At 39.3% G+C, this 144,179-nt stretch overlaps 1 protein-coding gene across 1 annotated transcript; it reads left to right on the top strand.

Annotated features, from left to right (window-relative positions):
• The first annotated feature begins 36,388 nt into the window (after positions 1-36,388).
• Positions 36,389-114,710, top strand: LOC137287567 (ribosomal protein S6 kinase alpha-1-like). Its single transcript, XM_067819931.1, has 21 exons — positions 36,389-36,580; positions 36,782-36,817; positions 61,406-61,519; positions 79,740-79,821; positions 80,550-80,630; positions 81,714-81,793; positions 83,001-83,107; positions 84,017-84,197; positions 85,135-85,205; positions 85,689-85,777; positions 86,445-86,612; positions 87,957-88,087; positions 88,448-88,498; positions 89,604-89,678; positions 90,480-90,569; positions 91,056-91,214; positions 92,686-92,847; positions 93,220-93,296; positions 101,379-101,496; positions 102,201-102,335; positions 104,243-114,710. The coding sequence occupies exons 1-21, from the start codon at positions 36,521-36,523 to the stop codon at positions 104,366-104,368; spliced, it is 2,193 nt and encodes a 730-aa protein (XP_067676032.1). The 5' UTR covers positions 36,389-36,520; the 3' UTR covers positions 104,369-114,710.
• The last annotated feature ends 29,469 nt before the right edge of the window (positions 114,711-144,179 follow it).

The following is a 144,179-nucleotide window of genomic DNA, read 5'->3' as shown; positions in this document are numbered from 1 at the left end:
GGTGCTATAGCAAAATTATCACTAATTAAACTTATAGATAAACAACTGGTTAAGGCCACGGGTCTTTAATTGGATCATTCACTTGTGCTTCCTTTCTTGTGGAGAGAAATTACATTCGTTTCCTTCCACAACGACGGAAATATCATTTGCTGTAGGTAAATATTGAAGAACCTTGTATGGGTGTTATAGTATAAGGCGTTATTTTCAGAATTTTGTTACCGATTTCATCTGGACCAGTAGCTTTAGAAATATCAACCGATTTGAGGATGTTCTCGACTTCCCCTTGGTTAAAGAATTTATCTGAAAGTCAGTCCCTTTGGACGTGTAGCTCAGTATTGGGTGGACTAATATTAGCATTTGACACGTTTGATTGTTCGGTGAAATGTTTGTTAAAAGCCCCACTTATTTCTGTCGTATCATCAATAAATAGGTTTCTGTATGACACTGATGGGAAGATAGAGATGCTAGATGTTTTAGTCTTCATGTAGGTTTTGACAAGGCTCCACCATCTCTTGGTGCCGCGAGAGCTACACCACGTGATTTCGCATCGAAGTTTTCTTCATTTGCACGTGTTTGTATTTGCCTCAAGAACTGGAAAGAAACACTTTTAAACCACAGTTCTAACGGTACTTTAAATGCCACGATTGTCAAATGTGACAAGCGGGAAGATCAGTTATTGACGTCGCAAGAGCAATGGGATCCAGCCGTCGTAGTATGTATGACTTGCGAGATCGTCTACAACACACTGGTACCTCTTCTGATCGCCCAAGGTCGGGTCGTCCACGTGTGACGTGACGAGCAGAAGACTATCAAATTGACCTACGTCACCTACGTGACGTCATGGACTGGCCATCGAGGTCCCCTGACCTTAATCCAACAGAGCACGTTTTGGATGCACTTGGGAACTTGGCGCTGCCTTGCAAGATCAATGGAGTAGAATCCCCAACCACGTGTTCACAAGCATCAGGCAGTCGATGAGGAGACGGTGTTTGGCAGTGGTGAATGCATGGGGCGGACATACACAATACTGAACTGAGAAATTTCGAATTTTTATTCTTGTGACTTGACATTCTGTATACCCATGTTTTGGAACGGAGGTGTAACCTAATGGAACTGATTGTGGCACTGTCAGTGTATCGAGTACATCACACAGATATCAGCAATGAAATAACAACAATTTAGCCATCTTAAAGAATGTGAAGTTTCTTTTTTGACTCAGTATATTTATTCTTTCCTCTGTGTTAAGGTCATTCTTGTTCTTTGCAGATCTAACAGTTGCGGTTACTTGATATCTAATTGATCTGAACTTCTCATAATCACTCGCTAAGTTTTTGCTAGTTAATGTTGTCGATTGCGCTTCCTTATTAATGATCTTATATTATTCAACCACAGACTCGAGGGACGAATTGACAATTTCGCTGGAAATAAATGTATCACATGCGTCTGTGATTAATTTTGTCAGTAATTCTGCAATAGTATTAACATTTGTACTTGAAAATAAAACATCGGTATTAATTCCATTGATGGCTTGGATGGCTTCGCATTGTTAATATCGCCTTTGTCAACTCGGGTGTAATCATAAATCTTTCTTTTATAACAATTTAGTTTATGTATCAACTCTTTTAACACGACATATATTGGACAATGATCGCTACATATTTGATCTAAGACGCCAAAAACATGGATTATATTTTCGTAGTTTGTAAATATCAGATCAATCAATGTGGGAGAATGTTGGGTAATTCTGGTAGGTTCATTAGTACTCTGAGTAAGTCCATATGCGTTTTGAAAGTATTTTGAAAGTATTTTGCCTGTACCCATTTAGCCAAATAGTCTTATAATGTCTGTATGTTGTACTATTATATTTTCCTTCTCGTATATTGCTACTCCACCTCCTCGCGTTGATCTTACGTTGATCTAACAACCCCGGAATATGGAGCATTTTATTATCTATATCAGCCATGATTCCGTTATACATATTGAGTGGTATGACCCGAATTCCGTTTCCAATATATCGATTTTGTCTCATAGACTTCGGATATTTAAGTGGACTATTTTTAGATGTAGATTAACTTGTTCAGGGTTAGGATCAACATCACCACAGCAAAGCAATATAACTGTTGTTAGTATGCTTACTGTTGGATTGTATAAGCAGTGGGGTTTGGTTAAGCGTATGAACATTTTCAGATTAATTACAGATTTCACATGTATTTTGACCGCACAATGGCCCACTGCCCGTCTGTATTGGTCTATACTAACTGTCATCAGTAGAGAATATATTGATAGCTATGCAGGCTGGGAACTAGAGCTGATGAATGAGTGCAACCAAAGAACATACGCCTGTTAAGTAACTTGTGAGTATATGTCATAGCAGGAATATCATCAAATGTGAAAATGCATGAAAAGAACAATTGTATAGGAAGTCCATTATAAGTCCATTATAAGTAGGGGTCACATATCCAGAGAGGCCACATATCCAGAGCGGCCACAGACCCATAGGGGCCACAGATCCAGAGTGGCCACATATCCAGAGAGGCCACATATCCAGAGTGGTCACATATCCAGAGAGGCCACACATCCAGAGCGGCCACAGACCCATAGGGGCCACAGATCCAGAGTGGCCACATATCCAGAGAGGCCACACATCCAGAGTGGTCACATATCCAGAGAGGCCACATATCCAGAGCGGCCACAGACCCATAGGGGCCACAGATCCAGAGTGGCCACATATCCAGAGAGGCCACATATCCAGAGAGGCCACATATCCAGGGTGACCACATATCCAGAGAGGCCACAGATCCAGAGTGGCCACACATCCAGGGTGACCACATATCCAGAGAGGCCACATATCCAGAGCGGCCACAGACCCATAGGGGCCACAGATCCAGAGTGGCCACATATCCAGAGAGGCCACAGATCCAGAGTGGCCACACATCCAGGGTGACCACATATCCAGAGTGGCCACATATCCAGAGTGGCCACAGACCCATAGGGGCCACAGATCCAGAGTGGCCACATATCCAGAGAGGCCACAGATCCAGAGTGGCCACACATCCAGGGTGACCACATATCCAGAGTGGCCACATATCCAGAGTGGCCACACATCCAGAGGGGCCACACATCCAGAGCGGCCACACATCCAGAGTGGCCACAGATCCAGAGTGGCCACACATCCAGAGCGGCCACACATCCAGAGAGGCCACACATCCAGAGAGGCCACACATCCAGAGAGGCCACACATCCAGAGTGGCCACATATCCAGAGTGGCCACATATCCAGAGTGGCCACATATCCAGAGTGGCCACACATCCAGAGTGGCCACATATCCAGAGTGGCCACACATCCAGAGTGGCCACATATCCAGAGTGGCCACACATCCAGAGTGGCCACACATCCAGAGAGGCCACACATCCAGAGAGGCCACATATCCAGAGGGGCCACACATCCAGAGCGGCCACACATCCAGAGTGGCCACAGATCCAGAGTGGCCACACATCCAGAGCGGCCACACATCCAGAGAGGCCACACATCCAGAGAGGCCACACATCCAGAGAGGCCACACATCCAGAGTGGCCACATATCCAGAGTGGCCACATATCCAGAGTGGCCACATATCCAGAGTGGCCACACATCCAGAGTGGCCACATATCCAGAGTGGCCACACATCCAGAGTGGCCACATATCCAGAGTGGCCACACATCCAGAGTGGCCACACATCCAGAGAGGCCACACATCCAGAGAGGCCACATATCCAGAGTGGCCACATATCCAGAGTGGCCACATATCCAGAGTGGCCACACATCCAGAGTGGCCACATATCCAGAGTGGCCACACATCCAGAGTGGCCACACATCCAGAGTGGCCACGCATCCAGAGTGGCCACACATCCAGAGAGGCCACACATCCAGAGAGGCCACATATCCAGAGTGGCCACATATCCAGAGTGGCCACATGTCCAGAGTGGCCACACATCCAGAGTGGCCACACATCCAGAGCGGCCACATATCCAGAGTGGCCACACATCCAGAGTGGCCACACATCCAGAGGGGCCACATATCCAGAGTGGCCACACATCCAGAGGGGCCACACATCCAGAGCGGCCACACATCCAGAGTGGCCACAGATCCAGAGTGGCCACACATCCAGAGCGGCCACACATCCAGAGAGGCCACACATCCAGAGAGGCCACACATCCAGAGAGGCCACACATCCAGAGTGGCCACATATCCAGAGTGGCCACATATCCAGAGTGGCCACATATCCAGAGTGGCCACACATCCAGAGTGGCCACATATCCAGAGTGGCCACACATCCAGAGCAGCCACATATCCAGAGTGGCCACACATCCAGAGTGGCCACACATCCAGAGAGGCCACACATCCAGAGAGGCCACATATCCAGAGTGGCCACATATCCAGAGTGGCCACATATCCAGAGTGGCCACACATCCAGAGTGGCCACATATCCAGAGTGGCCACACATCCAGAGTGGCCACACATCCAGAGTGGCCACGCATCCAGAGTGGCCACGCATCCAGAGAGGCCACACATCCAGAGAGGCCACATATCCAGAGTGGCCACATATCCAGAGTGGCCACATATCCAGAGCGGCCACACATCCAGAGTGGCCACACATCCAGAGCGGCCACATATCCAGAGTGGCCACACATCCAGAGTGGCCACACATCCAGAGGGGCCACATATCCAGAGTGGCCACATATCCAGAGTGGCCACACATCCAGAGTGGCCACATATCCAGAGTGGCCACATATCCAGAGTGGCCACATATCCAAAGTGGCCACACATCCAGAGTGGCCACAGATCCAAAGTGGCCACACATCCAGAGTGGCCACATATCCAGAGGGGCCACATATCCAGAGTGGCCACACATCCAGAGTGGCCACATATCCAGAGTGGCCACACATCCAGAGTGGCCACATATCCAGAGTGGCCACATATCCAGAGGGGCCACATATCCAGAGGGGCCACACATCCAGAGCGGCCACACATCCAGAGTGGCCACACATCCAGAGTGGCCACACATCCAGAGTGGCCACACATCCAGAGTGGCCACATATCCAGAGGGGCCACACATCCAGAGAGGCCACACATCCAGAGAGGCCACACAACCAGAGTGGCCACATATCCAGAGTGGTCACATATCCAGAGTGGCCACATATCCAGAGTGGCCACACATCCAGAGGGGCTACATATCCAGAGTGGCCACACATCCAGGGTGACCACATATCCAGAGTGGCCACATATCCAGAGAGGCCACATATCCAGAGTGGCCACATATCCAGAGTGGCCACATATCCAGAGTGGCCACACATCCAGAGGGGCCACATATCCAGGGTGACCACATATCCAGAGGGGCCACACATCCAGAGGGGCCACACATCCAGAGGGGCCACACATCCAGAGTGGCCACATATCCAGAGAGGCCACACATCCAGAGTGGCCACATATCCAGAGTGGCCACATATCCAGAGTGGCCACACATCCAGGGTGACCACATATCCAGAGTGGCCACATATCCAGAACGGCCACACATCCAGAGCGGCCACACATCCAGAGTGGCCACACATCCAGAGTGGCCACACATCCAGAGTGGCCACATATCCAGAGTGGCCACACATCCAGAGAGGCCACATATCCAGAGTGGCCACATATCCAGAGCGGCCACACATCCACAGTGGCCACACATCCAGAGTGGCTTGTCCGTGAATAAAGTTCAGCAACTGCGCATCTGGAGAGGATTGTCAGACATAAACATACTGACGTTACTGGATACCAACACTCTCATATGTTATAATACAATAAAAATTTAGAAGCAATTTTAAAGTAGATTTTAAAACGCAATATGAACGCAGTATGTCAACACTACTACTTGGTTTGTTGTGTATCGAGTTCTGCATCTGATTCCGTTACGTTCACAAGGTCAGATTCTAAACGTAGTGTTACAAAAACTTCCTCAAGCCAATTGACTGGTAGACTGGTAGGAGGCCACATATCCAGAGCGGCCACAGATCCAGAGGGGCCACAGATCCAGAGTGGCCACAGTTTCCACCTCCCTGTGGAGTATATCTGCTGACCTCAACACCCTTCGTAGCAAATTTCGAATAAGTACAAACTTTACAATTTGTCACCTATGATTAAGCGTCAAGGTTGAAGAACGCAGTCACCCATCCATCTGTACTCCGCCCTCTATTCGTCATCATTTTATTTTGTAAACAGTGCGCGAGGCACTTGATCACATGCATTGTGTGTTATGAACAGTAGAGAAAGGGAAACTGACTCCCATATTTTCTCAAATATTTTGATTGTGGACCAGGAGCTTAATGGAGGCCCGGCACTTTTGCGCTTGCTAAGCGCCATTGTCATTATCATAATTGTTAGTGAACTGCTTTACCCCCGGCGCTTATAAGAGGCCTAGCGATTAGCAGAGAAAGTACGGTATTTGAATTCGACATATGTAAACTTTCGTTCTGAAATATACCAAAAAAGTATTACCAAATTTGAAATAGAATCGCGTGTCTTGTTCCCAAGAATTCAACAACGATCAGTCGTGCTGATGCAAGGCTTTTCCATTACATGCAGCTGCGTCCAGAATGAAATGATAGTTCGAATTTAGAAAATCAACAAAAGCAGTGTCCTCCGTGTCATGTACTCGTCATCCAAAGATCGATTAATAGTTAGAATGTCCTTTTAATTCTAAACTGTTTTATGAAGGTATTTCTATAGGTCTCGGGTGTAAATTTACTTTTTGCCGGGGGTAAAATACATCTGAAGAAAATGAATCTTTCGTTCAACATTTACCGGTGTAGAGCTCATATCAAAAGAACAATCAGACAAAATGTCGCCCACTTGTCTGCTGTTATTAAAGTATTTTTAATATAGTAATGAAAATAAAATGTCACATATACATACATACTTATACTTAAAAGTCCATACAGTATTAGGTTATTTGTAATAGAATAACGTGCTGTTTTGGGATTTTTTTGGTTTTGTTTTGTTTTGGTTTGGTTTTTGTTTTGATTTGTCGTGCTCTTAAGTACGCATATGCGTGTGTTTGTGAGCGTATGTTTGTATATGTGTGTGCGCGCGTCTGGGGTTGCATTTGAAGGTTATCAGTGTTAATACTTTTCTTCTTAGACCATACTACGTTTCAGGGACATACAATTTCATTTCAAATATCAAAAGTCATCAGAGTCGTTTAGCCATGCCCGAGAAAGCTTTGCCGAGTTGACAGAGGAAGGCATGGCGCTTGTCCTCCTTCGCCCAATTAGCAGAAAGGAATGGTACTGTCAGGTTTTGAATCTCTCCAGACCATGTCTATCAAATCAGTGCACGGCATTTCGTGCCGGACATTTGTAAACTCATTTCAACCTTCAAAAAACACCCACCCATGTCTCTCTGCTACCATCCACATATTTCTTCTGTCATATGTAAAAACACAGACTTTCGAACTAGTAGATGAATTGCGAAACGGGAACTGTCATAGCATGTTTAATACATGAAATCTGTTTCAGCGAAACCCCAGGCACAGCAAGCCCGCGCGCTAATGCTCTTCGTTTGTGACTTGGTAGAAGCTGACAACCCCTTGATTTGAGTGAATTCGGGGGAAACAAATCATTCCACCATGAATTTGGTAATAAATGACACACGAATGGTCAATCCGAGGAACTAAACGTCACATAAAGCTGCTCTGAATTACACATCTGAATTCGAGTTAATGTGTATTGTGTATACAGTTTGTGTCAGTATCGTTTCTAAGTTCAAGTTATGTTAAGAATAGAAATATACACACTGTTTTGTCTGTGTGCAATCTCACTGTCCTAAGTTCAAAACTAACCTAATTTGATGCGTTCGAATATACATTCAAGTTTGATTTAGTTTTAAAACTGCAGGTAGGATTATCTAGTTATGTACTGAAAACGTAGTATGAATATTTTCGATTTGATTAGCAGGATAATATTTCATAGGTCGTATGGTTCTGATAATTTCCAGGGTTCAAATCTCATTCAGCCATGTCAATTTCAACAGAGGCGGATGGCCGAGTGGTTAAGACGAGTTGGGGTGAACCTGAGTCATGTGGTTTGAATCTAAAAGCATCAATGAATTGTGTTTTACGTCGCATCGGGATTATTTCAGCTATGTAGGGTCATCAAAGGGATAACATTTCCAAACTGCATCCTCACACATTACACTCTCACAGAGGACCTACTTGCATTTCAAAAACAGTAATTCATAATGCTTATAAGCATTTTCCGAACCATTGTTAACAACTTCATAAGTGTCATAAATATACAATATTCCGTGTGAGATTCCATCATCACGAGAAAAGTCTCCTTGGCATCATGTTTGATGTAGTTTCAGTTCGACATATGCTTGTAACACTATAGAAATAATCAGAATATTAATAACAAATCGGAACTAATAAGAATCACAGGAATGCATAACACTTTTTATGGATAACAACATTTATTTTGTACACAATGTTTCAAAGCTAAAACGTGTTCCCTAACCTTTCACCTGTTGAAGGAGCAAGAATATTATGCCAGGTGTAAACAAGAGGAGGAAAATATGGCTTCCTGTTTGATGAATGCATTAGAGAATAAAGTGTATCACGTCATCGCTGGAGAACAACCTTTCTCTACCATTGACATCAAGAGACAAAATAGCGGAAGAGAGCATATGACTGAGTTACTAAGAACCGGTGATCAGCAAAAAATCACTTCCCGCCCTCTCGGTACTGGCCGCCACTCAAGCAATGCGTGAGATACTGACGCAGAGGCACATCCCCCACACATCACATTCATACATGCTCAGTCACAGGGAATCAGATCACCACGGTACCACACCGTGTGCTGTCTGTCTTGCACACACAGAGAAATATAGGGAAAAAAAGATTCATTCGATTTATCAACATGACGAATTCTCCAGTCCATGAACCTAAAGACAGTTGAAAGACAACCTTTCTTTAGATACAAACTGTTCAGTTACACTGAAATACCAAAGTATTTAGACATGCCATTAGAAAACGACCAATAAGGTCCACTCTTGAATGTCATAAAGTAAGAAATATCTACCTATTTTGGTTAACCGTCTTATGCCGAGTATTGCTGGGTCTTAGCTAAGACCCAAACTTTAGGTGACTCATAGTTAAGCGACCTTTACCTAAGTGGCCATTCTATGGTACAAAAACCTATTATTCTTTACCTAAGCCATAGGCGACTCATAGTTAACCGTTATTTACTACGTTATTCTTTACCTAGGTTATAACCGACCATAGTCAACCGATCTTTACCTATTGTATTTCTTACCTAGGTTATAAGTGGCCATAGTTAACCGATCTTTCCTATTGTATTCTTTACCTAGGTTATAAGTGGCCATAGCTAACCGATCCTTACTATTGTATTCTTTACCTAGGTTATAAGTGGCCATAGCTAACCGATCTTTACCCATTGTATTCCTTACCTAGGTTATAAGTGCCCATAGTTAACCGATCTTTACTATTGTATTCTTTACCTAGGTTATAAGTGGCCATAGCTAACCGATCCTTACTATTGTATTCCTTACCTAGGTTATAAGTGCCCATAGTTAACCGATCTTTACCTATTGTATTCTTTACCTAGGTTATAAGTGGCCGTTGTTAACCGATCTTTACCTATTGTATTCTTTACCTAGGTTATAAGTGGCCATAGTTAACTGATCTTTACCTATTGTATTCTTTACCTAGGTTATAAGTGGCCATGGTTAACTGATCTTTACCCATTGTATTCCTTACCTAGGTTATGAGTGGCCATGGTTAACCGATCTTTACCCATTGTATTCCTTACCTAGGTTATAAGTGGCCATAGTTAACCGATCTTTACCCATTGTATTCTTTACCTAGGTTATAAGTGCCCATAGCTAACCGATCCTTACTATTGTATTCTTTACCTAGGTTATAAGTGACCATAGTTAACCGATCTTTACCCATTGTATTCTTTACCTAGGTTATAAGTGCCCATAGTTAACCGATCTTTCCTATTGTATTCTTTACCTAGGTTATAAGTGGCCATAGCTAACCGATCCTTACTATTGTATTCTTTACCTAGGTTATAAGTGCCCATAGTTAACCGATCTTTACCTATTGTATTCTTTACCTAGGTTATAAGTGGCCGTTGTTAACCGATCTTTACCTATTGTATTCTTTACCTAGGTTATAAGTGGCCATAGTTAACCGATCTTTACTATTGTATTCTTTACCTAGGTTATAAGTGGCCATAGCTAACCGATCCTTACTATTGTATTCTTTACCTAGGTTATAAGTGACCATAGTTAACAGATCTTTGCCTATTGTATTCTTTACCTAGGTTATAAGTGACCATAGTTAACAGATCTTTGCCTACAGTGTTATTTACCCAAGGTATAAGTGACCATAGTTAACAGATCTTACAGATGTACAAAAGGCCTCCGACCCATATACAAAAGAGTATGTATATAACATAAACTTACACACAGGGAGTAACACGTTCTTTAAGCAATTCATTCCTTTTAACTAATGCATGTTTAATGTACATGTATAGTGAAAGGTTTAATACTTGAGATTCGTTCTTAGCAGCTAAAACAAGTCATATACGAATGCTTGCGATGACGGCATCTTTATCAAATGGTCTTTAATATATTTCGAAGGTCACTATAAAATGGACAGACAAACACAAAGTGAATTTCATTCTCTATTTCTATATTACTACTATTTACTATAGTACTGACTAATTCGGTTCGATTTTGCAATGGACACAATTCTTATTTTCGACAAGGTCTAATAATCCTAGTAGATATTTAATAAAATGGTTCCTTAAAGTTTCCGTCGTGAGTATTGATCAATAAATTTCTGGTTGGAGTAACGTCAAGTTCTGTAAGAAGCATAACGTGAGCTATCGCCTAAAGTTGAATGCCATTCCTGATAAAACATTTTTGCAGACAGCGTTCTAAATTCCTTAAGAAACACGTCTACACTTTCAACTGACTGACATAACCATATGAAACAATAACCGTGTGGAAATAGAAGATTCCTTATATACGTTACCCATTTTTCCCATGTTATCTAAATGTAAAAGCATATTGTATACTATTTTAGGAAGTCGCTGTTAGTGCATATGAAGATGTTTGAACCAGTATTTTAATCATCTAATTTGGGAATTAATATATAAGGGGTATATCTACCACATTCACCATATACCATACCCAACTTAAGACCAAACTTAGAGAAATTTGTTACATACTAATAAATGGACCTTCTCCAGACATTCATACCGCTGGAATCCCCATACCACTGGGTCATATAATAAAATTGGTTGTATCCGGGTATCAAAGAGTTTAAAGAATATTTAAGGTGGCAGGGGTCCAACTTTATGAACAACTGAGATTACACTCAATTGGGCTTTCTTTGCACGCAACGATAAATCCTTAGTACACTTGTTCAAGTTCATAGTATGTGAAAACCATATTCCTAAATATGAATAATGATCCACTACACTGACCAACTGACCATTGAATACCCGTCTTTCTTTAAACACTATTGGATCACCGTTCCTGAATATCACAATTTTAGTACATCTAGATTCACAGATAATTTCCATTCATTTGTGTATGCATTTAGAATATTTAGTTGCCTTTGGAGACCAGCCAGAGTATCTGACACTAAAATGACATCGTCTGCAAACAGTAACATCAAAACTTCTATTAGATCTGAAAACATTTGGATGCCATGTTTACCATTTGAAGCTATTTCAAGATATAATTCATTAATGAAAATTGAAAATAAGATAGGACTCAGAATACAGCCTTGTCTTAAACCCAAAGGGCAATCAAAGAGATCTGTCACACCTTTCCTGCAACGAACACATGATCTCACGTTACAGTATACTGCTTTTATAATAGCAAATATTTCCCCCCGTAGTCCAGCTTTCCGAAGACATTTCCATAACTTGGGGTGGTCAACTGAATCAGAAGCTTTTTTGAAGTCTACAAGTGCGACAAACAATTTATGTTTGGATAAGTGCATAAAGAGTAAATATATGATCTGATGTAGAATAATTCTTCCTAAAGCCAGCTTGAAATTCAGAAATTTTATCACGCATGTTTACCCATTTGGAAATTCTATTATTTAGTATTGATGTAAACGCTTTTCCTAGTATGCTCATCAGTGAAATTATTATGGAACATGACCAATAGTTGGGGAAACACCCTTTTCAAAAACCTTCTTAAAATGACTAAGCCACTGTGTTTTGGATATGTAGTCTTTAGCATGGGCTCCATATTTCAGGGATGCTGACGCGTTGCTCATAGAATTTGCGTTTGTCTTGTTTACGCCTATGCATATCGACTTTGAATTTCCGACAAGAATTCTTATATTTTGTTTTTACTTGCACAAAATGTCTTCCGGTCATTTTGGATATGTAGTCTTTAGCATGGGCTCCATATTTCAGGGATGCTGACGCGTTGCTCATAGAATTTACGTTTGTCTTGTTTACGCCTATGCATATCGACTTTGAATTTCCGACAAGAATTACCCTAGACTAATACGAGTTACCCTACATCTTCGCGTTTCGTCTTGCAGTCCGACATTCAGCATGAAGCGGGGAGATTTTATCAATGTTACATTTTAGTTCTTTTCTCATACCAGATGATGAATCCAGCATTATTTGAACAAAATCATCGATTGCCTCTTCAATGTTATTACAGAAGTTTACAGAAGAGTAGTTGTGTAGTAGACGTGATTCCTTCTTGCAGCTTACTCAAATAAATGTCAGATAATTTGTCATTCCATGTCAATTTCTCCATAGTGACGCCCTTAGGTGTTAACTTGCTATTTCTTCGATACATATTTGTCTACAGTCAATTCTAGACGTAAGTGATCAGATTCCAGACGATCGCCAATATTCAACATGTTAATATAATCGAAGAAGTCAGGAGAACATATGAAGTAATCAGTAACGGTAGCACCTTGATTACCACAATAGGTAAATTCTCCCAGCGTATCTCCATACACTCTCCCGTTGACAATAAACAGTGGGAATGTATACAACATATCTGACAACAGTTGTCCAAAATTGTTTATAATTGTATGATCAGATTTCTGTTATGCTTTCATCATCAGGAAATACACAGCTACTATAAGTGTCATCGGTTTGTTAATCGGCTAAAGGATTATTCAATTCACCTGTACAAGCATTCCAATCTCCATATATCACAGCCATAGAATCTCTAAATTAGAATCTTAGAATTATCTAACAAAAACTCTTCTATCTGTACAATACTACAGTCTGGTTATAGTACGGCGAGCCACCTTGTGGTATGTACGTACATATCAAGCTGACACTTTTATCGATTCTAAGTAACACTTTTGATATGTTCAAGCACAGGAGGTTGTGAAGCTCTGATTCAATCATCGAACAGAATTTATGTACTGAATGATGAACACACACACCACCGGGTACCCTGCCGTAGTCAGATATCCTTAATGCGGGGCTATAATACGTGTCATAATCACCTAACCAGTCTTTGATAAAACCGCTGTCGACAAAAGTTTCCACAATACATATTATTTGGAATTGCTTTAAGTACGAAATAACATCACTGTCAAGATTTTTGTTTCGTAATCCGTTAATGTTCCAACAAAGGAAAGCAAATGTTTCGTCGGGGCAGTCAACATTTCATGTAGCACAGGTGTCAGCCTTGTTCGGTCCTTGTGTGGAAAGATCCAGGCTTCGGCCAGTTCCCTAGCTTACCGACACATTTGCGCTTGATTTTCCAAGCGGACGTTTTGATAATCATCGCCGGTCTCCTGACGTTTTAGTTCCAGACATCGACGTAGTTGGTGTTGTTTCGAGTGTGCAAGACTTGGTCATCAACCGTCCATCCTTGAAGTACCCAAACTGGATGGTTCCCTTAAGCGCCTGCAACTGTTGACGTTGACGTGACGTAAGATCCCTCGAAATTCCTAGACCTCCTTCCTTGAATATGTGTCTCGCTTTCAAGGCGGGAACTTTGTCGTCAGATATATGTAACATAACAATCATTGGGCGTGGTCGTTTCGCATTTTCACGTTTAACGCCAAGTCTATGACCACGTATGACATCCACAGACTGCCACGTTTTAAATTTAGCATGTGTAAAACGCCCTGAAATACACACACACACACACACACATCCACACACACACAACACACATCCGCACACACACATCCACACACCTCCTCACACACACACCTCCACACACACACACAACACACACATCACACATCCGCACACACATCCACACACACATCCATATCCACACACATACACTCACAGACATACACACACACATCCACATATACACATCCACATCCAAATCCACATCCACATCCACATCCACACACACACACACACACATCCACATCCACATCCACATCCACATCCACACACACACACATCCACATCCACATCCACATCCACATCCACACACACACACACACATCCACATCCACATCCACATCCACATCCACATCCACACACACACACAACACACATCCACATCCACATCCACATCCACATCCACATCCACATCCACACACAACACACACGCACACACACACACACATCCACATCCACATCCACACACACACACACACATCCACATCCACACACACACACACATCCAAATCCACATCCACATCCACATCCACACACACACACACACACACACACATCCACATCCACATCCACACACACACACACACATCCACATCCACATCCACATCCACATCCACATCCACATCCACATCCACATCCACATCCACATCCACATCCACACACACACACACACACACATTCACATCCACATCCACATCCACATCCACACACACATCCACATCCACATCCACATCCACATCCACACACACACACACACACACATCCACATCCACATCCACACACACACACACACACACACACACACACATCCACATCCACATCCACATCCACATCCACATCCACATCCACATCCACATCCACACCCACACACACACACACACATCCACATCCACATCCACATCCACACACACACACACACACACACATCCACATCCACATCCACACACACACACATCCACATCCACATCCACATCCACATCCACATCCACACACACACACACACACCACCCATCCCTGTCATTATAACTTCTTTCAGCAGAACGTCAGATAGGTTTTACGAGCGCTTCAGTGTTAGTGAAGGAACAGGAAAATGTATGAGAGGAGAGAAGAGATAGAGTTGTTATACATGACCTTTGTGATTGGCACCTTTCTTTACGAGTAAAGTGGGAAAAGTATCGTGTCCTAGTGTTGACTGTAAGTACAGATACGGATGAAAGCAAGGAAACCTTTTTTTATACTGCTTCAATTTTGGTATGACTAACAACAGTGAATGGTGATTATATTGGAACTCCTCATACAAGATGGACCTTAAAGCAGTGCTCCATCCCATACAGCTTTCTGAACGTCCGTCTGGAACATTATACACTTTGAATAATGCCATCTGTCTGGGCCCTTATGTACACCTACACCCTTCATTGTCAGATTGTTTAACTAGTACCTGGTAATCATGACAACATGAACTGATAGTATCTGTGAACAGCAAGTTCATTGCTAACCGATGTTTCGTTCAGCGCTGTCCAAGGCAGACCAGGACTCTATATGTAAAAAATACAATTTTGTGAAGTAGAAAAAGGTGATTACCGTAGAACATAGAATAGTTTTAGGCAAGTGCTTATCCCATTTATTTAATACTGTGAAATACATCTGCCTTATCGTTATATTATCGTGTGTGACAGTCAAATAAAATTCGATTTTTGTATTCTTACTATTTATGTCATCAGGCACGATAACATCGATCTAATGGGAAACGTATCAGTGGAAGAATATCGTGGCTCATACCTGGGTACTTACGTGTTTATGGGGCTGTTTTAGAATGTGCATCAATTTAACACGTTCTAGTGTAGTGGAAGAATACCATGGTTCATACCTGGGTACTTACGTGTTTATGGGGCTGTTTTAGAATGTGCATCAATTTAACACGTTCTAGTGTAGTGGAAGAATACCATGGTTCATACCTGGGTACTTACGTGTTTATGGGGCTGTTTTAGAATGTGCATCAATTTAACACGTTCTAGTGTAGTGGAAGAATACCATGGTTCATACCTGGGTACTTACGTGTTTATGGGGCTGTTTTAGAATGTGCATCAATTTAACACGTTCTAGTGTAGTGGAAGAATACCATGGTTCATACCTGGGTACTTACGTGTTTATGGGGCTGTTTTAGAATGTGCATCAATTTAACACGTTCTAGTGTAGTGGAAGAATATCATGGTTCATACCTGGGTACTTATGTGTTTATGGGGCTGTTTTAGAATGTGCATCAATTTAACACGTTCTAGTGTAGTGCTTCGATTACGCGATATTTAACCAGACAAATGTTTGGATTGATGCTTGTTTAGTCTATCTGCCTTACTGCCCTCATGTAACTTTACATAGTCTCACTTTACTGGGTATCTACACTCCAGATTCACCCTGCTGATATGTTTTGTCACCTGCAGCAATATGCCATACTTACAGCTATATTTCTTCACACTTGTAGTGAGCGTTCCTTCTCACGTGGGTGCTTAAAAGTAAGGCAGCAAGGGTTCGTGACACACGTGACTAATCACTGGCTTGGTTGTACGTGATTCCGGCAGATGTTATATTGTCAATAACTTGGTGTGACATAGGCAATAATGTCACTTACAAGGGCAATTCAATATTTTAACACGAATAAAATTTGACATGACCTGAAAGCATATCGTTTCTTCTTTTGTATTTGGATCCAAAGCTCCCCAATTATCTTCTAGTTGTGTTTTTCACGGGAGATATGTGAAACTAATACCGTGTGGATTCTTAAGAACTCAAAGGATAAGGTCAACGAAACACTGTCCCTAGGAAAGGTGATTTGACAGATCCTAAACACTTCCACCCTTACGCGTGTTTGATTGCACAAATAGAATGTGTAGCGCCAGGTTTATAGATGTGTCGTCATACTGGCGTCGCTTCTGATGATACTGTGTGGTACATAGACGAGTTTGACAATTTGAGGGGAATATCCAATTTATATGCATAACGAAACGTACCTGTCGCACGGAAGGAAACACGAATGGCGTCCCTTGGAGGAAGCCTACTCCTTGCCTAAATTGTGAGTGATCCCCAAACCTTAATGACGGATAATTAGATGTGGTACTATACATATTGTGGTACTGTACATATTGTGGTACCGTACATATTGTGGTACTATACATATTGTTGTACTGTACATATCGTGGCACTATACATATTGTGGTACTGTACATATTGTGGTACTATACATATTGTGGTACTGTACATATTGTGGTACTATACATATTGTCCCCAAATGTCCAATGAGTAAGTTAAAGGAGTATTGCTTCAGTTTTTGATGTGTGGTGTGTAAAAAGTTGAAAATGTATCGAATTTAATTGAACACAACCTGTCTCTTTTCCGAGATAGCAACAATTCCGGCCAATCATTTGTATATTTGAAAGTCCGTATGGAATTATTCCTCTTCTTTGATTATTTTGCTTAAATTAATTTATCTGTCGAACCGACAGTGTATGCTCTAGACAAACTTTCCCTACAGGCCATCGCACATGCCTTTCGTGTGGCACTGTGTGATGTGTCACGTGTTACTCGGTGTTAAGTCGTGTCCACTGATGTATGGATTAAATCAGTAGCTAATAATGAACACAGAATACTCGTGAACGCCCATCTCTCTGCTTTATTCAAGAACATGGACGGACCTGTTTGAAGGTAATCGGCAATCGATGAGGTCGTGAGTGCACCCACATTAACAGCAAAGCGTGTTACGTATATCACCCACTGCAATGCCTATTTTTGTAAACATGGAACTGAATGTCTCAATAAATGTTATTGATTATTCATTGATCTTCATTATTCGTAGATATTCATTTTCAGTTCAGGTCAGATTAGTCTATCGTTCCTATTCAAGAAAGACAACTGACAGTTGTTTGCCCTTCATTTTTTTGTAAAGTAGCAATACATTTCAAAGGATTAATGTAAATCCGGAATGGTGCAAAGTGCATTAATACGCAGTGCTCAAAGAACTCTTTATTTCCTATATTTCCATTATTTCCTAAGCTTCGTGTTCGTGTTAGTTTCCGGAACGTTTCTGTTGAATGGAAACGTTCTCTGGTTCCTTTGAATGTTTGGCAGTTGTTTCCTCGGTTTACTTTAAATTCTTTAGTAGATTTTGAAAATCAATGCAGCTGGGTCAGAGACGGGTGTGTTTGTCCCTCCTCCCTGTTCCTACCCACTCCTTTTGTACTTGATTCAGCACGTAAATATGTTACTGAGCCTATGATAAATCCTAATCCATGTTCATTTAGACGTAATATAGCACGTCAGTGCAAAGGCATACCCAGTCTAAACACTCTCAGAACCAAATTGCGTTTGGTGTAAGGAATCACAGTAATTAGCCATGACTTCAGATAAAAGTTAATATGGCCTGCCGTACCGGTAGCATCCGACATTAAAAGAATCAGCCAAACAACGAAAGTATTTCTGGGCTCCTCGATTGTTCTAAAAGAAAGTGAAATGGTGTCAGTTTGTTTCAAAGATGTGTTTTGACGTATGTTTATGACTGGTGCCACCGGTGGGACAGGATACGCTCACCTTTTCGAGAAACACCTGGTATCATACTTATTTCATAGTCCTTCATACGCACATACTCTGTCATCGTATCATATGGTGACAGTCATTAGATTGTCTGGTCCATTCTCCATTTATTTACACAATGCATGATCAAATACCATGATTAATGACCTCACGTCAGATAATGACGAACTACAGTGCTTATTGCAATGTACTCATATGCTACAGTCGAATTCACCAACATCTGTGTCAAAACTTTTATGTTAGAGAGTCAATACATTTTCCATGGTTCGAGTGTGGTTTGTATTATCAATATTCTTCATAATCTGCACTCTTTGGAAGTTAAATGGCATTTCCCTTTGCATGATGTGTAGTATCCGACAGTATCTGTAGTAATCTGTGTTGACGTGACAGTAATGCCATACACAAGGAAACAAATCTGCTGAAACCATGGGTCACTACTGTTGACTCATCTCTAAATTTAAGGATAAGTCCCCTCTTTTGTATAGGATTTCAAAGCTCTATATCCGGCCCGTTGGAGGTCTGTGGCTCGGCTAAGCACATGTAATACATCATTTCCGTAAAATAATCCGTCAAACAATAAAATAGACTTCTGTTTTTGGAATTTGGATGTTTTTTTCCAAAACCTCAAGGATTGAGCTTGAGAGTTCATAGTCTCAAACCATCACATCAATCAATTACAGTCATTTCTAAACTATTTCATATAATGTATAATTTCTTGATGCAGGGGGCCATCATCCCTGAACATTGGTGACCGTACTTAAACCGTCACCTTAAGAGAATATGGTCGATTAATTCAAAACGAAAGCAAATGTCATTTGCGGTTTAATTGGAAAACAATATATCATATGAAAGAAACCTCACTGGTCAACGTGAACTTTGTGTAAACTATCAGGGTGATATAACTATCTTCATGAAAATATGAAAAGAATGATGACTACCTTATAACTTTCAGTCGAGTACATTCCAGCAGTCCCATCCTTTGTTGTACTCATCTCACTGTTGTGGTGCATCCGAATATCCTCTCTCAAAGAATTAAAAATCGCAGTGAAGCTCTTGCTGGAAAGTAGTTTGGCCGAGGTTAAGACATTTAAGACAAAAACAAAACGTATGGTTTGACTAATTCCAAACGTTGCCGTTTTTTAAATTTTCTTTGCCGGGTGCCACTTGTGGGTCCAGAATGGGAAACCTTTTCACACCTGGTGTCAACGGGACTCTTGTTATTTATTTTTAAATGGAAGTATACGCATATGTTTTTGTCGCCATTATTCAGCCGGTAAGTAACTGTTTTATGTCCTTACACTACACAATGAGTTTGTGCAGTTATGCATACAAGGCACTTCATTGTAGCAGGAATGCGTCAGCTACACTCTGAGAAGAGAAATGTACTGTGCTCGTTAATGGCCGTTAGTATATTTACAGATGGTTGGTGTGCATGATCAGCCACACACAGCACGAAGACAACACATGTCATATAAATGACTTATCAGGTTTATTCCAGAGCAGTATCATAACACAAATTACAGGGGCTGATTCCTCTCCAAATCTGCTTGCTCTGGTTCTATATGTCTTCAGGTTCTGTTTCTGTGCAAACTACATTAACATTCTTTCCCGACAGAGTGAGTTCAGCGTTAAACACCAAAGCAAGACACCCCCTCCCCCAAGAAATATTAGTGATGAAAGTGCCCTCATCAGGAACTACTGGAATAATCAACAGAGACCGAGTGTTGTCTGATTCTAACGTGTTTGATGTTCAGCGACTGGTTTGACATACTGGATGTCTTCCCGCCGGCGTTGACTTTAGTGTTGCTGATCTATCAGAAGTGGGTGTATGTATAAACGTACCTTTAAGTGGTTGTGTCTTGTTGGTTCCCTCTCTTGACAGAATACATTGTGAAACGCCATACATTATGGTGTAAATATAACAGCATCGAGACTGTTATGTGTAGTGCGGAGCATCAGAGACAAGCAACAGGTCTACTTCAACCTCCATGTACCCAGAATAAGGAAGATGTTGGCTGTCTTCTCACTCTGTCTTCACATCTAGGGCCTGTATGGTAGTACCTGATATGGACTGAACGTAAAAACTACGGGAAACTTTTGACACTGCTCACCTTATATCTAATAAACATTTACGTCTATACGATTACCCAAAACTGTTCCTTCAGCAGGTCTAAATATCAGCTTGGATACCTGCTAACTACATTTTGGTAGGACTACGGACTACGCATATGCGTCTTCCTGCTTAAAGAGAACTTAAAATGGTTCAAGGTCACTCTACATCCATGATGTACAGGAATCCAAACTACTTCCCAGTTCTGGTCCCCCTGTGTTGCAGGCTGGTTCAGTAGGTACTTTAAAATAGCCTACAATAACATATAGCAGCATCGTGTAACCCTCCCTGACTTACACCACAGAACCAATGACTGATTTCTGTTAACACTGCCGAAGTTTGTAAATGCTAGCTGAGGTGTTTGAAATCAGCTTTGGGCCTCGACAAATAGCAATAGCGGCTGCCTTTCCACGTAAAGACTGCTGTACAGTATTGGCAACAGCTTGTAGAGACAACGATTTGTTATGTATTAAGCCTTCAACATCCAAACTTCGAAAAATGCCTGGGAATGACTGTAACCAGCGGAGCCGTGCGACGGTAAATGGACCGGAAAACCCAGGAGACTGGTTCTGAAACTGCAGTGATCTTAATGAATCTTGATTCTCATCTCCAGCCTCTAGCTTGGTCTCAGTGGAGCTCTTCATCGAATACACTGAACCCTCTCAGCAACTGGATTTAGACTATGTCATGTGTGCTTTGTAAGCTTTATTAATATTCTTTACCTTCGCTGGTGTTGGTTCACTTATACCATACGAAACGAGAGTCACAAATACATGCAAATAAAGTGAGGTAGATGTAGTAACTGCAGAAATAAATGTGATAACGACTGCATGAGGACACATTATGATGAGTCTTCTCACTTACTCACTCACACAATCACAAATGCAATGCTGCTGTGTATGAGCGCTCATTCCAGGTCAAAGAGTTTAGGTCACATGCAACGCAAAACAAAACTTTGCAGATTCTAACACCTTTCGGTATGGACTTACAGAAACAAATTATCAAACATGCAAATTCAGCTTATAAAGTTGAAGAATAATGCAATGAGAAAAAGCCCGCGAAATCGCACTTCAAACGATTCACTAATTCTCCTCTAGGGCAGGGGGAAAAGTGGTTTCAACAGCTCTGGTGCGCTGCGCCCACTGCGCATGCGCAGTGATTATGATGAACCGGGTAGGCGACTCTTTCCAACACAGCAAGTAATGCCTGCAAGGATTGCCGCTATGGTCGAAGTTGGAGATCAGAGATGTTTCTTTTGATTACAAGCATCTTGAGTCTGCAGTAATAAATATACACTGGCCCCATACATGTAGATTTGCAAACCAATTTTCCAAGGAAGTGTGGCATTAGATATTACTAACTTCTTTGTTACAAGTACTCAGCTTGAAAACTGAAATGTGTTAATGTTTATGGAAACCTAGAAAGATATGTTGATTGTGATAAGCTGTCTCTGTTACTGACAAAACTTAATGTCTGCTATATTGACACCTATGTGCCTGCCTCATTGTAGCAGTGATATTTTCATGCTTTTCATAAATCAGTTTGGTTTGTTTGCTGTGAACTATTTTATAACTACCTTATATAAATTGGTGTTACAGTGTTTTATTCTTTACAAGGAAAATGGGAATAAAAATATTATATAAGTCATAAAAAGGTCACTAAAAATATTGAAGGTTGGTGGTAGTGTTCTAAAGTTTGTGGTTTTATGCATATGTCAATCATATTGACATTTAGTACGGTATGGAAAGTATTCCAGATGCATTTTATTCATCTGAAAAGTTGCTATTGCATTTGTGGTTCAGAAAAGTGCTGGATCAAGAGTATTGTCTCACTTGGAATATTATGTATCACATGACCCTAATTTATAGCTCCCAATTGGCTAATTTTAAAAATTCCCATAATTCCTATGCACCAATCTGGGTACTCATCTAAGAATACTTCAATATAGCACAGTACAGCAACAAGGAACAACGTCCCCCAGGCATACAGCTGTAGTTTTCATCAGACAGGTCAGTTTGATACTTTAACATGATGCTAAGTTCAAGTGCATTGGATTTTTTAAATAACTTCATTAACTTAATTGTATTATAAATGTTATTTGGTAATTGGTTACATATGGTAATGTTGTAAACTAGACAAAGGTGATAACTTATGTTTAAGCCCAAAGTTCATGTCGTATTGTATTATAGCTCAGGTGTAAAATCAAACAGTATTGCAAGTATTGTTTCATTTCTCTCTACAACCATGGTTCACGGTTGTTTAGATGTACATATGTGCAATAGGTTTATTGTTTGTTTTGTGAGTGGAGAGCAGAGATATAGATGAAAGCGTTTTTCATATTTCTGAATGATTGGTATCTGCTTCCATTGTCCTCAGCTTTCCCTGTGTTTATGCATGCAATGGATCTCTTTGCTTTGTGTAAATGGAGATCATCATATGTGATGGTGAATGTGTTGTCACAAAGACAAATGATGTTTGCACTTGGCTGGTCACATGTATCAAAATCACATACTAGGCTCTATTCCACAAATGGGTAAGATGTATTCTCATTTGTCCACATATGTCTATTTGTTATGTACAGCTTTCCAGTATCTACGAAGGGTTATCAAATATTTATCTGACTGTATGTTTTTATAGTTGTGAACTGTATTGCCTATCAATATATGTGTACATATTGCTAAGTTTAACAGTTTCTTGGGCAAACTAGGTTATTGGACCATGAATTATTTCCCTTGGTGGCACAACCAATGTATCATGGAATTATTTCACTTGCTCAGTTATGTTGAATAACTTCATTGCTGGATTACAGAATTTATTGTGGTAAACTGCTTGGGCTGCCTATGCCAAACATCATGTATTGTACAAATTTTAATAAGAATGTTATGTCATTCCAGGGCTTACGATTACCAATATGAACTGAATAAACCACCCCTCACTCCCCTACAGCGAGTCATGTGATTCTTGGCGCCTTACCCCAGCTGTAACATTTGGAGCCCCCAGTGAGGAAAGTGAATCCATAATGGCAAGATTCTATAGTGCTAAACAGATGGCAGAAGAGGATGTCTCGTCTTGGGTTGCAGGCTTGAAGACCTATATGCTAAGGCTATACAGAGTAGCAAGTCATCACCTAGCAAAACTAATCAAGCTCTTAGAAGTGTTTTCTGGCAGAGTCTAAAACCAAGTTTGAAGGATGTGTCTGGTCACAAGTATGATACTATTGAGGACTTTGATGAGTTGCGTGTAACAATTAGGAGGATTGAATTTGAGTTGAATCAGAGGAAACCCCAAGAATGTCCTAAGAAGCCAATCCCCTCTAAAATGGCTGCTAATTCTTCTGACAAAGATTACCAGGAGCTGAAAGGCATGGTTCAACAATTAACATCAGAGTTTGGTGCCATTAAAAAGCAACTAGCTAGCATTCCCTCAGTAGCTCAGAATCCATCTCCTTCCAGAGATAGAGGAACAGGCATATCTAATCAAGGCTCATTCCCTAGTCCAGGCAGATCTAATTTCTCGTCCTCTTGGAACCATGCAGAACGTGGTCACGTTAGGTCTAGGGGTCGATTCAGATACAGTCCTGAATACTTACCCTATCAGGGAGCTGTTCCTCGTGATGGCAGCCAGGGTATTATTTGCTGGAAATGTGGACAAATTGGGCATCTGTGGCGTGGATGTAGGGTTATTATGGACCATAACTGGACTTTAAACGCAGGCAGGCCCATGGAAACTGGCAACACATGGGCCAATCCACAAGCATGCCAGGAACGACATCCAGCTCACCTCCAGAAGGATTGATTGGAAAAGCAAATGAAGCCAGTATCACAGTATGTGGTAAAGTATGTACAGCTTTACTTGATACGGGGTCCACAGTATCTACTGTAAATGAATCCTTCTACAGGAATCACCTTTCTCATCTTCCATTACATCAACTGGAACGTATTTTAGAGATTGAGTGTGCGGATGGGGGAACATTGCCATACTTAGGATATGTTGAGAGTGAGCTGGTAGTCCCAGGACTTGATTCAAAGGACACTTTGCCTTGCTTACTACTAGTTGTAGCAGACAGTCGATATAACTTGTCAGTGCCGATATTGTTGGGTACCAATGTCTTGTCAACCTTGATGGAAAGATGCAAGTCAACACTGGGTCCTAGGTTTCTTCAAAAAGCATCAGTTCATACTCCATGGTATTTGTCATTTAGGAATATGGCCATTTGTGAGAAGGAACTAGCAAAGAATGATTGGAGATTAGGTCTTGTCAAGAGTGCTGAAGACAGGAACATAGTTATTCCAGCAAACTCACAAGTTATTGTCCAAGGTTATGCTGATAAGGAAATCAATTATCGTCAAACTCTTGCCAAACTACAGCAAAGTCATAGTGCAACTATTCCATCAGACATAGATATTTCCCCAACACTCATGTTGTACAAATATAAGAAACAGGATCCTATCCAGGTACACTTGTCAAATGTTACCACTCGTACTATCGTGGTTCAGCCCAGGTCCATTCTTTGTGAACTTCAACCCGTATCCATAGAAGAGACAGAGCTTAATCAGTCGTCCAATACTGAGTCTATTTTGAACCTCATTGAAATCAATGATAAAGGACTTACTCCAGAGGAGTTGGATAAAGGTGTGAAGCTCATTTCAAAGTACATTGATGTCTTTTCAAGTGGAGAATTAGATCTTGGTCATTCAACTGCAGTTCAGCATCGTATTGAGCTAATGGATGAAACTCCTTTCAAACAAAGGCATCACCGCATTCCCCCTTCAATGTTTCAGGAGGTGAAAGATCATCTTAAACAGTTGCTAGCCTGTGGAGTTATACATAGATCTCATAGCCCTTGGGCTTCCAATATCGTTCTTTGTAGAAAGAAAAATGGGAAACTTAGAATGTGTGTGGACTTTAGACAGTTAAACAATTCCACTATCAAAGACAGTTTTGATCTACCAAGGATAGAGGAAACTTTAGATTGTGTCGCAGGCGGTAAGGTTTTCACAAAGTTGGATTTAAAATCAGGATATTACCAAGCTGAACTTGCAGAGGAACATAAGGAGCGTACTGCTTTTACAGTTGGCCCCCTGGGTTTCTTTGAGTATAATCGTCTCCCATTTGGTCTATGCAACAGTCATGCAACATTTCAACGTCTCATGCAAGATTGTCTTGGAGATCTGCATTTGTCAATTTGTGTGATATATATTGATGATCTAATCATATTTGCTGATAGCTATGAGGAACACTTGACACGCATTGCCAAAGTTTTGGAACGCTTATGGCAATGCAATTTAAAATTGTCACCTGACAAGTGTGAATTCTTCAAAGAGAAGGTTGCCTATGATGGACATGTCATTTCCAAGGATGGAGTTGAACCAGATCCATCAAAAGTGGAAGCCATTAGAAACTGGCCACGACCTACAAACCCTTTTGATGTAAGGAAGTTTTTAGGTTTTGCAGGATACTACAGACGTTTTGTACAGAATTTCTCCAAGATATCCAAGCCTCTGTCACAATTAATGCCCAGTCCAAAAGACAAGAAAGGGAAATCTTCAGTGGAATGGAGCTGGGGTGATTCTCAGGAAGCAGCCTTTCAGGAGCTGAAAGAGAGACTTTCATCACCGCCAGTATTAGGATACTGTGATTACTCTGTCCCGTTTGAGCTCCATACTGATGCCAGTCGACAAGGTCTAGGTGCTGTCCTATATCAGTGTCAAGGTGGCAAACAGAGAGTCATTACCTATGCCAGCCGAGGTCTGTCAAGGTCAGAGCAAAATTATTCCGCCCATAAACTGGAATTTCTTGCACTGAAATGGTCAATTACTGAGAAGTTCCATGATTACCTTTTTGGGAACCAGTTCACTGTATACACAGATAACAATACATTGACCTACATTCTGACCACTGCCAAGCTAGGTGCAACTGGTCATAGATGGCTTGCTGCCTTGTCAGCTTACAATTTTGATGTGAAGTATAGACCTGGAACATCTAACATAGATGCGGATGTGCTGTCACGGATTCCAGATCATGCAAGCAAACTTGAAGTTAGTAAGATTTCTTCAGAATGTGTTAAGGCTATCTGTCACTCTGCTTCTGCATCCAATTATGTTGAGTGTTTAAACATGTCCCCAGAGTTAGCTGACATTGATGACACAAGTCAGAATCTGAAGAACATGTCACCAAGGGATTAGAGACGTGAACAGTCCCATGATCCAACCCTGGCAGATGTCATCAAGTGGATCGGAACAGGACGAAAGTCAAGGCATGAATATATGCAATCCAGTGAATTTACAGCCCTATCTCGCAGTTTTGACAATCTGAAACTCAAGCAAGGTGTGTTGTACAGAGTAACTACTACAAATGATGAGCTTACAGAACAGTTGGTAATACCTTATCATCTCCGTCCACACGTTCTCAGAAGTCTTCATGATAACATGGGTCATTTAGGACGTGATATAACGATGGCTTTGGTGAGAGAGAAATTCTTTTGGCCTGGAATGGCCAGACAAGTTGAAAAGTGGGTCAAGGATTGTCAGAGATGTTTACGTTGAAAGTCAGCAACTAATACAAGAGCTCCTTTAGTTAACATTGAAACCACCTATACACTGGAACTAGTTGCTATGGATTTTCTCACGTTGGAACCTTCAAAGGGAAACTATCAGCACATCCTTGTGATCACTGATCACTTCACTAAATATTCCCAAGCCATTCCCACTAGAAATATGACTGCTCATACAACAGCGGAAGCATTTCTGAACCATTTTGTGGTACACTATGGTCTACCAGCAAGAATCCATTCGGATCAAGGTGCCAACTTTGAAAGTCGTTTGATAGAAGAACTTTGTGCTATTACCGGAATGAAGAAGTCAAGAACAACGCCATATCATCCCATGGGCAATGGTCAAACTGAGTGTTTCAACAGAACACTTTTGAACATGCTGGGTACTCTTAAACCTGAACAAAAGAAGGATTGCACGTGTCTCCTCTAGTTCATGCATACAATTGTACCAAACATGAAACTACTGGGTATTCTGCATTCTATTTGATGTTCGGACGTCAACCCCGATTGCCAATAGACCTTGCATTTGGGATTGACAGGGGGCACACGAACCAGTCACTACAATCCTATACAAAGTCTCTTCGTGACAGACTGAAGAAGTCCTATGAATTAGCTCGTAATACCACTCAAACGTCTAAAGGAAAACAGAAACAGCACTATGATCAAAGAGCAAGGGGAGCAGCTGTACATATTGGTGAAAGAGTGCTAGTGAGAGCTCTTGCATTTGACGGTAAGCATAAGCTAGCGGACCGATGGGAAGAGGATGCTTATATTGTCAGAGACCACCCCAACCCTACTATACCTGTATTTGTTGTGGAACCTGAGGGTGGAAAGGGTCGGATAAGAACTTTGCATCGTAATCACCTTCTTCCCATTGGCAGTGTGGACGCAGAACCAGGCAGACCACAACCAAAACCGCGGAAAAGAAGCCGGCTTCAAACTGTTCCGACCAGCCTGACTAATCTGCAGCAACAGGATGATGAAGATGAAGTCATTTTGTCTGTTTCATGCACTGATACTCTCACAGGTAACATGAATGGTTTTGAAGTTGAACAGATGACAACAAAGAAACAGGATGAAGGTAGTTTATTCCATGTTGATGACGTTGTGCTCGATGTAACGCAAGAAGAAACTGGAATAGTGGAAGATGACAGTGCTGATTCTCCCCCAGAATCAGAGCCCACGCTGTTAATTGAAGATCAGAATGCCACCGATCTTGCTGACGTCACTCCTGTTACAGATACTGCTGACAGAACTGTCGACAATGGTTCTAATGGCACAGAGGTTCCTGCTGTCCCTGATGAAGGCCAGGTCACTGATGTTGTAACTGGTATTGAAAATGATGTGGAAAATACTGAAACAGACCATGATGATGACGCACCTGATGACGATGTTCCACGTGCTCAGATCAGATGGTCGGAGAGAGCAAGGCGGAAACCTGCATGGCAAACTGGTGGCGAGTTTATAATGTCACAAGCAGGTCGACCACCAGATTGGTTGGAGAAAGCAAGGTTTTTGGAACATCTTGCAACCAGTGGAACATACTACACATTACCCTCAAAAGTATCAGATGTTCTTTTGTCGGTTGTCAAGGATAATTGAGTGATGACGAGGACGTCATTACTTGATATGGGGGTAGTGTGTAGCAGTGATATTTTCATGCTTTTCATAAATCAGTTTGGTTTGTTTGCTGTGAACTATTTTATAACTATCTTGAGTCTGCAGTAATAAATATACACTGGCCCCATACATGTAGATTTGCAAACCAATTTTCCAAGGAAGTGTAGCATTAGATATTACTAACTTCTTTGTTACAAGTACTCAGCTTGAAAACTGAAATGTGTTAATGTTTATGGAAACCTAGAAAGATATGTTGATTGTGATAAGCTGTCTCTGTTACTGACAAAACTTAATGTCTGCTATATTGACACCTATGTGCCTGCCTCATTGTAGCAGTGATATTTTCATGCTTTTCATAAATCAGTTTGGTTTGTTTGCTGTGAACGATTTTATAACTACCTTATATAAATTGGTGTTACAGTGTTTTATTCTTTACAAGGAAAATAGGAATAAAAATATTATATAAGTCATAAAAAGGTCACTAAAAATATTGAAGGTTGGTGGTAGTGTTCTAAAGTTTGTGGTTTTATGCATATGTCAATCATATTGACATTTAGTACGGTATGGAAAGTATTCCAGATGCATTTTATTCATCTGAAAAGTTGCTATTGCATTTGTGGTTCAGAAAAGTGCAGGATCAAGAGTATTGTCTCACTTTGGAATATTGTGTATCACATGACCCTAATTTATAGCTCCCAATTGGCTAATTTTAAAAAATCCCATAATTCCTATGCACCAATCTGGGTACTCATCTAAGAATACTTCAATATAGCACAGTACAGCAACAAGGAACAAGGTCCCCCAGGCATACTGCTGTAGTTTTCATCAGACAGGTCAGTTTGATACTTTAACATGATGCTAAGTTCAAGTGCATTGGATTTTTTTAAATAACTTCATTAACTTAATTATATTATAAATGTTATTTGGTAATTGGTTACATATGGTAATGTTGTAAACTAGACAAAGGTGATAACTTATGTTTAAGCCCAAAGTTCATGTCGTATTGTATTATAGCTCAGGTGTAAAATCAAACAGTATTGCAAGTATTGTTTCATTTTTCTACAACCATGGTTCACGGTTGTTTAGATGTATACATGTGCAATAGGTTTATTGTTTGTTTTGTGAATGGAGAGCAGAGATAAAGATGAAAGCGTTTTTCTGAATGATTGGTATCTGCTTCCATTGTCCTCAGCTTTTCCTGTGTTTATGCATCTCTTTGCTTTGTGTGAACGGAGATCATCAAATGTGATGGTGAAAGTATTGTCACAAAGTCAAATGATGTTTGCACTTGGCTGGTCACATGTATCAAAATCACATACTAGGCTCTATTCCACAAATGGGTAAGATGTATTCTCATTTGTCCACATATGTCTATTTGTTATGTACAGCTTTCCAGTATCTACGAAGGGTTATCAAATATTTATCTGACTGTATGTTTTTATAGTTGTGAACTGTATTGCCTATCAGTATATGTGTACATATTGCTAAGTTTAACAGTTTCTTGGGCAAACTAGGTTACTGGACCATGAATTATTTCCCTTGGTGGCACAACCAATGTATCATGGAATTATTTCACTTGCTCAGTTATGTTGAATAACTTCAATGTTGGATTACAGAATTTATTGTGGTAAACTGCTTGGGCTGCCTATGCCAAACATCATGTATTGTACAAATTTTAATAAGAATGTTATGTCATTCCAGGGCTTACGATTACCAATATGAACTGAATAAACCACCCCTCACTCCCCTACAGCGAGTCATGTGATTCTTGGCGCCTTACTCCAGCTGTAACATCATGTCAATATGCAATACACAACTTCAATCATTGAAAACATGCATTTTGAACTTAACACCCATCAGGCTATATACCATAAACAGAATACATTGATTTATGGCTCGTGCACTTGTGATCTGTCTCTGTCACGCTATGTAATTACACAGGCAGGCAGGTGTGATACTTGTACACATGACTTGTTATTATGTCTGTGGGTTGCAAACAAACTGCATCTATTTTTTCCGGATGGCTGGGTCGAACGGAAACCGGTACAAACTCAGATTGTCAGTTTCAAGTTTCAGTTTCGAACGAGAGTTCCCAGCCACGCAGTAGTTCCCCATCTCAATATCTGTTGATAGGATCGAACGTCAAATTCAGAGAGCATGCATTTACAAAACCCAACATCTCTACGTACATTAATTTTATGGATAACACCTTCTTCTATTGTATATGATTGTATATGATGTTTCGGTATGGGTTCTTATACCGTTATCACTCTTGCTTGACAATGGTATATGAATACATACGTTGCATCTTGTACAATAAAAGAAGTTGTTATCCATAAAAATCTTACTTTATGGTTACTCTCCATATACTTCTGAAATACCAATCAAACAGGGTATCGGCAAATGAACCAACCAATGAAAGACGTCATTACACGTCAGTGCACACCCACCCGCTTTGACTGGCTTCGTTCTCCCGGGTGCTTCGTTTTGAGGGAAGTAAACCCAAGTACAAAATATTGCACTTTTGATTCGCAATTGTACACTTATCATTTTGTTTATGTATATTATATGTCATGAATAAGAGATAGCTGTGTTTTAATTATGTTTGATTTTTTGCTTGCATGTGACCTTTACAAAACATAATCAAACCGGCTACGAAACACTGACACTACCAGGATACGTGTGTTCCGTGCGTGTTCAAGGACAGTTCAGAACATGGTCAAACATTGGTTTATAATTACCAACCATGCAATCCGTGTCTCAACAATAGTTCCAAAACCTGCATGCTGCTATACGTGAGCACACATATACACTACAAAGACAGCCAGATAAACGATGTACTAAAATACCGGGGTGTGGGCCTCAGTTTATTCCATACATCTCGTTTGCAGATAATAACATACACAACCTCAGGCTGACCTTAGCATTAATATCGTTACCCTTCATATAATATAGATATTAGTATACCTGAAGCTGAACAAGGCAAAACAACGGATTGTACGGCCGCTTCATTCACCCATTCATTCATACTTATTTTGGTCCACTCATTTATGTTAAATATCATTCACTTAATACACACTTATGAGTATTCATTGATTTAAATATATTTTATTCACAAATGTGTAAGAGATTGGGGACAAGTTATCCAACTTAAAATACCCGCTCCGCAATATTTACATGCATCCAGTTTCAACTGTATACATTTTAGAAAAAGATATGGAAAAGATAGGAAAGTTAAAGAGAGGAAGGGACACAACCTATGTGATCACACACAAAAGTCTTGACTGATGAATGAACTTTTGCACATATTCATTCTAAACAATGTAGAGGTATGAGCCTACAAGATTTCCAGTAGAGGTTTTTGCAATCGACAAGTGTCTCTGTCAGAAATGTAACAGTGAGGATGAATCCACTGTGCATGTTTATTTTGAATGTCCACTCGTTGGCCGTTTCTGGTACGAACTTGAACGATTTTTGAAACATTTCTTGTGTTGTGAGGTCCAACTAAATGAATTTTTGTCTTTCAGTTCCTTTATTACAACCTTGAAAGATATTTTCAAGTTGAAAGTTATGTTGACAGAATGAACAACCAGTCAAATGAATGTATGACTAAATGGCTACATTACGTCCAGCTTTAATGTGTAAAAAGTAGTTTCAGGGTAGTAAGTCATAACTGTACCTACTCGTGGCGAAATCCTATTTGGGGGTAAAAAGTTTAAAAGTTGAAATTTTCAGAGAATAATAATTAAAATCTTATGTCAACACACAAATGTCCTCTGCATGTATATTTTAGCAAAGGACACAAACAACTCGTAATACATATTTGGGAAAAGTCAAAAAACATTTTGTTTAGTCCTATTTGGTGTTAAACGGTGAAAAGTTGAATTTTTCGGAGAAAATATTTTAAAAATTATATTGAGACACATGTATTTTTTTATGGATAATTTCAAAGAGAACACGGGGTACTACTAATCCATGGGTGAGAAAAGTCAAATAAATTTATGCTAAATCCTATTTTGGGGTACAAAATAGAAAAATTGAAATTTTCTGAGAATAATTTTTAAAATATAATACTGAGACTCAAATGAACTTGTATATGTTTGTACATGTGTCAGTCCAGGACAGTCAAATATCAGTGATAATGTGATTGGATAGTCGCCTTTTACAATGGTTTTATTTTCTGAGTATAATTTCTAAAATATGACATTGAGACTCAGATGTAATTTCATATGCTTCCATGTGTATATTGTCAAAGAGGACAGAAGAAACTACCTATATATGCAGTAGAAAAGTCATATAATTTGAACAAAACCATAGATAAAACACTTTTCTGAGCACATGTTTTCTGTTTTCAAGGGGAAATAGACACAACTTCATGAATATGCAATTTAGTTTCGTGTAGACAAAGTTATAACTTATCTGAAAGAGAACTGCCCACTGTCAACATGGAGAAGTTGTCAATGTTGTTCTTTTGAGTGTGCGCGTGAGCATGTGTGCGTGTGTGTAGTGTGCATACAGCTTATATGTATCCGAGGGTAAGTCTCTAATAATTAAAATCACAATCCATATCTCTAAAACTAAAACTAACACATATTCCTTCTGAATTTTGAAAACAGAGCGATCAAGTTATGAACAAGGGCCCTGTGCTATTTTCAGATTTTAAAATGTCTGTTTAGTGCTTCCTTGGTAATAACTTTGACTTTATCCATGGTCGTATACTTGCTAGGACTATCTCCAAAGCCAATGGGAGTTTATTTAAGAGACTTTGACTTTGCCCATGGTAGTATACTTGCAAGGACTATCTCCAAAGCCAATGGGAGTTTATTTAAGAAACTAAGTGGTGTCTTTGCTCTACAGGAATCCGTCCATGACACCAGATATAGGTTTATCAAAAGCAAGAGTGTATTGCTGAAGGCTGAAATCCACATCAGTGTTTGATACTGCTGTACACAGGACCAGATCGTGCATGACGGAACTTCCATTTCAACATGTGAGTGACAATTCTCACAGTAATTCCATTTCCAGTGTCCTTTGTGAGATATTACACTTCAAATACAACCAGCTCACTTACACATGACTATGACTATAGATCACTTGACTTCTTTGTATGGTCGCTCACACACGTTGAGCAAATACAGTTTTGAGTATGGGATTCAGGTTGAGCACATGAATGTGACACAACTCAATTCTGAGAATCATACAGTCTAGTGATTAATTACATATACTACACGAATTGTGCAAGACATCAAGATTCAGCAAGGTTTAGAGGACATATGAACCCAACCCTTTCAGCACATGAACACCTCGGCAGCCTTGGAAAACAGTCACCCGATTGTCCGAAACATCATGGTTATGACTTAACCCATGTTCTCAGATTCATCTAAGTTATCCGTTACAAATTGAATTAACTGACTCTGTGTACCCAAGAAGATAAAACCTATTTTTCCATTCTGCTACACCAATCTAGTGAATTGTATATGCTAACAGACAGCTTTTGTAAAACCAGATATGTTACTCTCTCGGGTTGAAAACACCAAGTTTTGATGAAAGACGACATCCATCAACTCGCTTGTTCTCGAAGAAGGGTAACAATTAAGCACCTGCAAAACACACTCTACCATTAAGAACCATCCGGAAAGGAGCTGATGATGTAGAAATGACAAAGTCTGAGGTGTATTTGGTAACTACAACTTATCCCACACAAGTACTCTCACAACAGCACTCTTTGGACACTTGAGCCAATGTTATATGGCGGTAACATGTTCTAAAACGTTACAGATGAAATAGGTTCTTTTTAAAGATACTTTTTGACATCATGTTTAACTTACTGACACGAATACTGTACTGATATATATAAGCAGTGCTGTTTGTTATCTTTCTCTCTCTCTCTCTCTCTGTGTGTGTGTGTGTGTGTGTGTGATGACTTCTGTTGCTGTTACCTGAATTTTACCATGTTTTCTGGTCATTATGTTATGTAGTACTAATGTAATTACTTGGCACTAAGTTGTATTGATTATATACTTAGTATTTCTGACTCCATTTACTGTTTTAGTTCAGAAGTTGATATGCAGCAATAACTTGTATTCCGCCGTCGGAAATGTGGCAATTAGAAAGAGTTACTTGTAGTAATGGTTTGAAATTCTTTTCTAACGCATCGTGGTTGATATTTGTAAGTCTAATCCAATAGAATAAATAAAGGTAGGTTAGATTTTGATCGTGAGAGTGTGTTCGCGAGATTACACGTCCTGAGAAAGAAGTGAAAACAGCACCACTCCTACCACCGTCACAACTGTTTCCTGATGTGGATAACCTATTTTTGACAAGATTGAGAAACAGTTGTAAATGTCTTCAGAAATTGTATCCGCTATATATATGACTGAGATGTTGCTGAATGTGGTGTTCAACAAACAGCAAATCCAGTTGCATCAGCGTCCTGTTTGACAACAGTTTGAGGATATATATGGACACGTCATTGTATAAAAAAAGAAGTTGTCATCCATCTTTTATCTTACCTTTATTGCTACGTCCAACAACATTAATCGCATCCCTAACCGCCATTTTCTAACATCACGTCAAAACGCCGTGATATAGATCTAATTCTACCAATGGGCGTTCGAACGCTAGTGGACATGACGTCACAAAAGTTGTTTTTTTATGACGCCAGTCCAACAGAAGGCAAAGAGGGGTAATTTATTCATTTGAAATCAGAAACACGTACATACTTTTCCATACTTTCTTAAAACAAAGTTGATAACGAATATCAACTACACATCATCTGTGGATTCGCTGCGTTATGTGAATTTAAGCTTATCTGCTCACACACTGCAGCTCACCTCACGCCATTTCTTGTAGTGAGTCGGTTTTTGTCTGAATGATCAATGCGCAGTTACACGTACGTAATTCACTCACTCGCTCATTCACCTGGGCTTATTGACATCAGTTCCAAAAGTTGATCTAATGAGTAGAACGCTGACAAAAAACAGTTGGCTGCCTCTGACGACATCTGTTACGGTAACGACATTAACACTGCAGGAATATTTTGATTATAAAAAATGACACGGGCTTTGGTCCAAACGCGTATTTATAAACACTGCTAGAAGCGGCTGTGACATGTACATTAAATTGCCTTTTCAACAAAACAAAATAAGGTGCCGGTAGGTGTTCGTTGCAACATGCTATAAATATACCCTGGAAAGAGTGATAGAACTCGGCAGTGCAAGTTTTAATTATCACAACCACGTCAGCAATTCCTTATCTTGCCGCAAAACTCGGATTTCACGTTGGGTTAGCAGCATAGCATTCATTCGCGCGTGTGGAATGTTGTGTTCTACGTCATAGGAAGTGGGTTCTCACTGCCTCTTCCTGATGTAGCCGCCATATTGGTCGGCTTGAGGGTCAGAAAATTGCAAACTCTTGTGTAGTTTGGAAGTTCTTTTAAAAACTTGTCAAAATTCCGCTCTTTAGCCCCAAAATGCCGTTGGCTCCGTTAGCGGATCCCTGGAAGCGTATGGAAGTGGCCCAGGACAATGAGGTAACACGATCTCACGTGGATTTCACTAGTACACAAACTGTTGAATCCGATGCAGTCCGTGTATTACTTGAGAATTCGGCGTCTCAGTGTCCGGTATTTTGTCGGCGTATTCTTTTGACGGAATAAGGACGACGACATGCTTTACCAGTAGGGGTGCTTGTTAATTCTACATTTCTAATTTTTTTGTTTGTTCGTTCACAGGCAGGAAGTACAGAAGATATGCTTGTGGATGATCAGGTAAGTTGTCTGACGAGAGTTGTCTCGCTCCAGTTAACGCTTGGATTTCATCTTAAACCACTGCTGTCAGTTTTATTGAATGTTTGTTTTAGAATGTTTGCGAGTCAAATACACTAAAAATTGCCAGACATGGGTGATACAATGCTTTTGGCATCAACAAATGACAATTACATTGGTAGCATTGATCACTAAGGAATTTATGGGGCACAAGTGTGGGCGTGGAATGTAGAACATGTTTGCCTTGAAAGAGTAAACATTGAACATAGACAAGCCACAGTCGTGTGCACAATATAAGTACGTAGGTTTCAAACTGTTAACCCTTGGAATTCACGGAATCGTATCTCAGCTATGATATTGTTCATGTTGTTGGTGATTTGTTGTCACCAACAAGTAGGAATCATCATTTTTTTACAACATTAAAAAGTTGTAAGAATTAGAAGATAACAACCTTATGCTTGGTCATGATGATAAGTAAATGTGATATTGACTTGTCAATAATTTTAAGTAATATAGTTTCATAATTTTGGACTGATTTCAGTCTGTTTGTCATTTTCAACTGTTATGTTGAACATTTTTGAGATGTTGAATTATTTTGACACTTTTTCAGAATAAGAAGGAGTGACAACAATTTTATTTAGAAGAATCATGTTTGTGTATCTTTGTACCATGTACACTGCACCCATTGTAGCTACACAAGCTTATACAGGGAGCATAGTTGATTATTTATGCACATGTTAACTCAGCTCAGCTTTTGCCATTGACATGTCAGCATTTTGTTCAGAGTGTGGCAGATTAGTAGTAAATAATTGTTACTATTTATAATCATCATGCTAAATTTTGTCTAGTAATTTTGATTGATTGTTGGTTATTAAACGGTTAGCACAGCAGTGTCAAATTGTCCAAACTGATATTTAACAATCCCAAGTCAGGTTATGGTGATTATGTTTGGTGACGTATACTGTTATGTTTTGCCGTGGTGATTGCATTCCACAAACAGGACAGATATTGAAAAAAGCCTTTTAATGGTTTTGCTATGTGTCACTGCAATGAATACAGTCATAGTAACAGGTTATAGTGATTGTGCATGTTGCACAGTATTTTTCTATTGCATTTATTTAATTTATCATTGAATTAGCTATCATCATCTCAGAAAGCCTTTTAACTTGTCATGTTAGTTGTAAGGAGTGCTCAATGACATACTTGTAGTTTATCAGTTTGATGGATTGTCTACAGGACCATCCTAGTCACTTTACGATAATATTCTTGACCTTTTTAACTAGCTGTATTGATACATTGAAAAGTTATTATTCTATTCAAATGAGATAAAAATATTTACAGTGGGAGATTCATGTGTTAGTGGTAATATGGATGAGGTGAATAGTTTGAATTGGCAGATCCAGAGGGGGGGTCAGGGAATTTGAACCCCGCTTTTTGAAATTAATGAAAATGACTTATGATGACTTATGATGACTTTTTTTTTTTTTTTTTTTGTTGCTTTGGCAGAGCGGATAGGTGGGTTCAGGGGGTTTGAACCCCCATTACCTGCCCCTTTCAAAATTTCTGGATTCTCCCATGGTTTGATGACAGCCAGACCTTGTTTTCCTCTGGCCTTAATCATTAAAGACAACTGACTGTTCACCAGGTGACACCAGTGCTTGGGAACTCTAGCTACTTCAGCATGTTTTAGTAACATAACTAAATTACTTGGATTGACTAGGATTTTTGTAGACATGGCCAGAGACTGATATTCAGCCTAACGTCTGCAGCAGAAACAGTGAAAGTTTCAAAATTAAAATGCTAAAAAAATCATTTCATATTCAGGCACCCCTAAGTATTTGAAGGAATCACAGCAAATTTGAAGGAATTGCATCTCAAATGTAAACAAAAGCAGACCACTCGCAAAACAATTGCAGCGATATCGGTAGTTTAGCGGTAACAACATAAACACAACGTTGCTATCGGAAGCAATGTCAGTAATAGTTGAAACACGCTCTGCCATCTTCGGAGATTCTCAGCTCCGTTCCGTGATTTGTCGGTCACATCCTGAAACTCACACATCAAAACATGGTGTCATTAGGAAGAGCACCTGTCTGGGTGAGTTTTGTTTTTAGTTTCTACTGTTTTCATTTTTATAATTATCCATCTTTGACCACTGGTGTTGAAGGTGTTTAGGTATGAGGAGTTGTCAGAGACATTTATTTTTTTGTAGGGAATGATCACACCTAAACAGTGGTCAAAGAACGATAATTATGAAAATGAAAACAGTAGAAACTAAAAACTAAAAAAATGTAGGCTGTGTTCGTTTACATTTGAGATGCAATTCCTTCAAATTTGCCGCAATTCCTTCAGTTACTTAAGTGGGCCTGATATTAATTTGCTTATGTCATAGCTTTGTGAGGGAAACCTGTGTATCTCAAATGACATTGACCTTGAGGGAGTTGAGGTAGCCTGGTTGTCAGTGCGTTCTCCTATCACACCGTACCGCTTAGCATGGGTACAATTGGTGAAACCCATTTCTGGTAAATCCCCCATCATGATATTGCTGGTAAAACCAAAGTCACTCACACTCTAATGACAGTGAAAAACAAAATATGAAATGTATGGCCCTATTTCGTCTATTGATACAAAAGGTTTTTATACCAAAGAACAGTAACCCATGTGTGACATTTAATCCAAACAAAGATAAGACGTTACCTCATGTTGTCATTGTAATTATGACAAAAATTTAATTCAGTAATACCTTACCTTCCTGAACTTAATTGGTTCAGTGTTATGCATGTTACCTGAAACACAAGCTTGTTTTGTTTGGCCCCCTTATTGTAGAATTTCTTAGCATGTTACAGTAACCTGCTTCATCTCTGTTTAGTGATTTAAACATTATGGCTGTATCAGATGGCACCAGGAAACATAGCTTGTTTTGTGTGTTTGGTCACTGTTTTCGTATTTTCAATTCAGCAGAAATCCATTGAACATGCTGTGGGGTAGGTCATCAATGAACGTGAAAAGCCAACCTGGTTTACAGAAAGGGAGATAGACATGCAGCTGTTGGGACCCTTAATGTACACTGTTTACTTTCCTAATGCAGGTTCAAGTGTGAGCAAATCGATAACCATCACAATACAGTCATTTGTCTTGTTGATTGAAATTTGCTGTTGTGAACTTATGAGGTGAGAAAATACTGGTTTGTAAAACTTCTTGGGTGCCTTGTACAGTACAATGTGTAATCCCCCTTTCTGTATATAGACTAAGGCTGCAATGAATACACTATGTGAGGGATATAATATATATCATGAATATTGGGTAATGAATACAAATAATTATTCATGATTATAATATTGTAGTATTGAGGGACAATATGGAACCCCCATGTTGACTGTGAATTTGTCATAGTAATGACTAGTGATCTGACATGACACTCAAATTTGGTATTTAGTAGTAATAGTACACTGATAGTTGTAACTTGTAGTCCACAGTATCATGTGCCATCATTGCGAATTAACATGACTTGTACTACTAAAATGCTAGTACATACTCTGGTCTCTCTCTTGCATATCTAACTTTTATGATTTAATATTAAGGCACAAGTAGAACGTGACCAGATAGAAATTTTTAAATATTTATTCATAATCGCGTCTGGTGACCACGAAATATAAATTATATTCATGAAGGGACATGGTTCTGTTCACCGAATATGTGAGTGCATCGTAACAGCTGTAATATAGACCGATTCTTTTGCTGTTGCTCACTGGTTTATCTGGTCCAGACTCAGTTGTTTAGAAATCACCACCATGTATCGCTTGAATATTGTTTACTGTGGCATAAAACTAAACTTTCTTTAATGCAAGACATTTCATTGCAGATTTGTGTCCCTTGGTTATACTAGAAATATATGACAGAAAGTCTGTGTCCCATTTCCCTTGATTTTGTTTTTCAAGGTTTGACACAGACAGCACCATAAATCAGTTTTGCAGATCATTGCTTACTATGTCGAGGGCTCGTTTCCTTGGTCCAGACTTCTTGATTATTTACATACTGCCGTCCTATAGCAGGAAAGTTACGTGAGCGCCATGTTACACCAAACGAAAAGTCATTGACATTGTGATTTGATCAGAGGTACGTCTGTATGTCCTTTGGAAGTCATTTCTACATATGATGGTGATCTGTGGCTGATGGATTGAAAAGTTAGCACAAGGCCACTGTTTCTACAGGTACTCACTACTGCTTATTTGTTTATTGTTCAAGATTGTTCCAGAAAACAAATCAGAAAAGGAATTTGGCAGTAAGACTAAATGAATATGATTTTATAATGTATGACATTTTTGTCATTTTTCATTGTATACTGCACAAAAGATGACAGGGATTCGGAATATTTTGGGTATAATTATCTGTAGTGTAGACTGAGCTCTCAATTTCTGGAATATGTTCCCTGAAATAATTATGATCTTTGGTGTGTTTTGTTCACCAAGAGCATGGTTTCTTTACAAGAGTACAGTTTCCCCAATGACCATAAGCACATTCCCATTTTATAAAGCAAGTGTCATTGCTGTGTCGTTGTATCTTGTAAATCCTTTTCCCAGCTGGAGCTAATTGTATTAGTATTGATTTTATGTCTGCAAATACCCTTAACTGTCCATTAGAACAAGGCTCAGCATTTTACCAAGTGCAAAGGATCATATAGACGCATCTGTACTAGCCATTGACTGGCAGTTTGAAAAATTCCCTCCAACTATCATGGATAGTGTTGTAAAAAGTAGTCACAAGGCGACTATAGGTCAACATGGGCAGGGTGGCAGTATGTGTCTGTGGTTGTGTAACTGGGAAGGAATGTGGTTTTCAAAGATTTTGAATATGCTTTGCTGCTGTATGAATTGTATCGGTTTGCAGAAGGACATGCTCATTGGGAAGAAGCAAGGCCATACAGCTTTAAATATGCAGATATTTGATGGCTAGGGGATTCATTTTGTTAATACCACTGGGGAAATACTTCCGTAGAATACAATTGCTGAATTTATTGACAGCCCCACTTGTGATAAGGATGATATTCAAAACTGATTCTCATTATGCCAGGTAGCATATTGAATAGAATGACATGTTTTTTTGTCCTCATCAAAGGTTCACATTTTGACTATTTGAAGTCTGTGAAAAGCCTGGGTACCCAGCTTTATAATCTGCTGTGAAAGTTTACAGAAACAAGTGATGGTGGGTTTGATTCCCAGATTTGTCCTAAACGCTCTCATTGTTTTTGTCAGTATCATCAATATGCCTGTGGGTTTTGCAGAAATGGTCAGCTTGTAAGATCTGCATCACTGGTTATACATACAGATTATAGAGATTGAGAATCATGCTCTCAATATCTGTCAATATAAGTCAGAGAGATTACCCGTAACTTCATATGAGTCCATTATTGACAGATATTGGAGGCGTACGTGAGCAAAAATACCAATTCTACCATGATTTCAGTAAATACTGGATTGTGATTGCTTAATCAAAGTCATTTAGAGGTATATAATAATGTTATATACCTCTGATTTCCAACACAGTATGTATATTTTGAAAAATCTGAATAATGTGGTTACGGTAGAATGGAGATAATTGTGCTGTGTTGGAGAATCACAGCAAAGTTGTAATAGCTCTAAATATTATATTTAAAACCTCAGGCTATATGTTCAGTTCTAAATCAGATTTAGAACTATTTTAATTTTGTTCTATGCCTCTGATTTTCCAACACAGTTTGGGACCTGTGAAGGTTTGGGGTAGAATAGGTCTTCAGCAACCCATACTTACCATAAAAGATTACTATCCTTGTCGTAAGAGGCGACTAATGAGATCGGGTGGTCAGGTTCGCTGACTTGGTTGACACATGTCATCGGTTCCCAATTGGGCAGATCGATGCTCATGCTGTTGATCACTGGGTTGCCTGGTCAAGACTCAGTTATTTACGCACCATATAGCTAGAATATTGCTGAGTTTGGCGTAAAACTAAACTCACTCACTCATTCCCCCAACACAGTATATTTATTTCCTAAATAGAAATCAATATTTGTCACATCATTGAGTGGTGATAAATTTACACATGGAATGCAAACAAGAACATTACTCTGAAGATAATTTAGAAGCATCCGATAAGCAAAAGACATAGCTGTGTGTATTTAGTTACGACTTTGTCATCACAATAGTTTATGTACAATAATATCAATGATGCTATTTTTAAAGAGGCAGTACATAATGCTCATTCCATTATCTGATGATATTTCCCTTGCTGATTACGTGTGATGTGACTGATGTGATGTTCAGCACTACTCATTCACTGATTACTGAAAGTAGTTACTAAGACATGGGAGAAACAACCTTTCGGTATTTCTTGGACATACGTGTCCATTAATAACATTAGCTCTTCTTTTAAGAAATAGTATTTTCCTAATTATCAATATATTGGGGTCAAAATAGCTCATCCTTGCCTCCCTGTGAACATTCCAGATCAGATAAGGACCCCTGTACTTTATGCTTTTCTGTGTTTGTATGGATTCCAAATCAAACTAGGACCCCTGTACCTTATTCTTGTCTCCCTGTAGGGAATTGGGATCAGATTAGGACCCCTGTACCTAATGCTTGTCTGCTTGTATGGATTTCAGATCAGACTAGGACCCCAGTACATCATGCTTATTATCCCCATGCAACACGTTTTGCAGGGGTATTAAAATGCACCCCATCTGCCTATCGGGGCGTGCATCCGTCCGTGCACATTTCTGTTTTCCTGAGCAGAACTTTAAAACCATTCAATATTTCTTCACCAAACTTGGCACATAGATTGATCTGATGGTGTATTAGTGCCTTTTGGTAATTTGGGTATTCTTAATAAAATATTTTTTTGCATTGCCATAGCAACAAGTTTGACTTAGACTGAAATTGGAGGTAATGTAGGTGATATTGATGACTGTGTCTTTTTGTCTTATTTCTATAGATTCCAAATCTGACTATGACCCTGGTATGGTTTCCAGATCAGGATAGGACTTTTGTACATTATGATTGTAACCCTGTAAGAGTGGCAGGTCAGGATAGGATGCTGTACACTATGTATGTGGCCATTCCATAGTCTTCCTGTGGGACTTCAGGTGAGGATTGGGCCCCTGTATGCAATGATTGTGTACCAGTGGGGATTCTGTTTGAAATTAAGCCAACTGTTATGGATCATTGGACAGATTGTTAGGCTGAGGCATGGATCATTAATCATAGTCATTCAGGTCATCTGGCTACTGATGTAGCTTTAATACTGCTGACTGTGCTGTAATGTCTTCACTCAGCCACTAATTGTGTCCTGAGAGAACAGCCTGTTGGTGATTTCAAGACCCTTTGAGACACTGGATCTGTAAGGTCACTGACCACTGATGACAGGCTGCAACTGATCACACTCACCTGACAATTCTACTCCTAGAACTACTGTGTCTAGACATTGTAAATTAAAGACCAGTCTTGCTCAGCAGGTATTGAGAATATGAACAGTGTGCCTATTATAACGTGGAGCTTGTGGACTGAATACCCACATAGGATTTTATGCCAAATGACCACTGCCTGGACACAGTGATCCTTTGAATGGTACACGAATGTTTAATTAGTTTATGGCTCTATGAAAATCTGAGGTTTCCATTTGCGACAACAGCGATGTATGGAATCCTTGGTTTTGAACAGTTCCTAGATACTTAAGCTTGTCATGTATAACAACCATTATGTGGATTTTGTATTCAGGTTTCAGGCCCCCCTAAGTAATTGAAGGAATTACAGCAAATTTGAAGGAATTGCATCTCAAATGGATACAAACGCAGCCCACTCGCGAAACAATTGCAGCGATATCGGTAGTTTAGCGGTAATAATGGAAACACATCGGCCCTATCGGAAGCAATGTCGGTAATACTGGAAACACGCGCGGCCATCTTCGGAGATTTTTCGGTCGCGAGCGGAAACTCACGCAGCAAAACATGGCGTCGTTGGAAGAAACACCCGTCTCGGTGAGTTGTGTTTTTCGTTCCTACTATTACGTTTTTATACCTATCCATCTTTGACAACCCGTGTTGAATGCGTTTAGGTATGAGGTGTTATCTGGGCAATAGCTTATGTTTTTAGGAAACGATTGTCACTGCAGAACAGTGTCACAAGTCATGCCCCTGGAGATTGTTTACACCTGAACATCGAAGTCGTGCCGATGATTACAAACATCATGAACGTGCGCCATGAAGAAGTTTATGAGCCATAATTTTTCTTTCTATGAAGTGCAATTGACAAATTTGAACACATTTTACAAAAAAATGATGTTATATCTAGCGCACGTTCGTAATCATCAGCACGACTTCGATGTTCAGATGTAAACAACCTCCAGGAGCATGACTTGTGACACTCTTCTAGAGTGACTATCTTTTCCTAAAAACATAAGCTATTGCCCCGACAACACCTCATACCTAAACGCATTCAACACGGGTTGTCAAAGATGGATAGGTATAAAAATGTAATAGTGGGAACAAAAAACACAACTCACCGAGACAGGTGTTTCTTCCAATGACGCCATGTTTTGCTGCGTGAGTTTCCGCTCGCGACCGAAAAATCTCCGAAGATGGCCGCGCGTGTTTCCAGTATTACCGACATTGCTTCCGATAGGGCCGATGTGTTTCCATTATTACCGCTAAATTACCGATATCGCTGCAATTGTTTCGCGAGTGGGCTGCGTTTGTTTCCATTTGAGATGCAATTCCTTCAAATTTGCTGTAATTCCTTCAATTACTTAGGGGGGCCTGGGTTTGGTGTCCTTTACCTTCATTTCAAGGTCACAAGTGAACTTAAACCTTTTACCCATGTCAGCGATATATCTGAAGAAATAATCTCTGGATTTTCCTTCACCTTCGTCATCAAGCTTCGTCTAGGGAAGGTGCATGGCCCAGTAGGTTTTGGTGATCTTCACTTAGTGTTCATAGTCACAGACAGACACACTGATTTCTGCATGTTTGCCTGCATGTTAAGCTTGTCAACACGATATCTCAAGAACTGGTCACTAGATTTTCTTATTCATTACTAAGCTTCATCTTGGAAAGGTGCTTTTAACTTTATCGTGAACTACTACCTTCATTTTCATTAGTGTTTTAAGTTTAATGTGATAATTAGCAGCGGGGGATTATGCCACCTTAGTGACAATGCTTGTTTTGTGATTTAGATTTTATGCTGGTCACATGCTGATCACATAGCTAAGATATTGCTGAGTGTGCTGTTGAACAATTGGCTTCTCAGCATTTATGTGTTAAGTGTCATAACTGTTACAGTGCTGGAAGACTGCTTTAACCATTGTACATCATGCTGCCCACCCTGCCTCACACTCATCTATCACCAAACCGTTCTTACCCTCTGTCACACAGCCACTCTAAATCACTTGCTCGGGATTTGTCTAGATCTGCTCAGAAACTGATATTTAGCAAAATGCCTGCATCAAAAACATTTTAATTTCTCATTGGAATTGATGATTTTCCGTTTTCTGAAATTTTATGAAAATAAAAGCATTAAAACATCCAATGTTTAATAATATGATGATTTTTTCCTATTTGCCTGTTGGAGGCACTTAGTTAATGATCCTAGATAAGCCCCTGCATGCCTGACTTTGACATTGGATGATTCTGCCTTGTAGCATTGGTCTGTTTAATCACACACCCTATAAACCATTGTGATGTGTCTGAAATAAAGCTGATTCTGGCATTGGACAGCAGTTGCTCAATCAAGGACACTAGACCAAATATAATATGCCCCAGGCTACAATCCAATATGGATACAGTATTATTGTGTTCGTGAATAAGAGACCATGAAATATAGAATGCTTGTCTTTTGATGAAGAGGCTAGCTGCTGGGCATGTCATTGAACAGTAACATCCTGTAATGATCTGTAAATAACATATCACACAGTTTACCCACCACACTTTCATTTACGAACCACAGTTTCAGAACTGGAACGGAATTGCATGGTAGTGTATATTTTGGGAGTGACAGTGATTTGCTACACTGTCACCCTCAACTCAAACATACACTGATCTGCAGGCAGCTGTGAGTTAATATTTAACACCAAAGAGAAAGCAGGCAGGCATATGTGAATGTGTCCAAAGCGATTGATTTATAAACATGATGCCATCATGTATTATCACAAACCCGTAGTCTTGGTGGAATCAAGAAGTGTATTTCAGTAGTGATTTCCTTTGTGTATGTATGCATCAGATCAGGCTTGTGAGGTTCATTTATGAAAGGGAAGTACTTTCAATGGAGGCTATAAATAGTTTATCATCAACATGTTGATGAGCTGCAATATTGGCAGTATGCACAATTCTTAAGCCACTCTAGGGTTTTTATGGGCAGACTGCCTTCATCTCCCTATGCTTGTGTGAAGGCAGCTAATTATGGTTGTGAGAGCCCTTGTTTTATGCTTCATCATTAACAAAGCTATTTGTGGCCAGCTGTGCTGTTGATGTGCAAGCTGGGTCTATACTCAAAATTACAAAGCCGTAGACCTGTAAACCTGCTGAAAATAATGATTAAGTCATGCTCAAGGTAGTTCACTTTAAACTTTTTGGCACAAAATGTATATTAGAATCAGTTCGCTAGAATGTGTACAGGGATTGATGTAACTCAACTGCAGCATGACATGTTTAAACATTTTCTGATGTGCACACTGCTCCCATAAGTCAATGAGAAGTCAGGGAGTTTGGGCTTTTCTGTGAAAGTCAGGGAAAAGTCTGGGAATATGGGGTTTAATTTGGGGAAATTTAGGGTTATTGTCAGGGAAAAAATTGACGCAGAATATCGCAAATAGATGTAATAGTCAAAGTCAAAAATGCTTATTGTATATGAAGGTCACATACAACGCAACACACAACTTTGCAGATTTTGATTCATTTAGGTATGGACTTAAAGTTACAAATCATCAAAAATTCATATTCATCTTGCAAAGTTAAAAAATAACTAGATTAACGACCACCACCACTACCCCACCTTCTGTGAGATTGGAGTTCAAATGATTCACCAAGTTTCACCCAGTTCTAGGAGAAAAAGAGGCTTCAATAGCTGTGCTGCTCTGCACCCTTAGCACATGCGCAATGATTAGGTTTGCACGGCTTGAACCAGGGAAGGCGACTCGTAAAAAATGCCTGCAAGGATTATCATTGCAGTCAAAGCTGGAGACAGAAGAGATGTTTCTTGTGCTTACAAGCATCTTGGGACTGCAGTAATTAAAATACACTGGTCACATACCTGTTGAAACCAAATGTTCTAGAAAGTGTAGCTTGAGAAATTCTAATTTCTTTGTTAAAAATTGCACAGCTTGAAAACATGTTGATTGTTATAAGCATCACAAACTCCATCTTTTTTATTGACACCTATGTGTCTGCCTGTCTGCAGATGACAGTATGCAACACACAAGTTCAATCATTGACCATATGCAATTTGAACTTAACACATATCAGACTATACACCATAAACAAAATATATTCATTTATGGGGTGTACACCTGGGTTCTGTCTGTCACATTATGTAATTACAGAGACAGGAAGGTGTGATACTTGTACACATGACATGTTGTTTTGTCTGTTGGTTGCAAACAAACTGGATCCATTTTTCTTTGATGACTGGATAAGAAGGAAACCGGTGCAAACTCAGATTGTCAGTTTCAAGATGTGTTTTGTACTTGGACGAATGACAGTTTCCAGCCATGCAGTAGTTCACCATGTCAGGATTTGTTGATTGGATCGAACGCAAATGCAGAGAGCATGCATTTACAAAACCCAACATCTCTATATACATTATTTATGGATAACAACTTATACTGTACATGATGCGACGTTTCGGTATGGATTCTTATACTGTTATCACTCTTGCTTGACAGCGGTTTATGAATCCATACCTAAACGTTGCATCTTATACAATGAAAGATTTGTTGTCCATAAAATATCTTACTTTATTGCTACTCACCATATACTGAAATTACAGTTCAGATAACAATTGCCTCTAAGGATAATACAATGTTTTACATAAAGCACTATATTACATATTACATTTTCAATTTTGGAGGATAGTGTGTGTGAGTTTAGTCTTACACTACACTCAGCAATATTCCAGCCATCTTTTTACGGCGGCGGTCTGTAGAATAATCAAGTCTGGACCGGACAATCCAGTGACCAAGAACATGAGCATCGATCTCCTCAATTTGGAAGCGATGACATATATCAAAGGATGTGTAGCATATTTATTTAGGATCTATTGTTTTCTTAAATCAGCATAATGTGGGCAAGCAAAAGCAAAATGAATTTCATCATCTACAGCTGGGTTACATAATGGACATATTCTTCCATGAAGTGAACTGTTGGATTTGGGAATGAAACAGTTTGAAATATGTTTTTGGGGTCAAAATTCCAAAATTCTGGAAACTGACATAAATTTAATAAAAGCCCTCGCAGCAAATGATTTCAAATTTATAACTCTCTTTTTTAAGCTCATGGGAAAACACTATTGCGAGTAGGCATAGTGATTAACAATAAATACCTGTAATTGTTTACCATTCAAAAGAACACTTTGTCTTTAGAGGTAACAGATCCTCCTCTGATAAAGGTATCTGTTTGTTTGTCCAAAATTAACAGATAATTTTCCATTCATTTGTATTCCATTCCAAAATATTATAAACAGTATCATGGCTATAGTGCTTTTCTTTCAAATTGTGAATGCTCATTTTGGTGAAACTTGCCCATCTTAGTTTCAGTGTTAAAGTACAGCATTGGTTGATATGACATGACCTATGTTATGACATATAATGTTTATTCATTCACAAGATTGAATGGGGTTCATTCTAATTGTCATAGTTATACTGATGGTAAAGTTGTATTTGCATGTTTATTCTTAGCAAATATGCCTTTGATACTGACAACATATGTGATAATGAAGAAATGTGTTCCTGACTTAAAGTGAAATAATTTAGTCACATCATTACTTTTACATTTATGCTCTTTGTCAAAAGCCTTTAATATAAAATACGAAGTTTTCAGATAGTATGTTGTTGACATTACTTTGGAATATATACAGTATGGTTCAAAATTATTGAGAATAGCTAAAGCATTTCATATTATTAAACGGGAACAAATCAGATAAAATTGAATGTATTGTGAAAGTGAACTGACCTTTTCATGTTGTGTAGGTAACAATTTAATATTTCACAAGTCTCCTTGAGCTTCACGGCACAGTCTAAGACGGGTAGGCATACTTCCTATCAGAGAGGTTAGCGTCTCGTGAGTTATGCTGTCCCAGTATCGGACCACTTCTCTCTTCATGTCTTCAATTTTTGTCAACCCCTTTTGATTCACACATTCCTTCATCATCCCCCAAATGTTCTCAATGGGATTTAAGTCAGGACTATATGCAGGAAATGGTAATGCAGTCACATTTTTCTCCTGAAACCACTGCTTGGCATGTTTTGCGGTGTGTTTAGGATCATTATCTTGCTGCAAAATCCAGTCATTTCCATAAAACACATGTGCACCTGGAAGGAGAAAATTATCTAATATGTTAGTGTAGCGTTGACTTGTCAGATTTCCTTCAAACACACACAGCGGGGTCGTTCCTAATAAGGATATCCCTCCCCATACATGAAACTTTGGGCTGTATTTAGGTCGTCGATACAACGGTGCTGACGCAGACTTTGTCCATATTTTCACATTATTGGGATATACCCATATTGAGCTTTCATCAGTAAAAATCACATTTTCCCAGTCAAAGTTTTCATGTGCCAAACACCACTCAACACGCCTGTCTTTATGTTCTTGTTTCATGAGAGGAGAAGGAATTCCAGTCTTTTTCTCCCATCCAAGATCAATCAAATTTCTTCTAACTGTAGATTTTGATACAACTGTTGATCCCCTTTCTATCATTTCATACCTGATGTTGGAGATGCTTGCCATTTGCTTTTTAGACGCTAAAATTCCCAGCCGGACGCGATCTGGGAAGTCCAATTTTCTGGGTCTCCCTGCTCCTTTCTGGTGCCCCAAATCCTTTCCCTCTTTACAATTCTTCCTAATCCTATACACAGTAGAAAGAGGAGTTCCTGTTCTCTCTGCCAATGTATTTACATCATCAATTCCTTGATTACACAACTCAAAAATCAACCTTCTTTTATCTTCAGCAGACATTGTTGACAGTGCTGAGGAAAATGACGTCTGCGACAAATTCAGGGGAGGTAACTCTAATTGTACTATACCCAGTAGGCCAAGATGAGTTACCTCCCTTATACCATTACTTAGTTTTAAGTATCAGTGAATCAGTTGAGGTGTTAGGATAGCTCAAAGTAAGAAGAAAAATTCTCAATAATTATGAACCAGACTGTATGTGATGGTTACACTGTATCTCCTAGTGTTATATGACTTTGTGGCTACGGAGTTGAGGAACATCACAAATCTTCATCACAAATCTTCATCACAAATATCAGTGGTTTGGTTAATGTAATTAATTAACAAAAAATGTATGTATGATTGGACTCTCTGAAGGGGAGGAAGGAGGCCAGTTTTTGCACATAAATGGTCAGGGGAAAAGTCACTAAAAGTTGGTCTGCCATGCCTGTGGGAACCCTGGTCAAGAACTGTCTATCATTGTCTGTACTGACTTCTTTTCTGTAGCTTCATTTCTAGAGCAGCATTCAAAGTCAGTGCAATGTTTTCCTTTGAGTTATTAAAGGGTTTGATGAAAGCATTTTGAACCTGCACAGAAATTGCAGAATGAAACCTGATATACCCACTTGCACCTAGTTCGTTCAGAACACAATGATGTTAGAAGGAAAAGGAACTGGCTTGAAGCTGTAGCTCTGGCTTGTTTGACAGTGTCTCAATAACTTTTGTGGTTCTCATCATAAAACGTTAAAGAGTAATTATGTTAAAAATCATCTCTACCAGAACTCTAGTATTTTATATACAATTTTTTTATTCTATAGGTGCAACATGCTTTTGTCAGGTGCATCAAGTTATTACTTAATGTTGCATTGGTTGCAAGGAAATCTGTTTTGTTTCTAATGGTCGTTTCTAAAGAAATATCAGATTCATGATAAGGACTGTGTTAGGTTTAAAAAACATGAATTTAGTTTGCTTATGTATTATGACTAGTCTCTTATGATTAAGTATATTATAATGCTGTCTTATCTCAGGGTAACAATTGTATTGAGTGTGGAACATACACCATCATGTACATGGGCTAAAAATGACAACTTATACACACAACTAATTACTAAATAATTTCTGCATGTATATCAACATAATGGTACTTTCTGAAGAAAGTATGTCCTTTCCCTTTTGTAGTTTCAGTTGTTGTTTCTGTGCTCCTGAAAAATCAATATGTGTCCTTGGTGAGATATGCATGCGCAATCTTTCATTTGTTGATAAGTAGGGCGATGGGGGTAGCCCAACAATTGAATCATTTGCTTGAAGACCAGAGTTAGATTCCCCATGTGAATTCAGTGTATGTCACTGTATGAAACCTACTCTTGTACCCCCTGCCATAATGTTGCTTGAATATTCAGACATGTCATTGTTGAAATATAGAGGTTTACTACATTGTTATAATTCTTCTGCACAGCTTTATATTGATTATATAGATGAATTCTTATTACTGCTCATGTTATTCTCATAGATTAAAACATATTGACAAGTTATTGCTGATAAAAGAAATGTATCCCATATGCAAATTGAGTGTTTAGACACATGAGTAGTTGTTTAGATCAAAACAAAAGTTGATGGCATGTTGTTTATGTAACTAACATGTCGTTCCTGGCGAGAAATACACAAGGTCAAGGAGTCAGGTTTCAGAGCAATTGGAAGACCATAACAAAAGTAAATCGGGGTAAACATCTGTAGCATGCCCCCTGTCAAATATTTTTATTTTTAGATCCCAAAATGTATCAACAAGTGTTCCCCTGCAATATTCGTGAATGTTAAATTATTCCTTTGTAAGACAATTAATTTATGCTGCTAGGGTTTATGCATGATGTCACATCATTTGGCAGTGGAAGTTTCACAGAGAAAGATTCTAATTTAGCTGTCTAGTTCTTGATGGTTCCTCATGTTGAAACACCATCAATGCAAGCAAATGTAAAAGGCACCCACCCACCTCCAACCCTTAATTTCAGACAATGAATGCTATGATAGTTATGTGTGTCCATGACCAATATTTGTAAATACAGACACAACCTAACCACACAACATGTATATTTAACATTGTTACTTATGTAAATATTATGTTCATGTTGTTGTGGTGTGGCATTTAGTCAGTGACTGATCACATAAATAGCTTTGTTGTACATGCTCTTTGTAGGAAATGGAGTTGTTTTAATTACCTCACTGTGGAAATGTCATCACGAAGCTGATGGAAGTAATTAATGGTAATTACCTTGATAGAGATTTCAGAATGGTACTGCTGCTGTGTCTAGATGTGATGAAACTGGTAATGAACCTGGGATGTGGAAAACACACTGACTTGTACATTGTTTTTGATTGTTGTTCTGAGTTATGGACCTATTATCCAAACAAATTGGCCTCTTTTCTCAATTTTGATAAAACGTGTAGCAAGTGTTGAATCACCCTTTGAAACAGTGAGCACAAGAGTATGACAAAGCAACTGACAGTAATGTCATTTGTTAGCATTTCAAATGTAAGAATTCTGACTGGAGATGGTTCTTACCCTCAGTTGAACCAAGGCCCATGTACTTACTCTTGGTTGTAACTGGTACCTATTACTATTGAGACTTTCCTTTTGCTGTCCACTTTGGCAAAATGATCATTACCCCGGTGTCCTCCTATTACAGAGACAGGCAGTTTGCAGACACCTTAGAAAAAGCAACATTTACGGTTCAATGAACAGATATGCTATTACCTGTTACCTACACTTTATAATGGAATTGTCCAAAGAATAACACAAGAAAACAATTAAAGCTTTATTTTTACTTTTAAAGATGGCCAAAACAACATTAATTTTAATTTTGATTGCTGCAATATATAAACAGTTGATTTTCACAAACATTCCAGTTTAACCTTCACCTCAAAAAGATATCTAAAATGATTGGAGCACTTAAAAAACAATACCAGTTTTTCTTCAGGATTTCCCCCCACCTGTATTAGGCTACCGGACAAGCTATGAGTTAAGAAACTCCAATAATTTTAACCAGTCATGTTCAGAATTTAACATCATCATTTATTCCATCAGCAGTTCAACTGCGAAATAATATTCCCTTAGCTGTTAAAACTTACACTGTTGTAATAGTGAAGCTTAACATTATTTATATGCAATAAAGAAGATAAATGTTTTCCACATAAGATTATGATATATGTGGAGTACATTTGATTATGTTTTTTTAAAAATAAATATAAAAAAATGCTGCATCATGTCAGTGTGGTTATTGGATGTCGGATTTTTTTATTACTTCCTTGAGTGGGGAAGGGCTTTTGTAGGTTAAAATTGTGTGCCCAATCCTTTTCTTGAGTGAATAAAATATGTTTCAATAAGAAAAAAATCAAACTTTTGAGTGACAAACCTGTTTTTATATTCGATAGTAATTGGTATTAAAACCAATTTTGAGAAGAGAAGTTACTTCTTAGTATGACCTTGTACTTCTTAGTAATTGAAATGTGAAAATATGAAAGAAGCAGAACAACTGAAAATGGAAGCAGCAGGACAGATTGACCATGTGCATTTTCATTCATAACCCTGCCTCAATGAAAATACCAAATATGTATAACAATGTTGACATACATATGACATCACTGTCAAGAAGGGACTTTCTCAAAATGGTGTGTTCACTGACTTGAGTGGCCAGATTTTTCGAGAGAAACTTTTGTTGTATCAAATAACATAGATCCATAAATGTGGCATATAAGTAACAACAATCTGATCAGACCGATAGATTCTTTCATGACTAACAGACCTCAGTATGTTACTGGTAATGAAATCAGTTCCTCCGTGGACCAACCTGTCCACTGGGGCTCCACAAGTATGTGTACCCATATTGTTCATCATTATTTACACAGTTGTGTCTGTAAAGCAGTTAACTGTTTCATTATCAGATTTGCTGATTATGCAGCAATTATCGCACTTCTAAAATCTGTTGACTTTAGTTACAAAAATGTTTTCGTTTGTAAATTTTACTAATTGGTGTTATGATAACTTTCTGGTTTTAAATAATAAGACAACGAAAGAAATGATTATAGACTTCAGGAAATCATATAATGCCTTTCTTAATATAGTAATCAACAAGGAAATTGAAATAGTGAGTAAGTCTGACTTTTTACCACTGCTTTTTTATCTCATTTCAGTTCATTAGACCCTACTCCTCACCTCATCTGCACTTGGTAACATAAGACGTGTCAACCAAGTCAGCGAGCCTGAACCCCCATTTGACATTTGAATTATGACATATTAAACTATAAATGACACAAAACGCAATAAATAATAATTTAGTAATGTGTCAAATTTGGCAGGATTTACAATGCATGTAATTCCAGTAGATACGCCAAACAAGGAGCGGATGATATAGATGAAAGAATTTTAACAGAATTTAAAGAATGTGTTTTTGTGATGCATTTGGATATGATTTCGATGTCTAAGTGAGGGTTGAAGAGGAGGGACATATGCTGTACGATTTATGTAGGAATTAAGTACCACATGTAGATGCCGTCACATTCACCCATAGATGAAGTGCTTGCTTACTTGCTTGCTTGCTTGCTTGCTTGCTTGCTTGCTTGCTTACTTACTTACTTACTTACTTACTTACTTACTTACTTACTTACTTACTTACAGTTAATGTAGAAAATTTGAATCGTTATAGCACAAAAAATAAACTAGTTACGTCTCTACTGTTTTGCATTAAAACTACTTGACAAACAATTTTTATGATGAAAAGGTGCAAGACACAAAGATTAATGTTCGTGTAAACTTGCCCTTTAAGTTTTGACCACAAAATGGGGGTCTGAAACACTTCAATAATATCATTGATACTGTGATGTAATATTGTCGCAATTCAGTTACTGCCATAGTATGGTGTATCATTATCATCATATTGTCATAGCAGTTATTTGCAAATAATGCCGTAACCTGGCTAGAAGCAGACTCAGTGATAACTTACTTTTACTTGATCAAAATTTTTACTATAAGTATTTTGATTATTTTTTGCATCCCTGTGGACGAGCTTATAGGTTTTGTTGCATCTATTGTCAATTTTTGAGAGTATGTTACACAGGAATTTGTGTTCTGTAAATCCCTGTACTGTGATGTAGATGCAATAATGATGAGTGTAAGATCACTCACTAAGCGGTTTTTGCTTTACTATGTAATTGAGGTTGCTCTAAGTTCCAATCATGATTAATGGATGATAATGGGGAACTCCTGTGTGCTTCATTAAAGATCTTTACAATGAGAACTATCCAGCACTCAGGTTATAGTGAGGGTATATTGGCATGGTGATATTATTTCCACTAATAGCAGCAAAGGTCACTGGACACAGTGACAAATGTTCTTCCCAGTGGCAGTTCCTAGTAGAATCAGTCCCGTGTGCACTTTGCACATCATGACTGGATACTCAAAGTGGGAAGTTCTTAGCCAGAATGATTAAGGACAGACTATTGCGGATGCTGTGGGTTTTGAAAATTATTATCGGTTTGTACCAGGAAGGAAATTGTAATGAGAGTCTTTCCTTACAGCTTTTTGATAAAATTGAGTATACTCATTAGATTGTTTCATTTAGAAAGGTATTGATATCATATTTCTTACCTCACTGTCATTTGTCAAATGGGACAGGTATCATGGTGCCAGTCACATGAAATTGATAGCAGCATGTTTCTTACAATGGCAGGGATAGCAGTATGCTTGTCACATGTACAGTCATGGATAGCACTGTGCTTGTTATGATGGCAGGGATATCAACGTGCCTGCCACATGGGATGGATAGCAGTATGCTTGTCCCAATAGGATTCAGCGTTCGATCTTTACGCTTACCCGCACGCCCATGGTGAATAAATGTTTTGTCGGGCGAAAGGAAATATAACTGCACTAGTCCGGCGGACTGCTTGGGTTTTAACAGTGGTTACTATTATTCATAAAGTACTGGAATTGAGATCATGCATTTTCTACTCAAATCACCAGACTAATGAATCTCTAACGTTGCAAAACTCAAAAGTTAGCGTATACATCGTGTCACTTCTTTCAAATCATGTTATCGCTCCCTTACTTTACCACGGTATAGGTTGGGAAGAGTTACACAGCTTACAATTTTAGTTATCCCTTTCCATTTCTTCAGTTCTTTACAGCTGGCCCTGATAGAGGATAACTATCTGACAAATCACAACCTTGCACACGCCTCTCATAACATCTGGCAAATTCAGTTATACATTTCCACATGGTCAGTTCTTTACTACTGGCCCAGATGGAGTAAAAATAATTGGATCACTATTGGTTTCTAATGAAACATTTCCGCCTGTCTGCTATAAAGATCGTGATTGGTCCAAATCATGCACATGACCTAAAGCTGTAAAGCTTGTAGATTTAGACACAAGTTTCAGGTAAACACATGCCAATTAGAACGTTTTACTCAAAACCTTGCCACCTATACGTAAATTATGGAACATAGAGGACACATCGTGCATAAGTTACCTGCAATAAAAATGCTTCGTGCACATATTTTAGCATTGGACATCGTCGTTTGAGCGTGAAGTTCGAGATGTCACATGAATTTCACTAAATATTTATGCAATTGCATAAAAAGTATTAAACAACAACTTGATATACCATGGTGTAACGTGTTTTCGGGGTAGTAGCACAAAAGATGATCATGAATATTATTCCGTATCGGTAGATTATCAAAACTGTATTATAACTGTAAATAAATATCACCTTGCCTTTTATAAATTATTTCATGTCTTGTTCGCAAGCACGAGCGCTCGAAGTGACATACCATGTTTTCGGGTTACTCGTTGAGCAGGGTATCACCCTTGAATGGAAGCGCATGTGATGCATTCTTCTCCACGGAAATCAACAAATACAACGTATCATTTTAATTAAAAGCCAAGCAAACTGGTAATTTTGTATTTGATTATTGTTTTGTTTTTTTTTTTGTAAAATTTGTTAAAAATAAACATATTTACAGGTAAGTTATTCAATCATTTGCACATTCATTCTTCTTGTCTGCATGGCCCGCCATGGCAGGGACAATAAAACGTGTCATGTCTGTGCAGTATACTATCATCGCAGTAGCATTTTAAATGAACCCAGAGGTCACATGCCTGGTGTGAATTCTGCTGCACGAAAAAAATACATGTAGGAGATGACCAATTCAGTGTTCAATGTTTTTTTTGTTTTTATTACGTCGGCAACATTCCATTCGAGTCACGTGATCTATATGTTTGGCTTTTCACTTGAGCAGACGATGGTCCGCTTGACAAGTTGCGAGCGTTATTTCAAAAGTTATGATCTCATTTACGAAGGTTTTCAAAGTGTATTATGTTCTATGGTAGACTTTTAGTACTTTGACAGAAGACAACAACCTCCCTGAAATCTGAACATTTCAAACATTTTGTGTTCTGATTGCAACGGAAGCTTCTACACACGAGACGATGTTTACAGGTGGCACTGTCATTTCACTGTACCCAAGAAATCATGGGGAAAAGAAATATCCCGAAAACGTGGTACGGCATGGTACGTTTGACAACTTTCATGAGTACTGCTGTTTATTTCATTCATTTGTTTATTTAGTTTGCTTATTTATTTCCGCCAAACACTGTTTCTTCAGGTTTTTTTTTTTGTTTTCTTTTGTTTGTTTTTTTGTTTTTTTTTCACAACTTTGATGTTGACATGTTGCCGATCCAGGAGTTCGATAATCGTGTCTTTCAAATTAAAATAACACTGCAAATGCAATTTTATAATTCGAATTCTGTCAGTAATGTATGACCATCTGAAATGCCATAAGTGTTTTCAGACATTGTAACATTCAGGTTGGTTCCTAAAAATATTCCTATCATTTTGATGTGCATACAGCCTCCGTTGTCTGGGGACCTGCTATTTTTGGTAGATTAACAAATAAAAAAACGGCTTCAGGCGCTCCTGATGTTGATGAACCCAGAATGATTGAAGCAAGAGCCCATGACCTTCTTTCAGCAGCCCTTTCACTAGTGAAGCAATCTTCTGTGTCAGATGAATTGTAGACAGTGCCACGATATTAACAATTCAGTGAATAACTTTCATCCTCTGGACTACTTGTTTTGTGTCTGGGCTAGTGACAGTTGAAGGTTACTAGCCCGGAGGTCTAATGGCCATTTTATGTTTAGTTCTAACCCTGGGATTGATATCGGGGTGCCAGTCACATGAACAGTAGTGTTTGTCACAGTTGGGGTGGGATTCAGGGTGCCTGTCACATGTAATGGACAGCAGTATGTTTGTTCAAATGGGAGTGAGATCAGGGTGTCTTCCACATATAATGTACATCAGGGTTAGCATTTGATGTATAATGGTGGTTTCGAACATGGGATAACTGTGGTTTGGAAGGTTGCTTAATACTAGAAACACCCTGGACTCAGTTTGCTATAGAGCAGTACATAAATTGATGCAAGATGTCTCTTGCAATGATGAAGCTGCACTTTTACTAGACTTGATGGTACAGAGTACGGTAATGATTATACACATGTTCAGGGCAGCCATGGTGGTGTTTTTCTGTTAGCCTTATATATAAACAATTAATCATCAAATTGTCCTGTCTACCAGCCTCGCAAGGTTTTTTCTGGTCATGACCAGGTGTCAGTAATGTCCAACGTCATTTACTTGCATGAAGACCTGTATTATTATTGCATGGGTTTTCAAGGAAAATGATGGAAGTTGAAAATTTAAACAAACATGAAAGAGAAATCATGTATTTTTTGTTGCAACTTTATTCAATTCTTCTTGACATGCTTTTGATGAGGCTGACACCACACTCCAGCTATAATAGATTGGCCCAGATCAGACTATCTAGTGATCAGTACTATGAGTATGACTGATGAGCCACATATTGTGTGCAATGACATGGAATCAACCTTGTCATTTAGCCTGACCAAGTAGCCCATTTAGTTGCCTTTTTTAGCCTGCATAGTTTGTTGGAGACAATTTCAAATGGGAATCTCAAGAAAGGTCTGTTCACGTGCAATAATTCTTCCACAAGACATCAAACTTGGCCAATTAGCATCAAACTTGGCCAATTAGCCTACTTTTTACAGAAAGAGGGCAAACATCTTACCTTGCCCGTTCACACATTTGATTTCATTTGTATCCAATATTCTCTTATTATCACTGCATCTCTAATAGCCGTGCCATTTTAAACTTAACTGTTTGACTGGAAATCATGAAACTTGCAACATTGAGAGTGAAAAACTGAAAAACAGTGTTTTTTGGTGTAGATCTCTTGACAGTGTTGATGTACCTATTGCTGTTCATGTCCATCGAGTTCACACTGACTGACCATGTTTAGCATGACCATGCTCAGTTGAGTTTGAGGTGGCATTGTCATCGGCATGACCTTGTGCTGGGACTGTTTGTTGTTTGAACCTGTACAGAGAACCACGGTGGCCCTGTTGGGTATATGGGTAACCTAGAGATTTAAGTGTTAAGCAGGGAAGTGTCTCACATAGATTTAGTATGTTTTAAGCGTTATCAGTGTGTCCCTGCTGTCATATTGATGGAAAATTGCTTGACATGACACATGCGTATAAAGACAACAACCAGACATCACCATTTGCACAGAGTTTTGAATTTATTTACTGTGCTCGATTGTAATTTGGTTGAATTGAGTTTTAAGATCAAATGAAACCATTTTCGAGATGCATCTAGGTTGGAAGATTGTCGGATATATACAGTTATCCCTTCTGGATATAAGTAGTTATCACTACATTATGTCAATGCAACAAATTTCATGCAAATGAATTTGTGCTGGTGGACTTAGATGACCAAGTGCAAGATATAATTTGAACTAAAATAACAATATAAACAACACCGTTAGTAATTACTTTGTCATTCAGATACTGTTACTTGTATCTGGAACAAAAAAATCTGTGGTAGTCATCTAAATAGCCAGAGGCATCAGTGGTCAAAGTCAAAGAATTAATTGGAATTCTTGAAGGTGTACCTGTGGTGAAAGTCAAACAATCCATTGGAATTCTTGAAGGGGTGTCTGTGGTCACGTCAAAGAATCCATTGGAATTCTTAAGCATCAAGAGATTACCTTTCCTTGGAGTGCTTAATTAGGTCGTAAACTTATTAAAAATCATAAAACATGTTGGCCCATATTCAGAGAGCTGTTGACCCACTCTATAATGACGGGGCTAGCTGGCCCATTTTACTGAAAAGCTGGATGCATCCAAACCTTCTTGGATGAGCTTATTTTAAGGTCAAATGAAATCTTTCAGTCCTTGCTTCAGTTAGTGGTCAAACTGGGCAATACATGATTTATGGTGAAGTTACACTTGGTGGTAGTGAGAAATACTTAATTAGTTGATTAGATTGAGATGTTGCATTGAATATCCATGTTTGTTTCAGAATGACAACTGTGAGATTGAATTAGAGTTGACTACAGTGAAAAAAGAAGGTGTGAGAGCTGAACCTGGTGACTTCGAGTTATTGAAGGTTCTTGGACAGGGTTCCTTTGGAAAGGTGAGTTCTGCAGTATTGTGAGATCCAACTGAACCAAGGCTTCAGAGTTAACATAATACAATGCAGAGACAAAATGGAACATACAACTTGATGGATGACATTGTCATTTAATGATAGTAATGTGTCTGTGTAGTGCCAAAGTCCTCACAAGGTATATTCACAGTGTTATCAGTGAATAACACATCACATTATTTCCCCAGAAAACACAGGCTACATGTTAGGCATGGGAATGTTATAGTCACATGACTTAGCGAACCAGGTACCCATTTTTTGCTGTGTGAAAACTGAACAGAAGCAATTTTGAACAAACTCGCTTGCCCAAGGTGAGTTTGATATTATAGTATTGACTGTCAGTTCACCTTATGCGAAAAGACCCTGTAACGTGTGTAAAAGATTAAAGAAGATTTTGGTCATCTATAACATCTTCTAAATGCTGCTAAAAACATCAAGGAAGCAGGTTACATACTACTCATTATGTGCACACAAACGTCAACAAAATGTATTATTCTTTGACTCTTTCATTAAAGTTGGCAATATTAATTTATCATTAGAGTAATCTGTAGCAACATTATCTGCCAGATTAAACTTAGATATTGCCTATTATCCAGCCTGGCTTGTATATAATTCCATTTTGTATATATTGCTTTTGAAAAAATAACACTCCTTGTTGAAAACATCCATGAATTTTAGATTGCTCTGATTGTGAATAACAAATTGAATGCAGTGTCCATTCTCCGGTAATTACTGGGGTTTTTTTTTTTACCCGCTAAAAATTGGCATGATCCGGTATTTTCAACTGCTGTCGGTAGATGCTGACGGGAAATTTTTCATTGCACTGAGTTGCCTTTTATCAGTAAATGTAATATACTTTCAATTAAAAACCGCGTCTTTGCACATCACACTGCCACGCCCTGTTATCTATTTATAGCCATAGCACATGGTAATCATTGTGTGCGTAGTGAAAAAATGGCTTCCCGTAGTAAAAAGGAACAGCGTACACTGACAGGGTTCTTTTCAGGAACAAATAAGATGCAAAATAAAAGTCAAACATCTAATCCAGTGGAAAAATATGGTGATGTTTTTTCAAATTGTGGCATGTCATAACAGCCCCGTGCCTTTTCTTTTATTTTGTCATATTTACGTAATGAGAAAATTATCATAAAAAATATCTTTTCTGTTGTCAGAAGCTTTCCACTCGTTAACATGGCACAATAGTGGAAATACCTCCGTTTTATAAGCTTCGCATGAATAACATGCGAGTCGATTCACTTGATGGCGGGAATCTTTTGAAAGCTGTGATTATGAACTTTGACTGTAGCCTTGCTGAGAGTATTTTCACAATTATAAGAAGCGATTTTATTTGATAAAAATTGGTTTCTAATGACGCGTTTTTGACACTCTGCTATAGGGATTGTGATTGGCCAAAATCAGGCATGTGACCCAAGGCAGCCAATTATATTACAGTAATGGTGTCCTTGTAAACGAAAACTTATAGATTTAGACGAATGTTTTGGGTAAAATAATGGTACTCATTGAACTCATTAAGCAAGAAATCGCTATCAATATGTATATTATGGAACCGACTGGATGTATCGTGCTGTGTTATACTTCTGTGACGAATATACTTCTTGCACGTTTTCTTCATTAAACTGAGCGTAAGACTGAGGTGGCAAAAGCCAAGATGTCATTTGTCAGTGACTAGACTTACATGACACAATCGCACAAAAGATGGACAAACTTTTACAAATGCTGATGTTATTTTTATTCATCAGTTTATTCAATTTATTTGATGACTTTCTAAACACATTTATTGAATGTAGTTGGAAAGCTTGAAATCATTTTCTGATTGCCTCAGCATGACATTGAATCGATAATTGTATTTAATGTAGGTCTAACATATTCTCCAACAACAAGCAACACACAGTACACCTGCAGCACTTTCATTGACAGTATTTTGTTATAAATACTGATTATTTTCTCTCTGAATAAAAACTGGTTCAGCCAGAATTTTCAGACCCTGTCGGTATAAGCCAACGGCAATTTTCAAAACCACTGGGAACGCTGTGAATGTATGAAGTGATACTGTTTGATTCACTTAACAAGTAAATCAGTCCTATGCAGTACAAAGAAGCAAATGTCGAGGGACCTCTTGGTTCTGCTTAATTGTCCTCACTGACAACCCTTGGAACACCAGTTGCAATGGAGCAGCCACATACTCCCTTACCTCTACATCACTTGCCTATATCTCTTGGATTTTGTCTTCAGAACCCATGTTAATCATTTGAAGTGACTTTGGGAACTGGGGGTCAGGCTTGCTGACTTGTTTGATGTATACCATCATATTCCATCATTGAGCAGTGTTCCTTAGGTTTTTCAATGGATTGCCTGATTCCGACTCAGTCATTTACAACATTGTTTTCACATTGCAATAAGAAGCAAGCAAACTACAAACAATTACTACTTTATCCCAGTAAAACATTCCTTTACTTTTGAGACATTGCATTGTTTTTCAATGAAACACCATTCGAAAGCTGTACTTGTATGATTTTCATTCAGTACTGGAATCTTTTGGTGTAATTGTGGGTTCCAGGTTTGGTAAGACAAAGATGCTTTCACTACACGCAGAAATGGATGAATATATGAACTTTTAACCATTTGTTTTGTTTTTTTATTTATTCATTGACTCTTTTTAGAAAAAATGATTTTACCAAGTTTACATGGGAGTTGAAAAGTTTGCAATTTTGGAAATGTTAATAAGTAGAATGTTTATAACAGTGGTATACGTGTTTGCCGAAGAATCATTGTTGCCACTGAATATGTCACACACAGTCATATGAGTAGATTTCTAAGTCACCTATCATTTACATCACTGTCTTTGTTTGTATTGCAATACCTACCAATCTTGTGAAACAGTCATATCTATATGTGACAATCATTTAGTCTTTATGACTTTAACTACATTCATAAAAGAACCTTTGACTTATCAATTCAGGTAAAATATTAAGAGAAATACAGGGTTTTGGTGCTCAGTGTCAGACCAGATTGTTGGATAAATAAATACTGATTATTTTCTCTTCGGATAAAAACTGGTTCAGCCGGAAACTAGTACAAGTAATTTCCGATCTAGGAAGCATCTTTTTGTCTGAGACAAAAGACTAATTGTTAACAAGGCCCAGGATAATGGCAGCTGAACCATTGATTCATGCAGCATGTTATGATATTGATCCATTTCTGTTTGGGACGTGAGATATACAATCTTGTGGATTCTATCCCCGTGGTTTGAGATGATAGTTACATGTTAAGTGTGGCAGAGTTCTTGCAGGGAGCCAAGGGAGGAGATGTAACTATATATACTCTGTCAGATATTAACTGTATACACAAACAGTGGTATGAAAACAATGTATATGCTTGTAGAAGATATATAGTGCATAGGTAAACTGAAACATGACCACAAGCCTGAACATAAGAGTAGCTTTTTCTGTCGTCCAGCTTTGTAATGGGTAAATAAAGAGAAACTGATGCTTTTCTTATCTATTCAGTTTTCTTCTGTTTCAAGATTGAATGGTTTATGTACAGTGTGTGATTCCATTACCTTCTAATGGGGCAAAGTGTGTTTTTATTTAAACCATTGTAATTCAGTGATGGCTCATGATAAATTGTTTTTATTGATTTTTTTTTCAAGATGTATCAGTGTACTTAGTGCAAAAATATTCTCAACTATACATACAGACTTGCTCCACATCACAACCTTACCCCAACCCACACTAGAGGTGATTGATTAACTAATCTGAAAAAACATGTTTAAACATGCTTGCAGCTTCCTGTCATTGCATTGTTTGTCATAAATCTTTCATCTTCTTCAAAACAGTTGTTGCCAGTTGTGCCTTGAAAACACAATTATGATTGCTAGCCTGAATATTCTTGTATTTTTAATGTTAGTTTCCCCCAAATTATTGAAGTGATATACAGCTTCAGTATCATGTTCATAAACAATGTACCCCTGAAGTTAACAATTAATGCTCTGAAAGATTCAGATGACATCAGTTGTGTGGACATTGGATTGACCTTTGATTAAACTGGGAGTTCTTGCATGATAGAGGACATGCGTCATCCATGATGGCATTGTTTCAGATGTCATGATTATTTGAACAAATACAGTCATTATTGTAAGAATGTATCTTGAAATAACTAATTGAAGAGACACTTTTGTATCATGCATGGCTCTGTCAATTTTGACACTTCCTCTACAAAAATAAAAAATCATGAAATACAATCTAAACCTAATAACATGATGTTATGTAGTCATTAAGAAAAAGAAATGAGAAATAATTGTTCATGGAAGGTCATTTATGGATTGCTAAAAGAATGAGGGGAGTTGGATAACACATCTGGGACTAAGTCTTGACAGAGGACATGCAGTTTGGGCATCGTTAATATGATTGTATTATTTGCATACTTGGTTTCAGTATTCCTCTATGGAGGTTAAGATGTGATGACACAGGCTTAATGGGCGATCTTTTTGTTGCGAGGGGTGATAACTCTCCTTTTGAAATGATATAAGCGACGGTCCAACATCTCGCTTCCGGACTCAAAGTGTGCTGCACCAACTTGCTACATGTAAAGACAGAACGCGTTGCTGTGGTCACCTCCATTGAAAAAACGATCGTTTACAACGAAAAACCATGAACTGACACGTTTCGCTTTGGTTTTTAGTTTATAAAGGCATTGTTTGTTTTATTTCCAAGTGCAGTACGAACTGACATGATATAGATAAAGAGGGAAAACGCAATGAAACATCGGTATTGTCATGGCAATGCCTACAACAGAACACGAGGCTGTGCAAGTCTTGGGTGTTGTAGCATCAATGACAATTCATTTTATATCTTATCAACCCCTATGTTATTTCCATCGGTAATTCATGAACAATTGCTAAATTAAAATTCTACAAATCGTTCCCATGCTACCACCGATCTCAATGTAAACAATTGGAGATATTCCTGATACACCTCCAACCAATGACTATACCCTGGAAGGTCTTACCGCCAATTTGTGATTATTACACAATTGAAGAAATTCCTTTTACTATAAGAATGTAACAGTTAGTTAGAAATATATTAATTATGTTTTGAGCAGCTGTTCCTCACTCATCTGAATCCATTTTGGTTTTAAATTCTGACACTACTGTATATTTTTATGTGTATTTATAAAAGTGCTATAGGCCTATTATCCAAGCAGTTATTCAGTTACATTAGAAACATCAGTCAGTGTTGTGAGTCAGTTTGTATATGTGAATTTATTGATTCATTTCTTACAAAAAATTAACACAACATGAAGTTCTTAATATAAATACTCATTTACAGAGATTTGTCTCAAGAAACAAAATATAATTCTGACCTCCCAAGAGGATGTGCATGATATAGAATTATATATGTGTTTCTTGTTTTGATAACAATATATTGTTACGGTTAAGAATTTACCGTGACAACAATGTAAGAAATCCCCTTGTGAACCAGCAAAACAGAACAAAGACAAGTTTAAAATATTCAGATATTATTATTATGCAATGAGAGCAAAGTATACATAGTCACAAGTCAATATAACAATGCAGACAAAATCTAAGTCAGTGGGTCACAAAATACAATATAGCAAACTCACCAAAGTCTTGGTGTGAGAGAGAATCAACTATGGCAGAATGTCAACATAGAGATCGGTGCGACCGCAGATAATGTAGGTTTGGCGTTGACGGGTAAGCGTGGCAGTAACTCCAGCAAATATGAATGAGTGTGAGTGTAGCCCTCAACCATCCTTTTTATATATATTTAGCCGTTTCCCGAAAGTTCAAGCACAAATGAACATTGTCAACACTGTAGAATGCCCTTGAATAAGTCTCCCGAAGTAGACACATAGAAAACTAGGAGCAGATAAATTCCGGAAAACCAGAATGCTAAAAGTGTTGACCAGCTATTAAAATGAAATGTGACCCATCATATTAAATATTCAAAACACTAAATGTTGTGACCCGATAATAATTTGTAATATACAACCCAAATTAACATTTGGCCTCGGAATAATCCCGCAGATGTTAGCATGCGACAAGTTTTCCCATATTGACATAGTGGCAGGGAGCATCATCGCATTTATCCTCAGTCTTTAGATTAGGAGAGGTAATACAGTTCTTTAAAAAAACGTTAGGTTATGTAGGTTTGTTAGGAATTAACAAAGAAAATGTGTTTAAAATCAAATATGTTTTTCTTGACTTAATTCGAATTTAACCTCATATTCTACGAAGATATATTTATGCATTTATTTATATTTTTACAAATTTAACAGATAATGTGTATAATGGCTGAATAAAGTCGTGCATCTCTAATTTATTATGAAAGTACACATGCATCATCATACAAAAACTCAGATAGAAATACAACATTTTACAGTGCAGCTATAATGTAAAGTGGGAAAAGATACTATTTTTTACATATTTGTGTTAAAATTTAAAAAAATAAATTTATTTTTACAAAACATGAAGAGCTAGCTCTAATAAATACAATATCAACTTTTTCTAGACTGTTATAATAATCTGATTATTGTGAAGGCAAGCTGTATGTAGACACAACAGTAAAATATAAACCTTTGTTGCTTCAACACTTAATAGTGCTATTTATTATAGTATTTATTATGTTAAAGAGATTGAAAATTATAATCATTATCACTATATGTACTTTTTTAGTTATGCAATAAAATTTTGAAAGTGCCCCTGAATATGTACTTACTCTAGTAGTACTGCTTCTTCTGTGTTCTGTGTCTGAAATATTATATTTAATAAATGGATATTTTGATATTATTCCCTTTTATTAAAAATTAAGAAAAAAACAAAACATTTATACCCAAAATTCAGGATAATTAAAATGCAGTAGAAAGTTGCAGTGTTTTATGCATTATTTATCCAAACTGTGATTTTGTATTTCATGCATCACAAACCTTTGCAGACATAAAAAAGTAGATTTTAGTTACCCCATGTACAGTCATGCCGCGTTAGTCTGGACCCAGATAAACCGATTCCTGCGATATCCAAACAATAGCTAGCTGTAACCAATCTTGTTTACTATGTAAACTCATTACCTGTTGATTCATTAATCCGGTGCTTCACTCTCCATATCCAGATGTTAATTAGTGGAAACAGTTTAGCTAATTACTCATAGTTTTGCTACATTAACCTGGCAGTACATCAATAAGGTGTGGATAATCCCCATTCAGTGGCAATTGTTAAGTGACACTTCCTAGTTGAACATGTCGTTAATTTGTGATTTTGATCAATTAGTAGGTCGCACTTTTGGTTAATAATACCTGTCATGCTTACTTGCTGTATAAAACACTGATCATGTCAAAATTATAAGATTATAACATAGACGAGACGGGGTTGACAATGCTGCCAGTCACAAGTGTGCCAATGTCATGAATATTTAAGTTATGTCTACAAACTGTAATAAAGTCTTTTGAAACTTGTATACGTTCCTATGTTTTTATATTGCCATGTCAAAGGGAAGAAACTCTACTGTAGTGGTGTTCATAAAAGTTCAGACACATTTCGGCCGTTACTGTTATCTTACAATTACGTGACCGTTGTTTCTCACTTCTCTCTCTGCCTGCTAAGTATTTGTGTTGTCAAAAATCTCTATCCCATCTTGTATGACCCAATGAAATTTATGTATCATGACTCTCTGTGTTTCTCATTTCGCGCATCCCATCAGCTCCTTGCCGCAGTGAGTTACACGAATGTAGCCACATCAACCGCAATGCTAAATTTGAGTACATATACAATGAAAATACACCGCAGTTTTAAATGTGTGATATTGAGACATCTAGTGCCAAACTAAAATTAGCTATTGCAAAATGTCAACAAACTGAAAAAACGTGACGATCAGCTGATTCCACCACCTCGCTTCGAACTGCTATTTCTCGATACATTCTATCAATAAAAACAGTCATGACTATCCCAGGTGTTTCATAGAAAATCTGAATAAATACTACAGGACATAACACTCGCTAGATCATCGTGAAAAGGAAAAGATATACGTTTCATGCTCCAGCATCAACGTTCCCGGTGAACTTTCTAAATGTACAGTAGGACTGACATGTAAATATGTTTTCCTTACACTTAACATGTGGGGTGGAAGAATAGTGTTCAAAACTTCCACAGAACTGAAGTATGCATAGCTTCAGTTTGACGACACGCATGATGATTCAAGTTACAGTTGGCCTTCAACAATCTATGCTTATTGTGAAAAGCAACTAACATCAGTTCTGAAGAAAATATTGTCAATTTTTGTTTGCTGTTAGCATCTTGTTTGATGTTAGTCTATATATATGTGTATTCAGCAGTGTCCTTAAATTTTTCCTTATCCTGACTCATGCTTAAATGCTTATCTCCTCTTCCTGGCGAAGGCAGCTGAACACCTGAAATCCGTTGAACTTCCCTTCTAAAATAAGCGGACGTAAAATTCACTCTCACCCATGCATTACCTCCCTTCCCAGCACATGGTTAGCTGATCGGCCATGATACTTCACTCTCTCCCTATCGCCCGACGAGGGCGGCTGGAGGCATCAGGGGTCCCGTATACGGCGATACAGCCTTTTTCTAACACTTATTTTATGAACTGAAACTTGGTCTCAGTTGATGAAATCATGTTTTCAGTCCAGGATATGGCTGTCGGCGGTTGGCCCGCATGTACTTTTCCCAGTGTGTAAACCTTTATGTTCTGCTCATACTTGTTTAAATTTTACATTAAATTGTGTGAAGCAGAATTCTTATTATATGACGGTCTGTTCACAGACGTGCTAGAGAGAAGCAATGTCGGCTCACATTAGCCTTGTCTAATCTAGTGAAATAGAATCAGGTAACCGTTTAATTATTGATGCTGAGATTCATTCCCGCGAGATGCCAGCCGTTTCTCCGAGGTTGTGTCCAGGGTCGGGTGAGTCCCATCAGTGTTGCCGTTATCCGATAAATACCGGACATAGTCCGATGAAAATTATCATTTTCCGGTACTTGAAAACACTGCCGGACATCATGTTTGATAAAATATCAAGTTATCAACTTAAAAAATTACTGAATCATTAAATTATTAATCTAATGATTGATCAAAATGATGTGCCGAGTGTACCACTTCTGAAAAGGTTTTGAAAACCCCAGTTGGCTTAAAATAGAATGCTCGAGAGACATTAAAGCATTTGGAAATCTGAGGTTGATTTTACATATCTCGGTTCCAGTGGTTAGTTTAACTACATACGGAAATGCTCGATATTTACTGATCCCTTCTGATTTCAAACATGTAGCTACGTGGAATAAACATGAAAAAGCAGATGAATCTGTCAAACTATTTCAGCGGGGTGGGGAAAGGTAGTACCCATGCTGATAGTGGAAAACGAAAGTGTGACAATGAGACAGGTACAAGTTCTGATGTTTCTAAAAGCAAAAACGTTAAGAACACTGAATCTGAGACTAGTAGTAAATCTAGACCTACATCTGATACAGTTCCCCAGACACCGCAACCGTCCAACACGTGCGACAAATCTCATTTGAAAACACAATGTCAAAGTAAAAAACCTTGCATCTAGTACAGTTACTCTGCACGTAAAGGATGACTGGTTTAAGGTGTTTCCGTGGCTCAGTTTTGAGGATGGAAAAATGTTTTGTAAAATATGCGTGGAAGCAAAAGTGCAAAATAAATTTACGGAAGGCAGTATCAATTTGAGAAAATCAGCACTAGACGATCATCGAGATAGTGCATCACACGCAAGCTGTCAAACTTCTGCATTAGAAAAACTGCCATGGTTGCTCACATTGAAACTGCCAAGGAGAAAAACAATGAAAGTTTACTTGCACAAATGAACATTGTACTTTTTATGGCGCATGAAAATAATCCCTACTGTTAAATTCTCAAAATTTATTGAACTTTAGCAGAAGAATGGTTGTTCAAGTTTACTTAAAGGTGTCATGTACAGTCATTCACATTCCATTGAAGAAATGAAACATGCCATATTTGCAAATACAAAGATATTAAGTCAAAAATTGAAAAAAGCAAGTTTGTTGGCTTAATTGTGGATGAAACTGTGAATGTAACTGTAGAAAAAAAACCTTATTATATTTGTGAGGATAGAAAATCATGTGAACACGGAAACATTGTTTCTTGGAAATTTCAGAGTACACAGTGGTACATCAGAATGTGTAACAGAAAAAATTAAAGTGCTTCCACAATGGAATATTGAATTAAATCGTGTTGTTGTGTTTGGTTCCAGTGGAGCCAGAGTGGTGACAGGACGCTGGACAGGAGTTGGTGTTAGGCTACAAACATCTGACTGCCCGTATCTGATTCATTTGCATTGCATAGCACATAGAGTTGCATTGCATTGGCGGATGTGGCCAAAACAACTAAAGTTGTCGCAGACTATAGAAAAACCTTGAATGAAATATATAAACTTTATGAATTTTCAGCGGTTCGGTACAATAGACTGCGCGAACTGTCTGAAGTTTTGGAAGAGAGTGAGTTCTCCAGTGTCAAGCAACCATGTAGCTTTCAATGGTTGTCGGTAGGGCGTGTGGTTGAATCAACAAAAACAAACTGGCCGGCACTTGTGATGGAGATAGAGGAGGAGGCCAGTGAACGAAACAACCCTGTCATGAAAAACATTATGAAAAAATCAAAACCTGTGGATTTGTTGCAATGACGTACGCATTGTCTGTTATCCTGTATTGCATGGACAAATTAGTGCAGTCTTTCAGAAAGACTCTCTAAACCTCGGCATGGTCATGCGTATAGTGAATTCCACTATTGATGCACTTCAAGGGTTAAACGGGAACCCTGGCCCAAGTGAACAATTTTTTCTTCACAATGCAACTGATACTGGCACTGGTAGGGTATTTGGGGGTGTGACTTTACAATACACTGATGATGGGTCAATCACTGCTTTCAAGAAATCCCGAAGCGAGTTCTTAGCAGAATTATGCACATCACTGAGAGTTAGATTTCCAGAGGATAGTTTGAGTGTTATGTCAAGCCTTGACAACATATTCAATCCCTCAAAATACCCTAGTAAAGAAGAACTATCTGCACATGGAGGGGATTCCATGACCATACTGTTAGACCACTTCTGCTCAGAGATTGGCCAGGCGGCAGGTGACGTCACAGTTATTCAAGCAATGATTGACTACAAGAGAATGCATAGGGATTTCCCAGAGTACTGTGGCCAGCTTTGGCTCTATGACTTTAAAGCAAACATGCTAAACAATTGTTCGTGAATTTTGGGGATGTTTACCCTGATTTCCAAATCATCGCTTCAGCTGCACTAGTGATTCCAGTATCAAGCGTACCAGCCGAGCGTGGTTTCAAAAGAGGATTCACACAGCCAGCTGGAGTCTGCTGTCAGAACATCGATTGAACAATCTGATGCTCCTCAACACCCACGGAAAATAGGAGAACGTGCCACAGAAATATTTGGAAATAAAAGATCGAAATATTAGGTGAGTGTTATCTTTATTTATTTATTACATTATTCGTTGACCGGGAAAAAATGGAAATGTCCGATAAAGTTATGGACAGTCGGTCAAGATGACCGACTGTTGAAAATGTCAGCGGAAACACTGCCCCTCCCAAATCTCAGGAGAAACCGTCTGTTGAGGCAGGGCCATCACAGGCCAAGAAAACTATGTCAGCGAAGTCGAAGTCTTCATCTGTAAGATCATCGCAGAATCATCACAGAATCATCCCTCATTGATGAAGAAATCATTCGGGGAGGAGATAGTCCCCTTGGAAGAACGTCAATTTTTTCATGAGTCTCTGTTGATGATACGGTGTGAAGACATCAGGTGCATGTCGACTGCAACCTTGGGCATTGTAGACTACTCTTCAACACAGTCGTCAATGCACGCTACTGCATGCATTCGACGCAGGCACTTTCATGCCACAATTCACAACGCAAATGATGAACTTATGGAGCGACGATTGGAAGAGGAAAGATGACTACACTCATCAACGATGTTGACTGCGATGTGCACTCATGGACGGACTCGTGGACGGAGAAGGTCTCCTTCAGTCACCCCTATTCATAGAAGACATCGTATGCAATCACCCTCCCCTTCGGACTGCACTCAACGCAGCTGTTCGACGCAGATGCCTGCATCCAGCATGAGCTTGATTAGGTCATGTTGAAGAAGGACGAAGACTTCATCGACTGCTGCTCCTAGGTCTACCACAACTGCATCGTCGCCACTTCGGGTCGTCAGACAACACAGACTTCGTTAGCAGACTCAGTCATCACAGCAGACACCTCTACAAGTCAGCCGTGTTTCAATGCAATCCTTCTACGCAGATGCCTTCATGCAGCATGAGTTTGGAAGTCATGTTAAAGAAGAACGAAGGCTACAGTCTTCAACTACGTCAACTGCTGCGACTCAACTAGATCTGCACTCACCCCAGAGGATGAAGAGGAGGCGTATGCACACACCTGCTCAGGAGGATCGTCACCATTGTCCTTATCATCCTGTCTCAGTTTGGAGAGAGATCCACCTACTTCGAGTGAGTGCACCCGCATGGATGGGTGAGTGAGCCAGTCCGGACGACTGCACACACGTGGGTGAGTGCGCTCACAGGTCTAATCGTCAATGAAGATCTTCATCAGTCTCCACAGCTCGTCAAAGGCGCTGTCAGCACTTGTTGTCCCCTTCAGACCTGGACTCACATAAGGAGGATCATCGGCATCCATTGAATGTGTTGCACTCATGGAAGGATGAAGACAGATACTACCGATCGTCATCTCCGGAAGAAGCCCTCTTTTCGGACTTGGAAGTCACATCATGGATCATGAATGGTCTGAACTTAGTCTCACTATCCAAGGACTCCAACTAACCCAACACTTATAGGATGAAGAAGGAAGACACTTGTTAAGGTTTCTGGTGATAACTCCGATATCTACAATATCTGAGAAGTTATCTACAGCATTCAAGTCAGCATCCAAGTTTCAACAACAACATATGCCACCTTTCAACGCTCGTAGCTTCCGTCTTCACCATGTGGAGCCCTCCATCAGTGCACCAGACATTTTGAACGGCACTAGTTTCATATTACACGATCTCACGCCTTGTTACCCAATTTTAATATTGTTGATATATATACATCAAATTAAAGCAGAAATGTTGCTCTTTATGTAACACGATGAAGCAGATTAAAAACGCACTTACCTTGAAAATGGGGGAGTTTTTCAAATGTCAAGTCCATACAGTTCCTCTAAATTTGTCGAAATATAAAATATACCACATGAAAGTCCATCTTCTGATCTTATGGTACACCAATTTTCATGACATTTGAACTTAGAATGGCAGCACTGCGGTGCTTTGAAAATACCCCGACGAAACTGGGCACTGCCATCAAACGGTCCAGGGGACAGGACCTTTGACAGACTGCCAAAGCTGACATTCACCTCGCTGTCGCTAATTAACTAAACAATCAACAAACACCATTTTTGGATATTATTTACTTTAATATGTTGTCTAAGCATATCAGAAGAAATAATTGAAAAAGATTCAATAGTTTTTCTGTAGTATATGAATAAAGAAAATATTCCAAGGTAATTAGCCAAATCCAGTCAATTAGTGGGAGCCAGTGGTATAGCTACTATAAATAGACTTCCTTGGAATGGCAACATGTTCAGCTTTGATGATGTGAAGACGAAGAATGACGCATCTTCACGGCATATAAGCTCATCACGGGAGAAATCAACTCAGTCTACAGTTGGACTTCACTATCAGGCTACTAACTCAGCTGGGATGACTTGAGAATCTAACTCCTCGGGATTTGATTCATCACTACATTGAGATACATCGCTGTCCCAGGATCAGTGGGTTGACGTTCAAGCCAATGATTAGACCAAGTTCTACTCTCTCCCTTATCACTATGTCAGTGATAATGTCTACTCACGTCAGCTCAGGATATGACAAGATGAAGACGCCTACTACTACGTCTATGACAGGAGTTCATGAGTCATGGTTTCATGTCCTGACCGGTTTATGACGCTGGACATCTTGGGATCATACCTGCTTTGGTAGACTCGCCAGTCAATGTTTGCACATTAATTTACATATTAGAGTCCGCGTTCTACAACCATCTTTAGGTAGACACGTGTCTTCTAGGATGGAATGCCCATCTTTAGATGGGCATTCCATCCTAGAATACATGTGTCTACCTAAAGGTGATACCCAATGAGGTTGCAGCAGGATTCTGGAAGAAGGAAGATCGAGCTCTTCTCATCAACCAGTTGCAGATAATGTGGTGATGCATGTTATCCATCATTGGTCGACAACACCGAGAGACAAGTTACTGATGATCCAGGTGGACAACTCAACTCAGAGTATATGCTGCATCGAGAGATGTTTCAACTAATCAGCTGAAGGTTCAGCATCTTGTGGGAAGGACTGAATGCATTCGCGTTTCCCCCTCCAGTGCTGCTACCAAGAGACATCGAGAAAATCAGACAGGTGCCAGGCCAACCGGACAGACAGTTCGGCATACCAGCCTTGTCTTCAATACTTAGACCTTATGACTACTGAGACAGCTGAAGGCAACATACCTGCAGATAGCAGAATATTTATGCCACTTCCAACATTCCAGAGGTCTGAAAGGCTCCACATTGTCTACATACTTGGCAGCTCTCAGCTCAGTCGTCACCATGGAAATGGAACCCAAGCTGACTAAAGTACCAACAGCATGGGATCTAAACATTGTACTTAAACATCTCACAAGTGATGCATACGAACCGCTTGATCGGACCTCATTTGAACTGCTAATTCAGGAAATGCTGTTTAATTTGCCTTAGCTACAGCTGCACGCATGTCACAAATTCATGCTCTAGACTTCAACTGCACGAACTTTGATGCAAATCATCAGCAAACAGCTCATCCAGGTCTACGATGGGATTTTATTGCGGAAAATAAACTGCCAGGTCAACTGGATAGACAATTCCATACTCCCGGCATTGTCTTCAATTCTGAAACCTCATGATACTCAAGATTTATCATTATGTCCAGTCAGAGCATTAAAGATATACATCGTACGTAAGTCGAGAAGGCAACGTTTCAAGCGCCTGTTTATCTCTATATCCGTTGAGACACCTACGGAAGTATCCTGCAACACTATCTCCGTGTGGTTTAGAACTGTTATACTTAGAGCATATAAAGTAGCAGGATTGGATCCTTTGTGAGCCTCCAACCCACACGAAGTCAGAGCCTTGGCTTCTTCACTAGCGCTACATGGGAATTGCTTGCTATCTACTATAATGGAGGGCTGCTTTTGGATGTCAAACATGGTGTTTACCAGCCATTATCTACGAGACATAGCCACAGAGGATGTCTCTATTCATCAGTTTTGGCCACTTGTCGTTGCTCAGCAAATAACAGTTCCCCGACTTAACTCACCTGATTTATCATGTGACTTGTGGAAGCCAGACGCTCTGCGGAGTATTTTGGTGGAAAGTCCATGCATGTCTTAAACAGACTAGCATGGGTGATTATGACCCTGTACTCGTAATGAAGATGCTTGTACATGAAGAGGGGTCGCAACTAGTCTCGATTGCTATATCTTGACATTTAGTTGCATCAGAGTTTTGATGTCATCACGTGCCAGTCAACAAAGCCTTCTATGGAAGACAAGTTCGACTGGATGTGATTCAACCCAAAATCTACAATGAATATGAGAAGAATAGGACCGAATTATCGCCATTACAAAGTTCCCATTAGGAGGAAAATTATTGGACGTAATTCGGAACTGATAGCGGAATGCAGCGTGGTGTGACCCACCGCCGTTTTTGTCGGATTCTGTAAGCAATTAAGCCAGGAGTCAGGAAAAGGTAAAATGTGTAATTTTCTGAATAAAATTGGTATTTTATACTTATCCTGACTCACGACAAAAGCCCTCCCAGCCACCCCTCACAGACACGCTGAATTCTAGTATTCTTGTATCAGCTGACCATGTGCTGGGAAGGGAGGTAATACATGGGTGAGTGTGAATTTTACGTCAGCTTGTTTTAGAAGGGAACTTCAAGGGATTTCAGGTGTTCCACTACCTTTGCCAGGAAGAGGAGATAAGCAATTAAACATGAGTCAGGATAAGTATAAAACATCAATTTTATTCAGAAAATTACATTTTTGAAAGGTCAGATTAACATTGTTCTCTGTTTTTGTCTCATCTGTATATAAGATTCAGATTATTTGTCATGTGTGACTCATAAGGTAAAGTTTGATACATTACATGGTTGGCTCTAATAGTAATTTATCCCAACAAAATTGTTCTGACTTGATACGATATGTAATACACTTATCTTTTTTGTTCATATTTGGATTCTGTATTGACTCACATCAATTCATTGTCCCCCGCCTTCCGTAAGAATGTATGTATGTATTGTTGACGTGGTGTCTCAAGAACTGTTGTGCTCAATGTCTTCTAATTTAGTGACAGCCTATGTAGGGGATTATTTTCAAGGACACCACGACTTTTTGACCACTGTGCAAACTCTTGTTAACGCGATATCTCATTAACTTTTGTATCCAATGTCTTCAAATTTGGTGAGAGGCAACAATGGGGGATTACAGAGACACAGACCTTGATATTATTTTTCAATATGACCACAACTCTTTGTCCGCTATGCAAACTTGTGTTAACGCAATATTCCATAAAACATTGCTGCCAATGTCCCCAATTTTGTCATCAGCCTACACTGGGTGATTATCAAGACACCAGTCATTTCACGCATCTTGTGTTTGAGCAAAAGTAAAAAGTAGCGAATATGTAATAAATATTTAATTTTCTTTAGCGGCGAGGGACATTGCTATGTTAGTGTCAAACACGTGTTCAAATTTAAAGCATTAAATTATAGGCTCATGTTGTTGTAGCCTCGTGTATTTTGTGTCAAAGAAATGAAGAAATGGGTTATTTTCTCTGAAATACACTTTTGATGTGTGGGGTTTTTTTTGTTCTTTTTTTTTGTTTGTTTTTTTCAAATGTGAGGTACTCAGGAAAATATTACTGCTTTTTAACTTCACTTGATGGCTTGGTATTATTTTTGCAAGTTGTCCTGTGATCTGATAAGCAGACATATTGCTACTGAAAGATTTTGTTCACTTTATTGTAGTACCATCAACAAAAGTGCAGGGAATTGCGAAAGGCAGGGGCCATGGGTCATTTTGCACATTAGAATGAAAGATGGTCCTTTGAAATTTTGAAGCTGACTATTGATACAAGGGCAGAGACCCATTCTAAATTCAGAAAATGGCCCATTGTGAAAGTTCTCTATCCCAATCCCTGAAATTGTTGTATTCTGTACTTTGGTTCTGCATGCAGTCATACATTGTTATAGGCATTTGTGATATTTGTATATTGTACCCATAAGACCTGGGACTTGTAGCCCGGATGCATGGGATGGGTGAGTAATGATTTTGACCTAGGTACCCGTCTCAGTACCTGGACCCGTTATAATCGTGTGACTAGTAGATGAAACACAACCAAGATTAGACTACTGCTCACGACCTCAGACTCTGGGCATGCATACTGTTTCAAGCTCCGCAAACCTATTCACTGCGCGTGCGTTATGTACGCAGCGCAGCACAGCTGTTGAAACCAGTTTTCCCCCAAACGCTGGGGGAAATTTAGTGAAACATTTGAACTCAGATTTCGCGGACTTTTTTTTTCATCTTTTTTTTTTTCAACTTTATAGGTTGAATTGGCATTTTTTATTATTTGTTTCGTAAGTGCATACTGAAATGTACCAGAATCTGCAAAGTTGTGTTTTACGTTGCATGTGACCTTTAATCATTCATGATTAAGAAGTTATATAATTTTTGAAGATGTAGACATAATTTATTGTCACTTCTTTTGAATATGATGTTGAAAGACTTGAAATTTAGCCCCTGAGCTGAAGAATATGTTGCCATTTCTTGCAAATTTGATGTCCAGAATGAACAGGTATCCAGGTAGGGTTGGGTAACTGGAGGTGGATACCGGGGTTGAAAGTTTGGACTGTTCCAGCATTAGTCTGTTAGTTTGAGCTATGATTTGAGCTTTGCCCCAGCCATGATCAAGATGTGTGTATTTGCCTCACTATAGGGACACTATAGATCTCAGGATTCAGGTATAACATTGTTTTTGCCAAGCTTCAGGTATAACATTGTTTTTGCCAGGTCTTCCTTGTGAGGAAGATAACAGGAGATGATGCTGGGACTCTGTATGCTATGAAGGTCCTGAAGAAAGCCACACTTAAAGGTATGTATAGAGATCCTGTGAGTCCACTTAGAGGTGATCTCTCAGATAGTTTCCTACCTGGAGAAGTTCTGTCAGAGAATGGTCTACCACCAGATAATTTTGTCGGGGGTGGCTTACCATAGGATGATCTGTTGGGGCTGGTCTAGTTAAAGATGAGCTCTCACAGGATGGGTTACCAAGAAATGATCTACCAGAAGACAGTCTACCTGCACATGATCTGTCAGTGCATGGTCTACCTGGTAATGAACTATCAGTAAATTGTTATATTAGGGGATGGCCTACCTGGAGATGATCTATCAGGGGATGGTCAACTTGCAGATGATCTGTAACAAGGAGGTGGTAATACCCTGATACATGATCTTCTTGTGCACATGATCTACCAGAAGATGGTTGATAAATGTTTGCTCTGTCAGTGTGATCTGTAACAAGGCGGTGGTAATACCCTGATACATGATCCCCTTGTGCACATGATCTACCAGAAGATGGTTGATAAATGTTTGCTCTGTCAGTGTGATAATGATGATGCTGTTGAGAGTTATTTGTCTTCAATGCTCTATTTATATATCATCATCTTGAAACCTTTTGTAATACATTATTGAACATCCTTTTACATGTTATATTTTATGATTTTGACGAGATTACATCTATTAGTTTTGTGTGATTCCTCCAGATATATCTAAGTTGTTGACAAGTGTTGTTATCACATATATGGTAATGTTTCTTTTCAGTCCGTGATCGACAAAGGACAAAAATGGAACGAGACATCTTGGCAGATGTAAATCATCCTTTCATCGTTCACTTACACTATGGTGCGTAATGTTAAGAATAGGAATTGAGGGGTCAAAGTATCATGAGGGTGCATGTTTGCAAATTTGAGAAATTCTAAAATGACTTCTGTAAAGTTGTCCCCCTCAATCAAGAAGCTATGTCAGAACTGTTAAGTGACATAATGTATGTGCACTATATAAATCATTCACAGCAACCCCTACATACTGAGGGAAACAACGCCTTTATTTTGTTTCCAGTCAGGGTTAAAAAATCCCATTACCCGACGTCGGGGACAAGTCAGTTTTCGTTTTGGGCAATCAGATAATGGTATCTTACTTGTCCATGGACTCCTAGATAATTTCCACTTATGGTTTCAAACTGCAAATAAACTTGGTTTCATTTATCTGCTCATTTTGTAGCTATAACATTTCGCAGTAATAGTAATTTAGAGCTATGTTTTTTTTAAATTTATCACTCGTCGATAAGTAGTCTAGTAGACATTAACATCAAACATTGTGTCATAAAATCAAGGCAAGTGGAAAATTAGTCAGGACAAGCTACTTTCTTGAAGCCACTTGCCCTGTGGCAAGTCGCTTGTAAAAAAATAATTGAACCCTTGCCAGGTTACTTCACAAGCTTTGTATTGTACTGTGGTGAAAACTGGAGAATAAGTAAAGCAACACTGTGATGAAGTAGCATTTGCTTATTTGTTTCTGTCAGTATATATTTTAGCTACTGTTATATTGTTGGAATAGGCTCAGTGCTGCGTTAAATTTTCCATTGATACTTCCTCCAACCTCAAACTGATACTACTAAAATACTGTTTTCATTGAAACTAGTGTTTTATTCAGTCCTTTCATTCATTTTGAAAGTTCTGCAATAAATGTGTTGATATTGAATTGCTTCAAGTTTTCATAGAGGAAAGGGTAGCAGTGTTGTCTCAGGCAAATTTACTTCGCAGCATTGCATCCCTCAGGCAGGCCAAAACACTGCGTTTGAATCCCATCATTGCCACCAAACCTGTGCTTGTGAACCTCCAAGGTCATGGTGATGAACTGTGATGATCCTGGAATACTTTTCAGAGTAGTTTAAAGCCAAACTTACTTGCTTACTCTATTTTACAGCATTTCAAACAGAAGGCAAACTCTACTTGATTTTGGAGTTTCTTCGTGGAGGCGACCTATTCACACGTCTCTCTAAAGAGGTAGGTAGCAAGGCAGAAAAAATACAGAAATGTTGTGGTTCTGATTACACCTCTTTAAAATCTAAGGTAGGTAGGATTTCTTTTTTAACCCTTTTTTGAAATAAAGTACAAAATAAAACCACATTTATTAATATGTAATTATGTCCCGCCATGTGTATAGCGCGAAGCGGGAGATATGGTATTAGGCTCCATCCGTCTGTACGAATTGGAATATCTGAAGAACCATTCTCTACATTCTCTTCATATTTGGTACCTAGATTCATCATATTAAAAGACAGATCTCAGTCAGGTTTCTGGACCTTTACTTTCATTTCAAGGTCACGAGGTGACTTTAACCTTTTACCCTTGTCAGCATGATATCTCAAGAACCATTCTCAGAATTTTCTTCATATTCAACACCAAGCTTATTCTAGGGAAGATGCAGGGAACAGTCGATTTTGGTGATCATCACTAAATTTTCAAGGTCATGGCCACACTTTGAAGATTTCAGTCTGTTTAAGCTGCATGTTAAGCTTGTTAGCGAAATACCTCAAGAGCCGTTCTCTGGATTTTCTGCACATTCTACAGATTTTGGTGACCGTCACTTAATGTTCAAGGTCACAGAGACACTTTGATGATTTCTGCATGTTAAGTTTGTCAGCACGATATCTCAAGAACTGGTCACTGGATTTACTTATTCATCACCGAGCTTCATCTTGGGAAGGTGCATTTAACTTCATCTTAAACTACTACCTTCGTTTTCATTACTTTTTCAGTATAATTTGATAATTAGCAGCGGGGGATTATGTCACCTAAGTGACAATACTTGTTGTTTATTCGATCAAGCTTGCAGATATCATGTTGACTTTCTCTATCACAATAACCAATGTATTTCAGTCACAGAGAAAAAAACAATGGTATCTGTAAACTTATTTTATTCGTACTGCTTTAAAAAAAATAGGGACATCACCACATCAGTAGGTGCCAAAGTACCAAATATTCTTATCAAAAGTTGAATTGTGTGTCCTAACCATCAGGCCCCATAAGTCATCTTATAATATAGGGGTGATGGCATGGTAACCAAGTGTTAGGTCATTGCTGTGATTTACAATGTTGACTGTCTACATGGATTCAGTAGGAAACCTATCTCACATTGTGTATTGGATGAGGGCAACGATACTTGATATTAAAGTTGTAAATGAATATTCATCCATGTTACTATTTCCAGGTCATGTTTACAGAGGAAGATGTGAAATTCTACTTAGCAGAGCTTGCCCTAGCCTTGGACCACCTCCATGGAGTGGGAATAATATACAGGGACCTCAAACCAGAAAAGTAAGGGGCTTTACAGCGAACATAGTCTCTCTTGAGCAACAGTGTCAAATAATGATTACACGATGCCATTTAGGAAGTGGTCAAATGCAACATATGTCATATATTTGGGATTTCACTTCCTCAGTAAAGTTCGAATCCCGGATGGGACTCAACCAAAAAAGTACTAGAATTTGTACTTTACTGAGAAAGTGAAATCCCAAATATGACATATGTTGCAGTGTCAAATAAGGCTTGTCTGAGTAGCCAAATGCTACTCTTCAGTGTTGTTTTTACTATATTTCTCTGAAAGTAAATATGAGAATCTCCAAAATTTGAAAAAGGAAATATGAATTATTGTCGCTTGACTTTATTTTGTCCAGACTGCTGGATGTCCAACAGGACTGGTAGTTTTTCAGTCTGCTGACAATACATATCTTGACAGTAAAGTTGCTATCTTATATGGGATAGCACAAGAACACCATCTTAATTCATCAATTCAGTAGTTATTTTATGATTTGTACAGTAAATGTCTCGAGGCCTCTTAGTCCTGGGCTATTCCTTGCCCTTTTGTGAGGTTATTTGCTCAATGTTCATGGGCTATTCCTTGCCCCTTCGTCAGAAGTCTCCTCATTATTGGGCAATACGTTGTGAAATACGAAAATGAAGTTATTGTCATCCATAATATTTTCTTTCTATGTACAAACAAACAAACAAACCAGTGTCAAGATAACATGACCAATAAAATGAGATATAACAATGTTTTATTATCCCATGGGAAATTAAGTTTGCAGCAGAAGAGACTGCAGATGAAATCTACTAAGAAAATGACGATTATACTAACATGTTCAGGCCATATCCATATAACTGTCAAAAGTACTACTTTCACTGCTACTTAGTAGCTTTTGATAAGAGACTTTACTCTACTTACAGCATACTATTGGATAGTGAAGGCCATATAAAACTAACAGACTTTGGCCTTAGCAAGGAATCAATTTTTGATGAAAAGAAGACCTACTCTTTCTGCGGGACAGTGGAGTACATGGCACCAGAGGTGGTCAACCGGAAAGGCCATGGCACTGCGGCTGACTGGTGGTCGTATGGGGTCCTCATGGTAGGTAAACGGTGTCCGTCTTTGAAAGGGCAGATTGAAAAGATCCATGGTAACTCAGTGGAGCAGGTGGTGAGAATGACATGGTTGATAATATGTAGATATGGGTGATAATGCCTGTTAACTGGTAAATTGCAAATCGAACTTCACAATATGATACTGCGGTGCACTTTTCGTAAACTGGTTCACCCGATATGATTGGCAGTTTATGTGACCATGTTTGGTAATTTTCCTGATTTTGTGAAAAATACTGATAAAATTTATATTCTTTTATGTTTTTCTATATTAATAGTTTTTAGAATGTTTATGGCATTGAGGATTGCATTTGTCTGACTTTTAAACCTTATAAATAGGAAAAGCCAGGTTGGTACAGACACTTGTAGGGATAAACAAACCAAAGTGGCAGTAGCCGCTGTAGACACTTTTCCTCAAATTCCAAACTTTAGAGATCTTCTGTTTGGAAATATTTTCAATTGATTTCTTGTATAATTATATCTGAGTCCTGACAGTGCCCAGTTGGATTCTTTCAAAAGAACGGAAACAGTGATTTCATTACCTCCAACCCCATTTTACACTTGCACAATATATAGCAATACATATTGCAGTATATCGCAATATGAAAACTTTGACAATACCCAACCCTAATACTGTGTCATGGACATGGATTGTTGCTGTCGGTATGAAATAGGTTTGTTTGTATGAGATAACAGTTTCTGTTCAGCGGTTACTGTCATGTTGCTGGTGAGTTGCATTGTTAAGCAAAAAACAAAACAAAGAAGTTTCATAATCAGTTTGAGTCTTCACACATACCAAATGTCCTGGATTTTGCATTCTTGCAGTTGGAGTGCTCTTTTAAATGAGATCACCATGTTCCCTCTTTCACAATTGCTCAGAATAAATGTTTTTATTAATAACCACACCATATGCTTAATCCTTCCAGTTTGAAATGCTGACTGGGGCTTTGCCTTTTCAAGGTGCAAACAGAAAAGAAACGATGACACAAATTCTCAAGTAAGAGACTTTTTTCTGGAGAAATCCCTTTCCTCAAAGACCCGTGAAGGTCCGGGGTAGAATAGGCCTTCAGCAACCCATGCTTGCCATAAAAGGTGACTATGCTTGTCTTAAGAGGCGACTAACAGTATTGGGTGGTCAGCCTTGCTGACTTGGTTGACACACGTTATTGGTTCCCAATTGGGCAGATCGATGTTTGCAGATCACTGGATTGTCTGGTCCAGACTGGACTATTTACAGACTGCTGGGATATTGCTGAGTGTGGCGTAAAACTAAACTCAATCACTCTTTCCTCAAAGAAACTAGATGTAGAATTGTGTTCCATAACCTGTGCTTGTCATTGAGAGACTACAAAACTGTATCTGCTGGTCATGCTGCATATCATCATGGCATTCAGCTAGGAATGTTTTTGGTTTACATTTTATTATTTTCATGAAAATGTACACGAGGTTATATGTTAACCATGTCAATTGTTGATTTCAGGGCCAAACTTGGCATGCCACAGTTTCTTAGTCCAGAAGCTCAGAGTTTATTACGGGCATTGTTTAAAAGAAATCCTGTCAACAGACTGGGTAAGAATTCTTCATAACATATTTGCTTCATTTTTTTTTCCTAAAGGGTCAGTGGGATAGCCTAGTGGTTAAGGCGTTCTTGTCACTTTGAAGCCCAGGGTCTGATTCCCCACATGGATACAATGTTTGAAGCCCATTTCTGGTGTCCCAGTCGTGATGTTGCTGGAACATTGCTAAAAGCGGCATAAAACCATATTCACTCGCTCGTTTCATTAAACTTACATATCTGTAACTTTTAGTGAACTTCCTTTCTTATGTGTTGCTGACTGTATTATTAAACAATATCTACTCTCTGTAATTAGTTGTAAGGCGTTGTCATTGGCCTTCATGCAGAACATTTTGTAAGTTGAGCAGTGAAGTATTGCTTCAACACTTCTTAAACCATTAAACAGTGACACATTTTGTATAGGTATGGAACCAAACATGTCAAGGTTAGTAATTCTTTGGCTGCAATAATATGACTGTGATGATACATACGTTTTTGTATGTGTAAGAAGACGGTAACCTTAATTCTGAAACAGACAGTATTCAATCAACATCAGGTGTTTTGTTTTTGTTGGATTATTTTCAGTCACGTTACATGAAAGTGTTTATCAGCATCCCGTAGATGTAGTTTTCCTTCAAGAGAGAAATAGGATTGAATGTATGGTTCGAATTTTCTTTGCAGGGTCATTGCCAAATGGCATAGAAGATATCAAGAAGCATCCGTTTTTCAGCACCATTGACTGGGATAACCTCTACAAACGGGCAGTCATGCCCCCATTTAAACCTGCTGTGGTGCAGACCGATGAGGTCTTCTACTTCGACCAAGAATTCACAAACAGAACACCAAAAGGTAAGGAGGGCATGAATGTGATATGTGAGCCAAATGAACCACTAAATGATAAAATGTAAAGAGTTATTTATGATCTGAATAAAAATGCCAACTCAAGTGTTAAAAGTGTATCAAGCCCAACTACCTTAGTACATTGCCAGTTAATGCCCATCTCCCCACCTTACAGCAAACGAGCTGTGGGGATTGTGTGTCAGCAGAGATCTTCTCTGCCTCAGAATGTAATGTAATCAGATCTGCAGTATTTTCTATTGGTGACAGTTACCTCATTGATGTCAAATTATTGAATGCAGTTATCATAGTTATGTTCTAGTATTGATGCTGATATTATTATGCCCCTGGCATGTAATGCAGTGGGATATAGTCGACGCCTCGTCCGTTCATCCGGTATCATTTTGTTTCCAGAGCATAACTCAAAAACCATTCAATATTTTTAGATCCAGATTGGTAGAAATAATAAAATGAACCCAAGGTTGTACCTTTTGCTGTTTACAAATTTTTGGCATTTTTATTGTTTATGGAAACATTTGGTCCATGGAAACATTTTGGTCTTAGTCATTTTGGAGCACCACTCAAAAACTGTGTTTGTATTGTATTTCTACAATACAAGGTAGATATATCTAACTGAACCTAAAGTGGTGCCTTTTGCTATTTACAGGTTTTTGTAATTTATTATTTTCTTGGTTTCCTTGGAAATGTTTTGGAGGGATGGGTTTCATTTCAGGAGCACAACTCAAAACTTCTTAATACCTATCACAGTATCAGCAAAACTTGACCTCAAAGTGATGCCTTTTTGCTGTTTACAGATGTTGGTGTTTTATCATTTTATGGGTTTCCAAGGAAACGATTCGTACTTAGTCTCATATGGGAGGGATTGGCTCCATTTCCAGAGCACAATTTGAAAACCTCTTAATGTCTTTAAAAAAATATTGGCAGATATTGAGCGAGACCCCAAAGTGGTGCCTCTTGCTATTTACAAATTTTCGGCATTTATATTTTTCCCTGTTTTCATGGAAGCGATTTGGACTTAGTTTCAAAAGGTAGGGATGAACTTTGTTTCCAGAGCACAACTTGAAACCAATCTTTTCAACATGTCTTGGAAGATATTTGAGACAGATCTTAAAGTGGTACCTTTTGCTGTTAACAGATATATGGCATTTATACTTTCCATGATTTCCATGGAAATGATTCAAATTTAGTCTAAAAAGCAATTAATTAACTGTCATATGATTTGTTCTTTCTAGTATGTAGGGGCCAGGGGGATATGTCATCTTCTCATGACTCTTGTTGTAGTAGCTTTGATGAGTGATTAGAGATATATATTTCTGTCTGTGTTGTTTGTTGCAGATTCCCCCGGCATTCCCCCCAGTGCTACTGCTCATGAACTGTTCCGTGGATTTAGCTTTGTAGCCCCTGCTTTACTTGATGAAAACATCAAACAAAACAATCCTCTAGATAATCAGAAAAATTTAGCAAAGGTAGGTGCCTTGTTATATTTGACTGAAAGGGCAGTTCAGTGATTTTTAGTGAAAGCATTGTCTTACTGCATTTGTTAACCATGTGGCTACCATTAAGTCCCCACATAGTTACATTCAGTCCATTCTTGGTGTCCTCAGTTGTGACACTGCAGAAAAACACAACACACTGGCTCAAACTGGCACGTTTACATTGTATCATGATGTGAACATATTAGAACTTGTATTTTGTTGTTTGTATTGAAATGCACATGCATATCATGTCACTGTGATTTTTGGTAATTTTGCACTGTATAATGTGGGAATTATTAAGTGTTATGTCGTTTTGGGGCACTGTTTGTCACACATGCATTTGTGTTTCAGTTACCGGGTGTGAAGAGCTGCAAGTTTTCAGATGAATATGAACTGAAAGAAGTAAGTTATTAGGACTTTGGTGAGGTCTTCCTGTCATGTCAGTTAATTAGGCATCAAGAAACCTGTTTTACAGTGTACTGTGGTATTTTTGATAAAATCGTTTTTCCACAGTAATTTAAGACAGATGTTAAATTAATACCAATCGTTTCATGGTTGAGTCAAATGGAGGTGTAACTTTGAAGGAAATTTGCTCAGGAAATGAATGAAGTAGATACTGGGTACAGGGCTCCAGATAGGGGCTGTATCACATATGTACAGATAAAAAATATGCCCAATACGGTAGGAAACAGAGGTGGTGTACAGTCCTAGAATTATTTACAGAAGTATTTATTTGATAAAAAATATTGTATTATTGTTTATTGATCTGTTGACACAGGAGTAGGAGTGTTGTGATTCATATATGAAACAAAACACAAGGTAACTGATACACCATTAAATACCATTCAGTACTCTAAATGTACTCTAGTTTCTTCAGTATTCCTATATGGAAAAAAAATATGGAGTACATACTCCTGATGTTGAAAAATTACCTTGGACCTGTTGGATAGTTTCATTCAGGAAGTGTTGTATTATGTATGGAGACTTCATATGTAACACCCTCAAGTTTGCAACATGTTGTCTCATGCACTTGGATTATGTAGGAGGTTATTATCTCAATATGAAGCTCATGTACCTTGAGTTGTCATGATTGGACCTTGACAGAACTGTGCATGTATTGTTTCTAGGGTGTTTCCCTGTCTTGTAGAATAGTCATTAAACTGGAAAGTACACATACTATTACACATACCTTGCTTCAAAATCACGGTTACAATTGGTCTCAAGCAACCCATGCTTGTCATGAGGGCACCATGGAAACATCCTTGTTAATACATAGAAGGCGACTGAATAGGTTATGGGTTCAGGCTTGCTGACGTGGTTCATGTGTGTCATCAAATCCAAGTTGTGTACATCAGTGCTCATTATGTCAACACAGGTTTGTCTGATTGAAAACTGATCTTTGTCATATGACTGGAATATTGTTGAGTGTGGTATTACATTACAAACGACAGGATGGCCCTGTAGCCAGTTTGTTTACATTTTTCTAATGATACACTTCTCATTTCAGGATATTGGCATTGGCTCTTATTCAGTGTGTAAACGATGTGTGCATAAAATGACTGGGAACAGCTATGCGGTCAAAGTAAGTGTTGCAGACAGTCCTTTTCATTGGCCTCAGGTCCCACAGCAGAATTGGTCAGTGCAGATGTTTCTCGAAAAAATAGAGCCGTGAACTAGGTTGATGGCATACCATGATGCTCTGATGATGTTGATAATTGCTCATGTGTTCAGTCACTGAATTGATTAGTGCAGACCTGATTATATTTTGGCCATGTGACATAGCTTGAAGACAGGTGAAATATACACTAAACAATAATTATTGAAAACTTATGTACCTTCATATCACAAATGCATGCTTGAACTGTCAACCTTTGGGTTTTCCAGCCCCAACTGTAATATTCTGGCTGAAGAAATATTCACTTGTTTGTCTTGTATCCTATGCCATATTGAATAGTTTGAGTATTACTTTAAGAAAGCCCCCAAAGTTTGTTCTTCGAAAGGATTGTATGACGAATAATGAGGTTGGGGAGGGAACCTGGTTCTTAGATTGAGTGGGCCCTTCTCAGGCCCTGGGACCCCATGGAAGCTCTTGAACCCTCAGTCATCTGATGTTGTGTGGCTACAATGCGAGCTGCAGAAGTTGGCATTTCTTTCTAGCTATACACTCATTCGTTATGACTGTACATTCCTTCTCACTGAATACAAAATATTGTCAGTCAGCTTCAGTGTCTACATGTTGAGACGTTTTAATATGTCTGAATTGTATTTTTTGTGAGCCAGGTAGGTAATGCAGAGTAGCCTTATTCAATGAAATGAATGTCCTATGTGTATGTTTCATGGTTTATCTAGGCTGCATATGTTATTGTTTGTGTTGTATTGGCAGATCATGGACAAGGAAAAGAGGGATCCATCAGAAGAGGTCGAAATTCTGCTCCGGTTTGGGCACCATGCTAATATCATAACACTACGAGATGTAAGTGTTGTCTTCTATACAGAATCAGGAGCTGGGGCTTACGTCTCTTGTTAAGTCTTGTCTGGAATCCCACTCTTCTTTCATATGTCTTTGAATCAGAGTCAGCTATTAACAGGACTTTTATGCCAGCGTGACTTGAACAAGCATGGGAACCAAGTTTGCTCTGGAAATGAATTGTTTGTTGGTATGCATTGAAAACAGGGATTAGGAAAAAGAACTTTGACAATGGGCCATTTTCAGGATTATTAGCCATTTTCTGAATTCAGAATGGGCCACTCTATCAACAATAAACTTACAAATTTTAATGGGCCATTTTTCATTCAAATGTGTGAAATGGCCCCTGCATTTCCCAATCTACTTTGAATAGGCATTGAATGAACCTTGATACTTTGTATGAACTATGTCATCATGTGAAGAGGGAAAGTTGCCTTTTCCCTATGTGATAGTTGACCATGAAGGTCTTTAAAACTTGAAATATGTGTTTAGGTTTTCGACAATGGTACCAAGGTGTACATGGTGACAGAGCTAATGAGAGGTGGTGAACTACTCGACAAGATTCTACGTCAGAAATTCTTCTCTGAACGGGAAGCTAGTGCTGTGTTACAGATTGTGGCAAAAACTGTGGAATATCTTCACAAGAATGGAGTGAGTCTAACACTACTATTTATGCATATCTGCACATTACAGATGACTATCAGATGTTGAATTAGTCTTTGTTGCAGTAAGTAGGGGAAAAAGTGGTTAGAATTGCAGAGTCAGCCCACCCTAAGTAACTGAAGTGATTACAGCAAATTTGAAGGAATTGCATCTCAAATGTAAACAAGTGCAGCCCACTCGAGAAACAATTGCAGCTATATCGGTAGTTTAGCGGTAATAACATAAACTCAACATCGGAAGCAATGTCAGTAATAGTTGAAACACGCTCTGCCATCTTCGGAGATTCCTCAGCTAGATTCCGTAATTTATCGGTCGCGTCCTGAAACTCACACATCTAAACATGGCATCACTGGAAGGAGCACCCGTCTCCATGAGTTTTGTTTTTAGTTCTACTGTTTCATTTTTATAACTATCCATCTTTGAACAACTGTGTTGAATGCGTTCATATATGAGGTGTTGTCGGAGGTATAGATTATTGTTTTAGGAAAAGATCGTCACTGCAGCAGAGGGTCACAAGTCATGCCCCTGGAGGCTTCCGATGTTCAGACGTAAACAGCCTCCGTTGGCATGACTTATGATGCTATTCTGCAGTGATGTTCTTATCTTGAAAAAACAATTTACATTCCCAGCAACACCTTACACCTAAACGCATTCAACACAGGTGGTCAAAGGTGGATAATTATAAAAATGAAATTGTAGGAACTAAAAACAAAACTCATGGAGACGGGTCCTCCTTCCAGTGACGCCATATTTGGATGTGTGATTTTCAGAACGTGACCGACAAATCATGGAATGGAGCAGTGAAATCTCAGAAGATGGTCGGGCATGTTTCAAGTATTACTGACATTGCTTCCTATAGGGGTGTTGTGTTTATGTTACTACCACTAAACTACCGATATAGCTGCAATTGTTTCGTGAGTGGGCTGTGCTTGTTTACATTTGAGATGCAATTCCTTCAAATTTGCTATAATTCCTTCAGTTACTTAGGGGGACTTGAGAGTAAGATGATTTCTGTGTTTTGCTGGTCATGCTGGTAGTTGTGGGTCCATATTAATACATTGAGGTCCTGGAGTCATAGGTTGTGATTATATATATCAAGCTTTGTCACCACCATACCCATCCTCACTCTTGTCCCCATTGTGGTAGACGTCTTAGACTGGCAGTACTTGACGCTTTTCCTGTCACATCCAGCTATCCTTTTGTAGAACTAAATTACTGTTCCAAGCAACATGATTAACTTCCTCCCTTACTCATTCATTCATTGTCTGTGACTTCATGCATCTCCACTTGCCCACTTTTGTCCAAAGAGCTGACTAAATTGGGGATTGGATGGTTGTTTAGTGATGCTGTTATTGGTTAATGTTTGATGACATGGATTGTAGTCTAGGCTATCTACAACACTTGGATGCCAAGAGGAAACTGGTTCAAGGCACTTTCAGGCATACATTTTCTGCTGTAGGTTGTCCATCGAGACTTGAAGCCTTCCAACATTTTGTATGCCGATGATACTGGATCTCCAGAGAGCCTGAGGATATGTGACTTTGGCTTTGCTAAACAATTGCGTGCTGAAAATGGATTGCTCATGACACCATGCTACACTGCCAACTTTGTGGCACCAGAGGTAACAGACATGTCTCCATGGAATCATCATTCATTATTGCAACTTTCAGGACACATGGGCAGGGGTCCCTTTCTTCCTCATTTGGTGGGAGGTGAAAACTAGCCTTATTCATAGCTCTGTCAAATGTTTCCAAATGGGATTTCATATGGTCCTTCATATTATATTTATGATCAAAATTGGACCTTTGTAGAGGCAGGAGAATTTAAGTGATCTTGTGATTAATGCCCATCTTGCCAAACACTTGAGGTTTGAATCTGGGTGTGGTTTGAAATAAGATGCAACATGTGCTAACTGATTGTGATACACCTGCAATAGTGCTGACTACATGAAGCATCATGATGACATCAGAGGGATCATTCCGTGCTGTTTCAGGTATTGAAGCGACAAGGCTATGATGCTGCATGTGATATCTGGAGTCTTGGTGTCCTGCTGTACACCATGCTGGCAGGGTGAGTGGAAATCTTGTCAATATACAATTGTCTACTTTAACATTTGAGGCAAGCAAAATATAACATATATTTTTAACTTACCTTACCATAGGTCTTATGCATATTACCTCTAGCTTCGCTAAACGAGATCAGACAGTCGTTGATTCGCCATCCCCTCGATGGCTACCTCATGTAATCTACGAATGTAGTCACGGAAGTGACGTGATCTCTCCACTCGCGCGAGAGCGCAGAATCCAAAATTCACTTTTACCTTTAGCGTTCGTGCGAACGGACGTGTTGGTTTGCAGTTTTTTCCTACTGTGTGTAGTTTCAATAAAGTTGCTACTCCTTGGTAGGTATGGTTTGTATCCCCTCATTATGTATCAAAGTCAAGTCATACAAGCATTTAATGTGCTTACCTTGCTACCTCGTGCTGTTCTTTTCTCACTCAGGCAGGGCTTGTCCGTGTCGTAGGTGAGAACGGTATGGCGTCCATGGGGGTAATTCATCTTGTTGGTTGTTTGCCCGTCATGTTTCTGCCCATGCTTGGTCATTTTCACTTGTGTTTTCGGTATTTATCATACCATTTTCTGCCATGAATTTCAGCGTAGCGAAGGCAGCCATTGTGGTTGTTGTTTTTCGCTGCCCCGCATTTACGGGTGTGTCTATTTTTTACGTAGGGGTGCAACTACTTTCTACATTTTTATGTAGGGGGTTTTTTCTCCTAGTATTGTATCAACATATCGTCAAGTCTTGGTTTCTTGTCTGTTACAGTTTCTGTGTATGACTCGACACTATTGTACTGTCTGCAAGGGGCAGAAGTCAGCCAAGGACCCACATCCCTGGTGTCCGGATTGTGCGTCCGCTGTTTGCTCCAGCGATAATCGGTGCCTACACTGTCAAGCGTTATCTCTCGCCGATTTCAAGACCTTTTTGGCGGTTCGGAGGAAACGTTTTACACAACGTAAGAGAAGAATGTCGTCGCCAGCGTCTTCCTTGGGATTCTTACCTGACGACCAGGATCTACCACCGCCTTCAGTACCAGTATCAACACCTAGTGTGGGGCGCTCATCTATTACGCCGGCGTGCTCCTCTCCAGAGCCTACGTGTTCGGACGCCTTTGTAGATTTATCTCACCCGGATGCCTTATCCCATCCTGAAGTTCAGAAGCTTCTGCGATCTCTCTTGACACCGGGCGCTGCTGTACTCCCTACCTCGTTGTCTACACCTTTACCAACGACAGCGCCTAGACTTACGCCAGCGCCGTTGCCTGTACCAGCGCCTCTGCCTGTCCCGGCGCCACTGCCTGTCCCGGCGCCTTTGTTTACATCAGCACCGGTGTTTTCGTCAGCGCTTATTCCGACGCCAGCGCCTATTCCGACGCCAGCGCCTGTACCAACGCCAGCGCCAATGTTGTTGCCGGACCCTGCTCCTATAACTACTTCTTATCGAATCCCCAGAGTGTCTCATACGCTGACTAAAGAAGAAATGTTACAGCGCCAGTTGGATGAAGAGCGCGCTCGTCGTTTAGAGGCTGAGCGCTCCCGGCGCAGATCTCGTTCTAGGTCCCCGAAGGGTCGGCGCTCTCGTTCTCCACACCGTAGCAGACGCCGGCGCTCCCGGTCTGTTTCCCGCTCTCCAAGGCGCTCCTTAGAGGAAGACTGACGTACCAGAAGTAGACGTAGAGTGCGATCTCAGTCAAGATCACCACAGCGTCTCTCCAGATCCCAGCGTTCACGATCGCCGGAACCACTGCGGACTTCCTGCAAGGAATTTAACACTAAGAACTCTGCTTCCAACTCGAGTCAGCGACGAGAATCAACCTCTATTTCCTGGGAGGATCACGAGGAACAGTTCTTTTGTCCAGACTATGAGGAGGAACCTGGCAATGTTGGTGATAGTGATGGCACCTATCTTCCCTTAACTGCTGTCTTTGAGTGGATTGCCGACAGATTACCGGACTGTCCTTCCCCTTCTTCGGATTCAAGCAACCCGGCGTCGATTCACTTGTCTCCTGAGTCACTTATTCCACCACACCCTATGGTGGCGGATGCGGTTGCTTTGTTAGACTCGGACTTTGCGAAGTTATCCTTAAATCCAACCATCAAAGCGTCGAAGTCTAAGAAATCAGATTATAAAGTACACAGTCTGGATTTTGCCGACAACGGGGCGGTGCTAGACGATTCAATTAAGAGGTTGTCAAGCTCAACTCCGTCATCTTACAGAGTTCAGGATTCAAAGCTAGCAGCTATTGATACGGAACTGAAACGTATGCTTAAACCTATCTCGGCGCTTGCGTCAGCCACCTCCGCTGCAGCCTTGGATTTGTCAGAGGATAATGCCTCGAGGGTGGATCATTTAACTACCATTTTTGCTTGGCAAGGCAGAGTACTCCATGACCTACTTGGACATTTACGCGCGGCGCTAGCCATGACTACTACTATGCGCCGATCTGGATTTTTAGATGCTTGTTCTTGGCAAGAGGAATTTAAACGTCAACTACTTCGTGCACCATTTATGTCTAAGTTCCTCTTTGATGAAAAGATACCGACGGTGTATAAACAACATGCCGAACTTACTAACACGGAAGTGGCGCTGTCAACTTTCGAGGCCTTGGGCTCTGCATTTCGTGGCCGAGCCAGGGGTAATGCCAAGAAAAGATATGTACCCAGGAGAGAGTCTATCCGTTCCTCGTTTGGGAGGGGACGAGGTCGTACCAAGGACTCAGATGTCCAGCGCAAGCCTCAAGAACGCGGCAGGGATGCCCCAGCTACGTCCGGTCGAGGTAGGGGCAAGCGTCCCTACTCCGGCCGCTGAAGCCATGGACTACTACGACTGGGACCTCCCACCCCCAGTCGTACCAGTTCATCCGACCCCTGTAGGTGGGAGACTAGAGATCTTCTGGGCCAACTGGACATTCCTGGAAGACCCGTTTGTTTGCAAGATCCTGAGAGCCGGCTACAAGCTACCACTAGCCAGAGCTCCGCCGTTGACTACCACTCCCCGGTCACGAGTGTACTCAATAGATCAACAGGTACTTATACTAGAAAACATCAACATTTTATTAACAAAACATGCTATAGAGATAGTGTCAGAACCCCATCACTCCCCGGGGTTCTATTCACCCATCTTCCTGATACCCAAGAAAGGTTCCACCAAAATGCGGATGATTCACAACATGGCGTCTTTCAACAACCTGTATTTAGCCGAGCCCCCGCATTTCCGAATGACGTCACTGGATCAGATCCGAGCCAAGTTGTCACCCGGAGCTTGGATGGCCAGCCTAGATTTACAGGATGCTTACCTGCACGTTCCTGTATTCCCACGCCACAGGAAATTCCTGCGTTTCATATTCAACGGAGTACACTACCAGTGGCGAGTGCTGCCGTTTGGAATTTCTACGGCCCCGTGGCTTTTCACTCGGGTCACACTGCCTGTCACCCGGTTTTTGCACCTCCGGGGGATAGACTTCGATCCTTACATCGACGATTGTTTTCTAAATCACTGCGATCCTCAGTTGCTACGCAAACAACTGGACTTCTCCACACGCCTACTTCAGCAGTTGGGATGGATTATCAATATCGAGAAGTCGCAACTGGAACCAACGCAGGAGTTAACTTTCATTGGGGGGTTGTTCCTGACTCGGCTCAATCTGGTCAGGGTCCCTCCCGATCGATGGCAGAAGATTCTCGCCTTTACGGATCGAGCTCTGTCCCTACCTCTCACCCTCAGAGAATGGCAGTCTCTGTTGGGCTTGTTGACGTCGGCGCAGGACCTCACCCTCAGAGGATGGCTTATGCTGCGCCCACTACAGAGGTTCCTATTACCATTCATTCGAGAGAACGACCTCCAGTCATCATTTCTTCTACCCCCGCACCTGCATCAGTACCTCAGGTGGTGGACGGTAGAGTGGAATGTCTGCGCCGGTGTTTGTTTGACAAGCTTCAACCACGACCACGAATTGTTTGTAGACGCATCCCTCTTGGGATGGGGCGCTCACTTGAACGGCCAGACAACCTCAGGGCTGTGGTCAGACGCCGAAAGGGAGTGGCATATCAACAACCTGGAGATGCAAGCAGTCATCCTAGCGGTCCGCCACTGGCTACCGGTTCTAACAAACTCCAGACTCCTGGTAGCGTCCGACAATTCCACGGTCGTGTGGGTGATTCACAATCAGGGTACAACCAGGTCCAAACAACTTCTGGACCAGATGTTCCTGTTAGCGGATCTGGTAGACAGCAACGGCATCGTGATCGCGGCTCGTCACATTCCCGGCTGCAAAAACATCCTGGCAGACGCCCTGTCGCGCCCCGGCAAACCATCCCCGACGGAGTGGATGCTTCATCCGGACGCATTTCGCCAGATTTGTTGGCAACTCGGGAGACCACTGGTAGATCTTTTTGCCACCAGTTTCAATCACCAGTTACCAACGTACGTATCTCCCGTGCCGGATCCACAGGCGTGGGCAGTCGACGCGATGTCTCTATCATGGGAAGGCCTGGACGCATATGCGTTCCCTCCTCCAATCCTTCTCTCGGATGTAATCGCCAAGATCAGACTGACGCGGAACCTCCGACTGCTTTTGGTCGCACCCTGGTGGCCAGCCAGATCGTGGTTTCCCGATCTTCGACGGCTCGCCAGCGGAGACCCTTACAAACTTCCAGAGTGGTTGCATCTGCTTCGACATCCACACAGTCGACAGCTGCATCCGGATCCACGGCGATTCCATCTTCACGCATGGGTCATCTGCAGAGAGCATTAAAAGCTAAGGGCTACTCTGCGCACGTGGCGAACGTTATAGCTCGCGCGCATAGAGTTTCTACCCGTTCTTTATATGACGACAAATGGCGCTCTTTTGAGAATTTTTGCGCACGAAGATCTCAAGATCCCATGGCAGCATCTCCTCAGTTCGTGGCACAGTTCCTTCTCTACCTACGGAACTCTAGACATCTCAAAGGCAGTACCTTAGGCACCTATTTGTCAGCTTTGAATTCTGTCCTTGCTATCAAGTCAGATACACAGATCTCCAAGATACCAGAACTTATTGCGCTTCTCAAAGCTTTCAAGCTGGAAGACCAGAAGGCCAAGTTCCGTCCTCCAGCTTGGGATCTTAATGTTGTCCTTCAACATCTCAGAGGGCCGCCGTACGAGCCATTAGAAGAAGCCTCCTTTGAACATCTTTCCAAGAAGACGGTTTTCTTACTATCATTGGCAACAGCGGCTAGAGTCAGCGAGATCCATGCTCTTGACGTTACTCAGATCCGATTTGAACAGTCAAGACACGGACGTGTTCATTTGGGTTTGCTTTGGGATTTTGTGGCTAAGAACCAGCTTCCCGGGCAGCCTAACAGGCTATTTTCCATCCCTCCTTTGTCTACGATCCTGGGTCATCATGACTTGGAGGAGGAGCTACTATGTCCAGTCAGGGCTCTCAGATGCTATATTAAAAGGTCAGCCTCTAGGAGACGATCCCGCAAAAGATTATTCATTCCCGTTGCCGTGTCCTGCAAAGGCGAAGTAAACAGAAATACTATTGCCCTCTGGCTCAGATCGACTATCTTGGCGGCCTATGACGACAAGCACCTGCCTCATCCGGTAGCAAGTAACCTGCACAAGATCAGGGCCTTGGCGTCTACGATGGCCCTCCATCGGAACTGCACAGTACCGCAGATCATGGAGGGCTGTTTCTGGAGGTCATCAACTGTCTTCGCATCAAACTACTTAAGGGACTTGGCAGTTGAAGACGTGGAGGGGTTACAGTCATTTGGTCCATTGGTGGTTGCTCAGCAACTTACCCGACCATCCGCCCATTAGGTAACTACACTTCTACTTACCTTTGGTCTTAAGATTAACCTCACCCCCAGGGTGCGTCGGTTTTTCTTTGGAGTTCTATTGGGTTGCTCTTTGTCCTGTTCCAGGTATTATCCTGAGACCGTTGACATTGGCTTTCCCGTGTTCTCCTGATGCATGTGCACTGTTTGCTGAGGGATGGTCCTCCGGAGTCCACACCACCATCCATCTGTCGAAGCCATATGCATAAGACCTATGGTAAGGTAAGTTAAAAATTTATTAAAATCTAAATATTTTAGATATTTAAATACTTACCTTACCATAGGGCGATGACTCCCTCCCAACGCTGGATGCTCCTCCCCACTTTGGACTCTTCGGACCTTCCGGTTGACGGTAAAAGTGAATTTTGGATTCTGCGCTCTCGCGCGAGTGGAGAGATCACGTCACTTCCGTGACTACATTCGTAGATTACATGAGGTAGCCATCGAGGGGATGGCGAATCAACGACTGTCTGATCTCGTTTAGCGAAGCTAGAGGTAATATGCATAAGACCTATGGTAAGGTAAGTATTTAAATATCTAAAATATTTAGATTTTAATAAACTCTTGTGGGGTTACAAAAACATAAATCATTTATTAACATAAATAAGACCCAGTCATTGAAATGACTTATTTCGACATTTGCTTACCTAAAATCGACCAATTTGTCAGCAGTGCACAATTCTTTCCTGTGAACAAAATTTCAACCAATCAGAGGGGTGCGCCTCCATGAAGTAATAACAGGTTTACCCATGTGGATTGCTGTAGTATTCATGTACATTACCAGGGGAAAGATTATCTTGTTTGGTTTGTCTAAACCTGCAGTCGTGACAAGTGTTCTGAAAAATGAAAGTGCTATATTTTCACAATCTTCTGCTTTTCAATTTTGTCACCTGCTTTGCTTATTTTCTGAGATACAACTTGTTTTCATAGACGTTTCTGTAAAAATCGCTTTTGTCATATTGGTTATAAATGGTTCTGTTACAAGCAGTGCCATGCCAAATCCTTTTGGTTATGATTCAGAAACATATTTAGCTACGAGTAGGAAGTAGTTTTGATCTTTAAGCTTGATGAAAACTCACCGTAACCTAATTCTCAAACTGACTAAAGAACTTGAAGCCACGATTTTAGAAAATTGTGGCGTCATGTCGGGAAGGTCTAAAAAAAAAAATGCTATTTAATATTGTTTTCAGCGAGTTACAAATTCTCCTACTGTCTCCTGGTAGTAAAATGTGTATTTGATTGATAGACAATAGGAGTTTGCATGACATTGCTTATAACATAACAATTTCACTCGTGAAGCAAAGTGGGTGGCAATGTAATACTACTGACAGTATAATTGTCACTTCGGCCAGAACCTCGATTGCTTCCGAGGAAGAAATCCTTATGGTACAGGTTGTCATGCAAAATCCTTTTGGTTATCATTCATTTACTTGCAAGTAGTTTTGATTTTATAACTCGATGAAAACAAATCTTAATAGCACCTTCTATCTTGGAAGGGAGGTGGGTGTCCAACCACCCGATTTAATACATACGGGTGTCTACAATGCTCGCTTCACAAGCAAAAAAGACATATTTAGCATGAATTGAGGGGTCCTGTGGAAATCTGTGCATGATGACACCATCACCTGATACTTGGGAGCATTTAACGGCAAAATAACAATTCAGCATATCTTTGTTGACGTCGGGAAATCAGCAAATTGATGAGTTTGTTACAGATTTTGAAAATCTAACTGAAAATCCTTCCTCCCATGATGTCACTGCAGGGCTCTTGCGATGAGTGAAGGAGATGACTTTTAAGCACTCGGTATCAATTAACCACATGTTTTTTAAAAAAACAATGGGTGTTCCGCTTGAGACTAACCATGAGTCTTTCATATGTAATGGTTAAAAGAGTACCTATTGGGAGAAATGATCTCTACCATGATGGCAAAATTGGATTGAAATTGCATGTGGTTTGGTCATTCATGCATCAAGCACATTGAGGGATTGATTGGTAAGTTCTGAACCTCACATGGGAGGTAACAGACACTTGTTATCCCCTGCCGCATGTTTATCGCGAAGCAATGGATATAGTATTAGGCTCATCTGTCCCCCTGGCTTTTGATATTTGGCATCGATGTGTCTGTGTTCTTGAGTTTTTAGTCACTGCATCATTATCTCACTTATACTGATGCAGATTATGACAATTGCCCTAATGTTTTTTAATAAATGCTTTGTTACAATTTCAAAACCATTTTACATGTATTTATAAGAGAATGCTTTTAATTTTCAGACACACGCCATTTGCCAATGGCCCAAATGACACACCAAATGACATTTTAGCGCGGATAGGGGAAGGAAAGTTCACATTATCAGGTGGAAACTGGGATTCTGTGTCAGCTCCTGCTAAGGTAAGCATAAGTTATGTTAAACCGTGATGTGTTGTTCGGATGTCTTATCAGTAGGTTTGCTAAACTGTCCATACCAAAATGTTGACTGAAGTCAATCTCCTTACATCAAGTCCTAGTTCTCGCTGTTGCTAAAACTGGTTACAGGTTGTGTTACTGATTCTCAAAATCTTCTGTCTCTCTGTTTAATTGGATAAACATTTGAGTTGAAGAGACTGGATAGCCCTTGAGCAATACTTCCATGTCCTCCAACCAAAATTCTTTGCGTGTTGTAGTGCTGGCCTAGTGGCCATCAGCAATTCAGTTCTTAGTGGTGCAATTCTTAAGATATGCTAGACCATCATTCAAACCACTGAATTGTCCTCTGACAGAGCTTTTCAGGGTTTTACCTGTTCCTATTTGTTTGACTTGAGCAAAGGGGTGGTGGGGTAACCTGGTAATCAGAGTGGCCTCTTGTCACGCTGAAAGACCCATATTTAATTCCCCACATGGGCACTATGTGTGAAGCTCATTTCTGGTGTCCCCCCGATGTGATATTGCTGGAATATTGCCAAAAGCAGCATAAATTCATACTGACTCATGACTTCCACTAAGACTGTATAAACCTGTCATCAGTTTTAACATGCTTCCAGTAGCAGACTGATGTGCATAGATTTATCTTAAAAACTGTGTGGTGGTGTTAAGCACTTACTCTTTTTGTGTGGCAGGATCTCGTTCAACGCATGCTGCACATCGACCCTCATCGCCGACTCACTGCCACACAGGTGCTCAACAACCCTTGGATAGCACAACGAGACAGCTTACCAAACTTCAGACTCACAATTCAAGATGCACAGTTGAAGGTATTGGACCATCTCTGCTTCATTTGATAGGGTAACTTAGATGTCAGGTCACAATTACTTTCGAAGGGTTATACATGGGTTAGTCACAGACTTGTTCTCTTCTGTAAAAATCTTAATGCTTTACAGAATGACTTGTGTGTTAAAGATGTGGGCCAGTTTGGTATGAGCAATGGTGTCTATCCCTGATGTCCTGACAAGTACTAGGTTACTTCATGCTGTTTGAATGGCGCCACAGTCAACTCACAAATGTTTTGTCCGCTGACTTTGGTCCTGAAAGGGGTTTCTGGAAAACGATTGCTCCCCAGTTGCCTGTTTGTATAGTATCACCAGAAATTATTGAGAATTTTACAAATATGTATCATTGGATTTTTATTATAAACAACCTTGACCAGCTAACAAGCGCTTGGTTTCATTCAAGAACGACAACACTGTTTATATCCTTTTTCATTAGTTTGTGAAGAGTTATCCCATTTATTTACTAGCTAGCAGATGACATTTCCAGTGATCCTCAGTATAGATGATTTAGAGAAGAGGAAGTTGATTTTAGAGTATCATAACAAGGACATCAGATCAGCTAAAGTGATTTCAAGTAGTACAGGCTCACTTTGTCTACTGTTTATCATGTTTTTTAAAAATATTTCAAATGGACATGGCATTGAGCTCGAGGGCACCTAGAAAATTGACTGTCAGTGCCAGGGGCGGCTTGGTATTCTTGTTTCTAAAAACAATCGAAGGCATTATGAACACTTGAGGCTGGATATGATTGATAGAAAAAATGTGGCTGTATGAAGACAATTAGAACTGAGCTGTATATATTTTGGTTTGGCAGAAATGTTTAGGAATTCCATCAATATCATGAAACCGGAACAAAAGGAGCGAAGGTTGAATTGGTGCTTTGAGCATAGAAATTTTAACTTGGACAATGTCATTTTATCAGATATGTGGCTGTTTCCTAATACATTGAAATTCTGGACCAAACAAACTGCAAAAACCTTTGAATCAGCACCCAAAGTACAGTCTGAAATTTAAAGTAGGGGTGCCATATCTTTGTTGGGGGTGATGCCCTTGTGTTTGTTTGAAGGTAATATGGACAATGAGCGGTACACAGATATTCGCAAGGAACATTTGCTTACATCTGCTCACATGTTCTATGGAATTTTTTTGATTTTCCAGCAGGACACCAACCTAAAATATTCAAGGCATTCACAGGCCTGGTTTCGGACCCAAAATATGACATTATTAGATTGGCCAAATTATAGTCCTGACCTAAATCCAATAGAAAGGGGACTTGTGAAGGAAAGTGTCAATATGAAAATTCTGACAAATATTACTGAAATGAAAGAAGAGGTGGTCTGATATTGGGACAGCATGGAGTGAGTCTAGTTTTACGCCACACTCAGCAATATTCCAGCTATATGGTGACAGTCTGTAAATAAGTCTGGACCAGATAATCCAGTGATCAAGAACATGAGCATCGATCTGCACAATTGGGAACCGATGACATGTGCCAACCAGGTCAGCGAGCTTGACCACCCGATCCCGTTAGTTGCCTCTTTCGCCAAGCATAGTTGCCTTTTATAGCAAGCATGAGTTGCTGAAGGTTTTACCCTGGACCTTCACACGTGAGACAGCATGGACCATGACATTCTATCTTTTTTGATCAGGCGCCTGCATTGCTGCCCATGGTGACTTGGCAAAATATTAAGTGTTCACCTGTATTTCAATCTTGAGTTGTGCACTGCTAATATTCACATTTAATATGTGAATAATAAGTAAAACAAAAAAATTACAATTTTTAATTCTCAATAATTTCTGGTCATACTATAAGATTCCATTGTATATGAAGCATTTACAGATTGAACGCCATGATGTAGCTGAAGCATTACAATTATGATTTGTCTTTTCAGGGAGCAGTGGCAGCCACATTCAAAGCATTGAGCAATGCCCCGAAACCTGTGCTAGAACCAGTTGGTGCCTCCCGCTTGGCCCAGCGTAGGGGAAAGAACAAACCTAAGAGTTCAACAGCGGTATAACCTCCATAACCCCACATCATGGAGACATTCATCAGTATAAGTCACTATACAACGTAGTCAGGTGGAGAATGGGCAGGCCAGCCAACCAACTGGAGCAGGCAGTGGGCAGTAGGCATAGAATTACATTGGTCCCATACAGTTGAACAACTACTTGACTTGAGTTACACTGGCTGTTGTTTGATACCCAAACATAACCCTGCTCACTCTGATTGGCTGCCTGTATAAGGTCACAGTTCTCTCCCTTGACAATTTCTTCCATTCAGACTTCTTTACAGAACTAATATATATATGAGTGCTTTGAAGTATTTATTTTCAGATGTTGTTAGATGATGTATTCCTGAGAACTAACTGAATGAAGCCAGTATCTCCATAATGGGAGAATTTATTTTCTCCGATGTGTGCTAATGCCATTTGACCCTATCCATGTTAGATGTGTTCTGAGTTATGTAGGAATTTTGTGAGAGACAGGTTCCAGTTGACCTGTCATTGCATCATCCGTGAGAAACCGAAACTGTGATGAAGAACTCTGCTGAGTAGAGTAGAGATTCGTGTCTGAACTGACCAAGTTTGTCATCTCACCAATCATTGGAATAAGGAAGAATCACCATAGTAACAATATCTACTAATGCAATGACAAATTGGTGTGATGCAGTTTAACATTCTAGAGGACCCAGTTCCACAGATGATCTTGTGAGTGGAGTCATGAGAAACTGTTTGACTGTCAGTGCCAGGGGCGGCTTGTTTGTAGTATTTGACATCGGTGAGACAGCGCTCGGTTTCACAGACAAGCTAGTGGGTGCAAAATTTGGCTTCTGGGTGAAGGAACTCCTTTTCACAGATGAACTTGAGTATGGTTTGAGAATCTGGTTCTAACATTGGACTTCTCCTGCAAGACTGAGCTCTTTTCCACAGATGTGTTTGTGGATATAGAATGGCGCATCTGTGAGATAGGACTCTGTTCCACAGATGAGTATGGAACTGGGCTTCTTTGAGACTGAGTTCTGTTCCACAGATGGCTTAATGGGTGGGGCACATGTCTGTTCTCAGAGCTCCAGTCAACATGGATAACAGTATATCAGCTCAACATTAAGACCATGTGTTTGATGAAAAGTGGTGGAATGTAGTTAGGTTTACATATCAGACTTATCATTGTGTTGACAACGTAACCATGGTAACCCATGTACATCACATCGGATGTGTTTTAAGGCGATTGAAAATTGTTGGTTCTCAGGCACTCTCCCATCCTTAAAACATTAGTAGTTTCTATAACTGTGTAAATCACAAGGGTAACACCCACATAGGAACAGGTTGGTGTCCAGCAACTGTTATTTGCTCACATGAAGTGAGGTCCTGATGGTCAGTGTATGTGAGATATCTTCATTTAATTAATCACCACCATCCTCTGTAAATATATTTCCTTTAGCCAGTTCACTGATGATAGTCAACTTCATGACGAAATTTATTCAAATGACCATGAAAACAGCTTTGGAAATATGAACTTTCATTGAACTGACCCCTTGGCGCCAGAGGGACATATGTGTCCTTCCTCTTCAACCGTCATTCAGTCCAATAAAATTCTCAATATATCACGCACACAAATATGCTTCATAGGTTTGAATTCTGTGGGAAAGTTGCTGTTTCTTTATACCATTCACTGTTTTCTTAGACAAAGCTAATGTTTATAAAATAACCTTTCAAAGTAAGCTTCATCTTAAATCTAGCCATTTTTTACACAATACGGTGAAATAGTGAGTCACAGGTATATTTGCTGTATGTTTTGAAATGTGAAAATCAGATAATTATTGTGAGTATTGAATTTCAAGATAAGCATATTAATGATCACTGATATCAGTTTTTGACAAAAATTACTAATAATCATTCTGAAATGTTGATGAAGAACCTGAATTGGTTGGGATGTCGTCCGTAAAACTGATAATATTAATGAAAACGATTGATACATTTTATGAAATGTATAGGCTCAAATATTTAAAGGAATTGTCTTGTTCATTGTATTTGTTTGTGTTGTTTTATGGACAAAGCAGTAATGAATATTGATTGGCCAGGTGCGCCTTTGTCAGAGACGTTTTATGATTCATTCATTTCAAATTCTGTCAAAACATTGTGATGAGAGGATGTCAAACACAAGCAATATTTATATGAAAATTGTTTCAATATAGAGAAAGCAGGTTGTCTTAATTTTGACAAACCCTTATGTCCATATTGTAATAGTTCCATAAGAAGAAGTGGTCTCTGTGCACCTTTCTTTGCATGCTTATGAAGAGAAATAGTTACATAATCATAAAAAAAGAAATTTGTATCCTAAATTATTATTCAAGTGCTTTGAAATATTTTTCATTTACATTTAATTGATGTTAAGGAGGTAAGCATGTTGCTCACAATAAGATACGCAGTAAAAGTGTCTAATTGTTGATATATGGATGACACTACTAGTATTTCAATGGTAAAACCATTTATTTTATGATTTGCATAAAAAGTATTGATTTCTGACATAAACGCTGGACAGGAAATTTAATATCCTACATTTCTGCATAATTGTATAGCTGTATGCAGATTTAGGACCACATGAGTGCAATTCTCTTACAGCAGTCTTTTTTAAAACCAAAAATTGAGACAGGAAGTCTCCCACCATATCGCTTTGACATTATGAGCTGTTGATAATGATGACAATATGTCTGAGCTACACCATCATCCCACTCTGTTTTCAGAATGATCAGGTATTGGGAAAGAGAACTTTGAAAAAGGGCCATTTTCAGGATTGTTATCCATTTTCTGAATTTAGAATGGGCCACTGCCCTTGTAACAATAGTAAACTTGCCCATGCCACCTGCCTTTCCCAGTCCCTGAATGAGTGCTCGAGAACCAATTTTTTTCATTTTCCAAGCCTAACTTGATGTAGAATTACATGAACTGTAAGACCTCTTAGGACCAGGTTTTTGTCAATATCATTCACTGCCAAATGGCAGCCATCTTTTCTTCAAACTGTGATGAAAATACTAATCAAACTGACATGCCCACACAAATGCATAATCCATTTATATAACAAGGGCACCAATCAGATGAAACATGCACTTAAATATTTTGCTGATGGTGAAGTTTTGTTTTTGTTTATTCGTAGACATGACTTCCATCATTATTATCCATACTTTACAAAGCCCTTGCTTCACATTTCCATGAAGTGTATGTTGTTATCAGACTTGTACATAGGCTGTACATTAATAAGCATATGTTGTTAACAAAACTATGTATCCATCTGCATATATGAATAAAATCAAATAATTTCTTATCTACCATATACTTCCTATAACTTTATCTTAGATCTGGTCATATGCCTGTAGTTGTTGGAGCAAATCATGACACTCTAGATTGTTCATTGGTTAAGATGTTGCTAAAATATGAGGTTCGTATCGTTCAAGGGTTACATGCAAAAGAGTCATTCCCATAAGACCGTTAGGAGTTTCATTATTACCTTCCCTTTTGCTGTTTTGTCAAACCATCAAGTACTTGAGACTAAGAATACTGTATTTAAATGTTTATAATATTAAGTCATGTGCTTGCCTGTCAATGCTCATCATAGATGTTACGCTTTTTACTTTTAATGACAACATGGAAGAGAGTGTGTAACAGAGTACATCTACAAACATACAGGATTGTTATACTAATAAAAATCTGCCTTGGATTCAGTTTCCCATCCTCTTGCCATCTGTGCTTGAGTCATGCAGACCACAGAGGATATTTTTTGGACATTGTGGATAGATGGAATTGTTGAGTTGGATTTACATTCTGAGATAGATTTCACAAGTCAGACATGGAAGACTGCATAAAATCTGGATTGTGTGGTTCATTTCTCTACATGGGTGCATTGTGGGAAGCATTTCTGCTGTTCCCTCAAACCTCATAGTCCCAGCCAGAGTATGTAAGATCTATCCCTGGTAACTAAAGTTCAGAAACTGAGTACATTGTTACAAGTGAGGCACAAGAAAACTGATCTTGCTCTGCCTGATGTTTACTTTCCTCTCCAGTCCCTGTGACTGGATCCATGTATCTTTAATGAGAAATCAGTAAACGTGTTAAGACATTTTAGATGAACTACTACTCTGGCAGAAATAATGGTGATGACACAAATTTGGACTAAAATGCAGCCTTTATTGGATCAGTTCATCTCAGCTTTGACATTAATCCAAACTTTGACAACTTTCAATGTGGGACATATCGTCTTCATAAGTGCAAGTAACAGTGGTTGGGCCATAGGTATGTTATATTGTTATTCGTTCTATTGACAGATGCGTTGATGTTGCCACCAAGACCATTCTTCTTCTTTGTCTTACTAAGTATGAAAGAATTGAGAACTCTTTTCATAAGTTTCAAGAAAGGGTGTTGCTCTTTATGTCTTTCCAATGAAAATACATTCTGTATGTTGTGTAAGCCACTTGGTTTGGAAGTAGTACCATATACTAGTAGTTTGTGACTTACAAACTATTGTCACCAAGAGAAACCTGAATACTTGACCACAATCACAGACAAACATTTTTTGTCTTCACATTTTGCATGTTAGTCAAGCAATTTTTTTATTGTATCTGTAATTAACATTGAACTTTCAAAATTTGAAATAGTGTGAATACCGGTAGCTGTTTTCTAGAATCTAGCTGTGTTCTGAGTTAATGTGGAGTAGGGTCTTGTGTAAATTACGTCAACTGATGATGAGAGGTGCCTGAGAAAGCATGTGGGAGGACCAATTCTCTGTGTTTTTGTGCCCCAGAACCAAAACGTGGACTGTTCCATACTCCATTGCTAGTTTGTCTGACATAGACTTACTTTGACACAGGCAATTTCGAGGCCAATTTGTTTTATTTATTGATCAAGGATGCTTTTGCAGTTTTCACTCTCTGTGCATGAAATGCTGGCTTTCCATGAAGATTTAGGGAGTTGTTTCCTCAGTCTTATGTGCCAAGGACAAGGTACACAACTCCTGATTCTATTTTTCATTGCATGAACTTGGACAGATATATATGGCCAAACTGATTGTGAAATTGTGTATTGTATATGATGTTCATGATATTATTATAACAACTGATCACAAAACATTTGTGTCATGTTGTAAGAGAAATACAAGAGAACTTTGATCCTCGTTTGATTAAAAATTGGGTCAACAGGCTGATGCTGCAACAAATAACAAATTGGCCTCATATAACATTATTACATCTGACTTGTTATGCACCATTCACTCGCTGCTCTCTTTAGATTTCTCTATTCTTGAAAGTATGACAGTTGTAAAGCTGAGTTCAAGGCTTTTTGAAGTTTAATCTGTTGCTATGTCTTTGATAACAATTCCCAAACAGTATGTGAGACATTGTCATGTATATCAAACAAAGTTGTCATAAAGCCTGTGTGAAGGAAATGTGAACTGTCTACCATTATAATAGTGCTTTATGTTCCCATGACTGTGTTTACTTTATGTATATACATTATTGATAATTACTCAGATTTTTTAAAGCCGTTATCAGTGTGATAAGGATTATTGTCTTAGAAGACAAAAATTATTGTTATCCTGTTTTCTTTGTGTTTTGTGTTAATGTTGTTTTTGTGTTAATGCCCCATTCTGTTACATGTATATGAATATTTAGTTCTTCCTTTGATATGCTGTGTTAGTTTAAGGATGGTGAATCTACTGAGCAAGTGAATGATGTAATTGTATCGAATAATGATGGTAATGAGAAAACAAAATGCTTGCTCAGTAACGTGCAGATAAACAAGTTAGGAGACAATCCGAAATGGCAAAGTGCTGACTTTACAGCAGTGCTATACTGTTTTGTATGTGGCTTTTGTTGTGATTTTTTTTTTCTTTTCTTTTTTTTTTTTGTGTGAAAGAAACAGGGTATTTATCCACTATTGGCTGGAAAGTTTGTCCTCAAGCCTTATTCGAAGAGATTTTAATCAGTGTTGACAGTATTGTAACTTTTTCCACAGCTTTAAGGTTGATGTTACATATAAGATGGCTTACAGTTAATCATGATTTTCTACTTTAAGTAACTGAAACTTAATTTGCCCTCAATAGTAAATGCACCCTTTTTTTTTATCTATTTAACATGGAAATGTCTCTGCTGTTCTTGCTATTTTCCTTACAGTATTTGGGATGCATGGGTGGTGCTGTCATCTGACCTGCTCCAAATCACTATGTAGAGTTATCAAGGGTTTCAATCCTGGTTCACCCCTATTCTATGTTTTTCAGTCTCATGCTTGTGGTTGTCTTCAAAATGGTAACAGTTAGATATGAGGATGTCATCTGGCTTTTCTCTGACATTAAGTTGACATTACTTTATAAGATTGAAATGTTGTTCAAAACTGAGTTAAATACAAACTCACTATGTGTATAATCGTGGCAGAAATGTACCATCCATTACCATTTTTTACAGATGTTCTGTTTGATCTGAGTGGCATGTGTTTATGCATGTTGTACTATTCACGTTGCATCCACCTATTGATTATAGGGTTTAACCAGGTGATCTCATTTCTCGTGTGGCTATATCTTCTCTTACCTCTTGTGCAATGCTGTTCAGGTTTCAACAGAAGCCTTTGATCATCATTGTCCTCCCAATCAACTCAAGGACTTGGGGTATGCGTACATCTTGAGAGAGGTTGACATATCTCTAATAATTCACCATCCATTTTACTTCAATAATACTGTCAATTTGTTTTGGGTGAGGGGTCGGGAGAGGGACTGGGAGAAAAGTCCAAAACAAAAAATATGAACTTTTTCAACTGTAAAGGTGACAATCTGTTACGGGAAATGGTGTCAATATCACAATATTGTTTATACTGACATTATCTTGTACTACCGGTAGTTTAAAGCAACATCCTAATCATTTACTAAACTTGACAGAGACTTGTAGCATCAAGTCTTCCAATCTTGTAGGTCGTTTCAGTTGTGCTCATAATGGCATGTGCTGTGTGTTGCATAATCCTGTACTGGCCAGAGTTATACCAGAATAAGGAGAGTTGGCTTGGTAATCATTAACCTGTTTCGTACATTTCCAGTGAGTTAAGGCTGTCCAGTGGCTATCTGTTAGTATTTATGATAATTGTTTTTCAAGTGTCTTTTGTGAAGAGCACAGAAAGAAACATGGATGTCAAGATGAATGGTTGTAAGTATTTTACTTGTGTCTTACTTCCTGTTTTGTCCAAGGTACTGTGTCCTCGTTCCATGTTAATAAATACTTTGGACCTATATGCTACCTTTTCAAAATGATAGCACCACTTCCGTCACCATTTTCTCTCAGCACAAAGTTTCTCTTGCTTATGAGTCCTTTGATTGTCAGCTGTTTTACCTTGCACTAGTCGAATCCAGCTCATAACCAATCTATGACAGCATATGGGAACAGAATATTCATTATGGAGATACAGTACCCTTGATAATGGAGGAGATCTACAACCCAGTGGCGAGGTAATCTGTGTGTGTGTGGTTGTTATTCTCCAAGAGGATATGCTGATTACTATTAACAGTGTTGATTGTCTTAATAGTGTTCAACAAAATGATTATCAGCTTGGTAATTGTGAATTGTTATCGAGAAGAAACAGGGTGCACTTCATATTTACATTTTTGTTCTACATAGGACCTTCCAGTAATTGTTTTAGGAGTATTAAAGTGTGGAAAGAATGAATGGCACATGTCTCTTCATACATATTCTTCTTTTGTTCCCGAAACATTCACCTGTCGTCATCAGTCTGGACATAATTACACTAACAGGAGACAGTGATGAGTTTGGAAATCTACGATTTCATCCTCAAAGATATTTGTCAACAAGTTTGTTTAGCTTTATCAAAAATTGTTTGGATGTGTGTTTGGATCCAAGTTCTGAAAATATTTTTCAAAAAATTCACAGGAATGAACATGGCGATAAGTTGAGGACTGTAGAGATGGACCAAGTGCATTATGAAACCTGTCTTCTGGGTGTACATTGTTTTGGTTGGTTTATTGTCATCACTTGAATTGATACAGGGATCCAAGATATATGTTTGCTTGCCTGGACCATAAGAATGCTGAAAAATATAACTCAAACTCATTTTTTCTTCCCAGGATATTGTCAGTGGGAAGAATCTGTACAAGGGACAAGCTAAGTCAAGGGCATTCCACTTGGAAATATGATCTTGCTGAAAAGAAATACTGAAATACTTTTATCTTTGTCAATGTTTGTGTCCCAAATTATTCAAAAGGCGGATACTACTGAGCCTTTTCTGTTACTGTATCTTAACATGTGACAATGGGTATATCTGTTTTAGACAAATGAACATGTTCTTGGAACTCAGGCAATTGATTTACCATCAGTAATAACCACCCTACAACAGAGTCATTGCTGTTTTGAGAATATTTATTAGGTTATCTGCAGCATACATGTGTACAATATTGGAAAGGCAGACATGTTGGCCGAGAAACAGTTAAATTTCTTCATATGGCTGGCTATTGTCCTTTTTTCTGAAATAATGTCTTTTTAGGGACCATAATTATTTGGTACAGTTATTAAAATATTTAAGTTTACACTTGTTTTATTTGTGTTGAGTTTCTGTTGCCTTGCTTTAGGGTCAAGCATACAAGTGCCATGGTAGTTTTGTGAACCATGGTTGTTACCCTGTCGTAGTTGGTCACAAGGACTCCTACATCAGGTCTACTACAGCCCCATCTTCAATATATGTAAGGTTTCGTCTTGCATCTGTTTTTCAGTGACATAAAGGTTAGGTATGCTGTCAGTATTGTCGTAGAACATTGTGCACATTTTGCAAGTGCTGTGGCCTTTTTTCAGCTGTGTAGCAGTTCTATGTTGAGTGACCAAGTGGTTGTGGACAGCTTCTGAGAATGGTGTACACCAACTGAATATGCAAATCTGTGGCTGGACCACAGGGGAATTTGATGTACTTGTATGGTGTTTGTTGTGACTCGGGCTTAACACATTGGACTTACTCCTCTATTGTTCAGATTGAGTTGTCATGATTATACAGAATGTTAAACAAATGTTTAACTACACAAATGTTTTGACTTAAAAATTATTTCATTCTGAAACCATTCAGACTTCTATATGCAAATTTCATAAGGTTGACATTTTCAAGATTTTTGGAATACCTGATTTTTTTCCTGTTGCAAAAAAACAACAAACTGGATATGTAGACTGAAGTGACTGTTACTGTGTATATTGACATGCTCTTGTTCCAGTATATGGAACCAATGTTCAGACATATAAGGTTACTTTGAATATATAAATTAGTATTTCTGCAGGACTAATGTCAGCAACACAAATATGACTCTATGGTGTAAAATACTGCATATAAACAAACTTATGGCCACTTAGACACACCATTCTGTGTGCAAAATAGTGTTTCAGTTTAACTAGATGTATGATAGCTTCATAGAAAATAATCAACCTACATTGGGTTGGTATTGAAATATTGTTACATTTTTAAATATGATATGTCAGATTGCATCTAAAGACCTTTCATATGTATAAATTATTTTCAAAGCATAAGGCAACATTATCTTTGATAACTGCTCTTACCTCTATATGCAAATATGTATTGATTTGTGCCAGATATGTACATACATATGATCCTGCATAATCTCTTCTGTGTGTATCCTTTCAGATTTGCACAGAACCTCTATCTGGGAGATGTTTAAGTTGGTGCTGCTTAAAAATGTTTAGTTGAATAAGTGTGAAGAAATAAACCGTTGTGATGCATAGGGTGTCTTGCTCAAAGCCATTATTCCTATTGTTCCAAAAATTAGTCTCCTAGAGTTTGATGTATGAAGATACTTCATTGGAAAATAACCCCTTACCTTAAAAATGAGATTATTTTAGCGACCTATACAAGTTGTACAGGTGACTATATTTATTTGGTTTTCAGATTTGTTGATATACCAAAACACCAGGGATCATTGTTTATTAAATCAATCGCTGGATTCTCCTGTCCAGACATCCTAATTTAAAGATACTGTCCAGTAACTGCAATAAAGCTAAGAGCTGCATTGAAACAACTTTTTCCAATTGACATTTGTCAAGACAGTGACCTTTTCCCAGATTTGTTGTTGGATTTATGCCTGTAGCGCCAATGTAAACATCACTCAGCATGTGGTGTGCCTTTTGATCCCACCTTTGGTTGACATTTAGCTTCTCTACATAGTGCTTCGTTCCTAGTGCTCAACACAGTGTAAGCCATGTTTCTTGAAGAATGACTAGATTGGTGCTTCTCCCCTTATTAGGACTGTATGGTTTCCATTAAAAAACTGTCTGATACATCTTCATGTATTAAGGACAAAAAATAAATATTCTTGTATATTTAACCTCATGTGTTTGTTTTACTTCATTGTTTCTGTGATAGGCAAGATAAGGAACTGCTTGTCTTTCTGTTATTTGATTGGATATGCATCTTTCAGTATTGGTATTATGTTATACACACTAAACTGTTCGGATTCAAGGCAAAAATGTGGGTCCCCTGCAGTGTGTAATTTGGTCAGATATGGGCCCTGTTTTCAGGACCAATGGTATAAAGTACTTCATCTTCATGTATGGTGGGGTAAATGGTCTGTTATACTAAAAGAGACATTCCTCGGATCACTCCATCCTCACACCCTGATTTACATCCATCCACACCAAAACCTGGAGCAGGCGTAACAACACGATTTCAAATGACGGTATAGGGTTTGACCACCCTTTGCAATGACACGTGTGGGACAAGTAAGACATCTTATGACTGAAAACAGCCATGGCGGTGCTGTTCCAAATGCTAACCAAACGTCGGCCCTACTAAACTGGTCTTAACTGTTCTTTTCCTGCCATTGGTATCTCATTACAACCATATTCTGTGGTGGAAAGGTTCTGAGAATCAGCAGGCCATGAAAGTACAGCACAGCTACTTCACCATATTTCCCAATCGAGTTAGCTGATTAACTAATTTATTTGTACATAGATTTAGAACTGGTTATTCCGTTCCTGTGTGGTTATTTATGCGCAAACGCCAGTTTCGTGCTGAGTTTCCAGGCGTGCACACAGTGCATAAACACAGGGCTATTTCACAAAAATAATTCAGCAACAAATATTTTCAGTGTAATATTTTCATCAACTTCGATTGCGATTTTTGCCGATATGTTACTGAAAGGTAAATATTCAAGGAATACATGCATAACCTTTAGTGATTATCACATTGATTTTTGTCATAACCTTTACAACATCGCCCGAACACAAACGCATGTGTGGTATGAATGTGCTCCACTCTTTCATCAATGCACCCTGATCGGTGGAAACTTACTGTATTGTAACTCAACATGTTTGGGGCATTATTGGAAGTTATGTTTACGGCCTCCGTGTTCATCCTCAAACTCTAGATGACCTTGAGCAGGCGTTACCGAGAGAATGACGGAAACCCCGAATGGGCCTCAACCCAAAAAGTACTATAATTTGTACTTTGCTGAGAAAGTGAAATCCTAAATATGACATATGTTGCATCTGGCCACTGTCTAAATGGCATCGTGTATTCATAGTAGCTTTAAAGGCTCATTTGGTCAATGCAAAGACATGTAGAAGCTTGCATTTGTGCCTATAGTGGTCGCTACTGAACTCTGCTTCACTTTCCCAAGCTGACTTATATGTTTTGCTCTATCAGTGCAGCACATTTTGCGCGACTGTTTCACAGGTACATGCTTTTACTGACTTGTAAGTCAATTATTGCTCAATCCATTTCATTTCATTTTGTTAATACCGTGTACTTATGTTTTACCTTTCTAATGCATCATTCAGTGATTTGCATTTTCAATAAATGAAAATGCAATTAGACAAAAAATGTGTGTTTTTGTGAGGAGTACAGGTCGAAGTTTAAATTGAAACGAATTTCAGCTACTAAACAACAGACGTGTTTTGATATTGCTTCATCCACAAACATTTTTTGACATGCAGAGTCTGTGATGCCTGTTAGAACAGGACAAAGCACTGACTGAGGCACGAGCTCATAATGTTTCTGTCAGTAATTGGATTACAGTCACGACATCGTTGACAGGTGACGTTGATCGACTGTATGCCAAAAGTGCACATGACCGTTTTAGTAGAGTGAGGCAGCTTTATTGTCACATCGGTAGTATTTCAGCCATATTGTAATGGAAACAAGTACTAAACACACAGTACCTGAAGTGAATTAGTATAAACCTTTCCACAAAGGACAATAAAACAACTAAACTATTACAGATTTAATGATTTAATGATTGCACGCATTAGAAACGCAAGTGGTGTTTTTTGTTTTGTTTTTATTATTAATATCCAAATAGGAAACTAACTCGGAACCCAGAACTGATTTTGTATTTTTGTATATTGAGAAGCCTGGTGGTGTTATCAATATTTTATGTTGCGTTTTGGAAGGCCCTTCTATATATTGCTTCAAATTTAGGAATCACCAAAACGCACCATACCAGCGACATGTGGGTATCATGCACACACTTCTCGTGAAATCAAACATTCAGGAATTGTCACCACCATTGCTATACTAGGTGGAAGACTGAGCACAATACCTTTCTTATCCACTTTGTTCAACAATGATACGCGCTTTCATCATCACATAAAACAAAGCATACAGTCCACAGGTTTTACTGTTTTCATTTGAAAGTATCCGATTATTGTGTTGGAAAGACGCACCATTCCTTTGTAAAAATGTGTGGAATGTCATTTGATAATACTCAGGCCTGCTTCCCAAACTGTCAAAACATTTTGTGTAGTTCGAATCTTGATTAGAGGTTTAGTTAATCAAAATGTATCCTTTGGAAAATGTGGATATGGTTTTGTGGTAACTGATAGGCAGCAAGCACTTTGATTTTCATGCCTTTAATAACACTGGCCCGGTTCAAGAGGCATTGCAACTGTCGTGCATTCATGGTGGTGCTAATGTTACATGCTTCCTCCACTTACAAATCAACTGATCAGGGGTGAAAGTGATCCGAAATGAAGGGGTTTTATAATTAAATGGAAACCGGATGGGACTAGTTGATCTATCTGTATTCCATGATGTCTTCCAGTTGCTAATCGATGATCTGAAAATACAAACATGACCGTGAGGTCATTAACACCCCTCGTGTGAAATGAGGTCACACAGATGTTTGGGGCTATTCCCGCCTGTATATAACAATCAATGTTCATTTAGATTTTGATCACTTGACTCATAGATCTAGTTGTTTATATACATATGGAAATTAATTAAGCAACACCAAATTCAAAGACACATAAAAACTTAACAAAGTTTAACGAAGTAATTTTGATGATTGATTATTCAATTTTGATGTATTGACATACAGCATGAGCTTTTCATGGGTTGATATGACGCGCGTGAAGCTTGCACAGCGCACGTGCATTGCTTTAACCTCAACTTTCGAAAAATGCACTTTTTCCCTGGGGTGTTTACAAGCGCAGGTTGTCGATTGCATTCGGTTTTTCATTCATTTCAATGTCATGGCACGTAGGAAATTATCAGAGGCCACTCGTTGGCAAATAATCGGCATGAGGAATGCTGGTATGTCTCTAAGACAAATCGGGACTCAAATCGGACGACATCATTCCATAATTTCAAAACTTTTGAAAAAATACCGGGCCACTAATGAAGTTAAAGACCTGCCTAGACCAGGAAGACCCAGGAAGACCACAGTCCGGGAGGACAGAGCTTTACTGAGACTTGTACGGCGCAGGTCCTTCGACTCGAGCTCTCGGTTGAGACAGGAGTGGCTTCCAGGGAGACCCATCTCGAACAGGACTGTTCGGAATCGTCTGAAAGCTGCAGGATACCGGGCAAGGAGGCCAATCAAGCGACCCAGACTGTCTCCAGCCCATAAGGCAGCCCGACTGGCCTGGTGTAATGACCGTTTGCACTGGAACATTGCCTCTTGGAGGAAGGTCCATTTCTCAGATGAGAGCCGGTTCTTGCTGCACATGGTGGACGGTCGTACTCGGGTCTGGAGGCAGAGGAACACAGCAATGGCTCCACGGAACATCCAGGAGACTGTGGCCTTTGGGGGAGGTTCCGTTATGGTATGGGGGTGCATTTCCATGAACTGCAAGTTGGATATCATTACCATCCGTGGCAACCTTAACGGTGTTCGTTACCAACAGGAGGTTCTTGACAGGGCTGTGGTACCTCATTTTGAGAACCATCCTCTGGCAACGAGACCCATATTTATGGACGACAATGCTAGACCTCACAGGGCGCATGCTGTAAATGATTTTTTGCGGCAAAATGCAATTGACAGAATTCCATGGCCTGCCATGAGCCCTGACCTCAACCCCATTGAACATTTGTGGGACTTTATTGGCCGTCGTGTGAGGCAGAGAGACCCACCAGTCCATAATCTCAACGAATTGACGGCTGCCCTGCATGAGGAGTGGAACAGGATCCCCCAGAATCAGATCCGGAGACTCATCCAAGGAATGAGGAGGCGTCTGGAATCGGTGGTGCGTGCGCAGGGAGGACACACTAGATATTGATGAAAGTCGGTGTGCAGACTCTCAGATGACTGTTCTTTCTTTCCATGTGACATTTGTGTTAATACACCTGACAACAACGTCTGTGGATGAATAGTAAATTGTGTCCATTTTTTCATGAATTTAAGACAGTTTTAAGAATTTGGATTTCGTTGCAATAAAGCAAAGTCTTGATACTTTTTCCCTTTAAGTTGTTTGTCAGAGATCGTCTGTTGAATAAAAAAGTGTCAAACTATATCAACCCGGCATATTTTGATTGTCAGAACACTTCAAAGTTGCTCCAATAGAAAAAATTGGGGTGTTGCTTGATTAATTTCCAGGTGTATATTTCTTCCCAAAAGTTTTCCCCGCCTTTTTCGTTCTTCTGTTGTTTAGTTTTGTTACTTCTTATTCTCATTTTTATGAGCTCAACACAAGTGGAAAAACTGAAGTGAAAAACCATCACACGTATCGTAGAATCAGGCACTCACATACACAAAAATGTTCTCATACACACACAATAACGTACTCACGCTCACTTACGTGCCCATATTTATCCAAACACCCAAATACAAACTTGCATACAGTCATGCAAATACTACATATCATTAGAATAAAACACATACAAACACACACACACACACACACACACACACACACACACACACGAGAGCGCGCGCACACACACACACACATCGTGTGTATGTGTATACATACATACATACATACATACATACATACATACATACATACATACATACATACATACATACATACATACATACATACATACATACAGTGTCTTGCAGGTTTGGCGAGGCCGGTAAGGTGGGGTAGCCTAGTGGTTAAAGCGTTCGTTCGTCACGCCGAAGCCCGGGATCGATTCCGCACATGATTACAATGTATGCAGCTCATTTCTGGTGTCCCCCGACGTAATATTGCGGGAATATTGCTAAGAGCGGCGGAAAAAAAATTCACGGGGCGAGGCAGCAGTCGTGTCGGGAAACCATTATGTTAGGGGTGCGGTGTGTAAGAGAGTGGGAGTTATCACAGGTTACTTCCGCGTCTTGTATGGGGTGTGTGGAGATATATGCTGGTTTGATCTTTGTGTGAGGTATGCTCTATTTATCGGGATTTCAAAGAACGTCATACCTACATTCTGATAAGTTTGATCAAGGTCACGCAATGCAAGATTTTGAAGAAGTTCTATGGTAGATATGTGGAGAGAATGTCCAAATTCGATACATTTGTGGCAAAAGGGACGTCCGATGGAATTTATCATTTAGTCTTATACCATACATTCCCGAATTATTTCGGTGAGCAAATGTCTAGATTTAGCATATGTTTATGACAGATTCCACCTTTTCCCGAAAACCTGGCATCATCATTTTGATAGTGCATTGTACATCATAAATACATGTTATGTTATCGTATCAAATGGTGACAATCACTGGAATGTCAGGTCCTCACTCGATTAGTTTCCAAACAGTATCGTGCAGCCGCAATACTGCTGAAATAGACAAATGTACTAATGATCTCGTCACAATTGTACAACTGGCTGTGCTTTTCGCAGATATTTCTTATGGATTGGAAAAGGCTTTTGCCATTCCAGTTGTGCCTATAATTGGAAAAGATCTCTCGCCAGGAAACGTAGAGAACAGGCAGACAATGAAAATTTGAGAATAATAAAATCTACATGTACAGCTTGTTCAGCGTGACCTGATCAAGTGAATACTAAATTAATGCATTGCGTGACCGTGTCACAACTGGTTGGGTTCTTGTGAAGCGGTGCACCTTTGTAAGTTGATTGTTAACGTGGCCGAACAGCCTAGACAAGGTTACTGTTTGACGCCTCAGTTTCGGGAAATCGTCAGTAATGTCCTGCCTTTCTTTAAAACAGAAGATACAGATGGTTCCATGTCTCCGATATATGCATGATCACTGGACTGTCTGGTCCAGACTTCATTATTTACTTATCACGCACAGAACACGTCTTTGGTGTTCCTGTGTATCATCAGCAACAATCACCGACCACTCTGACCACCCTTGCAGGTAGAATTAGAGGGAGTATTGGACCTTCGGTTAGAAGCGTGCCTCGTCAAGTCCAGTTACGGTTTGATAGTACAGGCAGATCAAAGTGGTATAAATGAATGTGACATTTCATGTCATGGGTAGCAGATGTGGCGAATCATATCACAAATTTATGTCGTTCCACGACTAATGCAAATCAGCCGTCCCTATTACACTGTTCAACCATGTATCTCGTTAAAGATATAAAATATCAAGCGTCGTGATCCGTTAAATTGAACATTACCCATTTTTACAGGCACACATCCGCGTTATGATCTAAATTTCCAGCTTGATGCAGGGATGAACTAAAGAATAGCGCATATGTTTGTTTGAACATACATGCATTTGCCGGGTTTGATATATTTATGTGCATCGTGCTGCACTGTTTAAGGTTACAATGATGTATACTATCAGTATATGTCAGGATATAACAGCTGTGTGCCTGTTGGTATTTTTTTCCATACAACGTTTCTTGATATATGATATTTAGGTGCAGTGATGCTTGCACACATTGATCCAGGTGGGAGTTCATTTCCCTATCAAGTTCATCACTTTTATCACTTTCGACGAAATACATACATTTTCTCTCCGCGAAAAGCTGCAATACTGCAGATGCACCGTGAAGCAATACTCACCCACACTACTAAACTTGAAGCCCCGTCCATCGAATTGTGGACAAAGTGGGTAAGGACAGTTCTACCTCGCTTTTAGCGATATGAATTTGACGAATTTAAGAAATGCCGATCACCGGATTGTCTTGTTTTCATCTGTTATGTACAGACAGATAGCTGCTGTATTCCCGAGTGCGGCGTCAAAACACCAAATAGTTTTAAGACTGGCATTGACCCAATAAAGGTTACTTTCAGATCGACTCGAATCAAATGATTGAAAAACAATTTCTCAGTTCTCTGTCAGTCCGCGGTAAATCATGGTTTCATTATGTCTACAACTTGCAAGGGCAAGTAGGTGCGTGCGTGCGTGCGTGCGTGCGTGCGTGCGTGCGTGCGTGCGTGCGTGCATGCATGCATACATACATGCATACATACATACATACAGTGTCTTGCAGGTTTGGCGAGGCCGGTAAGGTGGGTATATATATATACTCACTTGTTGGATTATCAGCAACCTGGGCCTTTAACACATTTCCTGGCTTTGGTGTTGGACGCTGCTTTTGTTCAATATCAACACTGCTGATAGGAGGAAGACGATTTCTGTACATGGTTTTAGACTTTCCATCTCCAGTTTCTGGGGTGACTGCATACACTGGAATATCTAAATTTAGTTCTTCTTCAACAGCGTAAGCTTCGTTTTCCCATCTATCAGCAAGTTTATGTTTGTTTCCAAACGCAAGCTTTCTCACCAACACTCTATCGCTCCTCTTGATCATAACTTTGTTTTGGCCTTTGTTAACCTTTCCCGGAAAGTTTTGCCTGAAGATCACATGACTTCTGTAACCGTTCCCTTAGAGCTTTGGTATAAGACTGCTGTAGTTCCTTCGCTATATCAGTTGGTAGTTGGGGATGGCGACCGTACACCAAATAGAATGGTGAAAACCCGGTCGTCTCATGACGCGTACAATTATAAGCATGGACCAAAAGTGCAACGTGTGCTTTCCAGTCTGTCTATCTGGCTCTAGGGTACCTAACATGCTGAGAAGAGTATGATTAAATCGTTCACATTTTCCATTACTCATGCGGCCATTACTATGGCGTTGTTCGTGATTTCCTTGTACTTGTAATTGGAAACAATTCTTGAATTAGACGTCCCTCAAAATTAGCACACTGATCTGAATGACTCCTTGTTGGGTAACCAAAGTGATAAACAAAGTTGTTCAGAAACACCTCAGCAGTCGTACGAGCAGTCATATTTTTGGTAGGAACAGCTAATGAGTACTTGGTAAAGTGATCTGTAATCACCAAGACGTACTGGAAGTTATTTTTGGAAAGTCAATGTCACGAAATCCATGGCAACCAGTTCTAAAGAATACGATGTTTGCATACTCACTAATGGCGCTTTAGAACTTGTTCTTGACTTCCTGCACAAACTGTTCACGTGCACATCCCTTAATCCAAGTCTCTGTTTCTCTTGCCATTCCTGGCCAAGAGTATCTTTCTCTAATCAGTGACAGCGTTCTGTCTCTGCCTAAGTGTCCCTTATCATTGTGTAAGTTTTGTAGAACCTGTTTCCTCAAATGAGAAGGAATAACTAACTGTTCAATAATGTCTTCAGAACTTTCTGTAATTCTGTAAAGAACACCTTGACGTTGTTTGAGATTCTGAAATGTCCGTAAATAAGAGCTAAATTCACCAGTGTAATGACCTTTCTTTGGCACTTGTGCCAATGTAATCCACTTTATGACTTCAGCCAAAGTCTGATCATGCAATTGTTCCTTTCTCCAATCCTTTGGAGTCATCGCCTAAAGATCTTGACCTGCCTCATTGAGGTGACATGCTCAAACACTCAACAAAGTTAAATGCTGATACAGACTGACAAATGGCTTTTATAGATTCTGAGGAAATCTTTTCAGTTGCCTCTGTTGTATATCCTGGACTTTTAGATAACACGTCTGCATCCACATTGGATTTTCCAGGCCGGTACCTAACGTCAAAATTGTAAGCTGCTAGTGCAGCCAACCTTCTATGGCTGGTCACGTAAAGCGTAGCTGTGTTTAGAATGTAGGCCAACGGATTATTGTCTGTAAAGATGGTGAATTCATTTTGATGCAAGTATTCACGAAACTGCTCAGTGATTGACCATTTCAAATCAAGGAACTCTAACTTGTGGGATGAATAGTTCTGTTCTGGCTTTGATAATCCTCTACTGGCGTAAGCTATAACTTTGTTGTGTCCATTTTGTGTTTGATACAAGACAGCACCTATCCCATTTTGACTTGCATTCGCATGCAGTTCGAATGGAAGTGGATAAACACAAAATCAAGATGCAGGTGGTGACGAGAGTCTATCCTTAAGTTCCATGAATGCTTGTTCCTGTGCATCTCCCCAAATTCAGACCACTTTTGATTTACCCCTCTTATCAGATGGTTTCGGCATTACAGTAGACAGTGGTTTAGATATCTGTGAAAAGTAATCCTGTAATACCCTGCAAAACCTAGAAATTTTCTGACCTCCTCTGGGTTTGGTGGTTTTAGCCAATCCTTATGGCTTCAATTTTGGAAGGATCTGGTTCAGCACCATACTTGGATATGACATGTCCAGTGTAAGTACACTTTTCCTTAAAGAACTCACACTTGTCCAGGGCTAGTTTTAGATTGCATTCGCTGAGTTGCTGCAGTACTTTGGTCAGTCTATGCAGATGTTCCTAATAACTATGAGCAAAAATGGTCAAATCATCTATGTAGATTACACAAATGGACGGATGTAAATCTCCTAAACAATCTTGCATCAACTGCTGAAAGGTTGCAGGACTGTTGCAGACTGTCTGATAACTGCTCTTCCGATAGATTACCCTGGTGGACTTCAGTTTTACTGAGCACACTTTCCATGTCAGATGTGGTATCTAAGTTGACATCCTCAATGAAACTGGTTGGAGTTCTCTACTTCTCTAAGTTGTATGACTACAGTACGACTTGTAACGTTTGATACATGAACCGCAATGGAATCATGATCCTGATAGTTGTAGTACATAAAAGAAGGTGATGCATCCAAATCAGCAGGTACTGCTGAGTAACAACTAGCCTAAAGAGTAGCCAGTGTTTTTGTCCAACAAACCTCCTTGTCAACAGATCCCCGAATAGCAACTTGTGAATTAGTGGACATAATAACACTTCAACCTTCTGCATTCCTTTCAAGTCCTAGTCTCCAATTCTGCTTAACCAGTTTTTTCTCTCTGATAGCCATGTTTCGGAAAGTAAAATACCATGGGCTGTGAAGTTCAGCTTGTTGGAGAAACCTTGGTCCATGCTCCAATTTGTATGGATGTGGAGTGGAGAGGACATTTCTTCCTAACAAGATAGGTACTGAGCAGTTATAGCCGTTGTCATGCACGACCAATAACAAACACAGCCCGTTGTTTTCCGAAGCAATCCCTGGCGTTGATACGTCAACTACTATGAATCCTCAATATGGCAAAGTAGTACCATCTGCGAATTTCGTATCTATCAACGTTTCAAGAGTATGGAGTGGAAGATGTAAGAGATGATGCTTGTAAAAGGGCTCACTGACGGTCGAATTTGTTGAACCTGTATCAAGTAGAGCTATACATGGCTTGCCACAGACTACTACTAATGACTCACTGGATTCCCCAACTAATCCTTCTGGTAAGTGTTTATTGCTTGAGAAAGTGGTGAACTGAGTTGTCCATGCCCAGGGGCCCCTGTCCGTTTAAAGGCTGATGATGATCCATGTTAACCCTACAGCCATGCCAGATATGATCAAGCTGTCCACATTTCCAAAAATCTGGTAATGAACTACCTTCGGATGAAGTGTGACACTTTTGTGGCAGGTAAGGGATATCATAAGTTGTTCTGCCACGACCATCCTGCCCTTTGCCTACATTATGCTTATATCTGCCTTTCTTTACATTGCCACTAACTATATGGCCTCGAGCAGGAGGGTTACTTTGGGGTTGTTTCGTAATATTGGTTAACTCAACTCATGTTCCAACCTCTGTATTGCAGCCCGAAACTGTGACTACTTATGACTAGTGATATCCTTAAGGGCTGGTTTCAGTCCTTGCCAAAATACACTTTTAAGGGCTTGATTGATTTCATCTCGAGATTACTATTCTGAGTAACCTTGGCATAAAGATCCTCTAGCCTACAACTCCATGTGGTTACATCTTATTCTGATAATTTGCTTAGCATTGCAGAAGTTTGCCATAAGGGACTCGCTTTCCTCGCATGTTCCATAAATACTCTGCAGCTTGTTCAACACGGTCTCTAAACTGGTATGTGATCCTAAGAGTGAAGCCACTTTGTCGGTCTTGCTCTTCAATGAACGATGCACAGCCTCGAATATGATAGTCTTTGGGTAACTTTTTTTCTGCTAGAAGACAGTTGACTTCACATACCCACAGATCATATGACGATTCCCCTTTTCCTAACTCACCAAAGAATCATGACAGACGAGGAATGGAACCTGGCATATCAGTTAACGAGCTAGAACCCCGATAACTCTGGAGGCTAACACCCTTATTCCCTGCCACAGAATCCTTAGATATACCATTGGGAACATTCCACAGAACACCTCCGGGATCATTACTTGACAGTACTTGACTGCAAATATGAAACCATCAAATCCTGCAGTTCTTCAGTACTATTCACCTTAGATGTCACACCCATTGACTTAAGAGCCTGACGTAAGAGAAGAACATTAAGTTCGCCTTCATCACCTTCATGCAAAGGCGGCATCTCTTTAGACTCTAACCCCTCAATCAACTTATGATCCTATTCCATCTTATGAGCCATTTCAACATCACTAGAACTACGAGAACCACAAGACAAACCAAACTACAAAGAAGTATATCAGCGATGCAACTACATGGGTGAAAGATGAGTAAGTGCAACACGGGAGACCCAGAGACAATCAGGCAGACAGTGTTGACACAACACTTCCACAGTCCAAATCAAAACCAGAAAAACAAGAATACTAAATATTTGTGCTTTAGATGATGTTGTTAATTTAATTGACCTGCTTATGCTGAAATAAACCTAACTTATACCTACTGATAAGTTACACTGCTTTGTTTGTTTACTAAATATGTGTGACTAGGTGTGTGTGTGTGTGTGTGTGTGTGTGTGTGTGTGTGTGTGTGTGTGTGTGTGTATGTGTGGAGAGAGTATGTTACACTACACAAACTCAACCATTACACTGCATGCTTTCATTCATTCATATACACAGGTACATAAAACAATGTAAACAAACTGCTAAAACATATGTATCATTGGGCAAATATAACTATTAAAGATGTGTAAACCCCAAAAATGTACATGTGTAAACAATGCATATAAATAATATAAAATAGTTCAATACAAGTGATCCAAAAATATGAAGACTTCACTCGATGAAAAATTCAGAAGTTCGTATAGCCATCAAGGCCTGGAACACAGTTTCATCTGCCACTCCAGATTATTTAATCGTCTGTTATTTAAAGTATATAATTTATGCAGTTCTGTGGTGTGCGCAAAGGTCTGAGAGAATGTTCACCCCAACCGTTAGTCTCCTTGTGTTGTGACGATCATATGAAGAGTTGATCAGAGGCAGACATACGACCGGATATGGCGGATGGTGGACGGTTTGGCCATGTCACTGGATCCTCACTGGGGACTCCAAGTTGTAATAGCTCTACTCACCGAAACAAATGACTAGGCAGTCTGTGTGGGGTTCAATCTTTTATTCTTGTGTTCTGGTGATCCAGCATGAACTGATAGTTGTCAATGCCTGAAACATTTAGGAAATTATAGCATTCAACACATCACATTTTAGTTCAGGACCAACTTACAACAATCATTACAGCAGATTTAGATTACAATAATCTCTCTGACAATCGGTATGTCTGACTAGGGAGGCTCTAACAAGCTGATGTTAACACATGTGATCTAGGATTAGGTTTGCCTTCTTTAACATGTTGTGGAAGGGATGACCGTGGTGTATTATTTATTCTTATTTATTTATTCTTAACTCACATATTTATTACTTCTTTTATTTTTTTCTTTCTTTCATTCATTCAAAAATAATTCTTGTTCTTAATTCTTACCAGCAAGCGAGTGACCTATCCCTGTTGTAGAGTTTTTCAGGTCTGACAAATAGAAGAATACTAAATAAAACCTAGGTCGAAGAAATGCCGGGAGGGGCAAACGAGAATCACTGAAATGGATCCCACAGTATTAAAACGAAACATGCTAAACTGGGTAGGTACACTTACAAATTTGTAAGCGTAAGAATAGAATGCATTCAACAATGGAAACACTGACTACACACCGAATGCCACGTAGAAATGTTTTTCGTCCATGGGCGAGATTTTTAAAAATCTCTCTAACTTAGCAAAACTAAGTCAAAATGATATGAATTTTGTGTAATGATGTTCATAAATGTACTTCCATTCATTTACACAGCCCCAAAAACGTGAAAAGATGTATTTGGAGTAAAAGGAAATATTCTCGCCCATGGGGCAAAATGCTTTTCGCCCATGGCTGAAAGTTTTAGAATCGCTCTCAGGTAGCGGAATTAGTCAAAATCAGTTGAATTTCATGTCATGACACTGATTAATATGCTTTCATTCATTTACAAACTGCAAAACACGGAAAGACATTTATTTTGAGTAAAAGTAAATATTCTCGTCCATGGACAAACTGTTTTTCACCCATGGGCGAGATTGTTTAATATCGATCTCATTTAGCGGAATCAAGTCAAAGTAAGTTGAAATTTGTGTCATGATACTTATGAACATACCTTCATTCATTTACAATCTCCAGAACATTAATTCTGGACGAAAGTTCACGTTCTCGTCCATGGGTCATTGTTCGCCCATGGGCATGCCTTGGGTTTTCGAACATTGTTTTTATTTCTTCATCCTTAGCACATATTTTTAACAGCTGCCTGTTTATTTCAGTCAAATACCCTGTGAGAGAGTGGCCACAGTGAGGAGAGTTTCTGGACTTTTGTGGGTCCAGAATTAAAGTGAGACGTGTTGTATGGTGATCTACCTTCAGATGTTTGCGATCTATGTCCAGCGTTTTAAATTGTATTGTCTTGTTTAATTAAATGTTTTAATTTTGCATGTACTAGTTTTATATTCATATATGTGATACTCTAGTATTTGTACTGTCCTTCGATTATAGGTTTTTACGCTCTAAACTTTTCATATTGATATAAAGTGAATTGTTCTCGTCACGTCATAGCTCACTCACTCACTACTACTATACGACCTTTCGATAGCAGTTTGTATTGTATAGTAAGAGTACAATCTGTTCCAGTCTCAATATGGCTGAAATATTGCTGACAGGATTTTAAAATTTAAACTACCTTATTCAGGCTGGACCGCCTCTGTGTTGCAGTGGCTAGTGCGTCCGGCCGGTCATACCACAAGATGGTCCCTGCTTGGTGCTCAAGAACCGGTCGACTCGGAGTCAATATGGGTTTACTAGTATTCTCTTTTTGCCGGCACCTTAACTGCCGGATTAGGATTAGATGTAGGTAGAGGCAGCACCATCCGTGTTTATCTATGCCTGGGGGTCGTCTCACACACCTGAGTTCGCTCACATGGCATGTACTCTGAAAACAATAATAATTAGTAAACACAGTTATCATCAGTAATCACCAGTAATCAAATAGACAAATAGATCAGACGTCAATCTTCCCGTGAGAAACAAGCAGACAACAACTGGAGACAACTTCCTGCTACACTCCGAAGACAACAATCAGATGATGATCTTCACAACTGCCGACAACCTTCGTCACCTTGCTGCAACTGACACGTTCTTCTGCGATGGTACGTTCAGCATGTGTCCAAATCTGTTTTACCACGGCAAATTGTTTCCGTTGGTATATGCCCTTCTACTAGACAGGAGACAGACAACATACACCAGGCTGTTCCAGGTACCCTTTTTCAACAGCATTCTATAAATATTACTTTCTTTATAACTGCGTGGGGAGATACATGTCATAACTGTTCAGTGAATGTTTTGGGTGTTTACTGTGTTACTAACAGTGTATGAAATAGCGTGTGCCCGGCGGCCCACTGCTTGCTAGTTACATGGCGGGCTTACAACTATATTTTATAGCCGGCCCTGTGGGCCAATACATTGTCCAAGGGTAAATTGATTACGGGAGATATTTCGAAAGTAATTTACAAATGTGGTTTAAACATGCTACATTGTACAGAACTGGGGTCGGCAAACAAGCAATCCGCTTATACTAATGTCTCTCCAGAATGAAATCAAACATTATGCGACTTACATTTCACAATAGTATTTCAAAGGTACATGATGTAAAAACAATAATCATACAACCTATATGCATAGAAACACCCATACAGCTAAGGCACACGTAAAACACTTATAGTTCGTCAAATACTTGTAATTCTTCAAAGAGCTACATAAAGACTTATACTTAGTTAAAGCGTTTTGATCTGGTAATATAGGCATGGACAAATTTAATAATAATGTCATGCTTTATAGCACGAGATAACTCTAAATTACCATATAGGACGTCATTATGTTATAACCAGGTTTGAAATGGAATAAATTCTTTATGGCATCATAATTTGGACATACAAAAAGATAATGAAGGGTGTCCTCGGAGGGAGTACCACATGTTCAAGTTGGGCTGTCAGATACAAATCTACTTACTTTATGGGCATTTAAATCGCAGTCGAGTCTACAGTGAATTATTTGACAGAACCTGTTTCCAGTACTGATATCAAACCCGAATGAAGCATTACAATATGGTGTAATTTTGTTTTTGAATTCGCTTGGTGATTGTATAGTGAGTGAGTTGATGTTTAACGTCACATGGGCAATATATCGTGACGAGAACATTTAACAATGAAAAGGACTATAAATATATTGTAAGACCTGTCAACGAAGGACAGTAAAACAACCAGTTTATCACAAGTAGCATTAAAACTAGCATGGAAAGTTAAAACTGATATCACTACATGGACAATACAGTGTGAAAAAACAGGCTATAGACCGCCAACAACTGAAGGTAGATCACCATACTAAGGACCATGGGGACTTACAGCACCTTTGCTACCTGCATGGACCCTAGTTGGATATACACCATTTTCTCAGCCGCTGGCGTATGTAGGAAATGTTTAGCCAAAATTAAAATAAAAGTATACTACGCTTAAAAATCCTGGTAAATTTACATCGACTTTGAACGTTCTGGGACTTACTTACATCTCTCAGGAGGACAATAATTTTACAATACTTCAACGCCCTTTGAGGGTACAGCCACTAACAATTCAAGTTACTAATCTAAACTACCATTAATTAAGATACATCTGTCTACAGAACATATTACTCAGATTTCAACAAAAAAATCAATTTCCTTTAAAAAACCAATAACTAAATGAGTACTGACTAAAAAGATCCTTAACGGTTTTTACAGTAAATTACTTATCCCTTATGATGGAGAATTCAACACAGTCAAGCAGGATATGCTTGACCGTGACTCTCTCATCACAAGGGATACAAAATGCAGGATCCTTTCCTTTTAGAAGGTATGCATGGGTATATCGTGTATGGCCAATACGACATCGTCGTAAAATAACCTCTTTAAATCTGGACTGACAGCCCAAGTAGGTGTAACCAATATACGGATTTATTTCATGTAACCTATTTATGCCTACTTGAGTGTCCCACTTCTTCTGCATCAGATCACGTATGTAGGTTCTAATGCTCGCTTTTGTAATCAGTGTATGGGTGAGTGAGTGCGTGAGTGAGTTATAATTTAACGTCACATCGGCAATATCGCAGCCATATCGTGACGAGAACAATACAAAAAAATCCATGATATATATCAGTAATACTTGAAACAATCTAAAAACTGTAGACAAAGAACAGCAAAATCACTAGCATATCACAGACATTCATTTAAAACTAGTAATGATATCTAAAACAGTTTCATTACTGAGGACAATACAATATAAAAAACGGGCTATAGATTGCCAACAACTGAAGGTAGATCACCATACTAGGGACCATGGGGACTTACAATACTTTCGCTACATGCATGGACCCTAGCTGGATTTACATCATCCCTTCAGCCGTTAGCAATTTCGTCATATCTAACCATACATTAAAACTACGCGTATGCTACGAGTAAAACAGTGGAAAGCTTTAATTTACTTAGAACTCAGGAGGACAATAATATTACTGTACTTTAACCCCCCTTGAGGATACTGCCACTAACAATCTCAGTTACTAATTGAAACTTCCATTCGTAAAATATTTATCTATTTACAGCTCAGACAACAAATCTAAATCTTTTAAAAAAGCAATAATTAAATGAGAACTATTATTTAAAAAATGATCCTTCAAAGTTCGTGAAATAAAATATTTATTCCTTGTGATGGAATATTCTACACAGTCAAGCAAGACATGCTTGACTGTGATTCGTTTATCACAAGGGATACAAAACGGAGGATATTCACCTTTCAATAGATATTGATGTGTATACCTGGTGTGGCCATTACGGCATCGTCGTAAGATGACCTCCTCAAATCTGGGCTGACAACCCAAGTAGGTGTAACCAATATTGGGTGTTATTTCATGTAATTTATTGATACCTACTTGACTGCCCCACCTCCTCTGCATTATATCCCGGATGTAGATCGGATAGCAGCTTTATAATGAGAATAGGGAATAAGACGTGGTGTCACAGATTTGTTCAGCGCTGCCTTCGCGGCACGATCGGCCATTGTGTTCCCAGTAATGCCAGCGTGGCTGGGTAACCAACAAAAGACGATGTCGTATTGGCCAGTAGCAAGATCATTATATAACTCAATAATTTCTATTAAAAGTGGATGTTTACATGACACGTTTTTAATCGCCTGAAGGCAAGAAAGAGATTCTGAATAATTTATATAGTGTTGATGCTTAGGGTGTTTTTGAATATATTGTAGAGCCGTTAGTATTGCGTGTGCTTCTGCAGTAAACGTGAAAAGATGTATTTGGAGTAAGAGGAAATATTCTCGCCCATGGGGCAAAATGTTTTTCGCCCATGGCTGAAAGTTTTAGAATCGCTCTCAGGTAGCGGAATTAGTCAAAATCAGTTGAATTTCATGTCATGACACTGATTAATATGCTTTCATTCATTTACAAACTGCAAAACACGGAAAGACATTTATTTTGAGTAAAAGTAAATATTCTCGTCCATGGACAAAATGTTTTTCACCCATGGGCGTGATTGTTTAATATCGATCTCATTTAGCGGAATCAAGTCAAAGTAAGTTGAAATTGTGTCATGATACTTATGAACATACCTTCATTCATTTACAATCTCCAGAACATTAATTCTGGACGAAAGTTCACGTTCTCGTCCATGGGTCATTGTTCGCCCATGGGCATGCCTTGGGTTTTCGAACATTGTTTTTATTTCTTCATCCTTAGCACATATTTCTAACAGCTGCCTGTTTATTTCAGTCAAATACCCTGTGAGAGAGTGGCCACAGTGAGGAGAGTTTCTGGACTTTTGTGGGTCCAGAATTAAAGTGAGACGTGTTGTATGGTGATCTACCTTCAGATGTTTGCGATCTATGTCCGGCGTTTTAAATTGTATTGTCTTGTTTAATTAAATGTTTTAATTTTGCATGTACTAGTTTTATGTTCATATATGTGATACTCTAGTATTTGTACTGTCCTTCGATTATAGGTTTTTACGTTCTAAATTTGCCGATTTTCATATTGATATAAAGTGAATTGTTCTCGTCACGTCATAGCTCACTCACTCACTACTACTATACGACCTTTCGATAGCAGTTTGTATGGTATAGTAAGAGTACAATCTGTTCCAATCTGTAAGATCGGATAGCAGCTTTATAATGAGAATAGGGAATAAGACGTGGTGTCACAGATTTGTTCAGCGCTGCCTTCGCGGCACGATCGGCCATTGTGTTCCCAGTAATGCCAGCGTGGCTGGGTAACCAACAAAAGACGATGTCGTATTGGCCAGTAGCAAGATCATTATATAACTCAATAATTTCTATTAAAAGTGGATGTTTACATGATACGTTTTTAATCGCCTGAAGGCAAGAAAGAGATTCTGAATAATTTATATAGTGTTGATGCTTAGGGTGTTTTTGAATATATTGTAGAGCCGTTAGTATTGCGTGTGCTTCTGCAGTAAAAATAGAGCTATTGTCGGGTAATCGGGAAGATAGTATTCTGGATCCATTGACGGTGGCACAAGCCACGGCGCCACCATCCTTGGACCCATCTGTAAATAAGGATTTGTAACTGGAGTATTTACTTTTTTTTGATTATATTCTTGTTTATATTGTAAATCATTTGTTTCCGATTTTTTAAATGCTGTCAGTGTTAGGTCAACATCTGGTCTCACTAACTGCCAAGGAGGAGACGAAATCAGACGGGAGGGAGATATATTTTCTAGCTCAATTCTAGCAGCAGAGAGGAAAGGTTTCACCCTTATACCAAGAGGCGGAACAAGAGAAGACTTTTTATTGTATAGAGCCTCATAAAGAGGATTAAAAACACAGTTAAATGCAGGGTTGGACTTATTGGAACATTGTTTAGTGAGATACTGTAAAGATAATTTGATACGTCGTTGGTTAAGAGATGGCTCATCGGCCTCGACGCAGAGACTGTCAACTGGGGAAGTTCTGAAAGTTCCAAAACAAAGTCTTAGACTTTGGTGGTGGACAACATCTAATAGTTTGAGATTGCTGTTACATGCTCCACCATATACAATGGAGCCATAATCAAGTTTCGAGCGGACGAGAGATCTGTATAAGTGTAAGAGGGTAGTTTGGTCTCTTCCCCACTTAGAATTCGAAACTACTTTCAGTAAGTCAAGTGCCTTCAGGCCTTTATTTTTACTTAATGTGTGGTAGGAAAGTGAGATGAGAATCAAAAATAAGTCCCAAGAACTTGGCTTCCTTTACAACTTTGATGGGTGTGCCATTTAAACATAATTCTGGGTCTCTATGCGGTTTATATTTTCTACAGAAATGTATACAGTTTGTGTTGGACTTAGAAAATTTAAAACCGTTTTCAAGACACCTTTTATGGATTTTATTTAGGCATAATTGTAACTGCCTCTCTATGGCATGCGTAACATTAGAAACATTATCATCATCCACAAAAAGTGATCCATTAACTGCACTATTTATTTTAATACTAAATAAAGTAACAGACAAAATATTCCCTTGTGGGACACCCTGATCCTGATCGTAATGTTCAGACAGAGTTGAACCCACTCGGACTTGAAATTGCCTGTCTTTTAAAAATTGTGAGATAAAATGAGGTAAACGACCTCTCAACCCAAAATCATGTAAATCCTTCAAAATGCCATACTTCCAAGTAGTATCTTATGCTTTCTCCAGATCGAAGGAAATTGATACAACGTGTTGTTTATTTACAATAGCTTCTTAACATAGGATTCTAATCGTACCAAATGATCAACAGTACTTCGGTTTTTCGGAAACCATATTGAATATCTGTGATAAGATTATTCGTTTCCAAATACCAGACTAATCTATTGTTTACCATTCGTTCCATGGTTTTACAAACGCAACTGGTTAACGATATAGGGCGGTAATTTGATGGATCTGTATGATCCCGGCCAGGCTTTGGTATGGGGATTACAATGGCATTGTGCCACGATTGAGGAAAGTTTCCTGAAATCCAAATATGGTCAAATATTTCCAAAAGTGTGAAAAGACATGTCTCAGGTAAATGTTTCAGTAATTGGTAATGAATCTTGTCATCACCAGCGGCAGTGTCATGAGCTTGCTCGAGAGCAGTATGTAGCTCATGTAATGAAAATACTTCATTATAATCTTCACCGTAATTAGAGTCAAAATTAATTCTTTGTTTTTCTTGTCGAGTTTTATATTTCTGAAATTCAGGTATATAATTTGATGATGAAGAATTTATGGAAAGAGTTTCACCGATTTTATTAGCAATATCACCCATACCAGTTATCAATGTATCACCTTCTTTAAGATGTTTAACAGAGGATTTGGAACCTTTGCCTTTTATTCTTTTGGCCATATTCCACACCTTAGACATGGGTGTGCGCGAATTTATGTTGGAAACGTATTTCCTCCAAGATTGGCGCTTGTTTTGTTTATAGGTTCGTCGTGCCTTGGCACACGTAATTTTGACACTATTTAAGTTATGAACTGTAGGATGTTTGTGAAAGTATTTTTCTGCTTTCTTCCTACACTTTCTCGCTAGTTTACATTCATTGTTGAACCATGGTTTACGAAGGTGAGGAATTGCAGAGGACTCAGGAATTGATTGGTCAGCGATGTCATTCAACACAGCTGAAAACAACTCTATCGGATCTGATACATTCATAAAGTTTTCCGGTATTATTTTTTCCATACACAACATTTCATATATAGACCAATTGGCCTTATTAAAATTCCACCGTGACAAAGGTGGATCATCATCAGGTTTGATAGCTTTTAGGACAGTTGGGAAGTGGTCACTTCCACAAAGGTCGTCATGAACAGACCAGTCAAATTCGTTGTAAATATTCGAATCAGCAAGAGACAGATCAAGTATAGAATAGGTTCCAGTTACAGGATGTAAATAGGTGTATGATTCGTCATTAAAAACACACAAGCTATTATCAGATATAAAATCTTCAATAATCTGGCCTTTATGGTTTGTACTTGTACTTCCCCATAGAGGGTTGTGCCCGTTCAAATCGCCCATGATGATACAGGGCTTTTGTAACTGATCATAGAGATTTTGGAGATCAGTTTGTCGGAGAACAGATGAAGGTGGAATGTACAAAGAGCACAGAGTAAACGCAATGTGCAGGCTGGGGCGAATAGCTACGGCTTGGAGATTGGTATTTAAATGAATATCGCTGTGAATGATGTTACGACTAACTAATATAGTTGAACCTGCAGTCGCTTTATCCCCTGGAGGAGAAAAAGAGTGATAACAAGTGTACTGCCGTAAATCGAATGTATCAGTATACTTGAGATAAGTCTCTTGGAGACATAGTGCTGACGGTTTAAAGTCTTGAACTAACAACTGTAGTTCATTAAAGTTATTCTTGAGGTCTCTACAGTTCCATTGTACTAGATTAGGTGAATGACTCATAGTGTTTTAATTATCTAAGGAGCGGTAACAGGAGAGACTGCTCTACCTTTCTTTTTTGGAGAGTGACCACTTTTATGGCCACCAGTGCTCACACGGGGGGATACTTCTGTATCCATGTCTTCAAGCAATCCATATTTATTATGGATCTGCACTGTATTTTTCAATGCTTTTGGCAATCTGTCAGGCTGAATTTGTTTCTTCTTTATATCTACTTTGGTAGCTTTTGAAAAAATGATTTGATGTGACTCTGTTTGTGTTGATGTTCCTCTTTGTTTTACTGGTAACTGATCTGGATCTGTGGCGGATTTGGAACTTTCTGTATTTAGTGCAGTTTCTGACAGGGATTTTGGATCTTCAGATTTTACCCAAGTAAGGTCTGCCTGACAAAGAATAGATGTAGTTACCTTTTTGACCGTTGATACATATGATGGACGTGCTGAATCAGGTGTAAGAAGTCTGGCTTGTTTCCTGGCACCGGAGTAACTGAGACGTTTCTCACTTTTTAGTTTCTGTACCGTGGCCTCATATTTCCACACAGGACAGTTTATAGAAGATGTCATGTGGTCACCTTTGCAATGTAAACACTTGATGGTGTTTGTACATATTTTACCATCATGATCAGGTTCTCCACATCGGAAGCAAGCTAACTTGTTCCTACAGGAATTTTGCCCGTGGCCAAACTTCTGACAGTTAAAACAACGAGTAGGGCGTGGGATAAAGAGATCAACTGTCATGGAAAAACATCCAACCTTAATAGAATGAGGTAAAACCGGGGTGTCAAAAGTCAACAGATATGTGTTAGATGGGAACACACGATCATCTTTACGATATGTAAATCGTTTGGCCTCAATGTCACCTTGACTTCGAAGCAGAGATACAAATGTCTTCAACAGATTCATCTGCGAGACTTCGGTCTCTGTCACGGATTAGTCCTTTGGAAAAGTTAAGTGTCTTGTGTGCTGAACATGTAACTGGAATATCAGCTAATTTGGTTGACGTCATAAGGTTAATGACTTCGGACTTCCTGAAACATTCAACCAAAAGATCTCCAGACCGTAACTTGGTAACATTTTTCAACTCACCAGCTTTGCCCTGCAATCCCTTTTCTAACAAAAATGGTGAGTAAGAAGAAAGGGCTCGTTCACCCTTTGCTTCCAGAACAAGAAAGCGTGGCCAAGTATCCCGTTCAGAATATAACAATTTAGTAACAATCTCATCTATATCAGAGTCAAGCTCAGAATCAGATTCTCAAAGTTGCCGTTTTGTTTTTTTTGGATTTTGCTCACCCATAGTGAATTGTAGATTGGTTCATCAAATCTGTTCCCTGCCCACCACGGAGCGCCAACAAGGGCGATGTCATATGTAAGCGGTGTTCCAGCAAACTGACACCTAAGGTTTCCAGAAATGATATACTCCAGTTAATCCGGAGGATAAACCAGACTGGCCCATGAGCCACCGCCTTCTGGGCATAAGACTCTAGGCAAATTACAAAATTGAAGTCACTCATTCGAAATTCAAATATATAATGATTAAGCCAAGACATCTGATAAACTTTAAAAAGTTTCGGAAATTTATGCAGGAGAATATACATACTCAGGGCTTGGCATGACCAGCCGATTGGTTGAACCGGGCCCATTCGACCACCCGTCTAGGCGAAGTCAGGGCCAAAGTGGTGTATTGAGCAACTGGGATACGGTTACAGGCCCCTATTGCTCGCAACCACCAGGATCCCTTTCTCCGCCGACACAGGGCCGCAACCCACGGCAAACGGGTTGGTGAACCAAATATCCCCCCCGGGTCCACTACGGGGGTGTCGGCGAGCTCTTGGCGTTACCCAGCACCCACTACGAGGAGGTGGCTCGCCACGGGTGCCTGTGACGAGAACAAACGTGATTATACAGAACATGTAGAGATAATAAAACCCGTCATCAAAGTACGGTAAAATAACTAGAGCCTAAAACTAGACTACAGCACAATTTGGACAATACATAATATAAAGGTAGGCTATAGATCACCAACAACTGAAGGTAGATCACCATACTAGGAACCAAGGGGACTTACGTTACTATAGCAACCTGCATGGGCCCTAGCTGGATTTACACCATCCCCTCAGCTGCTGGCGATTGTAGGAAAATGCAGCCGAAATTTAAAATGACAAAAATACTACGTTTAAAATACTGGTAAGTTTAAATTTCACTTTGAAAGTTTGGGGACTTACGCACCCTTTCAGGGGGACAATAATTTTACGCTGCATTAATGCCCTTAATGCAACAATCGCAGTTGACAATTCACACTACCATGTTTAAAATATCAACTTTCTATTTACAAAACATATTATTCAAAATTTATCTAATAATTCTATTTCCTTTAAAAATTCAATGATTAAATGATAATTAACATGAAAAAGATCCTTCATTGTTTTGATAGTGAAATATTTTTCCCTTGTGATGGCAAAATCAACATAGTCAAGCAAGATATGCTTGACCGTGATTGCTTCATCACAAGGGATACAAAACGGAGGATCCTCACCTTTAAGCAAATATTCGTGTGTATACCGCGTTTGGCCAATACGACATCGTCGCATAACGACCTCCTCAAATCTGGACTGACAGCCCAAGTAAGTATAACCAATAACCATCATTTGATGCAATTTATTGATACCCACCTGGGTGTCCCACTTCTTTTGCATCAGATCACGGATGTAAGTTTTAATGGTTGCTTTGTAATCTGAGTATGGAATAAGGAGTGGTGTCACAGATTTATTGACTGCTGCCTTAGCAGCAAAATCGGCCATTTTGTTCCCCGAATGCCCACGTGGCTGGGTAACCAACAAAAGACGATGCCATATTGGCCAGTAGCAAGATCATTATATAACTCAATAATTTGTGGATGTTTACAAGATAGATTTTTAATAGCCTGAAGACAAGAAAGAGAGTCAGAAAAGATTATATACTGTTTATGTGCAGGATGTCGTTGAATATATTGTAGAGCCGTTAGTATTGCGTTTGCTTCTGCTGTAAAAATAGAGCTATAATCAGGTATTCTAGAAGAGATTGTTCAGTGGCACAAGCTACTGCGCCACCATCCTTGGACCCATCTGTAAATAAGAATTTGTATTTATCATATTTATGTTTTAATTGAATAAATTCTTGTTTATATTGTAATTCATTAGTTTCTGATTTTTTAAACTCTGTAAGTGTTAGGTCAACATGTGGCCTCACCAATTGCCAAGGTGGAGAAGAAAAAAGCCGTGAAGGAGAAATATTCTCCAGCTCAATCCCAGCTGCAGAAATGAATGGTTTGATTCTTATCCCAAGAGGTGGAACAAGTGAAGTTCTTTTATTATACAAATCCTCATAAAGAGGATTAAAAACGCAGATATGGGCAGGATTGAATTCATTAGAATATAACTTTGTGATATAATGTAAACATAATTTGATACGACGAAGTTTTAAAGATGGCTCATCGGCCTCAACGTAGATACTGTCGATGGGAGATGTTCTGAAAGATCCAAGACAAAGTCTCAGACCTTGGTGATGAATTGAATCAAATAGTGTTAGGTTGCTTTTACAGGCAATTGCCTTTCGATGGTATGCATATTTTTACCACAACATGAAACGTTAAAATCATCCACAAACAATGACCCATCTATTGAGTCATTTAATAATTTCGAGAGACTATTGATTTTTTATCCTAAACAAGGTAACAGACAAAATACTACCTTGTGGAACTCCTTGATACTGATTATAATGTTCAGACAGGGTTGATCCAACGCGAACTTGAAATTGTCTGCCTGCTAAGAACTGGGATATAAAATTAGGCAAACGGCCTCTCAAACCAAAGTCACGTAAGTCTCTCAAAATAGCATGTTTCCATGTTGTATCATAGGCCTTTTCCAGGTCGATTGACATAGCATGCTGGTTATTTACAATGGAATTTTTAACGAATGATTCTAGGCGAACCAAATGATCAATAGTGCTTCTATTTTTCCGAAAACCACACTGAATGTTAGAAATAAGATGCTTGGATACTAGAAACCATACTAATCTATTATTGACCATGCGTTCCATGGTTTTACAAACGCAGCTTGTTAAAGAAATTGGTCTATAGTTAAGATGGATCTGTATTGTCTCGGCCAGGCTTAGGTATTGGTACAACAATGGCATGACGCCACGAAGGAGGAAAGTGTCCTGTAGTCCAAATATGATCAAAAATGTTCAAAAGTGTCTCAATACAGGCATTGGGTAAATGTTTCAGCTGGTTGTGGATATTATCTGCTCCAGTTGCCGTATCATGAGCTTGCGCCAAGGCAGTATTCAGCTCGTGCAGTGAAAATACTTCATTATAGTCTTCACCATTTTCGGAATGAAAGTTGAGTTTCAACTTTTCTTGATGAGTTTCATAGCTCTGAAACTTCGGAAGATAACTTGATGAAGAAGAATGACTTGCTAAAGTTTCACCCAACTTGTTGGCAATGTCAATTTTATCTGTTAACATATCATGTCCATCTTTAAGATGATGAACGCTAGAACTTTTACCTTTGCCCTTGATTCTCTGTATCATGTTCCACACCTTCGCCATTGGTGTACGTGAATTAATTTTTGACACAAAGGTCTTCCAAGACTGACGTTTACTTTGTTTAAAAGTACGCCGAGCCTTGGCATTATTTATTTTTACATTATTCAAATTGTGAACTGTAGGATGTCGTCGAAAGTACTTCTCTGCCTTTTCCCTGCTCTTCCTTGCCTGTTTACAATCATCAGAAAACCATGGTTTGCGGCAATGAGGTTTAGCAGAGGACTTGGGAACAGTTTCATCAGCGATATCATTCAGTGTATCCGAGGACAACTGAATAGGATCAGGAACATTTACAAAAAATTCAGATTTCAATTTTTCTGTACAAAGTGTTTGAAATAAAGGCCAGTTGGCCTTATTAAAGTTCCACCTTGTTGCAGGTAGATCATCAGTCGGATTTAAAGCGGAGAGAATTGTCGGAAAATGGTCACTACCACAAAGGTCATCATGGACCGACCATTGAAACTCTTTATAAATATTTGGATCTGAGAGTGATAAGTCAAGTTCAGAATACGTTCCAGTTCCAGGATGTAAATATGTGGCTGATCCATCATTAAATAGGCATAGATTATTGCTAGAAATGAAGTCTTCAAGGATTTTGCCTTTATTACTAATATTAGTACTTCCCCACAAAGGATTATGTCCGTTCTGATCACCCATAATTATAGAGGGTTTGGGAAGTTGGTTAACTAGTGAGTGAGTGACTTAAAATTTATCGTCAGATCGGCAATATTTCGGCCATACAGTGACGAGAACAATTAATTTCATACATAATAAGTAATGGTAATTTGTATAAACCTGTCAGCGAAGGACAGTAAACCAACTAGATTATCACAGATTCTAATGTAAAACTAGCAACTAGATCTAAAAAGGTGTAACCATACAATACAATACAAGGTAAAAGCAAGCTATATATTGCCAACAACTGAAGGTAGATCACCACACTAAGGACCATGGGGACTTACAGTGTATTTATATAATTTGCTTCTTGCATGGACCATAGCTGGATTTACATCATCCCCTCAGTCGTTAAAAATTGAGACACATCTAGCTATAAATTAAAACTACACATATTCTACGATTAGAAAAGTGGAACGTTTAAATTTACTTGGAAGGTCCTGGAACTTACGTACCCTCTCAGGAGGACAATAATTTTACAGTACTTACAGTACTTTAAAACTTTAATAGTTTTATACGGCGCTGCTCAAGAGATGGTTCATCTGCCACAACGTAGAGACTGTCAACGGGAGAAGTTCTAAAGGAATCAAGACAGTCTTAGACCTTGGTGATGGATAGAATGTAACAGTTTAAGGTTGGTTGTGAAGGCTCCACCATATACAATGGAGCCATAATCAAGTTTGGAACGAATGAGTGATCTATATAGATGAAGGAGAGTAGTTTGATCCCCTCCCCACTTTGAATTGGAAACAACCTTTAACAAATCGAGTGCCCTCAGGCATTTAGCTTTTAGTGACTTAATATGTGACAGGAAGGTTAAATGTGAATCGAAAATAAGACCCAAGAACTTACCCCCCTTGACAACTTTGATGGGGTTGCCATTTAGATATAGTTCAGGATCTTTATGTGGTTTGTATTTACGGCAGAAATGGATACAGTTTGTTTTGGATTTAGAAAATTTGAAGCCATTTTCAAGACACCATTTATCTATTTTGTTTAAACACAGCTGCAGTTGCCGTTCAATAGTATGCATGTTTTTGCCACGGCAAGAAATGTTAAAATCATCCACAAATAACGATCCATCAATTAAATCGTTTAAAACTGTTGATAAACTGTTGATCTTGATGCTAAAAGAATGACAGACAAAATACTGCCTTGTGGAACACCCTGATCCTGATTGTAATGATCAGACAGGGTAGAACCTACACGGACCTGGAACTGTCTGTCATTTAAAAAGTTGGCCATGAATTCAGGCAAACGACCTCGCAAACCGAAGTCATGTAAATCCCTCAAAATACCATGTTTCTAGGTTGTGTCATATGCTTTTTCAAGATCAAAAAAGATAGACACAGCATGTTGTTTATTAATTAGTGCGTTTTTAACAAATGATTCCAGTCGCACTAAGTGATCGACAGTACTTCTGTTTTTACGGAAACCACACTGTATATCTGTGATAAGATTATTTGTTTCCAAGTACCAAACAAGTCGATTATTTATCATGCGTTCCATGGTCTTGCAAACACTGCTAGTTAGTGAAATAGGTCGATAATTGGACGGATCCGTATGATCACGTCCAGGTTTAGGTATTGGTACTACTATGGCGTCCCGCCATGACGGAGGAAAGTTACCCGATGTCCAAATATGATAAAAAATATTGAGAAGAGTTTCTAGGCAGGATTCTGGTAAGTGCTTCAGGAGTTGATAATGTATGTTATCAGCTCCTGTAGCAGTGCCATGAGCTTGATCAAGAGCAGTATGGAGTTCATGAATAGAAAACGTTTCATTATAATCTTCCCCATTATCAGAATTGAAATTAATAGTTTTCTTTTCTTGTTGTTTTTGATACTGCTGAAATTTAGGTGTATAATTCGAAGAGGAAGAATGTTTAGCGAGAGTTTCGCCCAGTTTATTCGCAATATCTGACTTATCAGTAAGTAATTGATCTCCATGTTTAAGATGATGGACAGTAGATTTAGTACCTTTACCTTTGATTTTCTGGACCATGTTCCATACCTTGGACATGGGTGTCCGAGAATTTATTTTGGATACATAATTTTGCCAAGATTGACGTTTGTTCTGTTTAAAAGTACGCCGTGCTTTAGCATTTAAAATCTTAAATTTATTGAAATTATGCACCACAGGATGGCGACGGAAATAATGTTCTGCATTTTTTCTTGCCTTCCTAGCTTGTTTGCACTCATCGTTGAACCATGTTTTTCTTATGTGTGGAACTGCA

The sequence above is a fragment of the Haliotis asinina genome, chromosome 6, assembly GCF_037392515.1.
Source record: "Haliotis asinina isolate JCU_RB_2024 chromosome 6, JCU_Hal_asi_v2, whole genome shotgun sequence".
NCBI classification, from domain to species: Eukaryota; Metazoa; Mollusca; class Gastropoda; order Lepetellida; family Haliotidae; genus Haliotis; species Haliotis asinina.
Note: the sequence above shows the minus strand (reverse complement) of the source record. Positions and strands in the feature narration are given on the sequence as shown.

Coding starts and splice junctions, on each gene's coding strand:
- LOC137287567 (XM_067819931.1), top strand. CDS start 36,521: ATGCCGTTGGCTCCGTTAGCGGATCCCTGGAAGCGTATGGAAGTGGCC. Junction 93,297..101,378: donor CTGTACACCATGCTGGCAGG/GTGAGTGGAAAT, acceptor TTTAATTTTCAG/ACACACGCCATTTGCCAATG. Junction 102,336..104,242: donor TTCAAGATGCACAGTTGAAG/GTATTGGACCAT, acceptor TTGTCTTTTCAG/GGAGCAGTGGCAGCCACATT.